At 33.1% G+C, this 143869-nt stretch overlaps 6 protein-coding genes across 9 annotated transcripts; 5 read left to right on the forward strand and 1 right to left on the reverse strand.

The window, feature by feature from the left end:
• Nucleotides 1-503: 503 nt before the first annotated feature.
• Nucleotides 504-24795, forward strand: EMB1974 (NHL domain-containing protein). Of its 2 annotated transcripts, XM_088102673.1 has the most exons (17): nt 504-717; nt 1725-1845; nt 2241-2329; nt 2609-2744; nt 2822-2951; nt 4135-4228; nt 4337-4477; nt 4912-5012; nt 6874-6987; nt 13754-13992; nt 17012-17070; nt 17159-17344; nt 17429-17552; nt 17982-18040; nt 23143-23288; nt 23366-23533; nt 24255-24795. In XM_088102673.1, exons 1-17 carry the CDS (start codon nt 654-656, stop codon nt 24555-24557), a joined length of 2274 nt encoding a protein of 757 aa, XP_087958799.1. In that variant the 5' UTR covers nt 504-653; the 3' UTR covers nt 24558-24795. The 2 variants fall into 2 exon arrangements, with proteins under 2 accessions (XP_087958799.1, XP_087958800.1); XM_088102674.1 differs by lacking the exons at nt 504-717; nt 1725-1845; nt 2241-2329; nt 2609-2744; nt 2822-2951 and adding exons at nt 3614-3713; nt 3791-3900.
• A 2569-nt stretch (nt 24796-27364) lies between these two features.
• On the forward strand, nt 27365-28363 carry LOC124833292 (uncharacterized). The gene has a single exon (XM_047307736.2). It carries the CDS (start codon nt 27365-27367, stop codon nt 28361-28363), a length of 999 nt encoding a protein of 332 aa, XP_047163692.2.
• A 15068-nt stretch (nt 28364-43431) lies between these two features.
• LOC148190725 (cytochrome P450 81E8-like) lies at nt 43432-46074 on the forward strand. Its single transcript, XM_088101520.1, has 3 exons — nt 43432-43995; nt 44613-44979; nt 45353-46074. Exons 1-3 carry the CDS (start codon nt 43433-43435, stop codon nt 45959-45961), a joined length of 1539 nt encoding a protein of 512 aa, XP_087957646.1. The 5' UTR covers nt 43432; the 3' UTR covers nt 45962-46074.
• Nucleotides 46075-88745: 42671 nt separating this feature from the next.
• On the forward strand, nt 88746-91965 carry LOC124842803 (suppressor of disruption of TFIIS-like). Its single transcript, XM_088101998.1, has 9 exons — nt 88746-88947; nt 89781-89852; nt 89948-90013; nt 90103-90200; nt 90289-90326; nt 90452-90539; nt 90646-90984; nt 91353-91418; nt 91551-91965. Exons 1-9 carry the CDS (start codon nt 88761-88763, stop codon nt 91701-91703), a joined length of 1107 nt encoding a protein of 368 aa, XP_087958124.1. The 5' UTR covers nt 88746-88760; the 3' UTR covers nt 91704-91965.
• A 9330-nt stretch (nt 91966-101295) lies between these two features.
• Nucleotides 101296-103915, reverse strand: LOC148190726 (protein FAR-RED ELONGATED HYPOCOTYL 1-like). Of its 2 annotated transcripts, XM_088101443.1 has the most exons (4): nt 103771-103915; nt 102079-102365; nt 101704-101964; nt 101296-101574 (listed from the first exon to the last, which is right to left on the reverse strand). In XM_088101443.1, the coding sequence occupies exons 1-4, from the start codon at nt 103806-103808 to the stop codon at nt 101498-101500; spliced, it is 663 nt and encodes a 220-aa protein (XP_087957569.1). In that variant the 5' UTR covers nt 103809-103915; the 3' UTR covers nt 101296-101497. The 2 variants fall into 2 exon arrangements, with proteins under 2 accessions (XP_087957569.1, XP_087957568.1); XM_088101442.1 differs by having other exon boundaries at nt 101704-102365.
• Nucleotides 103916-113385: 9470 nt separating this feature from the next.
• Nucleotides 113386-119007, forward strand: LOC148190727 (DHHC-type zinc finger family protein). Of its 2 annotated transcripts, XR_015783086.1 has the most exons (8): nt 113386-113862; nt 116019-116111; nt 116192-116293; nt 116601-116681; nt 116769-116867; nt 116956-117051; nt 118366-118569; nt 118643-119007. XR_015783086.1 is itself a non-coding variant. In XM_088102524.1 (7 exons), the coding sequence occupies exons 1-7, from the start codon at nt 113578-113580 to the stop codon at nt 118474-118476; spliced, it is 867 nt and encodes a 288-aa protein (XP_087958650.1). In that variant the 5' UTR covers nt 113386-113577; the 3' UTR covers nt 118477-119007. The 2 variants fall into 2 exon arrangements, 1 of the variants encoding a protein (XP_087958650.1); XM_088102524.1 differs by having other exon boundaries at nt 118366-119007.
• Nucleotides 119008-143869: the final 24862 nt, after the last annotated feature.

The raw sequence follows: 143869 nt of genomic DNA on the forward strand, positions 1-143869 counted from the left end.
ACTAAAATAAATTATAAAGATCAAATGTATTTTTATTATATAATTATAATTTTAAATGAAAACTAAAATATGTTATAACAGAAATAAAATTATTATTATTATAATTATAAAACTAAATATTATAATTTTATTGTAAATAATTTTTATTTATTTTATAACTAGTTTTACAATTAAAAAAATGGTTAAGTTTATTTTACAATTAAAAGAATAATTAAGTTAAAAAAGTATCATATTAAAAAAACGTTTAAATTTAAAGAAATCGTAAAATTAATAAAATAATTATTTTAATTTGAAAAAGAGAGATAAATTTAAAAAATAAATGTGAAAAGAAAAATCTCCTCAGATAATTATTTTAATTAAAAAATAAATTTGAAAAAAACCGTGAATATATCTATATATATATATATATATATATATATTTTTTTTTTTTTTTTTAAAAAGAATGGTCAGCATCTGTTTTTCCTATTATGTCAATTAGGAATTACGAATCCAGATTTATTCGATTAGAACCCATTGGGTCGGCTTTGAACCAAACGCGTTTAAAACCGTTCTTCAATCTATACCCTATTGCCTGTTTCAGTTCAACTATTAAACCCACACCACGCTTGTGTCGTAGCACTCTTAACTGAAACCAGGTTTCTGGGAAGAGAGAAATGGCCCTGAGGCATCGTCTTACGAAGGAACTCTCGAAATTTCTCTCTCCCGTTACTCAAGCAGGTGCGTGTGTTTTCTACACTGCCTTTTCGTCTGCACTGCACTCTCTTATTGTTGCTCTGAAAGACAAAGACAAATTATTAAAGACGAAAAACTGTTATTGTATTTGTGATATTTTGTTTATTTTACTTAGTGCTAAGTTGATCGAATGTTTGTTATGATTTTTTCTCTTTTTTATGTTGTCTTCATTGACTCGATCATGTTCAGTATCTGAAAAACAAGATAAATTAATTCCACTTTTAGTCCTTATAGTTATAGTTACGGCAATGTGCAATTTTGGTTATTATAACAGTTTTTTTAATTTTGGTACACTGTATCATGTAGTTATTGGCGGGAAATGGTAATCGACAGGCTAGAATGTCAAGTGTGGAACATCTTATAAATAATTGACACTGTTATCATTAACGGACACGTTAACATTTTTTCTTAGCAATGGGATGATATATTAACACTGGACCAAAATTGCTTAATTTTAGAAAATTAGAAAATCAAAATGCACTATTAAACTTTTTTACTGACCAAAATATCACATTTGCAACACTACACGGATCAAAAGTGAATTTAAGCTGAACATAATTTATCTTCAATCATTGGAAGTGAGTTTATCCATATTTTTGGTGGGCGAGTGTCTATGTTATTCATATGGGGAATTGAAAAGTAGAACATTACTATAAAATGCAAAGGTGAGATTCAGTTCATCAGTCCAAAATTACAGATGTCAATCTGGCTGTATACTTATTAATCATTAGTTGATGTTTCCTTTGCGTTTTGCGTGTGTGCATGCTCTCCTGCATCACCAGATGTTTTGTTTTATTAAAAGTTGTTAGAATTATGAAGTTGTGCCATGTAAATTTTGATTATTTTACCTTTTGGCATTGTTTGCTGATATGTTTATGATACCGAAGTTTGATTATTGGTACATGGTCTTTTTATAATGCTTCAGCATATTATTTTCATTAACGAATTTTAACTTGATTATTTCTATATTTATTTCACTCCGCCCTCTCTAGGTGTCTGTTGTCCTCAATCTAGCAAAGCTTTAAACTTAGTGGCTTTGTCTGTGATGCTGGTGCCTTCTGCTCGGAACCCAGCTGCTAATTGGAATCAAGTGAGAGAGTTTCATGAACACAGGTGATTGGTTTTTTACTGACAGCATAGGAAGATAACATAAATTGTAGTGTCAGTCATCATTTATGAATAAGATAGTATACTTAGTTTTTGACTATTCTCCGTATCAATTCTACTGTTTTAATTAGTATGCTGAACTGAATCAGTTTTGAGTCAGCACTATGAAATAGTTAGCCAGGCGTCATTTTGTAAGGACAGATGGTTGGAGTCTGTTGTAGTACTGTTAGATTGTAACTAACTAGCTTGGAGCTCAATCTATCTGATTGAATATGCTTCTGTATTCTAACTCAATTAATGAATAATACACTACATTTAGAATGTTTAATTTTGAAACATCATAATTTAGGATTTTGTAGCTTTCTTGGGTTTCTTGACTTCTGATCGCCAGTCTTATTCAGGATCTCAACAATGGCTGTTAAATTGCATGAACCTGCCACTGAAATTGATCTTTTATCTTACATTAAGGCTTCACTGGATGAATTTGAAGGTATTACTTTTTGTTATGGTAGTCCATGCCCTTTCATATTCTTAAAATTTTGTATGAGCCTTTCAAATTCTTCATATTTTGAGTGTTAGTTTTATTTTCTATATTCTGAAGCTTATGTTTTGCTCAATTATACATTTTAGTTTTGAATTGTATGCACCATCTTTTTATTTTTTCTATCTTACTAGTTCATTTGTCAATAGTTTTAGATTCAATGAGTTAAATAGTCCATCCTCTCCACATTTTGCCAATTACGTAATTTATCCTTTCTTTAAAATGCAGGCACCCATCATTATTGGTTAAATAGATCTGAAAAAATTGACCAACTTTTTGGAGCCGATGGGATATTTTTAGTTCTAGCTGCAAGTAATTTCAATTGTGACATTACGCTTAAAAAATTAAAGACAATTCAAAAGAGGTATACAAAAGTTATATTTTCTCTCCTCACTTTGTATTAATGTACATTTGTATTAATTAAATATATTTTGGTGGCAGGTTTCCTCATATTAACATTATTGGTTTGGGAGCAATTCACTCTTCTTCTGATCAAGTGCACCTAATGCAGTTACTGATGGAAGAAAATATAGCATTCCCCATTTTGTTGTCTCAGCAGACATTTCCTAAGGTGAGGTAAATCTCTGTACTTGAAAGGATTAATTTGAAAGAGGGAAGATTTTTATTCAATTTTTTTATTTGAAACAGTACATCAGCCTCAATATATACAAAACTCTAACCCTATAGTCATAATTATATAGAGATCTCTAGAATTTTCTAAGAGCTTCTACTAGTACACTCAATATCCTACTAATAATACCTTTGTTTAGCTTCTGGTGTGCATGAAGACTTGATGCATGCAAAGACTAGCATTTCTATCATTATGAATTTTCTTTGTTTAATTCTTGCTAAAATATCCCTGGCCAAAATTTTCAGGAAGTAGTAAATGTATCACCCAACACATCTGAGAAGTGGCACCTGACTTCATCGTTGCAGATGTGGGGGATTCTTCTTCCAACTCCATTTCCATCCTACTTATTAAAACTAGATCATTGTAGGTCTGTAGCATGTTACTGTATATTAATTATGTGTTTGTCGTCATCGTGCAGTGGTGGCAGATTCTTCTTCCAACACCATCTCCATCCTACCCACTAAAACTAGATGATTGTAGGTGTGTCGCATCTTACTACATATCAGTTATGAGTCTATGATTATCGTGTCTTTACAGATGAAGTCATAAACTATAGGCTAAGGTTGCTGATTGTTTTTATTCTAATGATTCTTGTCAAACAGGCATTCTTTTGTGATTTACAATCCTTAGGAACCAATGTCATAAGTTCCCCAAGGCTTCATTCCATAGGGTACTAGTTCACGGACTGATGGGTTAGAGTGGGTATGCAGAGAACTTGCTAACTTGAATATTTAATTTATGTGCGCAAAATACATAATTTGCTCTTATTCACTATACAGTGACAGTGAGGATGGAGGCTGAATACATGCAGAGCTGGAAAGAATGCTTGTTTCTTGAGTGGCTCCTCCTACTGTCCTACAAACTTTGGGGATTTAGAAACTCATCTGTGGTAGAAACTATAAAATGCTTGATAGAAGAGTCTTACATTTTCTAGTTATATTGACCATAGAGTTTGCAGAAATACATATTCCTTCCACTTTCTATTTTATAAATAATATATGGAATTGCTTTTATTCATGTATACCTAACGACTGACTGCCTTATCTTTTACCATTTTGTTTATGAATATATTTTTGATGCTTGCATGTACATTTAGTTAATGTAATTCATTTGATATGTATAGATAGAGAAAGGTGCGGGCTACATGTTGTTTAAAAATTTTAGGAGCCCAGTAATTTATCATGAGAAGGATGCAAGTCTTGAAATTTTAAGCCAAGGTAATGGTGAATTTTCTACGACTAACATAGCAAATGATGTGCCATTTGTTGATTTTTCATGATTCATGTCTGCATATTTACAATTTTTTATGTTGGTCTCATATGTAGCTGTTCAGGAGTTAGATGATAAAGCAGGTGGTCATTCTAAGTTGCTCGATGTTGTGAGATGTACATCTTTGGAACAACATTGGATAATTAAAGATCTATGTAGTTTTTCTCCTCTTCAGAATTTGCTCCTATATTACCCAGGTAACCAAGAGGTTGATCAATGGTTTTTCTGCATTTCTTCCATCTCATCCTAGAGTTGTCAGGCAGATTTCCTGAGAATGAGCCAGACAAATGAAGTTTATGCTCCTTTATCTTTCCTTCTCAATATTGCATCATTAATTAGAATATGCTTTTGCATGTCTTTCTAAAGTGCTGTAATATATTTGCCACCACAAGGAAGGAAATATTGACTTTATGACCTGAAATGAAGGATGTCCCAAACTACAATGAAACAATTGGATTTGTTCTTTGCTGGTCATGGAGGATTCAGATATTAGTCCAGGGAAAATTGATAGGAAGGTTTATAATTTGCTAATAACTAAAAATCTGTAGATATAATAATTTATATTTAATTCTTTGGTTCTGTTTGACTGAAATTAATTAGATACTGCAACTTCTTTTCTCCTATTTTACAGGTTGTGTTTCTGCAGATGAAAGTCATAATCGCCTCTTCTTTTCTGATTGCAATCATCATAGGATTCTTGTATCAGATGGGAATGGAGAGATTCTGGACTGTGTATGTATACTCATCAATAACTGCAGTTCAAGATTAATTCTGATTTCAGTTCCTTTAATGGCTTATTTTTCTTTGTCATTGGCTGATTTTAATGTGAATACTGAATTATGGTGTGAAATGCTTAAGTGAAAAAGTACTCAACAACTTCTATAGTTTATATTCATCTCAATAAATTACATTTATGTTCAATAAATAAAGAAATGTAACTGCATATGAGCAATCATTTATTATCACAGTAAAGTCTCATTGGTTCATCCCACTTTATTCTCAGTCTTTCAAGATGATTTTTAGCCATAGTAGTTCACATATCTCGTGCCATTGCCTTGGACTCTGCTGCAACACTAGATCTTGTTACCACATTTTGTTTTTTACTCTTTAAACTTACAAGATTCCTACCAAGTACAATATCAAGTAGTTGATCTCCTATGCACAATTGACCCAACATAGTCAACATTTGTATATACTTCGAGATTCACATTTCATTTCATTTGACCAAAATTCCCTTGCTTGGAGTCTCTTTTAGACATTTTACAATGACAAGCATATTTTTGGTGACTTCTTCCTCAGAAATAAGCTAGAGGTGACTCTTCTTGGACGTATGAATCATAAAAGTGGTGTCTTTTCCACCGCAATACTATTGGTTTGAAGCTTCCAAATGCTGTTTTGATTAGTCAGACCTTGCTTTGCTTGGCAAGAAATTCCCCTCGGATTAATGGTCCTTCTGGCTATTTGGCTAAGCTAAGTTTCTCCAGCTTCTCCCAGCAACCCTAAGTTGCGTTGCAAACAATTGGTTTCTGGTGGAGATAGTATTTCTATTTATTTGTGAGAATTGTTTTCATCTAACAAGCGGAAAGCTTAGTAAGCTTAAGCTTTTTTTGAATGATCTCTTAGCACTTATGCATCTCATATTTACGATTTGTTTCCTTTTTAATTACAATCTTTATGGTCATAGGCACATATAATCATAATCAGATTTGTTAGGATTTGATTTATGGATATATCATATTATTTATGAATAAAATTTTCTACAATTATTTGTATTTAATGCAATTAGCCTTATATAAAATGAACTCTGATTTAGATACATAGTTTTCAACATTTCTTACATCTTTTTATGTATTTCAACATTAATAGTATATTCCTAAATCGAATCATTAATTATGGAAGTAATTCATTAATTCTGATGTAAGGAAGTCACTTGTAAGAGATCATTGAGATATTCTAAAATATTTAAGATACAATGAAAATATCGGCCAGTTTGTTTAAGTTTTCACCAAAGAATAGTTTTTTTTAAGTGCTTAACGGACTTTTTGGTCCCAAAGTTTGTGGGATTTTCAATGTTATCCCTTGATTTTTTTTTTGTTTTCAATTCATTTTCCATTTTGTATAAAAGAAGCTATTTAAAACAATTTCTTATAAATAAATTATTTCTTTTAAAGATGTGTTTCTTTGTTGTATACACGCATGAATTAACTTTTTTTAATTCAAATCTTTTACCAAAATGACTAAATTATTTCATACCAGAATCACTCTTTTTTAATCTTAAACAAACTGACCCATTATAAGATGTTGAACAATTATCTATCAAGTAACTGTTCTTCACACAAACTTGAAAAATATAATCACAAATGTAGGATACTAGATAGTCACAATCATGCTTGGTGATGGGTTCATAGAAGTGTTAGACAGTGGTATGCTTATGGTAACCCTTTTGAAATGACTTTCTTTTTCTATCATGATACACTAAGGAGTTCTCCCATTTAGATCTTAAATGTCAGAATTTATGTAGATAGCCGTTGTACATTTTTGAACCACTTAGCTGAACTTTCATCAGGATAACTTTTTGTTGTCTCTTATCCAGATTGGATCTTCCCCGGGATTTGAGGATGGAGATTTTGAATCTGCTAAATTAAGGCGTCCTGCAGGTTCATACTACCATCCTACTGAGGATTGCTTATATTTTGTGGATTCAGAGGTATGCATTTGGATGTACATACACTGATTTAAATATCAAATATCAATATCTCTTTCAATGGTTATATGTAGTTCTGTCTAGGCTGCTATAGGATTTATTTAGCCATTTCTTCAGGATCTGTTTAAAACACAAGGCTAACTTTTCTGCAAATTCAACTTTTTTTGTTGATTTAGTGCTTGAAAAGTTTACACACCCACCTAACATGCTGGAAAACTTTAAAATCTTCTCCCTTCATAATTGTTTCCGTGCAGTACTCTTTAGTTTTTTTGGTGATGTGCATGTTTAACTACTGCTTCAGGAACTGACTTATTAACAAAATTGTTTTATCTCAATTTTGTGAAGGAATTTTTTTTTATTGATGTAAGAAATACAAGATAAAAATGAGATTATATACCAAGTAGTAGTGATAGACAATATTCTATATTTGAGCCTTGTGGATGGAAGAAAACATTGTTGGAAGGGAAGGTTATGCTAAAGTTGATAAGTTCGGTGTTACAATTGAGACTAGTCACCGGCAAAGCTAATAGATACTTGGTACCTATGATATGGTAAACAAATAACACCTAGGAATGTTAGATAAGCTGAAATTTTGTTATAACTGTCCACTATATCCGACGTTTTTGGAGCTGTGCTTGGTTTAGAATTTTAACATATAGATTATTTCAAGATTTTTTTGTGGTGACCAACAAAGCTAAATAGTTAGGTTACTGGTAATATAATCATACTTGAATAAATAATTATTTTGTTGATAAAAAAACACATTTACATTCTCATCACCTCTATTTGTAACATTTGAAGTATTCAGGTCAACCTTTATTTTAAGGTCATCAATTATGATTTTCATCTAGAGTCGTTTATAGATATCTTGAGCAAGTGTTCAAAATTCAGCTTCTACAATTAAACAAGATACTCTACCCTATTTTTCAGAAGTAGATTTTTTGTCAGTAATAGAACATGCATAAACTATATTAGTATTTATCTTCAAGATTGAAGTGCTTTCTTTCCTAAATAGTAAATCCCTTTCCTAAGCTTCATTTCAAGTGCTGAAAAATTTTGTCAATTGATTGCATGTGTCTTTCTCTTGGATCATGCAAATGTTGACTTATCGCTTTAACTGGATAAGCAATGTTGATCTCGTGGGTAATAGATAAATAAGCTTTTGTACAATTTTGGCTGTCTTTTCTCTTGAAAAGAGAATTATTTTTATTATCATCATTCATGTCTATTACATTCTCCTTACACCTATTTGTAACAATCTAATCTTCCACAGAAGGGAAATAAGGAAACAATATACTGAAATATAAAATAGAAGATTCTACAGATATTTTCTCTAATTAGGAAGATTCCACAAATATTTTCTCTAATTAGGAAGATTTTCCTCAAATTACAACACCCCCTCAAGTTGGTAAATAAATATAAATCATTCCCAACTTGCCTACAAGATCTTGAAATCTAGTTGGAGGGAGTTCTTTTGTAAAAATATCTGCTATCTGAAATTCCGTATGAACATGAGTTGTAATCACAAAGCCTCTGTCTAGATTATCTTTGATGAATGTCTGTTAATCTCAATGTTTTTGGTCCTGTCATGTTGTACTGGATTATGGGCAATGCTCATGGCAGACTTATTGTCACAGTATAGTTTCACAAGGTTGTCCACCTTGACTTAGGTCATCCAAAATGATTTTCTTTCGGAGTCCTTCACACATTCCTTGAGCAAAAGCTCAAAATTCAACTTCTCCACTACAACGAGATATTTTATCTTGCTTTTTGCTCCTCCACGTTTCTAGACTATCTTCAAGAAAAACACAATACCCAAAAGTAGATCTTTTGTCAGTAATAGAACCTGCATAGTTAGCATCAATCTATATTTTCATAGTCAACGTGTCTTTCTATTTGAACAATAGCCCCTTTCCTGGACTTGACTTCAAGTATTGGAGAATTTTGTCAACTACTTGCATGTCTCTCTCTCTTGAATCATGCATAAATTGACTCGCTACACTAACTGCATAAGCAATGCATGGTCTTGTGGGTGATAGATAAATCAATTTTCCTACCAATCTCTGACATTGGCCTTCTCTACAGTAGTACTTCACTTCCAATTCTGTGATTATGTTACTGTTGAGGTTCTACATCCTAACTTTCTTGTTTCTTTGAGGAGATCAAGTACATATTTCCTTTAGGATATGAAAATTTCATTCTTGGAGTAAGCAACCTCTATTTCAAGAAAATATTTGAGTTTACCTAGGTCTTTCATTTGAAATTGGGCTTCCAATTTTTCTTTTGATGCCAGATGCCAATTTTTCTGTTTCATCATCTCTTGCAATAATCATGTAGGCCACATAGACAAGCAATACAATGAGTTTACCTATAGAAGAGTGCTTTATGAATAGAGTATGATCTCCTTGGCTTTGTCCATATCCCAAGGAAACCATTGCTTTTGTAAATCTTACAAACCATGCTTTAGGGGATAGCTTAAGACCATACAATGCTTTCTTTAGGAGGCATACCTTGTTTCTTTAATTTTTCAATTCAAAACTTAGGGGAATCTCCTTATACACTTCCTCTTCTAGATTTCCATGAAGAAAGAGATTCTTCACATCCAGAGGGCTTACTCATTGATTCAACTATTGCTTTCAAGCACTCGAGTTCCTTCTTATAAGCTTTCATATCAAGATCTGGTGGTAGTGAAGTACTAGATTGATTGGTGGCTTCCTATCCTGAGGTAGTATGATTTTTCCATCTTTGAGCAGAGCCTTTGTTGTTTCCCATATGCTTGAGAACATTATTTCTTCCATGGAGCTTGAAGCATTTTTCCTTGGTATGTTTAGATCTTCTACAATATGAACAATAGTCTCCATGATTACCTTTTTTAAACGAATTTCCTTCGGCTTTTGTTTCCTTGTGGACTCCCTTTCTGGTTTTCATGGTAGAGCCTGTGTTGGAGATCCCCCCATCAAGTATGACAGCTCTCCGAGTGTCTTCCCCTCTTACCATAAAAAATACTTTTGATAGGGATGGTAAGTTTTCCCTTTCTAAGATTTGTACCTGAATTGGGTTGTACTCATGATTCAGGCCATGGTGAAATTTAAAGATTCTTCCTCTTTCCACGACTTCAGCATGTGCGACAACATCGGTTTTACACCTTTATTGTTTAGTACTGATCTAAATCAATCAAAAGTTTATTCAAGATTATGTGATATTCTGATACAGAAAGGGAGTCTTGTTTTGTATTAAATATTCTGCTTTCATTGTCATATCATGCAGCAAAATCCTTTTTTAATGAAAAAGTACACTTTCCTATCAACGACCCCAATAGCTACGACGGCACCCGCAGTGGCCGGACATCGGCGACGATGTCTACTGTTTCAGTGGAAACAAAGCTCCCAAGATTGAAAGTTCTGATACCATCTTGAAAAGAGGATGATTTTTATTGTTCTCATTCATGTATGTTATATTCTTCTTACACCTATTTGTAACCATCTAATATTCCAAAAAAGGGAAATAAGGAAACATTATACTTAAAAATAAACTAGAAGATTCTACAGATATATTCTCTAATTAAGAAGATTTTACATATATTTTCTCTAATTAGGAAGATTTTCCTCTAATTACAACATTTTCTACACGTTGACTTGCTTCACTTCTGATTTTATGAATTTGTTCAATAAGAACTTTTGAACAATGTTGTTAAAAGTCAGAGTAAAGTTGCAAACTCACATGATCTTGTTAGTGTGGAGAATGTTGCAAGCTGATGCAAATGTGGATTGGGTAATGTAGATTGCTTTGAGATTGTGATGATGCCTGTTGAATCATGGGACCATGCACTGCAACAATTATTTCCATTTTGTGGAGCTAGAGTTTGACAACCCATTGTTGGATAAATGACGACGTGACCTGACCCACAAAATTGTGACCCTTTCACTATGAGTTTCAATTCATGGAGGAATCTCTATGTATACTTCTTCTAAAGCTCTGTGAAGAAAGACATTTTGTCCAACTCCCAACCTGAATGAGTCACTAGATCAAGAACAACTCAACCCTTACAATCTTTGCTATTGGAACAAATGCCTCCTCAATTCCATATGTTTAAGTGTCCCTTTGCAACGAATCTAACTTTATATTTGTCTATTATCCTATCTACTTCATATTTCACTTTAAATATCCATCTGCATCTTATACCCTTTTGTCTTGGTTTGTCAACAATTTGCTCAGTTAAGTTTCTGTACAAATATAGCTCTATTGACTAGTTGTGGGACATGTAAAACATCCTTTAATACAAAGATGATTCTAAAGTTATATTTCTAGATTCACATATGGCCTTTGCAATTTTATCTATTTATTGATGTATGAATTGAAAAGCATGGGAAATGGAGTCATGTGACCGATTGCTCACGAATCAAGAATCCAAATTGCTGAGATACAGGACCAATTTTATTGAATGGACTCTTCCCTTTCATGGACAAGGTACACGATCTAGAGGACATATTGTTAGAAGATAAAGTTCCTCACTATAGGATTTCATATGAAGTTTTGATTGAGGAGGATCAATGTGGGTTGATTTATTTCTTGTTCTGAGGTTGATTTATTTCATATGCCTGCCCATCTTTGTGAGTTTGTTTCCTTTGTTGCCTCTTATGAACACGGGACATCATCTCTTCCATGGAGTTTGAAACATGCTTTTTTAATATTCTTAAATCTTTTACAGAATGAGCAATAATCTGCACAATTACTTTTCGGAGAGGATCTCCTAGTGTTTGATCCCTTGAAGACCCCTTGTCCTTGCTATTGTGATAGACCTTGTGCTGGAGATTTCTCCATTAAGCATGACAGTCCTTTGAGTTATTATCCCTGTTGTTGGAAGTCCCACATCGACTAGAGATAAAGCCCATTCATAGTTTATAAGTGGGTGCAAACCTCACCCTTCAAGCCGGTTTTGTGGGGTTGAGTTAAGCTTAAAGTCCACTTCTAACATGGTATCAGAGCCATGGTTAGAGCCTATCCTAGCGATATCTGTTGTTTGCTGGACATATTGTTCCACTCGCTATCGGGCCACGCTTGAGATGTATATACCTCGGCGTGAGGGGGGTGTGTTGGAAGTCCCACATCGACTAGAGATAAAGCCAATTTATAGTTTATAAGTGGGTGCAAACCTCACATACAAGCCGGTTTTGTGGGGTTAAGTTAGGCTTAAAATCCACTTTTAACACCTGTAAAATAAAAAATACATTCGACAGATGATGCGATCCCAAGTGGGTCATATTCATGGTTCAAGCATGTAAGAATTAAAGATTTTTCCTCTTTCCATGACTTCTGTATGATCTGCTGCATTTGTTTTACAAACCTTCAAATGTTTTGTACTAATGTAGTTTGAACCCATTCTAAATTTCATTATATACTAAACAAAGAGAACCCTATTTAGTATTAACCACCTTGCTTGCAATGTCATAGTAGGCAACCAAATTCTTTTTCAAAGAAAGTGTTATTTAAGTCATCCCCATGTCTCTTTAGTAGAGGAATAGAACATATAGTGTCGACTTATCTTAGGAACCATGGAATGCAACATCTAGGTCATGATGAATGAATTTTCATTATCCCAAATCACAAAATTTTAGGCATTTGACCATGGTCATATACCAACAATGTGGTTTACTCTTCATCGCCACTTCAAAATCCTCTATATGTACTTGCTACACTGTAAATGGTTTCAATTATCAAACCAATAGGGATCTATCACATTTGGAGTATCATTAGGACCCCAAGGGACGAATTTCACCTCAGGCATTTGGTCTTTTGAGCCAAACATCGTGAGTTTGATGCTTGCCAGAACTAGTAGCATGGGCTACATGCATCAATACATGTCGTGGCATGTGGCAACTACATTAGCGACGCAATTGCCAGCGTTGTGTTGCTAGTGTGGGACGGAACTTTATGATCTTCCAGTTATCTAAAAGGGTAGCAGTGATGGCTGTTTCTATGGCTGTGGAAACTGAGCTCTCAATTGGGAGCTCTACTATCAACTTGAGCTAAGGAAATTAAGATGTATCTTGATAACAATCACACAAATTACTTTCTCATTATTTCTATTTCTCATTATTTCTAAATAAGGAGAGAAAAATTTGCTGAAATGAATGGGGAGATTTTAAATATATTTTTCTCCTAATTACTGTGAAGATATTGAGGATATTTTTACCCTTATAATCCTTTATTTACAACAACTGGAGAGGAATGACCAAAACTTTCTTAGTGAGTAAAAGTAGCGGAGTTTGAATTTTTTTCAGCAGGACTGTTTTCTATAGGATTGTGCAGGTGTTACCCGCGTATCTACTTTTTGAAGCTGTTTTTATTTTTGTTCCTTTATTAATGTTCGTGGAATTCGTTATTTGATTAAGTAATAAGATAGCTAGATAAGATCTGAACCTAATAAGCTCTTGTGCTATCCTGTATAAAGACTATATATAATTATATTAAGACACATGTGTTTGAAGTGGAAAAGCAATGTCATGATTTGCTGTAAATTATATTAAGACACGTCCTGGGGTCATCACTGAGACATTGATGCAGCACAACTCCTGACGTTCAGATTAACCTCATTTTCAAATTATCATGTTTACCGAACAGGCTCTTGTAAGCTTCATTTATCCATGTGGGCTTGTTTCTTTGTGTTTTTTTTACTAGTGGCTTATTTGAACTCCTATTTATGAACTCGATTCTTATCATTTACTTATTCTGGTTCTTTTCTTATTATTTATATTATTCTGGTTCTAAGAACCATGCTATCAGGAAAGCTGACATGGGAGCACGAACAGTAGACACTCTGTATCCTACAAGCACCTCCAACAAGGGAGGTATTCACATATGGAATTGGATCATGACTAAGCTTGGTTTAGAAAGCAGTGGCAAGACCAATGTTGTGGAAACATCTGAAGTATTTGATTCTAAATCGTTGTATTTTCCATGGCATTTGCTGAAATCGGTTGATGACACTCTCTTCATTATTGACCGAAGGTGGATAAGTGCTTTTATTAATGTTTTTGTTTAAATGCTACAAACACCCAGTCCTCTCTACCTTTGCATGACTTGAAAAGTTTCAAAGATCTGATGTGGTCATTGGAAACAGTTCCTGCCTATAAAATTGATTTTTGAATATGGATAGAATTACGAACTAAAAATTAAGTTGTAGTTGCTCCCAGTGAAGGACATTCTTGGATGTTCCACTTGAGATTGAAACTGTAAAGTATTTCTAGAGGGCTTAAAGATCCCTCTCACTGCCATTCTATATATAATGAAAATACCATAATACATGGAATAGTAAGGGACTGTACTAGACCCCTAGGTTCAGAACTAAGTACAACTAATAAATGATATAGCATACTGCACCCTACCTAGACTTAATGATTATACATAGATATAATTATTCTAACGCTCACCCTCAAGCTGGAGCATACAAATTCTATGAACCAAGCTTGGAATAGATAAACTCAATTTGAGATCTTTTTAGGAACTTGGTCAATACATATGTAAATTGGTCATTTGATCCAACAAAATCAACTTGTCTTGAATGAGACAATAGGCGTGATAACTTTGGCTTTGAACAAGATGCACATATGCTTCAGACCATCGAGAGAGAATGTCTATAAACCAAATTGGATTCACAAACCAGCGTAGCAAAAGGGACTCCTTAACAGCTTATGAAGAGTGGTGGACAACTGCAAAACTTCAACTAGCACCATGAAACTTCAAGTAGGATGACTTTGACAAAGGAGATTTCCATCAAAAGTGGATGACGACCAATAATGGTAGACAACAACAAACTGCAGGGATTGGATTGCCATCAAGTAAGGATGGGGCTTGTAGTAGCTAAAAGCGACAAAACTGCAAGGACTGCCATCACTAACTGATGGGCCCTGCAGCTGGAAACAAGCCATCATTGACTGATGGGCCTGTAGTGGCTGGAACATACTCCCCTCACGGCGAATGACGAAAATGATGGGCACCGATGACAAACTGTGAAGGTGAAAGGTCATAATGGTCTCCTTTATTCATCAAAGCACCCAAAAACAGATCTAATAAGGGACTGGTGAAATTGTTGACTAAGATTCTGAATCTTGCTAGAAACACATTCTCCTTCACGCCATGACCAACCTTCAACCCATGACTTGGTGTTGATAGTGGTAGGTGGCGGACAGTGCTGGGCGGTGGGAAACAACTAAAAAAGGCATTGGAATTATCTGATATTATTAGGAGAGCGGGACTGCTCATTGAGGTATTTCAGAAAAGATGAAATTTTTAAGGCCATCGGAGGTGACGGCCATCGGCCACCAGTGACAATAAAGACAAAGTAGGAATAGACTCCCTCTGATACCAACTTGAGATTGAAACTGTAAAGTATTTCTAGAGGACTTAGAGATCCCTCTCACTATCATTTTATATATAATGAAAATACCATAATACATGGAATAGTAAGGGACTGTACTAGACCCCTAGGTGCAGAGCTAGGTACAACTAATAAATGATATAGCATACTACACCCTGCCAAGATTTAATGATTATACATAGATATAATTATTCTAACAGTTCCAAAGTTGGAAGCTGAAACTGAATATAATGTATTCCTCTTTCTGTATGATGTGTCAGATCTATATTCTTTCTCATTTATACTCTCAATAACTCAGCTCCTCCACTCATATATTCACTTTGTACTTGCATCTACGCTCTAGTAGTATTTGGCCTCTTTATCTACAAATCTGTAAGGCCTTCTCCTTGGCTACGTCATTAATATTGTTTTGGATCGATCATTCTGTCATGCACAGAAACTTTAAAGCCTAGACCAGATCACTTGATGTTTTCAGTAAAATCTAACTGTCATTTAAGAATGGATTGACCACACCTCTGTTTTTTTTTGCTATGTCTGCATTGGAGTTTAGAGAAAAAAAATCTTCATCTAACAGATAACCCAAATTTATTGAGGTCTTTGATTTCTCTCTCTTGCATCATCTGTCCCTTATGGTTATAACTATTGCATTAAACAGGAATTTAAAAATGACTGAAAGTTACAAGTATTTTAAAATGACTGGTGCACCCTTTTATCAACAGTTTGACATTTGTGTGCCTATAGGCAAATTTTAAGAAGTCTAAAATAGAGAGATTATGTAATGTATTAGACAGTTTGTAGACCGCTTTTAGATAGTTGGGCAGAAATAAAACATAGAAGTTAGTATGAATTGGTTAGGGGTAGTTAGGAGGAGTTTAAACAGCAGTTAGGGGAAGTTTTAATTAGTAGTTAGGTAGTTTTTGTCTTTTAAGGAGGGGGAGTGTTTTAATTAGTAGTTAGGTAGTTTTTGTCTTTTAACAGGGCAACAATTTGCTCAATGATGGAACCATAGGGCTTTGGTTGCCAACACTTGGTCACTAAAATCAGAATTGTTAGTTGAGATGCAAAGTGTTACTGACTTGATATCATGATAACTCGATTTCGTAGATCGTTTTGGTGTTACATTTGTCAAGCACAACATAGAATTAATGAAAGATAAACTTTATTTCTTTCATTTTTATAGATGACACGGTTGCTTCGGTTAGTGTTTCTGACTTGAAATTCAGTCAAATTTAAGATAGGAATTGGAACTTAGACTGCTATTTATTTCTTCATTCTCTGTTTTGAAGTGGTGAAAAACAATTGAGAGAATATTTACATGTAAAATGTTCATGCCTTTCCGTCCAAGGAGTTGCGTTTTTCTTATTTCTCCAAAGAAGAGTCAGGCTCTAGTGTAGACTTTGAAAGTTTGTGGGGTGGCAGAATACCTTATGTTTAGGAGGGTAAGTAGTAATGTGTTTTGCTATAATTCATCAGTATCCCTTGTGCCTCATTGTTCATTAAATTTCAAATCTTGTATTGTGTTGAACATCATGATTTTTTTTTTCAATTTTCCTTTTCTTATGACTAAATTTTCTTGTTAAGAATGATAGTAAGGGCTATAGTTCAAGTAATATTCCTTCCTTACCTTGATACTATCATTGATACTTTTAGGTTTCGAACTTTGTGGGTCTTGGATATCAGTTCAGGAAAGATGAATGAAGTTTTGGAAGGTTTGATTCTATAATCCTTATATGGTCACTTGTTTAAACAATCTTGTATCTAGCTAGAACTGATGGATTCTTTGTTATATTTATTTAGGTTATCCAAGAATTCTTGAGATCTGTGGGCATTCAATCATGAAACGTTTATCTGTCATAGATCGGGTTCCCTTTGACTGGTTTCAACATGAAACTAAGAGCGGCTCTTTACTTGGGGCCCTACCACATTCTGATCTTTTATCTTCACTTGCAACCTTGCAAAATCACATTTTTGTTTGTGATCCAGGTAGTTTTCTCCATTTTAGTTAAGGCTATCTTTCTCTGTGGATGCATTTGTTGAGATTATTCACTCCTAATTTTGTCTCACTAGTTGGACAGAGGATTTTGAAGGTTTGTGGAGAATCTGGAGTCTGTTCAAACTTCCGATTATCTAATCTAGGGATACTTGGATTACCTTATTGGGTGAATTTCCCCCTGGAAACATTTTATGCTGCGTAAGTTATTTTCTCAAAGAACTTGTATAGATTTCTTTTATTCAGAAACTCATTTTTTCTGTTTCTGTCCATGTTAGAATGTAAGATTGTTTCCAGTGAATCTGTTAAGATCCTTCATTAGGTAGGCATATGGTCAAAGTACCTTTTAATCATTTTGGAAATTCTCTCTTCCCTTGAGTAAGCTTTGGCATTGAGATACGTCTAGTATATACTTAACTCAGATGTCACACTCGTCCAGTCTTGCGAACTTTGTGCTGCAAATATCTAGTTCTAGATGTGTTAAGATGCCACATCGGCTAGGTATATGGCTGTAATATTCCTTGTAATGACTAAGGACATTCTTTTTTTCCCATTTGGAGATATGCATGATCCTATTCTGTCCTCAATTCTAATAGAAAAGTTGACTTCTTGGTTATCCTGGTTTGACAGTGGAAATGGACTTTTGGGTACACCAATTGATCATGTGGAATATCTTGATTTGCTACCAGGTTATTTTACATTTTAAAGCAATGTATTTATGAATTTAAAATTTCAAATTTTTAGAAATATCTGATATTATCTTGGTTTAGATTATCTTAGGTGATTTGTTTCGTTGTTTAATTTGGGTCTTCGAGTTTAATTAGGATCCTTGTTAAAATTGTGCATTTGAGATGATACATGAATTGTGTGATTACTTCTCACACTCAATCTGTTGAAATATGGGTGTAAATATTGTATATTTACAGTACAATAAATATAGATTGATTGAATAATATATGTAGATTTGTTTTTAAGAAATCCCTAAAATTAAGGTGTTGATATAAAAGAGAGAGGCATAGACTGAATCCCTAACATGTGTGATGACGTAGGGAAACCCTCCTAATGGTCATGAACACGTGGAGATGAATGAAGGACGTAGCGGAATAATGAATTGAGGCAAAGGTTCGGTCAAATGATGGTTGTGGTATATGGAAACGGTTTGCCTAAGAAGGCTACACCTTAACTAGGGGAAGGGGCTAGAGGAGGCTCTGGGAGACTCTGTAGTAAGTGACTTTCGAAAAGAGGAAGGCTAGAGTAATCTCAACAGCGTAACTCTACTAACATTCAAAAGTATCAATACAAGGGGGAGACTGCTGAATTTATAGATCCATTCAGCCTCTCAATTGGCCCTAAACTACCCTCCTGATCATCAGGTATTATGATGCAAGGATCACAAGCCACATGTAGCTGCACGAATTCCATATTTAACATGTGAGAAAAATGAGCAAAACGTGTTGCTGAAATGCTCTGACACAGGTGCTGCGCGAGAGAGAAAGTTGCTGGGCGAGAGGCAGCTCGCTAGGTGAGAAGTAGCTCACTGGGCATGTGGTTCTCTCTAGAATGATGGTGCTAAGCGCCCTCTGGTGTCGGCTGAGCGTGAGCTCGCTGGGCACGCCTACAAGCTTGCAGAGCGAGCTTTGACTGCTCCATCTCCCTTCTCTATAGCCTTCTCTCACTTGGTTGAACCTTCCTTTGCCCATACTCCTAGTAAGGGATCCATTGTTTGGACCTAAGTCACCCTCTTGAGAAGGATTTGTCCTCAAATATGGAGGGTCGACTTTATTTTGGACAAACATGATTTTATTGTTGAAGAAGCTCCTAACATTCTTAGGAGTAGGCCATCTTTGAATGACTTTATTTTTCTTGTGATCCACATGAACTCCTCCTGGATCAAATGTCATCCTACAATAAGCTTTAAACATAGTCTTAATTAGTTTTGGTCTATACCCATAACAACTAACTTCTTTTGTTCTGACATTTTCTTTCTATAGTATACTTTCCAAACCCTCTACCTATACTCCCTTGTCTATCAAATTCTTACTCTTTCAATGCTTTAAGCATTTGAGGCATCATTTGATTTGCACATATTCAAATTATGGCACTATCTGGTTCGATCCACAACCCATTCAATAATTCATGATATTTTGATATTGAGAGAACCTTGTCTGGTATTAAGCACCTTGCTTTCAATGTAATAAAAGGCAGCAAAATCATTTTTCAAAGAGGAGTTATTTTTAGGTCATTCCATATTTCTTTGGCAGAACAAAACAAAATTTTGACTTATCTGAGGGACTATGGAATGCCACATTCAAGTTATGATCAATGAATTTTCATTATCCCAAATCTCAAATCAGGGCCACATTCAAGTTATGATCAATGAATTTTCATTATCCCAAATCTCAAATCAGGGTCATTTGACCCTGGTCCTCAGTCCTCCAACATCAATGTGGTCTAATCTTGATCATCCTCTTAGAATCTTCCAAATGTATTAGCTCCATTATAAATAATTTTGGCCATCAAAAGGTAGGGATCTGCCACGTTCAGAAGATCATTAGGACCCATAGAAGTAAACTTTTTCGCAGCCATTGAGGAAAAAAACACAGACTTTCACCATTATCTTCAAGGAGGACAGCAGCAGCCAGTGGTTGGGAGTGGTGGCAGTGGAAACAAGCACCCAAGATTGGGAGCTCTGATACCAACTTGAATAATGAGAGAGAGAGCAAATAAATACTTTATATTTACAGCCATGCTAATTATGTTCTCAACTCCTCCATTTGTAACAATCACACTCTCTTGAAAAAGGAAATATAGACCAGCTGAAATGAGTGTGTTGATTCTATGGATATTTTTCGTAATTACTATGGAGATATTAGGATATTTTTATCCCAACGGTACATAGTACCTGTTAGGTTCCTGGGTTTGGAACCTAACTAGACAACTCACTCACACAATCAAAACAATTGGAAAAGAATGAATTATCTGTATTCTCATCAACGAAAGTAGCATACAATCAGTATCTGGGAGCATAACCTCCCTCCATCTAACGGGAGCCTAACCCCCCTCACAAGGTCCAAGACCTGTCTAAACAAAAGAATATGATTAGCTGCCTTCTAACAAAGAATAGAACTCTATTTATATAAGATCTCCCATCCCGCCTTTCCTAACCGCTCTCTCATTTTCCTGCCTTCTATCCTCTTACCTTAGATCCTATCATTACACCTCGCTGCAAAACAACCTTGTCCTCAAGGTTGGAACCGAAAAACTTGATCTCTTGGCTCCTCTTTATCATCTTGTTATTCTATGAAGGGAACCCACTGATGCCCTCCAATTCTATTCAGGAGGCTTGGGTGGTGGTCGAGATGAGATACAGACTTTATGGGACCCTTTTCGTGTCTGCATTATTTCCTTGAAAGCGAGGAGCTTCTTATCCTTCCCTGTAAAATAACTTCTTCTACCGTTCAGCTCTCTTCTTCCTATCTTTATACCGTTCGACTTTCTTCTCGCTATCTTTATACCGTTCGGTTTGCTTTCCCACGCTTTTCCACTGTTCGGTTTTCTTCTCCCTATCTTTATACCGCTCGGCTTGCTTTCCCATGCTTTTCTATCGTTCGGTTTTCTTCTTCCTGCCTTTATATCGCTCGGTTTGCTTTCCCATGCTTTTCTACCGTTCGGTTCCTCCCCCCTGACTTCAACCGTTCGGCTATCGTTCCCTTCAACCATTCGGCTCCAATAACCTCTTCTACCGTTCGGCTCTCTTTTCCCCCTATCTTTGCACCGTTCGGTTCCTCCCCCTACCTTCAACCGTTCGGCTCGAGTTAACAACCCTGAACAGAGTTGATGCAAGATCTTCCAGGTTCTCTGAAAGTTGGGTTTGTATTGAATTTTCCCCTTTTTTTGATGGTTGCTTTGCTTTCTTGATGTCCTGAAGATGTTCCTCGGTTACTGCCGATCGACCTGGGCTATAGCACTTGGCCTCAGACCGCTCGACAACTCTCGATCGGCCTGGGTTATAGCTATTGGTCTCGGATCGTGTCACCTCACCTCTCGTTCGTCCCCCAGATGACTCGTCTTCTATCCCGCTCCCTTTCCTTACCTTTTCGCCTCCCTGTACATACTCTTCCACCGTCCCCATCCGTTTCGATGCCGCCAAACGCTCAACAATGGTTCCAAACCTTATCACCAGGGCTTCCTTCAAGCCATCCCAGGAAAGATTCTTGGCTTTCTCCTTCCATGCTCTGAACTAGTAGCCAGCGCTCCCCTCCATATTGATATCGGCTAGGCGCACCTTTTCCTCCTCCAATACCCGTCGTAACTCGAACAATTTCTCTGCGCGATTGATCCAGTTCAGCGGATCGATCCCCTCGAAGATAGGTAGCGCCACCCGTTTCCGCCAGTTGTTTTGCCCCTCAGTATGTTCGCCTTCCCTTCCTCCTTCGTCTTTCTGCCTCACCCTCCGATTCCTGTTGACGGACGCTTGGCCCCCATTTGCGTGTCCATCCTGGTTCCTGTTTTGTCCACCCAGCCTTTGCTTGATTTCTTGTAAGTCTTGACGCATCGCGACCGTTTCTTGCCGTATTTCTTCCATATTTCTTTTGTATTCTGCCATGCTCCTTTCGCTGGTCCTCCTCTCCCAGGTATTGTCTCTTCCTTCCATCACGCTTATCCTCCCTTCGATTCTATTCTCCCAAGCGGTAGCTTGCCCATCGTCTTGCTCCGCCTTTAATTGGATTCGGCAGTTGTCGTTCCCGTTTCTCCTCGCTAGCTCTTCTTCCCTCCGAAACAGATCTGGCAGTTCTCTCGCCCTCCTCTTCCTCTAGCCGACAATTCTCTCGCCCTCCTCTTCCTCTAGCCGACAGTTTCTTCCCTCACGCTTTTCCTCCGCTCTATCGATCTGGCAGCAACGCTCCCTTGATAATCCGACAGTTTGGACCGATTTGTTAGGTTCCTGGGTTTGGAACCTAACCAGACAACTCACTCATACAATCACAACAAGAAAAACAATTGGAAAAGAATGAATTATCTGTATTCTCATCAATGAAAGTAGCGTACAATCCGTATCTGGGAGCATAACCTCCCTCCATCTAACGGGAGCCTAACCCTCCTCACAAGGTCCAAGACCTGTCTAAACAAAAGAATATGACTAGCTGCCTTCTAACAAAGAATAGAACTGTTTTTATATAAGATCTCCCATCCCGCCTTTCCTAACCGCTCTCATTTTCCCGCCTTCTATCCTCTTACCTTAGATCCTATCAGTACCTCTCTGGAGTTGTTAATATATTAAGAAGTGGATTTTAATCTAACTCTACCTTAATATATTAAGAAGTAGACTTTAATCTAACTCAACCTTACAAAACCGGCTTGTAAGGTGAGGTTTGCACTTACTTATATATTGTAAATTGACCTTATCTTTAGTTAATGTGGAGCTTCCAACACACTCTCCTCACGCCAAGACATATACATCTTGAACGTGGGAATAGACATGAATAAGTAGTTTGATAGCGGTCTGGTAGCGAGTGAAACAATATATCTAACAAATAACAAACTTCTCTAGGATAAGTTCTAACCATGACTTTGATATTATGTTAAAAAGTGAACTTTAAACTTAACTCAACCTTACAAAACTGGTATGTAAGGTGAGGTTTACACCCACCTATATAAGGTAAATTGACCTTATCTTTAATTGATATGAGACTTCCAACAATAAGGGATTAGTAACTAGATGAGCTGTTCTTATATCTTTTATATTCTTTCGTTTTGTGTTTGTCTACAACTTTTCTGGAATGTGTCACAGGCAGGATTGACATAAATTTAAATGTTGATATTCCTGTGGATTTTGAGCTTGTTGAACCTTTACAAGAATCTTGTATATGGTGTCAAGCAAGAGGTGCAGCTACTGAAATTTCTGGAATGGACGAGGTTCCAGGATCCTTATACAAGGTTCTTTTGCAAATTGGAACTTTCTAAGTGAAGCAGTTTGATTATATTCTTAGTTACTTAATGTCTTCTTGGTGCAGGCTGGTGTTGCACAACAGTGGTATGATGAATTAGATTATCTTGCCGCTCCAAAACCTGAATCTGAAATAAATGTTCAAGATGATAATCTAGACACAAATTCAGTAGTGGAAGATGATGAGAAAGTCCGGATTAGCTGTGTGGTCTGTACTAGCCCTGGAACAAGCGAGGTATGCTGATCTCATCTTGTCTTGTTTGGTAGCTGTCATTTGATTATCATTGTATAGGCCCCATTGATTATTATTTTATAGGCAACATAGCAAGATGGGAACGGGAATAGCACATTTTCTTAACTTTCCATTGACATTGTCAAGACTACATCAATTGTTGCAAGAGCTTGATTAATTCTCTTGTTTGAACTTGTATCAATTTTCGGGTTCATGTATGGATCTTTTCTGTAGTTATCCCATAGTGCACATACTTAGGAACCAGAATAATTATAAAGCCGAATGATCTTTTCAGTCTTGAAATTAAATAAGTTTTTAAGATGGTCCTTGAAAGTAAACAGTTTTTTTTTTTTTTTTTTTTTTTTTTTCTAAATTCAGTCTGGGAATGTTAATAAGTAAATAAGAAGTTCCTAAAAGTAATTTCCATCTTGCACATTGGTCCTTCATTTCAAATAGGGGTCTCTACATATTATGATTAAAAAACAATTTAGTCCTTACATATATGGATTAAATTGTATTTTATGATAACATTTAGATACTTTCCTCAAATAAAGGATGAATGTAAGAGATGAAAATTTCTTTCACGAACTTTATTTCATTTCTAGCATAAAGAAACTTCCATACATTCTCAAACACCAAATGGACTATTCTACCTAATTATAAATATGCTTGTAAACTATAAATGGTTATTTATTTATTTATATATTACTTTTCTTTCATACAGGTTATAATTTACGCTGTACTGCATTGCAAACTTAGAAGAATCCCAAACTCAAATGAGGGAAACCGGGAGGAGCATGCAGCAAGGATACTTGATATTCTGACCTCCAAGAGATGTGGGAAAATAGAGAGAGATTCGTGGACTGCTTTTTTATTGCAATCCAAAGGTGATGTGAGAGATCTTATTTTCATGCTACCACTACACGTTAGAATAAGATTAAATTCCCTTGATCATCCAAAGGCTGATAACGGAAGGGATATAATCTCAACAGACTCTTCAATTAAGGTGAACGTATTTCTCAGTTGACACTACATTCAGATGCACTGTTGTACTTAGATAGGTTTTTTACTCTTAAAATTTGATTTCATGTGCCTGACAGTTTTTGCCAGATTATATATTCTTGCCAGAATGTAGTCAGTTTTTTAAAACCTATGGATGTGTTATAGAGGTGAAAGAGTTTCTCCTTCGAACTGTATGGTGTGTGTAATAAGGATTTCCTGTGTTCAAATCCGATAGGATTCTAATCTAAAGATATTAAAGTCAAGGCAGTTGCCTCCATATAGATAAACTTCTCATTTTGTCCTTTTAGGATTATGTAATTAAAATAATAAAATACTTTTTTGCATAGTACAATATGAAAGTACCTTTTTTTTTAATGGATTTGGTTTATACAATTTGAAAATTAATGCTGGAAGAAACTGACTTACAACTTTGATTTGCTATACACAACACAATTGCTTGTTTTCTAAATCAACATTTATTGCCTAATTTGTTTATGTTAACACGAAATCGATGTTCCTAAATTAGACTTTTGAAGGCATTAGTATGAGTATTAATGATTTCATCCTAATTGAATTGTGATCGAACCAGACGTGATTGAGTTTAAATATTTTGACATAATATTTTCACTAATAAAATATTATAAAGTTATGAGAAATTGGGATAAAATTTTTGTAAATCAAATAAAAGACTAATTCACGTTTTATACGATGAAAATTATAATAGCTGATAAATATTTGATAATTATGTAAAATACATAAATATTAATTTTTATGTTAAAAATACTTTAGATTAAAATAAAAGTCAATAAAAATGTTGTGATGTTTACAAATCTTCTAACATTCAAATTTAGTAATACAAAATTACTAAAATGAACATTACATGGATAATGATATAACACGAACTATAGGTTAAATATGAACAAAAATTTTTTCACTTGAAGAAAACAAGTTCATCCTAAACTGTAAGCTTCACTCCCAAACTCCCGTTGCGACAACTGAAAGATTTCATCTCTAAGCTCACACCATTTAGGTGATCATTGCAAAAGAGAAAGCAACATACAAAGACATACCACAAAAAAACAAAGGTAAGCTAGTGTAATTTAATATTCATGTGAAAATACAATTCAAACGAGCAACTAGGATACTCATACAACATGTGTAAAACATGTAAACATATATTGACCGAACACTTTAACTTGATTGTCTGGACTAGTATGAATATGTAGCTTGAGGCCGTTCGTGCACCCGTGCGTATAGTAACTGGAAACCCATCAGCTGCCACACGAGGTTAGCCCGTTATTACTCATTGTAGGACCCCTCTAGGCTAGGGCCTCCTGCTATTCTCATGACATGACTTACCCATCTCTACTTTAGAATTGATAATAATTAGAATGTCAGGATTGTCGCAATCGGGATCGCGATGGGACGGCAAACCGAAAACAAACGGGTTTAAGAAAATATTTTGGGAGTCGCCACCATAATTTATTATGGAAAAACTATTGAAAACCATAAAATAAGATATGATCTACGAAAACTAGATTTTAGGTTCGGAAATTGGTTACGCGTAAGGGAGGTGTTAGCACCCTACCGTGCCTGCCCAAAGGCAGTACCTTTAGTTAAATGTATAAAGTTGATGTGGTTTTTCCAAATATTTAATTTTTCCCAAAAATAAAAAAAATAAAGAAATTATTAAGAAAAAAATATTTTTTGTTTTATGAATCCGACAAGGATTGACCTTGCTCCTACATATACCCATTTATAATGGACAATCAGGGGTCACGTAGTTCTTTGTCTAGAAAAATGTTTGTGAGTTTGTTTAACACTAATTGTTGATTGTTTGAGATTTTTGAAAAATGAACCCGACAAGGGTTGACCTTGCTCCTACTTATATCCATTTATGATGGAGAATCAGGGATCAGGTAGTTTTGTTAAAAAAATATATAGTTTAACAAAAATTGACATTTTTTGGTTTTAAAGATTTCGTTTTTTTTATTTCAAGAATCGTGGGAAAAAGGAAAGAAATATGATTTAAAAAAAAGCGTTATTTGTGTGTAGTGAAAAATAAAATCTTTAGAAAAAAAAAACTGTTACTATGGGTTCGCAGGCTACCGTTCGGTCTCTACCGTTCGGCCTCGGCCAGCTCCTCATCCGTTCGGTCTCTACCGTTCGGTCTCGGCCAGCTTCACAGCCGTTCGGTCTCGGCCAGCTTCACAGCCGTTCGGTCTCGACCAGTTGCTCAGCCATTCAGTTTCGACAATTATTAAGCAGATGTAACGTATAATGAATGTTATAACGACTGTCGTTAAACAATTAAGGTTTACATTAATGACCATTAAGAGGTAAATTAATGTGTCAGATTCCTCTAAACTCTATAAAATAAGGGTTTAGGTTTGAGGTAAGGAGAGATAAAACTCACACCATAGTATGCCCTACTTACGTCCTATTCGGACTTTAATATTTAACTATAACAAACACTTCATAAAATCGCTCCTAACTTGAGCGTCGGAGTGCCTTTTGCAGGTACCTCCCCTCTTTTACAATCGAGCGGTCAAGATTGAAGTTCACCGAGCGGCCAATATTGAAGGTGACCGATCGGTCCAAACTGGAAGCCGTCCAGCGAAGCACACCAGTCGAAGGTTAGTGTCTCGGTCTCACAATCCCTACTGAAACATTTTGGCGCCCACCGTGGGGCCGAGGACAAGCTGAAGACACCCAATGGTGACCACAAGAAATATGGGGGAGCAGAGCACCAGAGATTTAATAAGAGAGCTGCAAGCCTAAATTGAGGCACAGGCGCAGACTATACAGGCGCAGGCACATGCGCAGCAAGAGATGCGGCAGAGGCATGAGGAGGAGATGAGGGCGTTAAGGGCCGAACGGGAACCTCCCGAGCGGTCCGCCTCGAATCGGGAGAATGCTAATGAGGCGAGCCATAATCACGCCAACTCGAACGGTAGGGTAGGAAGGGAACCAACATCCCTGCAGACCGCTCGGCCAACCAGTTTGTTGCCCTTCACGGCGAACATCATGCAAACCCCAATGCCAGAGAAGACTCCCCCCGTGTTGGATAAGTATGATGGTTCGGATGATCCGGATAATCACTTAAGAACGTTCGGTAATGCCATGGCGTTTTATACAGACAGCGACCCGATCATGTGTAGAGCCTTCTCGTTGTCACTTAAGGAAGAGGCGTTGGAATGGTATAACACTCTTCCTCCCAACACAGTGGATTGCTTCGCTACTGTGGAAAACCTCTTTAGGAGGCAATACGCATCCAATCGGAAACAGGAGGTAACACCGGTGGATTTAATAAACACTAAGCAGGAGAAAGGAGAAACCTTGAAGGCTTTTATGAAGAGGTATACTGAAACCGCCCGACGGGTTAGAGAGGTAGATCAATCTTTTATTATCAATAATCTGCCTTCGTGTATGAGACCAGGATATTTTGCGGAAAAATTGTATGCACAACCGCCAAGAACTATGGAGGAGCTCCAAGAGCGAGCAGCTGAGTTCATTCGTATGGAGGAAATGCGTTTGTCGCATAGGAAACGACAGCAAGAGGGTGATATGGGCGGAAGTGGAAAGGACGGCAAACGACCGTTCGGCAATAACGATAAGAATAGAGAGGTTCCCAGGCCATTCAAGTTTCACCATTATACAACCCTCAATGCACCTAGGGCAAAGGTTCTCGAAGAAGCCCTTAGCGCGGAACTTATTACACCCCTGAGGAAACCGTCTCCAAGAAACGCAGATGAAAGGAAGAGTTGCCGGTACCATCAAAACCATGGACATACTACAGAAGACTGCATCACGTTAAAAAATGAAATATAAAATCTTATACGGGCGGGACATCTACGTAGGTTTATAAAAGAAGCAAGATACGACCTTCCTAAGGAAGGATATTCGCGAAGAAGTCCCGAGCGGGCAGGTAGGAAAGACGAGCGTGGGCGGGGCTATAGTCACAGTCCCAGTCGTCATCGGGAACGTTCTCTTCGTGGAGTTATCAACTGAAGAGAAACATCCACAATTCTACTACTGTCATGTTTAAATTCAGTTTCATTTGATTCATGCTTTTGTTATTAACTTACGCTCTTATTATGGAATAAATAAAGTCCAGTTTAGGCCAACCAATCGCTCTCAAAAATTGCTAAACAAAATTATTCAATGAAAAAGTCTCAGAGCTAGAAGATGAAGACCGAGCGGTAAATCCCGCTCGGCGAAGAGGTAAATTCCTCTATAAAGATTTGAAGACCGAACGGTAAATCCCGCTCGGTGAAGAGGTAAATTCCTCTATAAAGATTTGAAGACCGAACGGTAAATCCCGCTCGGCGAAGAGGTAAATTCCTCTATAAAGATTTAAAGACCGAACGGTAAATCCCGCTCGGTGAAGAGGTAAATTCCTCTATAAAGATTTGAAGACCGAACGGTAAATACCGCTCGGCCAAAAGGTCAATTCCTCTATAAAGATTTGAAGACCGAACGGGAAATACCGCTCGGCCAAGAGGAAACACCCTCTCCTCAAACTAGAAGCCAACGACCGGGAAGAAAATCCCTCTCAACCGAACGGTTCTCACTCATCAATCAGGAAGCTCTGATAACAAGGACTGTCGAACGTGCGGCCGAGGTCAATTCATGAAATTGTTCGACGCGAACAGGATATATCAACTTGAAGCACAAAGAGCAAACTCCTTAATACAACGAGAACAACCTCCGTCAGACTCATAAGTCCTATAGTTAACCCTTCCGCTAAAGCCGAATGATTAACTCGGACTTGGGGGGCTTATGTTACTATGGGTTCGCAGGCTACCGTTCGGTCTCTACCGTTCGGCCTCGGCCAGCTCCTCATCCGTTCGGTCTCGACCAGTTGCTCAGCCATTCGGTTTCGACAATTATTAAGCAGATGTAACGTATAATGAATGTTATAACGACTGTCGTTAAACAATTAAGATTTGCATTAATGACCATTAAGAGGTAAATTAATGTGTCAGATTCCTCTAAACTCTATAAAATAAGGGTTTAGGTTTGAGGTAAGGAGAGATAAAACTCACACCATAGTATGCCCTACTTACGTCCTATTGGGACTTTAATATTTAACTGTCACAAACAGTTCATAAAATCGCTCCTAACTTGAGCGTCAGAGTGCCTTTTGCAGGTACCTCCCCTCTTTTACAACCGAGCGGTCAAGATTGAAGTTCACCGAGCGGCCAATATTGAAGGTGACCGATCAGTCCAAACTGGAAGCCGTCCAGCGAAGCACACCAGTCGAAGGTTAGTGTCTCGGTCTCACAATCCCTACCGAAACAAAAACCTTTCAAAGTACAATAAAAAGAGAAAAAGAGAAAAAGAAGGGTGCAGAGGTAACATACCTTTTTAGCTTTTAGTACTCCCCTAATTCTTCTTTGGTAGTTTCTGTTGATAGAGTTCCTCTAGCGTGAAAACTTATTTTCCTCTATACTCTCTCTCACTCTTTCTATCTCTATTATTTCAGAGTATCTATCTATTTTTCTTTTTTTTCTCCTCTTTTCCATGACAGGGGCATATTTATATACACACATTGTAATATTATGATAATATTGCCCTTAATTGTGAATTAATTGGCAACGAACAAAATAGGGAAAGAAAATGTCTTGGCTCCAAGAAAAAAAAATCAAATAATATTCAAGACATTAATTATAATTATTGTCAGAAAGTTTGTCCATTTTTAAAATCATATTTTCCTCTTTAAAAGCAACTAACGCAGCAAATTATATTAATATACTATTTTAATTATTGTTTATAATTATTAGCATAATATTGATTCAAATTATTACTATATTAAACTAACATTTCAAAAATATTGTGTCTGGTATTATAATTATTATTCTTTTTAACCACCATTAATTATTATTCTCTTATTTTTTTATTTTTATTTATTTACTTACCTGGACGAAATTGGGTTTGGACAAGGATGAACGTCGTGGATTTCACTGTCCATATTCATACTTTACCACCACCTTGATAACCAATCAGACATTCCTCCTTGGAATTCTCTTTCATACAAGTTGGAACATCATACCTTATTTGAATATTAATACAATTTCTCATACATAATACATTTAAGCTGTTGGAACAATCGGTACCGTTATAGAGTCGCGCAGCGGAATAAAATATTCGGAAAGCGTGTTACGGTCACAAATCAAGTTTAATGGTCCATTTTAGAAAAATAATTTTCTTACAGAAAATTTATCAAACAGTTGATATGCGTAAAAGATAAAGAGTGTAGGGAATAGAAAATCACACAAGCAATTTTTATCCTGGTTCGATTCAAAAGAATCTACGTCCAGTCGTTAATCACTATAAATAGTGATTAACCTTTTTCACTAAAAAGTTATTTAACAGATTACAAGAAATAGTGAATAAAGCAGATAAATAAACCTTCCTTCGATGAACGAACCGGAAGAAGAACACTCTGCCAACTCGAAGAGAACCGCTCCGACTATCGACAAACGAAACACGAGCTTCTCCTATTCACGAGACCAGGCAGAGCACCTTGCTAACTCGAAGAGAGCTTGCTCCGACTATCGACACACGACACGCGAGCCTCTCCTGTTCACGAGACCAAGCAAGGGAACTTGAACTATAGCTTCTAAGAACTTCCTCTGACAAACAGTATTCTGCAAGAGCTTCTGTTCAACAACGTTACCTTCTGATTTCTCCAAATCAAAATATATAGCCAAGTACACTGAATGCCAAAGGACAGCTCCCAACTGCCATGAATAATCGATTATTGTAAGTGATAATCGATTATTCAAGTCCGTTACAGGTTTTCAAAAATGTGATAATCGATTATATGAAGTGATAATCGATTATTCAAGTATGACTTGTGATAATCGATTATTGCTTAATCATAATCGATTATTGCAGGTTAAAAATGCAAGTTTTACAAGGTTTACAAGAATTTCCTACTACATTTAATTTCTACAACTTGCTTTTAACTAATTCTAATATCTTCTTCAACTAAAACTTCTTGTAGCATCATCAAAACAAATTTCTTCAAGATTTACCAATACTCCTTATTGGTAACATAAGCAACTGAAATAAACACTCAGAGTAAAATGTAGAAATAATCTTTTAAAGACCAAATATCTTATAGTAGTTTAAGGCCGAACGATAAAACAACCGTCACCCATGAACACGACCGAACGGAAAAGATCAACATAACATATGAACAAGACCGAACGGGAAAACACTCACAACACGCGAACATGACCGAACGGAAAAGATCAACATAACATATGAACAAGACCCAACGGGAAGACACTCACAACACGCGAACATGACCGAACGGAAAAGATCAACATAACCTATGAACAAGACCGAACGGGAAAACACTCATAACACGCGAACATGACTGAACGGAAAGATCAACATAACCTATGAACAAGACCGAACGGGAAAACACTCCCAACACGCGAACATGACCGAACAAAAAAAGATCAACATAACCTATGAACAAGACCGAACGGGAAAACACTCACAACACGCAAACATGACCGAACGGAAAAGATCAACATAACCTATGAACAAGACCGAATGCTATGACTAAACTGAATACTAGTATAAGACCGAACGCTATGACTAAATCGAATACTAGTGTATGACCGAACACTAATGTAAGACTGAACGCTAGTAAGACCGAATGCTAGTGTATGACCGAACGCTAGAGCAAGACTGAACGATCATTAACTGTAATGTTCCGCAAAGGTTGAACACAGCTAAGACCGAACACAAGAGTAAGGCCGAACAATCATCGACTTCCTCTTCTCAGACTGCATAATTCTGCAGTATAACTACAGAATTATGAACTACATCTTTACCCATTCCGAAAGTTTCTCCCAACTTCTAATCCTCCAGACTTGTATCATATACCCATTTACATTCTTTTAAGGATATCAAAACCTTTCTATACATTTTCTAAAGTGTCTGCTACCAGATTCACGATCCAAAACTACATCATCATCAACTTAAAGACTCAAATTCGATTCTACTGCTTTTTAGCACAATATGAGTGACTTAGGGTCTTTAACAAGTCCTAAATATCTTACCTAAAATCTCTCCACTTACCAATTTAACGTCTGACCCCAAATTCTCATTTTCACTATCTCACTTCCTCAAAATTCACTGTAAGACAATACTAGTAACTCATCATAAAACCAATCCAACATGATCACAGATTTTAACAGTTCATACAAGCAATACCGATCACCAAAATCACTCAATTACATACACATCAATCTTCAAAACAACAGTTACATACACAGTAAATTCATCAATTAAATTAACTAGCTTCCCTTACCTTTAACAGAACCGAACAACTTCTACACCTCTAGAAAAATCGTTTGAACCTCAAGAAAATCCTAAGAGCACCTATGAACCACCGCTTGGTGAAAGAATACCAACCGTAGAACAAAACTTACCAGTTCTAAACTCTAAACCAACCGGTGAAACAAGAAGACCTTGACACCAGGATCACTTAGGTAGCTCCAAAGGGGAGGAAAGGTAGAGAATAATGTTTTTAGAGAGATAGATCGTACTGACATAATGATCTGAGTGTTTTAAATTTCTATTATACTGTTAGCTTATTTTAACACTAAGTGCTCAGTCTCATTATTTTAATACATCTATTTACTCTTAACAATCTATTTTATGAGTTCTTACATTCCCCCAACATAAAAAATTTTCGTCCTCGAAAATTCGCTTACCAAATAGAAGGAACAACCTATTGTCATCACATTCTCTAGTACAACCACCTATTTTGACAAAGATACTACTCCCCACAACTTGACTACCATGAAAACCTTGCCTCTGTGTTAAAATGCCCTAGTGATTAATAATGTAGATTTGGTCTAGCCATCAATCTCAAATCAAATCTGAACCTTAAAACCTCAGTTAATACGAATCTTTCTTTCACATAATCAATTCTATTGTGTCTGCCACACTACTAATCCCGCTTCTATCCTCCGCTAATCTTCACTGGTGCTTGTTTCCTCGATTCTTGAAGGTCACAATTATCATGGATGGGCTCGCTCGATGTCTATGGAACTACAAATGAAGAATAAATTTGGTTTGTTGATGGTTCCATTCCTTGTCCAACTAATACAGATCCCATGGTTCCAGCATGGAAGCGTTGCAATAACCTAGTTTTATCTTGGATCAATCATTCTATTTCTCATGAGATTGCTACAAGTATTATCTGGATTGACTCTGCCACTGTGGCATGGAAGGATCTCAAAGATCGTTTCTCCCAAGGTGATTCTGTTCGAATTTCACAATTGCATCAAGATCTTTATTCAATGCATCAATCTGACCTAAGTGTTACTACATATTACACTAAAATGAAGATTCTCTAGGATGAACTTTGCAATTTTCGCCCTATTCCTGAATGCCAATCTTCTGCTTCTTGTTGTGTTGTTTCTAAGACAATGAAGGAGTATCGTGAAAATGGTTGTGTTCTTTGTTTTCTTAGAGGCTTGAATGATAATTACTCTATTGTTCGCTCTCAGATCCTTCTCATGGATCCCTTGCCTTCTTTACCAAAAAATTTTTCGATGATAATTCAACATGAGCGACAATTACAATCAGGAATTCTTTCTCAACCTCTAGTCATGGCGTCACAAGTTTTTCAATCTAAACCTTCTTTTTCTACCTTCAATGGCAGAGGTAAACCCTCTCTTGCCAATGATTATGGCCGGGGAAGATCTGCATATCAAGGTTCTCAGGCTCGTTATCAAGGTTCTCAGGCTCGTTCCTCAGGGGAAGGTTTGATGCACCTCGAAAATGCACTCACTGTGGCAGGACAAACCACACCATTGATACTTGCTTTCTAATATATGGATTACCACCTGATCTCAAATCCAAAATAGTCCACAATGTTACAACAGATTATTTTACAGTAGTTCCTTCTTATAATAAATCTCCAGCACAGTCACATTCCTCAACTCTGGGACTTTCTCAAGAGCAAATTCATGGTATATTGGCACTTCTTCCTCAATCTAATCCCATAGTTCCACATTCTACCAATCTAGTGAGCTCTCATAATGCTTCCACTTCTTCTCAAGCTCAAGGTAATATCTATTCCCAATGGATTCTAGACATAGGTGCTACTGATCATATATCCAATTCTTTGTCTCATTTTATTTCTTATCATAGAATCTCACCAATTACAGTATCACTACCCAACAAGAACTCTTCATTTGCTCATTTTTCTGGCACAGTTTCACTTAGCCCACACCTTACTTTACATAATGTCTTGTTTGTTCCTAATTTTTCTGTCAATCTTATTTCGGTCACAAAGTTAACTAAATCTCTATCTTGTAAACTTAAAATTTCTAAATTTTCCTGTGAAATACAGGACAAGTCAACCCTGCAGATGATTGGGAAAGCTGAAGAAAGAGATGGCTTGTATGTCATGATAGTTCCTGCACCCACACCCCTTGGTTCACCAGCTGCTATTACTTCTGAGAATTCTATTGCTTGTTCTACAATAAGACATAACTCATAGATATTTGGCACTATAGACTAGGACATCCTTCTTTTTCTTGTTATACCAAATTACGCAATATGTATGCCACTTTACCCAATACAAAATACACTCATTGTGATGCTTGTCATTATTCTAAGCAAAGAAAATTGCCTTTTCAATTAAGTATTAATGTTTCAAAAGCTCCTTTTGATTTAATTCATGTTGATATTTGGGGGCCCTATAGTACTTCTTCTGTTGATGGTTCCAAATATTTCTTAACTATAGTGGATGATATGTCTAGATACACATGGATTAAATTAATGGCAAGTAAATCAGATACAAGATCACAACTTATTGGCTTTGTTTCTTATATTAAAACACAATTTGGCATTGATGTAAAAGCTGTTAGATCAGATAATGGTAATGAGTTTGCAATGACAAATTTTTATAGACAAAAAGGGATACAACACCAATTATCTTGTGTTGAAACACCTCAACAAAATGGAGTCGTTGAGAGAAAACATCAACACATTCTCAATGTTGCTAGATCTTTAATGTTTCAATCCCATTTGCCCATAATTTTCTGGTCTTTTGCTGTTCGTTATGCTGTGCAACTCATTAATATTTTACCTTCCAAAGTTTTGGCATATTTTTCTCCATCTCAGTTGTTACACAATGTTAAACTTGACATTACTTACTTATGAGTTTTTGGCTCACTTTTCTATGCTTCAACTCTTCAAACTCATAGAACAAAATTTCAACCTCGTGCAAGAAAATGTGTTTTACTGGGTTTTAATACAAGAGTGAAAGGCTACCTTTTGTTAGATTTCAACTCTAGGGAAATTTTTCTATCAAGGAATGTAGTATTTTATGAAAATATATTTCCTTTTCTTACTAGTGACAAGCACTCACCAATTGATACACAAAATTTCTTGGATTTTGTCACTAAAATTATTTCACCTCCATCACCTCTTTTCGCAGAAGTTACTGATCAACCCTCTTTACCACTTACATCTCCTCCTTCTATTGTTTCCGACCCTGTTATTTTCTCTTCCTAGCCATGTTTCTGTTGAACCTGTCACTGCTACTCCATAAAGAAAATCAACCAGGCCAAAACATACACCATCTTATCTGCAGGATTATCATTGCAACATGTTATCTACTTCTTCTACCACTCAGTCATCCACAGGTACCTTATATCCTATCTCTTCATATCTATCATATGATGCATTATCATCTCTTCATAAATCATATGTCCTTAATCTTTCCCAAGTTAGTGAACCTAAAACCTATAACCAAGCCATCAAACATAATTGTTGGAGAAATGCCATGGATCAAGAAATTGCAGCTTTAGAAAATACCAAACCTTGGGTTTTGACTAATCTACCTAATGGAAAGCAACCTATCGAATGTAAATGGGTATACAAAATAAAGAGGCATGCTGATGGGAGTATTGAACGATACAAGGCAAGGTTAGTAGCCAAAGGCTACACACAACAATAAGGTTTAGATTACTTTTAGACTTTTTCACCTGTTGTCAAACTCACAACAGTAAGATTGGTTCTAGCTTTAGCAGCTTCCAAACATTGGTATTTACATCAACTAGATGTAACTAATGCCCTTTTACATGGGGATCTAGATGAAGAAGTATACATGTCTCTTCCTCTTGGTTATAAAACTGAAAAACCAGGACAAGTTTGCAAGTTTTTGAAGTCTTTATATGGACTCAAACAAGCCTCTAGACAATGGAATTACAACTTGACAACTACTTTACTCTCTTTGGGCTACATACAATCAAAATCAGATTATTCACTTTTTGTCAAAAGTGATTCTGCTCATATTACCATCTTACTTGTTTATGTAGATGATATAGTTTTGGCAGGTGATGACATCCAGGAAATCCAAACTGTGAAGGCTCTATTAAATGCAAAGTTCAAGATTAAAGACTTAGGCCAACTCAAGTATTTTCTGGGCTTAGAAATTGCAAGATCTCAACAGGGAATTAATTTGTCATAAAGGAAGTATGCTCTAGAGTTACTAGAAGATGCAGGATTGTTGGGATGTCAACCTGTTTCTACTCCCATATAGCCAGGCACAAAATTTTCCAAGACAGAAGGGAAACCCTATTCAGATGTGCAGACCTATAGAAGACTTCTTGGCAGGTTACTATATCTAACCAACACAAGACCATATTTATGTTTCGCTGTTAGTACTCTCAGTCAATTTCTTTCCAATCCTTTGGAAGATCACTATGCAGCAGCAATAAGAATCCTGAGATATATCAAGAACAATCCAGGACAAGGATTATTCTTTCCCTCCAACACAGAACATGCTCTCAAGGCTTTTAGTGATTTTGATTGGGTTGCTTGCCCTGACACTAGAAGGTCTGTGACTGGTTTTAATGTGTTCTATGGTGCATCATTAATCAGCTGGAAATCCAAGAAGCAAGGTACTATATCTAGATCATCAACCGAAGTAGAATATAGAGCTTTAGCTTCCACAACAAGTGAAATTCAATGGCTTCTGTATTTGCCCCATGATTTGAAACAACCTCTACCACAACCAGTTCCTCTGTTTTGTGACAATCAATCTGCTATACAAATTGCACAGAATCCAGCCATGCATGAAAGGACAAAGCATATTGAAATTGATTGTCATCTCATAAGAGATAAAGTTCAAGCTGGTGTAATTAAGCTCCTGTCCATTCCTACTTCAACACAACTTGCAAACATTCATACTAAAGTTTTGCATCCAGCACAATTTCAATCTTTGTTGTCCAAGCTGAGCACTAAGGATATATATGCTGCAGCTTGAGGGGGATATTGGATTTAATTTATTTTTCGTTCATATATGTGCATTTATGTTCAAACAATTATATATATGTAAATTGTACTCTCTCCTGATTATGGAATAAGGAATACAATTCCTATCCTTTCTTTTCTCATAACAGTTCTGTTTCAAATTTAAAAGAGTTCATTCATTCCTTCATTTGCATTGTATTTTAGTTCACTTTAGTGAAATTGATTCATATAACTACATGTCATTCAATCATTCAATTATGAATTCTTATTCACTTAGTTTACATCATGTTCATTCATTGCATGCTTTAATCCAAAATAAAAAATCTGTATTTCCATTTTTTTGCAATTCCTCTTTCTTTAGTATAAATCACATTCACATGTTTGTATACTTTGCATCATTTTATATTACGTATCATGCACATCATTTAGAATTAGTTTAGGTAGAATAATTCATTTGCATTATTAGTTAGTTTCTTTCCTTTTTAAAATTTCATTTCCTTAATTCCATACCTTGCTTTAGTTAATAATAGTTAGTAAAAATAGGATTTAACTCTACATTCCAAAACATAAAATGAACTGAGTCCACATATTGATCTTGAGGTTTTCTCTTTACTACATTAGTTTGGAAACTAAGGTTTTGTTAACTTTGATGTGACTAAAAGTGATTCAACACTCATCATCGCCATGTTCTAATATGATATGGCAGCCCAAATGATGATATCATCCCTCCACAGTCGTCTCCACCTTCTTCGGGCAATGATGGTCTCTTTCTCCTTTTATTAAATTATATTGATTATCAGGTTATCTTGATTATCAAATAAGGGGGAGAAGAAATAGACGCATCAGCATCCCTAGGAACATGTACTCAAAGGGTGTACATTAAATGATAAGTTAGAATAGGATAACATAGAATTAGGGAGAGTTCTAGGTTTTTAGACGTCCTCATGCATAACATTGTACACATTCATTCTAGTATGAATGTGTTTAAATATCTAACTTTACATGTGTTACTTATATATGCTCTGATTTTTTATTATATATGCGGCTTTGATTAATTATTACATTCGCTCTGATTATTTGAAAATTAACCCACACGAATGAAACAAAATATGATAATCAAGATAATCTAGTAAAGTGTTCAAACATTGTCTGAAACACTAAAAGCTTTCAAAAAGATTTTGAAATAAAAATGCACTTCTATGCCAACTGAAAACCATATCGTTTAGATGTGTATTTATTAAACATCAAAATGGGGAGATTGATAAGACTAAACTTCCTCCTATGTTTTGAAGTTTAACAAATAACAATAAATGAAAAGAGCATATGACATTGTGTTATCTTTGGAAAAATAATACAATTTCAAGATAAGCATTTTGAGATTAAAACTATAAGAAATCTAAATGTTTTAAAGAAAAACTTTTGTAAACAGACACGCTATCAGACGATTTCCTAATGCGTCAATGTATAATATAAGAGTGTTGATAAACGTACCTGTGTTAATACTTTGCTAAACAATGCTAGATATTCTCTCACTATAAGGTACAAAACAATGTTTTTGGTAAAAACACTAAAAGATATAAACGTAGTTCCAAAAACATATGTTGAAAGATATCTTGCTAAATACACTGTTGAACCAAACGAATAATCACTAAACAAGGCGTTGTTAGGAAAAGCCTAGGAAAGGCTAAGGGATACCTTGTGCTAAATGATACTTTCATCCAACAATGAACCTTTCATATCTTTACTAGAATTCTTGATTAAATCTGGCTTGAGTAGTAGAAAATTCAGAAAGTTTATAGTTGTTCTAAACATGCATTAAAGAACATTAAATGCACAACGTTTCAAAACAAAAAAAGTGATAAGAAAAAGAAAATATATGCCTGCATGCATATCTACTCTACTTTGTGTAGATTACCTATGTCAAGCATCCACCTGCTATATCATATACAAGTCCAAAGTGGACGTTATAGACAAAAAAGACATTCATGAAATGTTCTCCCTCTCAAAATTCATGCCAACAAGTTTGTACTACCTACTTTTCATAAAGTACTAAAAACACATGTCTGCTATGACAAATTGACTTTAACCTACGACTGCTACCTACAACAAGCTAAGAAGATCCGAAGATCAAAGCAAGTATTATCCAATGGACATTTTCTTGAAGCCTATATATAGAAGATCTCTGAAGAGAAGAGCAAGAGAATAAGCACACGCATACAAAAGAAATAATTTGAGAAGAAAAGAAAGCTAAAACAAAAAAGAAAATACTTTCAAGCTTCATAGAATCATAAGCTTATTATTGTAAGAAGAGAGAAACTCAAAGAGTTTGTTAAATTGAATTGTATTGTAAACATATTCTCTCTACGAGAGTAATGTTTTAAGGACTTGTAAGCAATTTGTTTCATTGCATAATCTGAAGAGAAAACAAACACTTAATGCTTAACTCGGTGGGGTTAAGCGGTAACCAGACGGGTTTCTCTAGTGGAAACTAGAAGGGGATGAAACTCAACTAGACAACGTATATCAAGAAGATATTAGGACTGTCTAGATATACCAGGAGTGGTGAAGAATACTGCACAACCAGGAATGAGTGAAACTCGGTTCTAGTTAGAGTAACGAGGGTTACTAGGATTGATTAGGTGATACCAAGAGTGGTGCGAATATTTAATTGTAATCTTATTGAAAATTATAGTGGAACCCTATAAGAGGTCTTAGAGGAGAACTAAACGTAACTCGATGAAGTGAACCCGTATAAAATAATTGTGTTTATTACTTTAGTTTTGATAAACGTTTTTCTTACAACTCTGTAATCGCTTATTATTTTAATCATTTACAAAAGCTCTTGTCACAAAACATTATTTTTATCAAAAAGCTATCTTTCTAAAAACACTACAATAAATTTAATAAGACGATTGAAAAATATTTATATCTAAACTATGGCTTAGTGATTATATTATAAAATTGAAATGGTTTTAAGTTTACAAATCCGTAACTCTCTTTTTTCTTGTACTTAATAATAAAATTTAAACACAAATATTTTCAATCAACAAACCAAATTTACACAAAAAGCATTTTCTTTTATACCAACAAAGTTTGCAGAAAAATAACAGAGCAAAAGGTTAATGGATTATCAAACTTTCGAGAAACAAAATCCTTAGTCAGTTTATAAGTACATATCTTACCTGTATTTTCTCTAAGTCAATTTCATTTAAACATATTTATTTGTAACATAATAAAATAAAATCACATTGCAGGAGAACCTTTCTTACATACAGCTTAAAATAATGTACTTTTCACATGTGTATTGATATAATATTTTCTCGGATCAAGATTATTCTCAGAATAAAAATTCTTCCACCAGCAACTTTACTTGTACATTAATCCAAATAATTAGAAACTAGGAAGCAGATCACTCATTCACACTACCACGTGTCTCCACATGGAAATATTAAAGTATCCACATCTCGTTCTACATTCATTTGTCAAGGTCAAATAACGCACCATGTGGGGAATTCTTTTCTTTATGTCGTTTTAAATACAAAATTAAATTGAAACCATTTCATTTGTCATAATTTCTTTTAAAATGTTATTATTAATTATTAATAACAATTATTTATATACTTTATTACGTTTTTCTTTTCTCTATATAACATTAAATATTCCTATATTATTGTTGCATTTTCAATATGCCACGAGGTGGATTAAATAATTCGGCTCTAGTTTTTAATTTGTACTGAAAATATATTTATACCATTGTATAAAATATTTTCCTTTTTAATGTTCACATTTTGTTTCATATTCTATCTTTATTTTTTTATATTAATTTTACCAATTTTATCTTTTAAATAATCTTTCTTTTTTAATTTAATAATTTTTTATTTGATACTTTTAAATTTAACTATTTTTTGAATTAAAAAAATTATTTATAATAAAAAAGAATTATCTATCGAATCAATAAAAATTATTATTTACAATAAAATTATAAAATTTAATTATATCTTTTTATCATAAAGCAAAGTAAACACATTTATGTGTTTCCACTAATTTTTAAATTATCTTAATTAAAAACTTAATAATAATTTTAAAAAGATATTAGAAAACCCATATTCAAATGATTACGAAAACACTATTTTTTTTGCTGCATTATTATGATAGTATAAAACCAAATCTCAGTAGAATTTCAACTCATATATATCTGCACAACGTGAAGTCAATATACGGAACCGGTAGCTGTAGCTGTGATCCTCATGCATTCATTTTTTTAATATATGCATGCTCGACGTCTACCTAATTTTCTTTTCTATATATTTATTGTATCAAAAAATCAAATAATGTTTACTCTTTTTATTTATAATTTTTCTTTGAGTTCCATCTCACACAATCTACTTTCACGTCTACCTTTATCTTATAATAAATTCACTAAAATCATGGTTAAGTCAAATGCAATCCAACCCCAAATTTCATATGGGGATAAAAATGTAAAATAATACTTTAAAATAATGTATATAGTCATTTTAACTTATGAAGTTAATTTTTTTTAACATGTTGTTCGTGTTTCATTATTACATTTGAATTTTTTATTCTATTTAACATTTATAACTTCAATATCACCTAAAAAAATGTTTAACATGTTAAACAAATTTAATATAATTGAACTAAAATAACTAAGTTTATTTATTTTAAAAGTTTGTAGATTAAATGAATTTCAATTTCGCCATCTTAGACTTTTTAGCATGAGTTAATTTATCATAGTTTTTTAATTTTATAATATAATTTCTTTATTATTAAAGAAGGTATTATATTGTTTAATTTCATTTATTTTTTATAATATTATTTTATTCTATTAGGTTTTATATTTTATCTTTTATGACCATTGCTTATCTTTTTTATAAGCAAATTTCATTATTATTTTAAAAATGTATGTAATATTCTAAATTTAAAACGGCATAGCCTTTATATTAATCATATACCCTAAATACACACAATCAAACTTTGCTCAGCCTTTTAGGATGCATTATTTTTTTATATTGTAGACCAAAAAATTGATCCTCTTAATCGAAGATTTAAGAAATATAACATGTATAAAGATATAGTTTTATTTTATACAGTAATCAAGTACTTAAATAATGATGATCTTGGGAGTAAAATTTTGTTTGAAAAATTAAACTTCATTATAGAGGTGATGAAAATAGAATCAAGTTTTGAGATATTGAATTGTCATTTAGTTGTTGGCCTAATGAATGTATACCATGTACACCAACATTAATTATTCTTTTTATAGTTGCATGTACTGAAACAATTTTTTAAAATAATACTTGTATTTATTATGTCACAGGCTAGATTAAATAGTTAGGTAATAATGAAATCTAATTCCAGATCCCGCTCAATTACTACAAGCCAACTGGCGGTATGGCTCGGTGCGTACCGTATGATTATATTATAAAATCAATTAAAATTCATATTTACAAAAAGACCCCAAATTCAATTTCGAGATTGTTTTCTGCCAGCTACTTTGAACAACAACCAATTGCCCCGCCATTTTTTCTTGACCTTTTTTTGTCCAGCTTACCATTTTCAGGCCTTTATAAATTGACATGCATGGGAATCAAAGCCACACCAATCAATAGCACAAGCAAATCTTCAAGCATGGCTCTGTTGTATTTCGCTTTGCTCATTCTGCTCTTTCTCTTTTCTCTTAAGCTCTTGTTCCAAACAAGAACATTTAGAAACCTTCCTCCAGGGCCAATTTCTTACCCTATAATCGGAAATCTCTTCCAACTCAAACAGCCTTTCCATCGCACATTCACTCAAATGTCGCAAAAATACGGTCCAGTCTTCTCTCTCTGGTTCGGTTCCCGACTCGTTGTCGTCGTTTGTTCACAATCCGCGGTGCAAGAATGCTTCACCAAAAACGACATCGTGTTGGCGAACCGACCTCACTTTCTGTTTGGAAAATACATAAGCTACAACAACAGCACCATCCTTCACTCCTCCTACGGCGACCACTGGCGCCACCTCCGCCGCATCTTGTCGTTGGAGGTTGTCTCAACGAACCGTTTAAACTCCTTCTACGAGGTCCGAAGGGACGAGATCATGAGGCTGGTGCAAAAGCTCGCTAACCTCTCATCGAACCACTTCACCAAAGTGGATCTAAAAGCCATGTGAGTTTTTATGAAGTCAAACAACTTTTTTACGTAATATGGCTAAAGCGTTCTTATATACAATTCAACATAAAATAGCCTATTCTAAGAACTTGAGATTAAATATTTTTTATTTTGAAATAAATAAACTAAAATTATACATTAAAAAAATATAATGACTACAAATGCGTTTCAACATTTTTGTATATAATTTTCTTTCTATAGTGTCTTCAGAAAGTGTAAACTGCTATTCTTATAACACTAACTAATAAATAAAAATGATTTTTTATTATTAGTATAATTTTAAGTAAATATTGGTCATGATTGAAGTTTCCTGAAGTTACATAAATATTCTCTGGTGTTTTTAATACTTGGTAATGTCACTTGTAAATAATACACAATATAATGATTTCAAATACTTAAATGAGTTATTGTAATGTGAAAAATGTGTTCTTATAATGTTTCTAAGCCATTGGCGGTTGCTCCATGCAATGACAATCAAAAGAAAGTAAGAGGTATATATATAGAATAAATAAATAAATAAGAGATGGCTATACAGTTGACAGAACTTAATAAAACATGACAAAACTAAATAAAATATGTTTTATAATTTCTAATGCTAATATCATGTAATTTAGGTTTATGGAGACCTCATTTAATACTATGATGAGAATTGTGTCTGGGAAAAGACTCTTTGGTGATGACTGTGATGTGAACGATGTCGAAAAAGCAAAAGAATTCAAACAAATCATCAAAGAGTTGGTGATATTAGCAGGAGTCAATAACCGTGGAGACTTTTTGCCTTTAGTGAGATGGTTTGATTTTGATAATTTGGAGAGGAAACTAAAAGGGATTGGTAAGAGAACCGATGCATTCTTACAAGAACTCATCGAAGAACATCGTAATGGAAATAACAATGGAAATACTATGATAGATCATCTCCTTGCTTTACAACGATCACAACCTGAACAATACACAGACCAAATCATCAAAGGACTTTCTCTGGTAATTAACTATTTCTTTAAATATGACTTTTCTCATTTTTGTGTGTAGATCTATATTATTTTTGAAAGTGATAAAAATTATCATGATAGACATAATTACCCAAATAATTAATAAAAATATGTGAATGTGAAATATATATGTCAATCATCATCACTTAATCTAAAGTGTAATTTTAAATGATAACTTTAAAACCTTTGTGAGTATTAAAACAACAAGTATATTTACTTTAGTAACAAATTTCTCATCCATTTTGTTTAGATTCAAAACAAAAAGAATAAATTTTTTTGTTATCTAGTAATTAATTTTAAAGAAACTAAGAAAGATCTTTTTCCCTTTTGTTTGTGCATTAATACTTCTTTTATTGATTTTACAGAGCTTGCTACTTGCCGGAACAGATACATCAGCTTTAACTTTAGAATGGACAATGGCTAATTTATTAAACCATCCAGAAGTTATAAAGAAGGCAAAAAAGGAAATAGACACTCATGTAGGATTTGATCGTCTTGTAGAGGAATCTGACATGTCAAAACTCCCTTACATTCAATGCATTGTTTATGAGACACTTCGATTGCATCCTGCTGCTCCAATTTGGTCACCACATTTGTCTTCAGAAGATTGTATCGTAGGAAACTATAATCTCCCAAAAGACACAATTGTGTTGGTGAATGCCTGGGCTGCTCATATGGATCCAAAAATGTGGAGTGACCCAACACACTTTAAGCCTGAAAGGTTTGAGAACGAAAATGAAGTAAATAGGTTACTTTCATTTGGGTTAGGACGAAGGGCTTGCCCTGGATCAAACTTGGCTCAACGCACAGTTGGCTTATCCATAGCCTTACTACTTCAATGTTTTGAGTGGAAACGAATTGGTAAGGAAGAAATTGATATGTCTGAAGCAAATGGAATTACTATTTCAAGAAAAAATCCATTGGAAGCTATGTGTCAACTCCATCAATCACTAGCAGTTAAGGATATGTACTGATTTATGATGTTATTTAAACAATAAATATATTCCTAATTTAAGGAAAATAAATATGTATGGAATAAAATGATTTTGTAAGAGGTTGAAGTGAACGTGTGTCTCCATTGTATTCGATATCTTTTAAGTTCTACTTTTACAATAAGTCTCTTAGTCATGTCAATTTAATTATCTTTTTACAATTCAAAGAACATATTGTCTTTGATGTTATCATTCATTAGCATATCCTACAAACTTCAATTAACATAAATCAATAACATAAAAATCACCATAATTAACAATGTGTAGACAATTTGTTTCAACTGTTCTCTCCAAAAAAATATAATTTAAAATCATTTTTATATCCAAATGTGAAAATTTGATTTTCAACTTTCAGTATTATATTATTAACAAATGTAATCTCCCAGGTTATATAGAACTGTGTAATCTAGTAGTCCACATTTTAATCTAATAAAACAGTTAGAAGAAGACTTGTAGATAAAGTCTTAAGGTTACAGTCATCCCAAAATGGTTGTAAATTTAAAACTTTAACACAATAGAGTATTTCAAAATAAACAGAACGCCTATGGATCCCAACTAGGCTAAGCAGCGGTGTCAACTCCCTCCAAGGCCTGCTCTAGAAGCACCTCATCTACCTCTGCTCACATCCAAATGGATGATCATTGCAACAAAAAACACAACACAAACAAAAGACAAACACAAGCAGAAGGGTGAGCTAGATATACAAAAATCATATTGTAACAATCACACACAACATGCAAGTTTAATTCACATATACTGGGTCACTTAACACAACTTGTTATACTTTAAACTTGACTCGTCCGGACTTAGAATGATTACCGAGCTATGACGGGTCATGCACTCTTAGTGGCCTCTACTGCTTTGCAAAGCCATTGCCAATGGGTTTCACCCTACCACACTCACGAGGTTAGTCCGTTATCACTCACCTTGGGTCATACTAGAAGCACCTAAGACTAAGACCTTCTGCTACTACTCACGACATGGTTCAATCCTCTCTACTTGAGAATAATTGACCATTGTAGTTTCAGGATAACCCCCAAGATTGAGCTTCCATGCAAATCATTCTAAAACACACCAAAGGCACCACCATGGATCTTCTCCTTGAAGATCATGGAATTACGTCCAATAACATAGGGCACCACCATGTAACCTCCCTTTGAGATCCATGGAATTACGTCCATCAACCATGCTTTTAAAACCAAATACTTTGAATCACCAATCATACCTTTGAATCACATACACTTTCACTTTAACAATATACAACATGTTTGAATCTCATCATACAATACAATATGTTCCAACTCATACTTCACAAACCATACAACATTCAACTTTATGTGAAACAATACAAAAGAGAAGATAGATAATAAAACCCTGAACGTTTCGCACAGCAAAACTGAGAGCGTTTCACACAGCGCACACTATTCGCATTGCGAATTAACTCATAGAGGTGCCATACCTCATGCCTCTCGCATAGCACACCTTAGTCGCTATGCGAGAGCTCAGACAGAGATCAACCCCCTAATAAAACTCGCTATGCGCCCCCTTCGCTCTGCGAATTAACCAAAATGCAACCCCAGACTCCTCCAGTTGCATAGCGAATAGATTCGTTATGCGAATCACCAGGCAGAGAGCAACACTCTCTAGTCATTCGCACAACGCACCATTTCTCACAGCGAATGACTAAACCGTGAGCACCCTTCTACAGGGTCTCGCTATGCGAAACCATCCGCATAGCAAGACTGCATAATTTGCAGAACGTAAGTTCTGCAAAATTATGCATTCTCACACCCTCTTACCATTTCTAGTCCAATTCCCTAACTTCTAACACCCCTAATTTGAGTTTTAATTCTGATGGTACTTATCTAACTGATTTTAAACATCCCTACCATCAATCTAAAAGGATTAAGACTCAGTTCTTGCTCTAAAACACTAAATTCAACAACTTGGAGGCCCAATTTTTAGTTATACCACTTTTAACATGTTTTTGGCCAATTTAAAGTTCCTAATAAGTCACAATTAACTTATCTGAGCTACCCAAACATCCCAATTGCACTCAAGATCACTCATGCCCAAAATCACTACCTCACTTCCTCTAATTTGCCCTAAAATACTACAATTTCACTTAACTTGCCATTTATTTAACTATAACAGATTTGTCACTCCAAACACTTTCAACATGCTCAAATTACAACATCAAGATTCATCCAAAACAATTATAAACATCACAACACAGCTTCATAGAATTCAGTTTCAGCACAAACCACACCATATACATATCAGACCAAAAATACTATTCTGGATCAACACTCAGAGTCAGATTTCAACATACATTCATATCATGCCACAAAAATAAAGAAGTATTCTAGCTTCCCTTACCTTAGAGTTTAGCAGCCCAGCTCACAAGAACGACTCAACAGTGTCGGACTCAGCAAGAACCTAGACAGCACCCTACAACCACCACATTAGTGATGAAAACGACTCTTAGAACTCAAGATTTAGCAGAGAGTGGGAAAGGGGGAACACAAGATACATGCAACCAGTAGAACTACATGTTCTAGGTTCTAAAATAGCGGAGGAGGAGGAAAGGAAACTACTTACCGGTTGGAATGAAGAACGGAGAAAGTGATCGGTTTGAAACGGAGCCCTCTACGCCGCGGGTACTGGGGCACCACTTGATCGGAAAACAAACGGCTCAGTGAAGAGATTTGGTAGAGAGAAGGTAGAGAACTTGGAAGAACTGAATTCTAGAAAGAGAGTAGGGCTTGGCTAATGAACCAGAATGTTCTAAAATGTGTTTTTAAGAAAGAAATTTTGGTTTCATTAACTTAATACCCTATCAACTTTCTAATTCAGATTTTTCAGGTTCTCACAACAAATATTATCGGCATTAAAAAACAAATAGCACAATTAAAAAAACAAAAGTATATGAATCTCCCTGTTCATTAAGTGTTTACTATATATACTTTTGAAAGATTAGACACTCTCATATTCCTTTAGATTTTAAGTGGAGCTTTTGATCAATCCATAAAAATATTAAATTTAAAGTGAAAAATGTAACAAATTCAAACTCATGAGGTCAGTAAATCAATAAATGGGTTAAGCAAAAAGAATAATGATATTAAGGATAAAAATCATCTAAACACTGTATTTAGAATTACCACTGGAAGGTTGAAAAAAAAATTGAAATTAGTCCTTTAAGAGTTTGTACCTCCCAAAACCATATTTCACGTCAAAAAAAAAATTAGGAATTGAAAGTATTAATGAATGATTCAAATGAAAGATAAAGGATTGAAGAAAATACTTAAAAATATATAACAATTTTGATTCACGTGATCTATTTCAATTCTTGCCGAACTGATTTTGTACTGAACTTGAATGTAATTCTACACATTAAAGCACATATTTTGATTCCAAAATTAATAACAATTTAAAAACTTAAAAAATGATAAAGAAAATAGATACATTAATTATCCAAATATTATTATTTAATTAATTATTATCTTAAATTTCCAAATTAATCAATGTAAATTCTTAATTATATAATCAAAGTAAATTTTCAATTAAAAACAAGAACTTTATACATTAAAAATAAAAACTTTAGCCAAAGTACATTCTTGATTAATTCGTGTTAAACACACTTAGACATTTTCCTAAAATTGAGTATATTATTCATTAATAATTGAATGACTTTAAATAGTCGTGATACTTATAATATTAAGGAAAAAAAATATCAACTATCTTAAAAATAAAATTTGCTTAATCTATCATAAAATAATTTTGTACCTAGATAAGCAATAAATCATAACTATCTATTCCTATTTTATCTCTATCAAAATCAAACTAAATATTACTAGACCCAAAACTAATAAAATAAGATTTAAACAAAATTATTAATAAAACCCTAAAATTTAAGTTTATCCCAACAAACTCCCCCATAAACTTAAATTCTTTCTTCCTTCATTCGGTTTTCCATGTGCATCATCCCACACCGGATTTGCTTCTTTCAATCAGATTTGAGTTCTTCATTTTCATTATGGCCCTCTTGTCTTTTACCTTGGTTGACCTCTTTAATGCTTTGACTGACTTTGTTATGCCCAACTTCTCAATAACCTTGACCAACTCGTTTCTAACCTTAGGCGATTTCTCAACAATCTTGGCCGACATCTTCATTGGGTTTTTCTATACATCTTCATCTTCCTCTTTGTATGGTTCAAGAACACTAGATGCTTTCTCTTCCTTTTCAAGAGTCACATTCTTTAGCTCCTCAAGCTCAACCCTTTGTTTATTCATAATTTCATTAGCTTCATCCAGAAGCCTCCCCATCCGCTGAATCTCTTCATCTTTTTGTTTGAGTTCTTTCTCCAGGTTTTCCTTCTCCACAATTGTTGCATCCTCTACCAAGATCACTTCATCCATTGTTGGGGTCGGGCTCTCCATGTCCACTGCATCCGAGCTCTTTGTCATCAACAAGATTTCACACTTTTCTTCATCTTCTTCTTCTATAAGAAGGTTTATCTCACTTTTCTTCTCAACTCGACAAAATTTAGCAATGTGATCGGATTTACCACAATTGTAGCACCTTTTTTATCTACATTCGTTTGCATAGTGTCCATACTTGCCACACTTAAAACACTCCACTCTTGACTGATCTCCTCGGCCTTTCCCTTGTCCTCGGTCACACCAATTATGTTGACTGGTTTGCTCTTCACTATTATTCTCAAAATTAAATCGGCTACATCCACCTCGTCCTCGGCTTCCTCGCCCTTTGTCGCTAAGTCCTCGACTCTAAGTAATCCGAGTTTTATTTGAGTCAAATTGTACCTGTAGTGCTTGATCATCAAGTTCAATCTGATCATCCCAACTCCTTCTCCTTTGGCTATGGGCTTCTAATGACCCAGCAAGTTCATCCACTGTGAGAACCGACAAATCCTTTGATTTTTCGATGGCACACACGATACTTTCGAAATCTTTTGTAAGGGATCTCAAAATTTTTCCCACAACCCGACTAGATGACATTTTTTCTCCGTTCATGCCGAGTTGGTTGACCACCTTCTCCACCCGAGTTATGTACTCAGTTATATGTTCTTTGGGCTCCATCTTCAACTGTTCAAAGTCTCCTCTAAGAGCTTGTATTCGGACCTGTCTAACACGATTGTCACCTTTATACGCAACCTCCAATATCTTCCAAACTTCCTTTGCTAATTTAGCATTCGCTATTTTTTCAAATCCCGACTCATCTACTGCATTGTAGAGAAAATAAAATGTTGACTCATCTCTTGCACGTGTTTTCTTCAATGTTGCCATCTGTGCCATCGTCTGATGTTCGCCCTCATTAGGTTCAACGTACCCGTCTTCCACCATATCGAAAACGTCTTGGGATCTCAATAACGCCTTCATCTTTAGGCACCAATTATCATAATTGGTTTTTCTCGTCAATTGTGGCACACTCATATCATTGACAACATTTTTCGTCTCTCTCACAAAAAAAATCAAGCCCTCACTTTCTCTCTCACGATGTTTGACTCTCTCCTCTCTCTATTTTTCTCTCTCAGTACTCAAAGCATAAAGCTCTGATACCACTGTTAAGAAAATCTCATGTTACACACACTCAGATATCAATCAGATTTGAATTGGAGTTATTCAAGCTTTTGCTACTCATATCTTGTTTTAAACATCTTCTCTCCAAGATTTTCAACTTCAGTTCATTCAACTGGTTCTTCTTTCTTTTACATGGGTTGTTAGACGATCATGCTTATCCTTTAAATACAGTACCTAATTTTCATAAAAACTAAATTACCTTTTTCAATTATCTGACTCATGCTTAAAATATAGCTCTTCAGCTCCGGAACATAGTAAACATCCCAAATCTCTCCAACTCGTTCATTCTTCTGAATATGTCGGATTGTTCCACGCCCTTTCACGGTCACCTTGGAGTCATCTTCGAAAGACATAAATTTGGCCTCCACCTTGGTGAGTTTATAAAAAAAGTTCTCGTTTCCACACATATGATTACTTGCCCTAGTATCTAAATACCACACTGAGTTGGTAGAAATCTCATTAAAAATCATTACTTTTACTTGATTAAGAAGAAAAAGACATAGATAAAACTAAATCTCAATAAGAATCAAAGGAACAAACAAATTTATTCATTTAACCTCATAATCCAATTAAGAAATTACAGCAGAATCAACTCTAGAAGCTTAGCACTCCATGGGATGTGAAAATAAAATAAAAATAAAAGAAGAGAGGGAGGAGAGGTGGGTCTATCAAAGGAGGAGGTTCATCGGGGAGATACAACACCAATGTGATTTAAGCCCAACCATATAAGAGATTGACATCACTCTATACCCAAAATCATAAGGCAATGGGTTAATGGGTCTTTCATCTTTATACAATGCTCTACTTTCTCATTTTTATCCAATGTGGGACTTAGACTCACACTTAGATCCCAACAATCTCCCCATCAAAGGTGAGTCCCTTCCACATAGGTACACTCTCCCTCCAGCGGAAGCATTCCCAATCAACCACAACCACAACCACGAGTAGCCCTTTCCAAGGGTCGTTCATCTTAACGGGACTTACTTACCTGAATACCCTTTGTTAGGAAGACTTTCGGTAAAAGGACTATTATACTTGTCTAAGTCGGTCACCAAGACTAACCATCAACTTTGATACCACAGTTGGGTCTATCAAGGAGGAGGTTCACCTAGGAGACAAAAACACCAATAACATCTAAGTCCAACCATATAAGGGATTGATATCACTCTCTACCCAAAACCTTAAGGCAATGAGTTAATGGGTCTTTTATCTTTATACAATGTGGGACTTAGACTCATACTTGGACCCTATCAAGGAGAACATGAGAGAAGAGAGAGAGGACGAAATTAGAACCCTTAAAGGAATTAGATAATGCTTTGTTTTGGGCTTTTCTATTATTATAATCTCATTTCTGATAATATAATCTCCTCCAATTATCTTCTAAATAATCGAATATCTTTAAGATATATTTCATTGTTGTGGAAATCTAAAACTATTTAAGAAGATCTTTTCTAGATTCAAAAAGATTTGAGAAATATTATCTTTTGATATTTACTTATATAGTTAAATAAGATAATTATTTAACAATATGAAATAAAATATCTTAAGATATATTTTTCCCAAATTATCTTTTATCAGAAACATTTATCAATTATAAAAGCTCTTTTTGTAGAAAAAAATAGAGAAAACTGCAAGATAGAATTTTTGTTGCATGTTCCCTCTTCATAGCTTAGAAAAAAAATTTCACTATTTTTTCATGTATTTCTTGGTTTCTTCATGCAATGCTTGGATTGTCTTCTTATGGTCTTGATTATTTGTTATTCCTTGATTTCTGTTTAGGTTTCATGAAAATTTAACCAAATTATTTTCACACTTTCATGAGCTCAACTTAGTCGCAATTGCACTAATACACCTCAAAATATTCATAGAACATTTATGTAACTAAAAAGTTATTTTTAACACGTTTTTGTATCTCATGCTAAATAAATCTAATTGTAACAAACCTTAATTAAAATATTCTTTTAAAGTACAAAAAACAATTAAGAATCTAATATTAAAGGCTAAATGAGAGCACAAATATGTCTCCATCATCGAACATGAATGTCTCCATTGTAACCAGGGTGAAAGGTAGCATACCAGTTGTGTGGACCATTTGTATCGAAGGAGCTCCCTTACTTGCTTATGTGCTTCCTTCTTGGATTGTCTTGGTCGATCCCTCTACTTGCTTGTTCAGGTTTGGCGAGCCAGGACCGCTCAACACAGAGTAATGGGTCGTTTGTTCTTAGCATGCAGCCACATGCTCGACCCTCAATGCCGCTAACTCCGCTTCGTGTCGCCTTTGCATATGTTGCATCTGACGTGTCATTTCCTTGATCAACTCCATGGGATCTCGTTTTTTGTCTAACTCTCCTAGCGTAGTAGTGCTCACATTCCTGGTGGTCAACATAGGGTTGTCTTCTACTTCCTCAGACTCCATGGTGGACGCCAAAATATTTCGATTACATGGTCGAGGTTATCTATTTGCTAAGTCCTATGTGTCCTGATGTTCACCTTTGTCACCGTTCGTCCTTCAAACCATTCGACTAAACGAAGAGGTTACTTACAAAAGGTATTTGATGCCAAAGTTAATAAAGATTCAAGTATTTTAGTAGTTAATGCGTAATAAATGTAATCACTTACCTCTTTACCTCAAACATGTATTTATAGATTCAAAATGGCTTTGGATTAATAACAGTCTAATTGTAACCCAAGTAGTACTAATGTTTTTTGTTATAAGTTAATTACTATCAAGTATAATCATTGTTAATCTATAAACTATGGCCCTTTGATCTTCGGATAATCACCGTAGTCATTCTTAATTACATGGAGCATGGACCATCTAATTCAAGGTTGACTGAATAATCATGAATATTTTTCGAAGACCAAAAACCCTCATAAGTTTTTGGAATTAAAAGAATATCATAACCATATTTTATCCGTGTGTGGTGTGGAATGCGACTTAATAAAGAAATTAATATTTAGGTAAGATGGATAAGGTTGGTTCACTTTATAAAATAACTATTATATTTTTTTAAAATTGAAAAATAATATGTTTTATATATCAAATCATTATATTTTTAATTTTAATTTTAATTTAACTACATTTAAATTTTAAAAATATATTTTATTTTTACTTGTTCTCTAAATTTACTTATTTTTAACTTTTAAAGTAAAATGGTTTGTGGGTTCGATTCGTGCTAGCCCGGAAAAACTGTATTCGGTTTAGGAAATTAAGATTGACTTAATACAAATTTTTCAAGTGGATCGTTAGCTCAAATTAAACAAAATCAGCTTAATCTTTAATAGCTCTAATTATCAAAACCAACTAAAAAAATATTGAAATGGTTCGTTAATATTAAGTTTTAGTGAGATCAAACTAAGTCAGTCTAACCCTTTAGCAACTCTGGTTACAGGAACCAACTAAAAAATTATTGGAATTGCTCATTAAGCATTAGGTAACTGTTACTAATATTTTCCATATAATTTTTAATTTTCTCGAAATAAAGCACTTTTTATATAAATTTATCGAAAAAATCGTCAAATTTCGGTGGCTCATAATTTTATAACTTTAAAAAAATATAACCCAATAATAATGTATGTTAAGAAGAGTAGCACCACTAGTACAATAAAGACTAAAGACACCGTTGTATATGTTTATAGGCATCGGTTCTACAACCGAGACATACGTGGACGAGGTAAAAAGGTTAAGCTTTATGCCTCGGTTATAGACCGAGATAAAACGAAACAGAAATATGACTCGGTTTTTAGATAACCGAGGCAATAGCGTGTGTGTTTTTTTTTCAGACTTTACTCGGTTCATTCATGCCAAACAAACTCAAGATTTCCCAATTTCAACTCAAGAATCTAAAACAAACAAGAAAACCATAACAGAAATCAAACAAGACACAGTATTACAACAATCAATGTCAAAAATCTGTCTACAGAAGTAGCAAACATCATGAACTCATACATATAAACAACCAATGTCCAAATTACAACCCCAAAAACCAAAGTGATAATTGCAACAACTAATGAGAAGAAACTCAGATGCAGAAACTCAAATGCAGAAACTCAGAAGCAGAGATGAAGATGGACTTAAGCTGAAGCGTTTTAGATCAAATTTTTTCCTCTTCGCACATGGGTTTCTCTGTTCTTCCCCAACAGAAGCATCTCCGACCACCACCATCTACCCCACGAAGGTTGCCAGCATCCACCATCATTGACTTCCTCTGCTCCCCCTCCGTCGTCCCCACCCTCCTCGCCACCGTCACTGACTTCCTCTGCTCCCCCTCTGTCGTCCCCACGAAGCTTGCCAGCATATCTTCTGTCGTCCCCACCCTCCTCGCCACCGTCACTGACTTCCTCTGCTTCCCCTCCTTCCACGAATCCTCCGTCCTCGGGTGGTTCTCCGCTTGTCACAGATCTGCCATCCGCCCCTCCATGCGCGCAGATCTACTCTACGCCCCTCCATGTGCCCAGATCTGCCCTCCGCCCCTCCATGCGCCCAGATCTGCCCTTTGTTACCTCCCTCCGTCACCTCCCTCTGTCACCGCTGCGTCCTCGTCGTCGTTGCGTTCTCGTCGCCGCATCCTCGCCGCCGCTACGTCCTCGTCGCTGTTGCGTCTTCGTCTCTGTGTCCTCGTTGTTGCGTCCTCGTTGTCGCCGCGTCCACCGTCGGTGCTGCCTCACCGCGTCCACCGTCGTCGCACATCACACATCGAAGGAGGAGAATATCGTGAGGCGGAGAAGAGGCGGATAAGAGGATAGGTGCTTTGGGGAAATGATTAGGCTATCTAGGTTTTCCCCGATTTAAAGCCCAATATGCCTCGGGTCTATGCCAACCGAGGCCGATTTAAAGCCCAATATGCCTCAGGTCCATGCCAACCGAGGCTGTATCTTTTCTACGTGAGGGTTATGCCTCGGTTCACTCTAATAACCGAACCAGTATTATTTTTAGACACTGGTTGCTTAACAACCGAGGCATATAATGCTTTTAAAACTACGAGACTGCTACCGCGTTTTGATATGCTTCGGTTCAGTAAAAACCGAGTCATAATGTACGAGTTAAAAACGTCATTTTTTACTAGTGCACCCTTATTACACTTTTAGTAGCCTAAAACGGCAAGACAAAGTTTAGAATGACATGCAAGAGGTGTTTAAGATAACATTGGTCAAAAACAGTGGTTTAAATAGCCGGTTGCATATAGGTGGTAGACCATAGAAATCCTTCTATAATATTACATTTCTTTATATTAAAATAGAAAATTAATTTTTACCATTAATATTTGAATTTCGATTTTTACAAACACTGCGTAAATACATTTGCAAGATTATCTATGTCACTTTCACAATCCTAACATTTCCACACTCAACGAGTTCTAGTCTATCATCTAAATGTTTGTCCATCCCAAAATCTTTCTTAGAGATTAATTTTTTTCTTTGACTTGTTCTTCTTCCATGACACATTGTCGTTGTCAACCTTTTATACCTCCCATAGCTTCTCTCAAGATTTTAGAATTTGAATATTTTATCTTTTCAAACTTGTGTAAGATTGGTCATCCACCCTAAGTTTAAGTTAGTGTTGAGTCTCATAGGTGTAACATTACAATTTTGATAGTGTTCAGTTACTATAAGATTCATCACATTTTTAACTCGATGAAAACATATAAAATGTTATTATAGTTATCCAGATATAACATATAATAGTAAAATACACACACGATCCTATACTATAAAGAGATATACTATAATGAACAAAAAGTATAATATAGTATATACAAAACAAAAAAAGAAACAATGAAACGTCCGACTCTAAGCCTCAACCCCATCAGCTAGCACTTTCTCACTAGAAATATCTTCTTCTCTCACACCATTAAGGAGATCATTGTCAAAGAGAAAATAACACACACACACACACAGACAAAGATAGAACGGTAAGCTAAAGTACCAAAGAACATTCATACAATTTAAATCATTAATATCTCAATAATTGTTCAAATCAAACAATACAAAAATAAACATATCAACTCTAGACTTCGACCATCCGGATACTTGTATTGATGTTGGACTCATGAGGGATCTACCCTATGTGTGGTGAAAAAACTCGCCCACATCAAACTACCACACACCAAGGTTAATTAGTCAAACATCTATGGCCAAACCTCCCGCCCGACGAATTATAGGGAAAAGAGGTCTAAACCTGCAGGGGAAAACTTGTGCTTAGTGCCGCAGAATACCGCTCAGCTCCTAGAAACCAATGACTCATTGACTTGAGCAGTTCTTAATGCCCAAAAGCATCGGTCAACGCCCAAGAATTAGAGGCTCATTGTTTTTTGGCGCTCAGCACTATTTCAGAGATGTTCAATGCTATACCAAAAACCAACAACTTCATTTTTGTGAACTAGAGAACTAGGAACCTGTTCAGATAACCAAATTGGTATTTTTGACTCAATGAAGAGTTCTAAAATAGGTTTTGATGTCAGATTGAACACAAATTCCCTCAATTGATTCAGAATCCCCTATTCTATAATTCAAAACCAAACCAATAGGTTTTGAAGAGTTCTAAAATAGGTTTTGATGTTAGATTTCACATATTTCAAATCAAATTTTGATGAATTAAATGACTAACCAAGTCCTAATTGACACAAAAATAAACTCAAAACATCAGGTTCCCTCCTAAATCAATTCCGCTGGAATTTCACCTGTTAAAACCCAAAATTTTAGGCCAAGCACTAGTTGCTTCTCGAACCTATTATCAAACTAAAGTTCAATAACTAATTGATCAACCAAACCAGCAACCTATCATCCATAGATCATCAATAATTAAGCATAATTCAACAAGAAATCATAACAAGTTTCTTCCAATATCAAACAACACACATTTATATCAAATTCAAGCAATTATACCATAGCACAACAAAATCTCGAATGACCTTAATCTCTAAATCAAACTCAAGCATACCAACTTAGATTATCAAGACACTAAAATAATAGAAGTATTTAGTTCCCCTTACCTAATAAGAGCTTAAACAGCTCACAAAGAACCTAAAACTGCTTCCTCAACTCATAATTCTATGTGCAACAAACCACGAAATCATGATTAGAGTATGTGGTTAGAACCACTAATCAACATATAACCTAATGAAAAACTTAGATGACACATGCATTATAAAACTGCTCACATGCATTAAAAAAACGGGAAAATTGGATAAAATAACATAAACTAACTTTCTCTTTTATAAGAATTATTCGGCTAAACTAGAAGATCTTGCCAAAGTGATCACTTTGGCACCCTTTGATCTTCAAAGAGATGATCCAAGAGGTAAAAAATCTAAAAAGAAGAGAAAGCTATAGAGAAATATGTTTTCAGACAAATGATATGACTTAAAATAATAAAACTCGTCTTATAAAATTTTTATTTATATTTTAAACTTTTAACATTAAAATATTCAAGTCTCGTTACTTATACCATGTTACTAATTATAAAAGGCAATTTTTATATAATCTTACAATAGTATGCATAAACATACTTAAAGGGTATACTAAAAAATGCTTAATAACTTCAAACTTCAATTTATGAAACTTATCAAGTACATAGTAATCACAATTCAACTACTTAAATCTATCATCTCTTAAAAAACATATTAAACAACAAAATATTTCTCTTGATCTCGATCAGCGTCAGAAGGGGAGACACCTCTTAAGGATATTCTGACAATCAATTTAGTAAAGGTTCAAGTTGAGAGATTAAAGTATCACTAGTTTGTCAAGAAAGCTAACCTTTTGGCCTTACCTCTTTCCCTATTTATAGGAACAACTCGTGGGTTTTATATTGTTGAGGGATTAAGAAACGTTCAATCTCGACTTAACTTTGTTTTACCTTGTTTAATCATCATTAACACTTATTTTGATTAACGTTCTTCTAAGGCTGGGCCGAGGATCATTCGACAGTATATCAACCACCTGGTATCAAGCGAGGGATTAGACAAGGTTATCAAGCTCTTTATCAGCTCCATATCATCCAACAACAATTCTCTCATTCACCACTGCTTTAAATGTCTTTCTTAGTTTTTGTCTTTAAAAACATTGTCAATTGTTAGTTAATCAAGTGAACATATTTAAAATAGTTGATACATAATCAAAGAGATTTAAATTTGACAAGTTATAATTTCAACAATAACTCCAACTTAAAACAATAAAATAATAAATTAAGATTTTTCTATTATTTATCTTTATCCAATTCTCAACCGCACTTAAATTTCCCACCTTAATATTACTATTATTATAGTTACACAATCCAATCTTTTATATGATGTCCCAGAAAGTAATATATCAGTAATTACATATCTTATTATTCGTACCAAATACGTCTTTATGTCAAGAGTTTCTACAGGAAAAAGTTTCTTAAAGTGACCACAATGGATAAGAATGTAGAGGACAATGAGTCATAAAGCACGCTATTCCTATTTGATTATTAACACATATTTCCGTAGGAACTGCTCTTTTAATCTCTGAAAAGCATCTATGTTTGTCATCTTTCTACAAATTACAAAATTAAAAGAATTTGATTTTTATATAAAAGTATATTTTATATTTTATTTTACATTATTTACAATATTTCATATAAATTATTGTATATGTAACATTTATTTTTTAATAATGGAGACTTTATGTCTTTTTTTTTCTCGTGTCTATTATTCGGATGAGTGATCACAAATTGCCCATTAATTTTTTGTTTTTATTATTTTGCATAATTATTCGAAAAACTTTTTTTTTATATCAATACTTATAAAAATAAAATATAAATTTTTTTTAATTAAAATTAACTCAAACACAAATTAAAAAAATGCAGAGAAATTATATAAAATAACTTTTCCAAGTAATATATAAGTCAAATAGGTCAATCTTAATTAATAAACAAGTCAATTTTAATTTTCTATTGTAGAAATGGTTAAATAAACTCTTCCAAAAAGTCTAAAGTTCATTTTCATGGCGTTTAATTTCCATCTTTGGCTGTTTTCATTCTTTTCCTGGCTTTATTAAATTTATTTTTTTTTTATTTTTTAATGCTTAGAGTGTTGCATGTCTAAGTGGTATCACTGTGGTTCTGCATTATATAGCTGAGGATACTTTCTGCACGTCATTTTCTCGAACAACTCAAATAAATTGTCATTGCATAAGAATTTCCTTTAAAATTTGCACCACAAACTCAAGATTTCAGATCTTGATATCACTGGGTGGTTTGTGTGTAATTGGAATATATAGAATATAGGATTATCCAATGCAACTTAGTTTTTGTACCGGTCATTCTTACGTGTTTGATCAAACGGTCATTAATTGACCAATTAAAAGATCAGCACCTAAATTGCATAATCTTCGTATAGATCGATAATTATCACTATTATCTTAAAGTAAAGAAAGAATCGATATTCGATATGTAAAGAGAAAAATAGAAGTGGTGAAAATGATCCGAAAGGCCCACTATTTTTATAGACATGAGGACCACTAGGCAGATTGACCTGAATTGTTAGATCTCAAGGATCCAACGGTTCACAGTACGCGACGGTTAATTTCCAAGAGTGTGAGAAATTAATAAACGACATCATCTAAGTAACAATTATAACTCTTCTTTCAAACAGAAAAATGATGCCAACCGATCTAACACATACGATTCTCGGTCGTCGTTGAGCAAACCACGCCTCCCGACTAGTCTAGAAATTTTGAATATGAATAAATCCTTCGTCTTTCAAAGATAAACTTGGGTTCGAAACATGGTTATTAAACTCTCGAGTTAATTCGTAAACTACTACGAGTTTACGTTTTCAGACATAGTTTCCAAGTTAACTCACGAGTAAACTCTTTTCTATGTAAACTCGGTGTTTCGGTGTACATTTTCCTGCGTGTCTTTACTGTTCTTGGCTGTCTGGGTTGCTTGCTGATCTTCAATTGTTGTTCTTCATACTCGCCAAAGGAGAGGAGGTACCTGCAAAGATACTCCGACGCTCAAGTCAGATATCAATTATGGAGCTGAAGCTCTCAGGAGAATGATTATGATACTGCTCTGAAATATTATTCAGGATCTCTAGAGCATAAAGAGAACGTACCTAGACTTTGGTCCTGTCACTGTATTTATAAGCAAAATAAAAATAACCACCTTACCTAAAAATGTGGCTAGTGGCTTTTGACAAATATCTTAACTGTCTAAAATATCTAAGATATTTATGTTATTACATAAATATCCTTACTACATAACATGCCCCCCAAGTCCGAGTTAACCGTTCCGTTTTATGAACGTGGTAACTATAGGACTTATGAGTTTGAGGGAGGCTGTCTTTGCTGTAATTAGAGAGCGTGTGCAAGTGAGGAATTTGATGGACCAAAAGGAGGCGAAGATGAACGGCAAAAAGCTGGAGCAAATGAGGCCGAACGTGAGGATACGTATGACCGAGCGATAGAGGTCGAATGGTATGCGAGGCCGATCATGAGGACTGTTACATAGGTCGAGCGGTCGAGTGGCATGTGAGACTGAGTGGTTGAAAGCAAAGGGAAGTCGAACAGCCGACTGTCTTGAACGCTCGTACGCATGGGTTGTCGAGCGCTGAAAACCAAAAGGTTGAACAAATTTGGGGCCGAACGGCCAATTTCTTGAGCGCTCGTAAACATGGACTGCCGAGCGCTCGTTGATGTGAATTGACGAGCGGCTCTTGAACGCTCGTTAAAATGGAATGTCCAGCGAAGTTTGGACGCTCGTTGTTTGTCGAGCGTTGAGGCCGAACGCTGACTGAGTGGACGCTCGTTAACAATTGAATGTCGAGCGTTGAGGCCGAACGCTGATTGAGTGGACGCTCGTTAACAATTGAATGTGGAGCGTTGAGGCCGAACGACTGAACGAGTGGACGCTCGTTGACAATTGAATGTCGAGCGTTGAAAGACAGAATCTTTGAAAAGTTGATGTTCTTGGGTGAACATAAGCTAGGCTATGGGGATGGTCCCCTAGGTTTGATGGTCTGGGTGTTATAGGGCGAACATCTACCAGCGGGAGTGTGTCCCTTTGTTTGATGCTCCTGGGTGTTCTAGGGCGAACATCTACCAGTGGGAGTGTATCTCGAATGTACTGGGTGTTCTTGGGCGAACAGTGACCCATGGGAGTGTATCCCGTAGAACGCTCGTGGACATGGTTTGTCGAGCGGTTGATGTTTTGGGTGTTCTTGGGCGAACAACTACCAGCGGGAGTGTGTCCCTTTGTTCAATGCACCTGGGTGTTCTAGGGCGAACATCTACCAGCGGGAGTGTGTCCCTTTGTTCAATGCACCTGGGTGTTCTAGGGCGAACATCTACCAGCGGGAGTGTGTCCCTTTATGTACCTGGGTGTTCTTGGGCGAACATCTACCAGGTTGAGAAGTGCTTCAGGATTTATGCACCTGGGTGTTCTTGGGCGAACATCTACCAGGTTGAGAAGTGATTCAGGATGGACGGCTCTCAGGTGTCCGCTTTTATGTACAAGAGACGATTATCTGCATTGTAAGAAATAATATTGAGTATATAAGTGAGACCATTTGGTCAAATTGCAAACCTGGTGACCGAACGTTCATTAGGCCGAATGCTGCACGCTTGAGGCCGTACGTCAAAAAGATGAAGTGACCGAATGCTTCCTGCGGAAATAGCCGAACGTTAATGAAGTGATTGGCCGAACGGTTGCTGCCAAGATGCCGAACGTTAATGAGGCCGAATGCGGGAGCGCTCGTATTGAAGAATGGTCGAGCGGTAGAGACCGAACGTGAGGACGAGCGGTTGAACGTTCGTCCACACTGAGTGTCGAGTGTTAGCGCTCAAATCCGAAGGGAGGACGAACGTTACTTATTCGAGTGGGCGAACGCTGAGGAACCGAGCTGACGAACGTTGGTGACGAGTTGGCGAACATTGAGGACGGAGTCGATGAATGTTGAGGATGGTTTGAACGTTCGTCCCATTGCGTGTCGAGCGGTTTTCTGAGCGCTCGTTGATATGGACGTGACGAGCGCTCCCTGAAATGGACTGACGAGCGATGTACTGTTTGAACGCTCGTCCACATATAGTGTGTAGCGTTCCCATCCTAAGAGCGAGGACGAACGGTGGAGTGATCGAGTGACCGAACGCCAAGAGGCCGATCATGAGTGTACGCGCTCGTGTGCGAGTATCAGGTTTAGTCGAATGGGCGAACGCTTGTGGACCCGAGTGGACGCACGGTTCAGACAGAGTTACCGAACGTAAGGGATACGGGTGGCCGAACGTCGGGGGACAGAGTGGACGAGCGTTGGAGATCGAGGGGAGGAACGACGTTGACAGTTTGAACGTTCGTCCCTTGAGCGTGAGGATTGCTTGCACGCTCGACGCATACTTTGTTGAACGCTCGTACATACAGAATTTCGCGTGGTTGAAATTAAAGTTAGGCCGAACGGCCGATTGTTTGAACTGCCACACACAGATTGTCTTGGACGCTCGTAAACCAAAATAGTCGAGCGTTTGAATTCGAAGGCCGTTCGACTGCTGTTTGAACGCTCGTCCACATTGAGTGTCGAGCGTTCGAGTCCAAAGGGCGAGGACGAACGGCCTTTCGTAACCAGAAGGCGAGGACGAACAATCTTTTGTTTGAACGCTCGTCCACCTTAAGTGTTGAGCGTTCGAATCCGAAGGGCGAGGACGAGCGGTCCGAGGACGAACGGCGGATTGCTTGAACGCTCTTTCACAAGCTTTGTCGAGCGTTATTCGAACGCTCGGCTAAATGGATTGCGTTATTCATTCGAGTGAACGAACGCTTGGGAACCGAGTGGACGAACGTTACTGAGGCGGGTGGCTGGCACTGCATTGTTTGACGAGCGTTATTCATTCGAGTGGACGAAAGCTATTGATTGCTTGAACGCTCGTCCACGGGCATTGCCGAGCGTTCAAGTCCGGAGGGCGAGGACGAACGGTGCGAGGCGAACGGCTGATTGCTTGAACGCTCGTCCACAGGCGTTGTCGAGCGTTCAAGTCCGGAGGACGAGGACGAACGATCCGAGGACGAACGGCTGATTGCTTGAACGCTCGTCCGGAGGCGCTGTCGAGCGTTCATATCCGAAGGTCGAGGACGCACGGTCCTTTATTTGAACGCTCGTCCACATTAAGTGTCGAGCGTTCGAATCCGAAGGGCGAGGACGAGCGCAGGGCTGCTTGGACGCTCGTACACACTGATTGGCTTGGACGCTCGTACACCAAGTTTGTCGAGCGTTTGAATACGAAGGACGAACGTCAATGACGTACGCGAGGTTGAGCTTTTTGAACGTTCAACATATAAGTTGTCGCTTTGGCCAAGTGGCACGCTCGTACAGATTTTGAACGCTCGTACAGATGTTGAATGGACGACTGACGTTTAAAGTTGGGGAATAGAAATTGGGTTGGATGACGTGGAGGCAGAACCGAACTACGCGTGGATGGCGCGAGTGTTGCGGAAGACGTGGAGAATGGGTCCGCGATCTGGGAATTTAGGGTTTTGGTTTGCGGATTGTGCGATCTGGGAATTTAGGGTTTTGGTTTGCGGATTGTGCGATCTGGGAATTTAGGGTTTTGGTTTGCGGATTGTGCGATTTGGGAATTTAGGGTTTTCTGTTGTAATTGGGTTTTCATTGATTGGAATTGATTGGAATTGTGGTTTTGATCCTTGCAGTGGCGACGATGAAGGCAGCAGCCCTTTCCGACGAGTGATATTCGGATCGTCGATTCTCGGTCGTCAAGACTACGAGCAGAGATTGATGCCTTTTCAAATGGAGAGGGATTCCTTTCGGATGGATATGAGCGTTTCAACCGCCTTATTGTCGGGAGATAATCCCCGAGAACTGTTTCCGCTTCCGCCGCCTTTTTCAGAAAAGATAGCTTTCAAATTGCAGAAATCGCGGCGTGAGCCATGTTGAGTTTCCAAGCTACAGCTTTTCACCTCTGATCTAAAAGGAATGTCTTCTAATCCTTTTAAGCATGATAAACTATAATAAAATGGAATAAAACAAATGTTAAGCGAGCTTTTCGTGCTGCCTGATCATATTATCATGGAATCGTGGGAGGGTGAGATTATATATTATATTATTATAATATAAAAGAAATGCGTCAGTATATAATACTTATCTTGTTGATGAACTTCCACATAGAGATCACCACTCATATGATGTATTTTTCACTTTACTGAAAATTCCTAGTGTTCATCCGAAGCAGTGATGTAAAGATTGAACGCTGGTCTTGGTTCCTTGCAGCTTCAGTGGGATGCCATTCGGCCCCACGGTGGGCGCCAAAATGTTTCGGTGTACATTTTCCTGCGTGTCTTTACTGTTCTTGGCTGTCTGGGTTGCTTGCTGATCTTCAATTGTTGTTCTTCATACTCGCCAAAGGAGAGGAGGTACCTGCAAAGATACTCCGACGCTCAAGTCAGATATCAATTATGGAGCTGAAGCTCTCAGGAGAATGATTATGATACTGCTCTGAAATATTATTCAGGATCTCTAGAGCATAAAGAGAACGTACCTGGACTTTGGTCCTGTCACTGTATTTATAAGCAAAATAAAAATAACCACCTTACCTAAAAATGTGGCTAGTGGCTTTTGACAAATATCTTAACTGTCTAAAATATCTAAGATATTTATGTTATTACATAAATATCCTTACTACATAACACTCGGTAAAATCGACTGTGAAATCGGTAGAATCGTATAGAATTGCGAGTTTGGAGCGATTCTACTGCGAGCTTGAAAAAGGAAAAAATTAAAAAAGAAAAACGAGGTAGTTTGGAGTTTAGGGTTTCATGACCTTATTGTCAGTATCTCTCACGCTCCTCTATCTCTCTCCATGGTCATACCATTGTCTCACCTCTTTAGTGAAATGCATCAAAATTAATGACAATAATCCAAGTATTTATGTTTTACAATATTTATTTTTATGAACAATATATCTATAAATTTTATTTATTTAAAGTTATATAATTTTGTAGACTTATTTGAATTAAGATATTATTTATATAATATTTTTTCATCTGAAGTAAACTCTTACGAGTTTACTCGACTCTCACGAGTTTACTCGACTCTCACGAGTTTACTCGACTCTCACGAGTTTACTCGACTCTCACGAATTTACGTAAACTCTTGAGTTTGATAACCTTTGCTTGAAAGACGTGTGTAATGTATGGACATAAGATCATTTCTACGTGTTTGACTGAACGACCATCAGTTGACCAACTGAGTCAGTACCTTGTCAGATTAACACCAGTATTAATTAGTTTAGAACAAAACAAGATTACTAGCAATTGAGCCCTCATTAGGCTATTATTAATCCAAAGTTCACTCTGAAAATTATAAATATAGATTTAAAATAAAGAGTATGTGATTTTGTATTTTTTATGCATTAATTGTTGTAATAATCAAACGCTTACTTTGACATCGGAGTACTCTAACCTCTCAATTATTCCGAAGGGAGAAAAAAACACAATAATACAAACAAAAATTTAAACTCATAACTTATAACACTTACAACCTCTACCGAGCAAACCCGAAACAATTTTCAATCTCATAAAATCAAAGTAACTTTTATCTCATCCTATTTTATCTTTCCTTTAAAGAAAACAAAACATCCTCTTTTTTATATCTTTAGTTGTTTTTTTATACATGTCAGCCTTATCTATTTCAATTATAGAAAAAGTTATTCAAAACAACTAAAACTTAAGAACAATTGAAGTTAATGTATCTACAATTTGTAATGTGAATTCGATTATGAACCTCTAAAACTTTAATATTACGTACGATTGGATTTGTAGTTGAGAATGATATATAATTCGAAAACTTTGGTTGCATTTTTGATTGGTAGTTGAGTTCTTTGTAGGGCTTCATCCTCTGATATCTTGGAATCGAAGTATGGACTCTATATTAGAGGCTACTTAGGAAATGCAAAATATAAATAAAAAATAAATTAAAAGATCAACTCAATTAGATTTATAATAAAATAATAAAGGCTTCATTGAATATTCTATCCTATATTTATAGAAATGATTCCATTTTCTTTTCTATTATCTTTTACTTAATATGGTCTCTATATTTATAAAGAATCCAATATGATTTTTTCCGTTATAAAAGCATTAACGTTGCATCGATTACTTTATGCATTTATTGTCTGATCACAAAGACAAATTGAATAAATGATATTAAAATTGATTTAACGGAAGAATCACATTAAATCTTTATGTTAAGAAAAAAATAAATAAAAAATATATTGAATCATCGCAACAAATATAAATCAACCAAAAATACTATTAAGTCTGTCAATAATAAATGAAAAAAAAATACAATATTATGTGTTAGAGTTTTATATTCGAAAATTCACCACCTATATTAATCCTACTAGTAGCTAGGTTTTTACCATAACCAGCTGGTGCCACTATTGAAGTCTTTTAGTGGGAAGAGATTCGAAAAATTCACCACTAATAAGTGAAAAGTAAACTCATACAAAATATTTAATTCTCAGTTTAAAACCTTAAAGTATAATGTTTATGGGCATTCAAGTTTCTCACTATTTTTTTTGTACTTAGATTTTTTTATCGTTATGAATGTTATTTTATGTTTGATTATTGATTATGTTTTATTGATTTTTATAATTTGAATGAGTATGCATGGTTGAACGTGCGAAGAAGGACAACCCTTAGGATCACATGCATGGCTCATTTCTTTGATGGTGATGTAGATTAATGTAGAGCTCTTATATATAAAAACTAGTGGATATAAGAAAATGCAAGTTTTCATTCTCTTTTCCCCACTTACTCAGATTTCAGTGTTGAATCAAATTAATGGTTTGTAATGTAGTGCAGAAACATCCGTTATAGATATGCATGGAACTGGGTATTGTTTCTCCACCTCAAATAACAAATTTCCTAAATGTTAAGTAAAATTTTACAAGCTTTGTCTGCACAAAAATCATATCACAAGAAACTCAAAAAAATTCAAACTTTAGCCTGGGTTTCTGAAACATAAAATAGACTATATATATAAAATGTGATTTTTTATGAAATTTTGAGAAACAAAACTATATAGTGGGTGTTAATATGAAAACAATAATGTTGTCGTTCTTAGTTTTTACATGCTTGAGTCCATATTAAATTGATTATCCTAAAATCGTAATAAAAAATAATAATGTTATAGATTTTTTAAATAAATATTTCATAAATACATTGTTTCTAATAGAAATACTTATATGGTATGTGTCCGTATTAGTACAAGTTTTAAAATTTTTCAATTTAAATCTATTTTCAAAATAATAGACTTAATAATTGTGTGGTGACATTTTGATAAATAAAAGTTGATATTTTAAATTTGTTAATATCATAACAGACTTAAATTTTAGTTACAAATAATAAAATAGATTTTGTATATGTTAAGTTTTTTAATGGTGATTCTCTTTCTTCTTCTACTCAAAACCTAACACTTCTTCATTTTCTTCTACCTTTATAAATTTCTTCCTCTCTTCATTCTTACTCATGTTAAATGCTAAGGAACTCATGCCCATGTGGCTAGTCGTGTGTCTCTCATACTTGCTCGTGCCCTTCACCTTTGTTTTTTGGTGGAGAGATCTCCTCGCCTATGCGTCCAAGTCCAATGAAAAGTGTTGTCCACCTTCTCTTCGTGTGAGATCTCTCTGACCTCTCGCACTATTGTTGCCGCTATCACAATGTAATTTGTGCTATTAATATGAAATTTCTATTTTACTTTATTAAATAATACTAATTTAAGATTAATTAAAAAATATGATGATATTATTGAAATTATCAACAACTCATTTTATATTTTTTTTAATGACCAATGTAGGATAAATTTTTCCTATTACTAGAATAATTAAACTATATAAAATTTATCTATATAATATTTTTAAGAGACTTTAATTTTTCTTTAATCGTATATGCTTCACAAAACCTGTGAATTAGTTCACAACCATAAAGATATATTAAAAATTTTAAGATCAATTTACATGACAACAGCTCACTAAATCCATTAAACAATAACACATAAGAAAAAAAAAGAATTGAAGTTTAGATTGAATTCACTAAATCCATTAAACAATAAGTAAATCTCATTTAAAATGTGAATTATATAGGTTAGGTATAGGAAAATCACTCCAAGAATTTACCAAATCAATTCAAACTTCTACTTATGGAATTATGAATTGCATGGTTGTCACACAAATTTTTTTTTATTCAAATATTCAACTTTATCTATTATATATATTAAATTTTATTCAAAATTACATAGACCATATTTACATATTATAAATAAACATTAGTAGTTTGGTGGTTAGTTATTATTTATTATTATATTACTATTTATTATACTCTTGAGATAAGTATTATTTCAATAACAACATACGCATTCATGTTGGTCTTATAAATATAATTAGTATTCTCCAAGGAATATTTACTCTCTTGTAAACATTGATACACATGATATTTACTTGAGTGTCGAAGAATCTTTTGTAGGTGGATCTCACCCCTCTCAACAACAAAGAGACCTTTTTCAGACAAAAAGAAGAATCAAACCACCATTAGGATCTTACCATTTGTCCGCAAGTCTACGCCCAAGATCCTGGTAAGATCATTTAATGCCCACAATGGGGCCCGGGTAAAACGTTTCCCCAACCTTATGATCCCATGGTCACCATGCACAACTAATATGGAATAGCATGCTTATATATAAGAGAAACTAAGACTAAACAAGCAAAATTGGACAAGAATTAAAAGAATAAATGGAAAAGAAAAAAAGGAAAGGAAACTTATGGAGTTAGATGTTACCACACCACTTGAAAGGATCCAAGATGAGTGAAGTAGATCGTCACTTGCGTTTGCCACAAGATAAGATCCAAAACTGAACTAAGAGATATATGTTATCTCTAAGAAGAAATGCAATCAAATGCAAATCACTCTTTTATCATATATCAAAAGGTGTGTTACAAAGGAGAGCTAGGTGTGCTTATGTAGCTTTAGAAGGAGAGGAATGGTCAAGGATCTAAGAGATGGGGGACTTTGATGTATGGATCTACGAAACCACACATCCAAGTCAGCCACAAGTCCCACATCATTCATTCCTTCAACTTCCTAAAGGTATATAAACTACTTATCTCTTTAAAAGAACAAAAGTAATGGCAAACAAGGAGTTTTCGTGTGGTAGAAGCTATCTAAATGAGGAATACTTATTTATTCTTCTTTCTTTTAAGTCCAAGTTGTGTTCTGTCTCATATTGTTTGCACTTTGAAGAAGAGAAGAATATATAAGGTCCTTTACAACCAAACTTAAAGGAAAGAGACACAAACTAGAATAGGCAAAATAGAAGTCTAAGAAAACCTATGTTATTTCTTTTATTTCATGTTTTGTCCCATCTATGATCAAATCACCCCCCCCCCCCAAGGTTGGAGAGGATTCGACCTCGAATCTAAAAGACCTACAAAAAGAAAGAGATCAATGACTTATCATGGGAGCATGTCATTGTCGAATGGCTTTCTTTCTCTTGGAATCAAAATGAACTTGTGAGTATTTTTAAAACGGGTATCCGTGCGAATAGCGGACAAGTAACGAGTGTATTTTTTTGTTGTAGATCAAATAGCAAGTAGGTATTATCTATACGCAACCTGACTCGTTATCATCCTTAATCACGTAATGCGACATAGACCTAACATGTGACAAAAAAGAAAAACTTAAACAAAAATATGAGAAAATTTTAATAAAAAGTATTAAGAACTTATACATACAAAAAAATAATGTTAATACCATTTATATAAATCTAACGAAAATGATTAAATTAAATCTATTTAACAAAAAAGGAGGCTTAGTTAAAAAAATAAAAAAAAAACTACCAAATTGAATAAAAGAATAAAGAATTTTTTTTAACCTTGATATTTTTGGCTTGAATGACTAATATTATAGAATAAAAAAGTGTATTGAAAATTACACACTAAAGATAAAATTAATTTTTAATATATAAGTTGAACAAACCTCAAAGATCAATTTATAGAATAAATATCACTTTATTAAACTGATTTAGTAAATTAAATTAAGTTTAAATTTCATTTTCTAATAATATAGAAACCCTAATTGACAGCAGGGGTTTGGTCTCTTGTGTTCTGTGATCAATTTTTTTTAATAACACTCAATTTCAGGATATTCATAGAAAAAGTAGAAAGTAATTTCATATGGTAGGAATTGAATAAACCTTTTATTAAGAAAATTACAGAGATGGAAAAAGAAAAGAAAAAAGCCGAAAAGGTACACTTTCCAGTATTGCTTGGAGCTTTTGGGGGCTAGTTCCTTATCAACAAGTTGAACATGACATGGCACTGATTTGAATAAGTGTGAATTTTAATTAAAATTAGATTCCATATATTTTTAGGACGAAGTTAAAGAATGTTATAATCCACTCAGGTATTAATTAATACGTTCTTAGAAAAATTCCAATTTTCAATAATACTTTTCACAATGTAATATTTTATTTATAATAAATTTATTTATTTTGAAATATTTACTATATAATCTATATGATCTTATAAGATTATTATTTCTTTTTCTCTGATAAGTATTTTCTTTACCTGTTTGAAATTTGTTTTAGACTTGTTAGAGAAAAAAAATTAACATTTTATGCTTTTAATTAAGGACTAAAAAGAATTAAATGAAAAATATGATCATGCTTCGATTAAAAGATGATGAGTTAAATGAACAACATATAAGATACAAGTGTTTAGTTTTACAGACGATGATGCAACATTTTATCGTCTTGAATTATGTTTGATAAGGCTTACAATAAAAGCAGCAAATAGAAATAAGCTAGCCTTATACAAAAAATATATATATTATTTTCATGTGACAAAGAGATAAGTACGCCAAAGGACAATACATTAGAACATCTCCTAAACAATTAGCTAAAAGTTGTTTTATTTCACAAATTCCTAGCAAAACATTGTTAACTCTAAAAAAAACGGTCAACTCCATACGACATTGCAATATAAAATTATTCAAATATTCAAAGAGATGTAAACTTTCCAATAAGGAGATTAGCACAAAAATGAAGAAAAAGCAGTAATTAACATTAGTTTTTGCATTAAAAACATCCATCACTACCAAGCTTTTTAGACGAGGAAAGGCATTCAATAGGCTTGAAGATGCTCGGTGACAAAAAGCAAACTTTTAAAATGGCTACTTTCTGAGCCATTTAAGAAGAAGAAAAGCGAGAGACAACGCCCATATGCCCGAAGGGAAACGTTTCTTCAACAACCCAAATTTGACAACAATTTGACAACGACACGTGTCGTTCTGTCATTTGTTGTTTTAAATGATTTATTAAAAAATGTTAATTTTGTTTTTGAGGGTGTTTTTGGAAAGAAAAATGCTGAAACTTGTTGGCGTCTTTCACAAAGTGAAATTCATCCCTACAAAACTCTCTCATCAGTCTTTCGTTCTCCATTCGAAACTCGCTCCACCAACGAAGTGTTTTTTGTCCACCGCTGTGAAATTCGTTCTTGGGTCCACCGTTCTATCGGGACGAAGTCGTGTGTGTCGGTCCGCCATTGAAGTGCTGGGAGGAAGTTTCGCTTGGGTCCACCGTTGGCGTCATTTGTCGAAAGGTTTCGTTTCTTTGCCGTCGTTGTTGGTCCTTCATCGGTTGGGTGCGGTGGTCACTTTGTCAGCAGCGATTTTCGTTTTTTATCCAAAGGTATTGTTTATTCGCACATTGTATCATGCTTCGTTACTGTGGTTTTTTGGTTTGTCAATGGTTTCTTCCTTTCTTTGGATGTGGTTACCTATTTTCCCCTTCCAACTTGCAAACTCTTTCTATGAATATTTCACTTTCCATGTCTTTAAAGTTGCTTTTAGGTTCAAGATCTTCACATGCATAGGCTAGCTCATAGACTTTCTCTTCAAATAATGTGTCATTAATGGCAAAAATCTAGAGTCTAGTTGTTCCCTTGAGTAGTTCATGACTTAACTTCTCTTCCCTCACTTTAATTTGTAAATATTACATTATCATTGCCTTCATATTGTTTCTAAATTCCAAAATGTTCATTTCAGGAGGACTTGGCTGCGTTTAGGAAGAAGTATATATTTGACTCGATCCTAAAGGAGGACAACGTCCGAAGATTTCAAACGCTGCAACATTTTGGATTACTATAGCATTAGAAATGTGTTCTTGGTTTAGATTCTTATTTTATAGCAAATGAATAGACATTGTACAGAATTATACTATTAAATTTTTTTACAGAATTGTACATAATTATAGCAAATGAATACAGCTAAACTATTCTTGATTAATTATTCTTCATATTCATTTTCTTTGTCAGTGTTTTTTGTTGAGTGAGTTTATTCATTAACTTGTTGAGTCAAAATTGATGTGTCCCTGTACTGATTAGGAGTTGGACTGAAACAATAAGTTTACTAAATTGGTTGTTATTGATTGCCTGGAAGTTTTGTTTTTGGAAGACAATTGTTCCCAGTTATGTGCATCTGTAATCGATTACGAGTAGCATGTAATCGCTTACCAGTGAAAAATCACGAATTTATACCGAAAGTGTAGCGTCACTCTCCTGCTATGGAAGAAGAGCTCCCCATTGAGGGGTTGGAGAAGGGGTGTTACAACAATGGTCATGCACCTCACCTCAATTTGAGAAAACCACCTAAATGGACATTTTTTTTGAAGAAATCAATGACCTAACCTCATTATTGGTGTAGGGAGCACACCCAATAACATTGAACTCACTCACCCATCTCAAAAATTGAAAAATTCAACAAAAATAGAGAATGGGGAGTAGTATTCATCTAGCTGGGGAGTACAGTTGAAGTTTCTGTACAAATTACCCTTTTTCCCCTGGTAATCGATTACAGGGGTCTTGTAATCGATTACCAGAGGAAAAAGGGTAATTTGTACAGAAACTTCAACTGTACTCCCCAACTAGATGAAGACTATTCCCCAACTCTATTTTTCTGACCTTTGCTACTTGTTTTGTTCTTAACTTTCTCCACCGAACTCCAAATGACTTGATTCTTGTTTTATTAGAATCTAGACTCAAAGAGCTTTCAAATAGGTGTCAAGTGCATCAAAACAATTTACCCCACTCAATTTGGACAAAATAGTTCATATAGGTGTTTAAACCATGGTAGGTGAAGTCCATATAAGTGTTTGCCTTGTGCTAGTAGAATCACATCACACCTTAATTATACTAATATTTTACCTTGAATTATGGACATTTTATAAAGAAATAAAATAAATTAGAATAATATAAGAAACATGAGACAATAACGTGAATGTAAACTCATTTAGGAAGCTTAGAAAAATGTTGTTTTTGGGAAATTAACTGCATCTAATAAAGTGGTCCATAAATTATGAGTTAGTAATCATTTTAAAGATCTTTGAGTCTAAACTCCAACAAAACAAGAATCAACTCATTTGGAATTCGATGGAGAAAGTTATGAGCAAAACAACCAGCAAAGGTCAGAGGTGGTAGAAATATATAAAACATTAACTTCAAGGAATTAACTGCACCTACTCAGATGTCCAAAAGTTATAAATTAGTAGTCATTGGAAATATTTTTGAGTCTACTTTCTAATAAAAAAAATAATCACATCATTTGGAGGTCTGTGGAAAAAGTTATGATTAAAATAGTCAGCAAAGGTCAAAGTTGACATCATGTTATCTTATACGTATATTTTTCCCTCTTGTTGACAGATCTATTATTTATTGAAAATGCCTTTTAAAATTTGTGCATTGTAACAACATTAGATGACATATTTCTTAATTAATAAAATGAAAAGTTTTCCTATGAGACTCCGAGAAGGGGTGTTACAACAATGGTCATGCACATCACCTCAGTTGGAGAAAACCACCTAAATGGACACTTTTTTTGAAGAAATCAATGACCTAACCTCATTATTGGTGCAGGGAGCACACCCAATAACATTGAACTCACTCACCCATCTCAAAAATTGAAAAATTTAACAAAAATAGAGCAATAACCACCATGGGGAGTAGTGTTCATCTAGCTGGGGAGTACAATTGAAGTTTCTGTATAAATGACCATTTTTCCTTTGGTAATCGATTACAAGACCCCTGTAATCGATGACCAGAGGAAAAAGGGTCATTTGTACAGAAACTTCAACTGTACTCCCCAGTTGAGAGAACTTGACTCCCCAGGGTTATTTTTATGTCCTTATGGGTGATTTTTTTCCAATTTTTGCATGAATGTCTCATGTTGCTGATCATTGATGGTGTCAAGTGCATCAAAACACAATTTACCCCACTCAATTATGGACAAAATAGTTCATAAAGGTGTTTAAACCAGGTAGGTGAAGTCCATATAAGTGTTTGGCTTGTGCTAGTAGAATCATATCACACCTTAATTATACTACTATTTTACCTTGAATTATGGACATTTTATAAATAAATAAAATAAATTAGAATAATATAAGAATTATGAAACAATAACTTGAAAGTAAACTCGTTTGGGAAGCTTAGAAAAACGTTGTTTTTGGGACAGCGTAATCGATTACCACGACATTTGTTGGCTAAAATGCGGTAGGACTTCACCTACCTGCTGAAAACACTCAAATTGGGTTTTTCATCCACAATGAAGTGGACAACAAGAAACATGACCAAGAAGTGTCATCCATTAAGAAAATTTTAAAAAGGCACCCTTAAGGACACAACAATGGTGAGGGACTTCACCTACATTCGTCCAAACACTCATATGGGCTCTTTCCTTTTAAGTGCAATGTACTATAATTTCTCTATGCAATAAACAACACAATTGATGATTAAAATCACTCATGAATTACTTCAACAATTATTTGCACAAATTATCATAATCATCAATTCAAATCAATTTCTCCATATTTATTATAATTGTCAATATTACTTACAATCAATTTACATCTACAAAATGTTCAAAAATCTTCTTCTATTCTTAATAAACATTGAATATAAACATCATTACTGTTTCAGACCAGTTCCTTTGTACAAAGTTCTTAGCACACGACTCTTGAAACGTCTGCGTCCAACTTCCTTCATTCGCGTGGACATATTGTTTTGGTTCATGGGAATGCCTCCCTCGCCTTCAAAGATAATGTTGATGCTGGCTGCTTCATAAGGGATACTTCGACCAAATTTGGTTTTGAATAAATGACGCACATTCAACTGCATGAAAAATAAAACAATAACCAACGGCCGAACTCAAAATGGAAATGGGTACATCCAAAACAAATGAAAATGGAGTAAGGGGAAAGGAAAAAAGGGGAAATGGAAAATGGGAAACGGAAAATGGAAAGGGGAAAGAAAATACCTTTTTACCGGAGCTTTCGATTGCTTCACCGGAGTCTCACCAGATTGCCTCGCCGGAGAAAATGAAGCTTGCTTCGTGAGAGAGAAAGAGAGAACGGAGAGAAAACACACACAAAATGAAAACCAAAATGCACAGTAGAGGGAGAATGAAAACGAAAATGAGAAGGGTAGTTTTGGAAGCCAAATTCATTAACTCTTACCTGCCAACTTTAACAAAAAAAATAATATTTTCAATGACCTAATAATCTTTTGACACATATACGTTGTAAAATTGTTGTTAAAATTATGTTGTCAACGTATCGCGGTCCATGGCCAAAATGCCTTAAAATTTTGAGTGAATCAAAGTTTCAAAAGAGAACACTACTAGTTCATTTCAGCAAACATATATTAGGTTGTAGCCAACAGTTTGGTGCATCCATAGGTCTGAAGGACTTCCAACTATTCTTCTGTCCACCAACTTTAGTAGCTCCCAACCTTTTTATTGAGCTCTATATATACGATGTTTTCCATACAAATTTTTGTAGCTAGATGGTTAATGTTACTAATGACTCAACTGACAACTATTTTGAGAAATATGCATTTACCTTTTGCAAGTGAAAATGACCTTAGAATCTTCATTCTCCATATGCAAAACAACTAAGGTGAGGTTATATGGTGAAGTTTTTCTGAGCTTAAATATGTTAATAAATGGATTTAAGTCTAACTCAATTCTATAAAATCATGACAAAGTTTGCACACATATACTATAAATTGACCTTATCTCTAGTCAATGTGAGACTTTCTACAAACTCAAACGATGTTGTCATTTTCTTGAAAATTGATGCATTTACACATATTCAACCCTTAGTACTTAAAATATTGATAATTCTTTTAGAGTGTAGTATGCATATGTCTTTTAACAAACTTCTTCGTAGATGTACTTGACTTCTGATAACATGATGAACTCTAAGAGTTCCCCTCATACAAGATAGCAAACTGGAAAGCCTTTTTAAATGTTTTTTTTCCTTAGAGTCATTGATCCATTCTCATGTTTCTAAGTAATTTATTATTCACATCATCTCATTTTCGTTGTTGTCTAGTGTAAGACATTTGTATGAACAGTGGACAATGTGATTGTTTGTTGTATCATGAATCAGTTTTGTCCACTTTTTATCATACTTGCCAATTTTGACAATAGATTGGACTTGGAATTATCTTCTTGGAAGTTATGTACGACTTATGTCTTCTAGAAATCTGATAACATCTTGGGTCCTTGGTATCAAAGTAGGAATGTGTCTTACACAAAATTCTCCATATAAAACGTTCCATTAATTTAGAATCACTTCGACATAGGAATTTAGATGCTCCCATGTCGTCGTACTTTTTTTAATTGTTTGAGGTTTTGAAATCAAATTAAAAAGATTGCTCAACAGGTATATTTTCGAGACCAAGCACAAACACTTGCACGACTCTCTTTCTTCGTTAAAGGACATACACATGAAATGTCTACCATTGTGCTCTCATCACCTCTTCAACCAGGCATAGTTTACTTGCAAAATTTACTAGACATTGAAGTTTATTGACTAATTAATCACGTGTCTCATCAAACAAGCTTTCTAAAAATTTGTGTAGAAGATAGTCTTCGTGAATAATGACTAGACAATTTAAAAAAATATAATTATATTATTCAAACTATAATAACAAGGATGAGTCACTAGTGTAAAATACAAATTAACAATAAGTTAAAATTCATTGTTGTAAAAAAAAATCAGTCACAAATTTATAAATGAAATGAAATTTTGGATGATAAATCTATGAGAACTATCTTATAAAAAAAAACTGACAATTAGGAGGTAAACCATTACTAAAAGTCAAATAAAAAGAAAACAATGATTATTTGACAGAAAACTAAAATTAAAAAGTTAAAAATAAAAAGAAAACAATGACGGCTAAACAGGAAACCATCATTGAAAATACTTTTACTTTAAAAGAGGTGGAGTCTTTTCTCCTTCTTCGTATTGTGTTTCACTTCTTTTCTCTCAACTTTCTCTTTGATTGTGCTTCTATCATCAACGCCCTTGCTTTGCTTGCTATTGTCACTTGTTTCAATCATTTTGCCACCAATACTAATTATGCCAATTGTCTCGCATTACATGTCTTTCCTTCTTGTGCATACAAGTTTCTTGCATAATCGTTGTTGTCACTACATTGCCACTAATGTAGAAAAGTATTTTTATATTGGTTAAAAAAGACTTTTTATATCGATTCCAAAATCGATATAAAAGAAGGAAGTATAAAATATTTTCACTTTTCTATACCAATTCCATAATCAGTATAGAAAATCCATATTTTACATAGGTTGTAGACCTAGTATAGAAAGTACACATGCGGAAGGAAAATTCTGAATCCATTCTAAAACTCAAAGTTCAAAGAGACTTTGTCCTTCATCCTCAACCTTGCAACTTTCCATGTGGCTACATACAAAAAAAACATTGAGCAATGAGAAACGGAAAAAACTTTATAAAAGCCCCAGAAAAACAATGTTAGTTACATATTGGAATAGTGAGTAGTTGTTCCTTCTTTGTTTCATGGAGTTATGCATGGTTGAGTCGGCGAGTCAACCTGACGAAGAAGTTTTCCTCGTCAATACTCTCTGGTTCGACCCCAAGCGAGTGAAACTTGTAGATCAAGGCAGAGGTGCGCCGCAACACCGAGTTAAAGTTTATGCTAGTAAGCTACCTCTACTCGTCTTGATAAATTTGATAATTACCTATTATTCACACTTATTAGAGCCTCTTATTTGTCTTTATATCATGTGTTTTATGTTGAATTTCATGAAAAAAATGTAAGGTTTGTATATATTATCCAAAGATAGACATAATTTTGTGTGTGTATTATTTTGCAGGAGAATGGAAGATTTAAGAATAATAGAGAGTTGTTACAACCATTAACCAGTTTAGAAAATCTTACATCATTTACAAAATTGTCATTGTGTCATTTTTTATACTTAATGGATTAGAACTCATATAATATATTTCTATAAAAAGTATTTTTTTCACTAGTGTTCGTTGTCGCTGTTTTTACTACTCATTTTCTTTGTACTCGTTATTCATGTTGTTTTTCTCGTGTCATCACAACTTGTGTGTTCTCCATAGGTTTTCTTCCAATTGTTTGTTTTCTCTCTCCTCATGTGTTGTTCTCACTACTATTTTTCATTTCTCTACAAGTTCCTCCCTTCCCACACATTGCAAGTTCCTATCTCATCATGTTCTTGCAAAAAGAGACTTATTCTTTTACATAATAGTTATTAAAAGTATGATTTTCGACAATAAATGTAACTGTCATTTATTTCTACAACTTATAACAACCTATGTATTAATGACGGTTTCAAAACTGTATTTTTTTTAATTGTCGTCAAAAGTTTTGTTTAGAGTGGTGAGTACTACCTTTTTAATCATTTAGTTTCAATCATTTAGTAGGAAACCTCTAATTCTTGAAATATATGATTAATGGATTATTCATGCAATCACTCTTTGTTTATCTTTATACCATAGTTATTATGACTAATGAGACTCAATTTACAAATATTGAAATGAAATGACTAAGGTGGTCTATATTGTCTCAACCTATAAACATTACACGCAACACTAAAATAATATATTATATTAAAAGGTTAAATTGATTAAATTTTTGTCTCATTTATTTCCAATTAGAATAGTCTCAAAGTTCAAATAATTTGCCGAATCAAAGTTTTAGATCGAGTGAGAAAAAAATAAACTTGTTCCTTCATAATCCCTACTTATGAAGAAAGGGTGAGACTTTAACTCCTCTAATGGAGAATTATCATGCGTGTTATTCAAGTTATTTGACCAAAACTAGAAGCTATGTATCAACCCACTCACTACTTCTAAATTTATTTATTTATAAAATTTTCACTTTTGGGATGGCTTGGCAAGTTGAAAGTGGTGTCCACCACAAATGAAATTAATTAATTCTAAACAATATATATATATATATATATATATATATATATATATATATATTAGAATTTATTATGCTGTCATAAAAAATAGATAAATAAACAAATGCTTTATTCAGTTTTTTGTTTTGTGCCCTCTATTATTGTTGGTCTTTTCAGTAGTGATATCTGTAATTATATTTAAGTATTATAACTAGAATAATTAGACATCAATTTCGTTAATTTAAAAATAATGAAATAGTTATTGAGATTGAATTAATATATTTATTAAATGCTAATATAAAACAAATGTCATTTAACCCTAATTAAATTATGCTTTCTCCATCACATGTACCTGTCTCAGTCAACTAACTCCACCTACTTAAGCCAAATTCACTTTTACCTTTTTTTTTAATTCTTTTTCACTAAACAAATCATCAAGTGGAGGCTGAAGAGCTCCAATAATTGGCACCAATGTTGAATTGAAACAAAATACAGAATCCAATGGTCTCAACAAAGTGCTCTATGTCTACCTTTTTCAGTACTTGTGTGTGCATTATTTTAGTTTTCTTTTCCTTAGGCTATTATTTTCATAAAAGTGTATTTCTTTTTTATGAATTTAGATTTTTTTACTAAATTTTTTTATACTATTTTTCTGCTAAACTTTTAAAATATATTGATATATTAAAAATAATATTTTCAACGTTTAATAAAAGAACACAACTAGAATACTTTTATATCTTTAAAATACCGTAAATTTGAGTTTAAACCTTTAAAACTTCTTAACAATTAAGAAATAAACTTTTAAGTTTAACTCAACCCCACAAAACCGACTTGTACCCACTTATATGTTATAAATTGGTCTTATCTCTAGTCGATGTGAGATTTCCAACACACCCTCTCACGTTTAAGTATATACATCTCGAGCATGAAACTAGACATTAATGGATAATCCAATAGCGAGTGAAACAATATGTTCAACAAACAACGAATATCGCTAAGATAAACTCTAACTTGTCTTTGATACTATGTTAAGAAATGGACTTAAACCTAACTTTAATATAATGAAATTAAACTTACATATACATACATTGAAAAAAAAAATGGATTCTGGAAAGAGGTTTGAAGATCTGATTTAATTTGTAAATGTTGAAAATATTAAAATGGTGTGTGAGAATGAGAGGCACCCAGGTGGTAGGAATAATTGAGGGAGGGAAAGAGTGAAATGGAGCTTTCAAAGACAGAGAAGAAACAGTAGAAGTAGCCCACTTCCCACCGCAAGTGCTAATGTTTTGACAAATACGTAACCATCAACTCTATATATTTTAAGGATTCATGTCACTAAACAAAACTCTACCCACCTCTTTTCATCTACTTAACTTGTACTTTTCCATCCCATGTAAATCAATTAAATAACATATACCATTTTCGATCGTCATTTTCACTTCATTATTGATACCACACTCACTTTATTATATAATAATAATTCATTCAAAACTATGTTCTTCTGATGATATCTGTACTTCACGAGCCCTCAATCATGGAGGGCTTAGTCTAAAATTCTTAAGATAATTATGCAATGATGGATACTGACATGTATCTTGCTCAAATTGCTTGATGGATTTTTATCGGATAATTACTACAATTGTTTATGACTTTGGCTTTTTGATGCATACGTGTATGCACTGCATTCTGTGTCGTTGCTCAAATAATGGTTCTTCAGACACACGCATACATATGTCACATAATTAGTAAACCTTATTAGTCTTTGGAGTTTGGCAGTTTCATGAGCAATCACTCACATAAACACATGGAAATTCATAATTTGACCATCTCTTTACCTTCTCATCCACTCCAAAAGATAATACAATTCATGAAAATGAAAGATACAAGACATTTAACCATTTGGGTATTTTAATAAAAAAATTTATTTTTTTTATGCAGAGTTTCATGTAAATTCTAGAAAGATACACCTCAATAAAATCTAAATTTGTGGATCTCTATACTCCCATTCTTAAATAAATTTGTGGATCATAAAGTTGGAATCTTTTCCCTGTATAATACTTTCTTTGTCTTTCTCTGAATTAATAATGTGAACAATTACAAATTATGATGTAGAACAACCATATTTCTCTATAGATCAATAATAAAATGAAATAAAAAACTGAAAACACTTCCTTTTTTATTTTCCCAAAACCTTGCGATGGGTGATAAAAAGGGATAAGAACAAGACCAGATAATGTGGTTGAGATTTTTCTTAGAACAAGATCTTGTACACAAAAATTAAAGAAGTTCAAACTAAGAAGAGTAAATTTGAAGACAGAACTTTTTATATTTAAAATATTCAAAATGTTGGAGAATTTTTTTATTGGAAAAGATTGATCACTTATCCATATAAAAAATAGCTAAGTATGAATTTGGTTTTATTACGAGTTTTTACTATAATAGAACATATTTCTCTCATTTGTTTATTTTTTTATATAATCATTTTAATCCTAATTACAGTTTAATTTTATCAATACGGGATATATTTGTCTATGTTTGAGTCAGACACAGGTAAATTATCGGTTTGGATATTATTGTTAATTATACTAGACTGAAAAAATGTTAATCATTTATAAAACATGAGTTAATTATCTATATAAAAGAGCTAAAATTACTTTTCAAAATAAAAGCTTCCACTTATATTTAGAAAAAAATATTACATCATTTTTTGCAGTATTGTAAGAGAAATGAAAAATATTCTCATAATGAAACTCTAGTGTGAGTTTCCTCCTCACTAACCAAACACATGCCTAAGATCTTTGGAAGAAAACGAAATGAATATTTTAACTTGGTCTAAGATAAATAAATTATTGAGTGCTGTTCAAGAACATTGGCCATGATGTAAAAGATCACATTAAAATAGTAAGAATTAAAACAAGTGATAAAGCCTCATATTGACTTGGTGTGTTTCCAAGAAAGATCAAAAGAGAGATTACAAAACAAAAATGATATTATATAAGGCGTGGTGAGCAATGATGATTAGCATGGCTCAGAATATTTTACCATTTAGCAGTCACAAAAGCTGTGATGGTTATTTTATTCTGTAAAACCAAATGAAATTAAATAGTATTTGTTGGAAATATGTGAGTCTAACCTTTTATATATTACTCTACTTTTTCGTTTCTAAGGTAAGATTTTAACTCATATTTAGATTCTTAACAATTTTCTTTTCAAAGGTGAGTTCTTTTCACATAGTTATATTTTTTTTTCACCGAAAACATTTTCAATCAATTACAATCACGAATAGAAATTTTAGGTAAAGAGTGATGTCAATTTCTTATATAATTGAGCTCAAATTTCATCGGTGTTTGTGTTTCTTTATTGTTGTTTGTGTTTTTCTAGTTAACCTTTTATTTGATAGACCAACGTAGATTTTGGTTTGGATATAGAAAAAGAGACGGTGATGATTAATCTGATTGCCGAAACCGTAACTTTTGTGGTAACAGAAAGGAGGTTGAAAGTGGAGGTGTTATTAGCTGTAAGGTGTTCGTTAAAAGTCCACTTACGTGCACCAAGAATCCAGAAGTGTGTAGTGAGAGATGATGGTTTGTGGAAGGAGAACAACTTTGACGAAAAGACCCTAAAATATCTTCGGTGAAGGAAAAGGCTTTGGAGGAAAAAGCCATGGACACACTGATCCTTTAACAAAGTTCAGTGCCCCAAATCTGTGAGGGTAGTAGTGTTCATGATACACTGAGCTGTACGCGACTTGGTTTTGTCACTTCTTGGTTTGCAACACACAATTTTAGCCAAATAGGAGTTCTACACGCAAAAGGGTAAGTAATTAATTAATATATGATTAGATGAAAACATTATTCTAGTTTAGGATTCTTCTTTCTTCCACCTTGTCATCTGCACAGGTGGCTTCCACTTCTCACATATGAGTAACTTCTATTTCGAGGGACACTAAGTAATTACATTCAATGGGTGGAAATTTTATTAGGAGGATTCACTTGAAATATTTTATATATTTTTTTAATTTTTATTTTAACGTCACATTCAATTTATATTTGTGTTTTTTTAGGAATACTAATGCAATTATGAACCAATCGATAATATTATTTAATCTATTGTTTGTTTTGAAACATAAATTTTTTTTAAGATTTTATTTTTAAAAATTGAAGTAGAAAAATGTATTTAAGTTGTTTTTAGTTCCTACAAATATAGATCCAACAAACAATAAATTTTTCGATTGTGTGTAACACAATAAGTTAAAGGAAAATGATACTTGAACAACCATTTTTGACAACATTTAGACACGCTCACACGTGTCAAAATCTGAGTGGTCCAGTTGGAAAAATTAAATGAAAATGGACCACTCAGATTTTGACACGTGTGCGCGTGTCTAAATGTTGTCAAAAATGGTTGTTCAAGTGTCATTTTCCTAAGTTAAACAAACAACAAATTTAGTTAACATGGATTATAACCCATGGTTATGATACCATGTTAAAAAGTAAACTTTAACTCCACAAAACCGACTGGTAAGGTAAGATTTGCATCTATTTATATACTGTAAACATGTTTTATCAGTAGTTGATGTGGATACCCAACACACTCTCTCACATCAACATATATATATATATATATATATATATATATATATATATATATATATATATATATCGAACATGAGACTAAACATTAATGGGTGGTCTGTTATAATTTTATAGTGGATAATTCGTTAAGCTCAACAAACAACAAATCTTTTTATAGCGGATGACACAATAGGTCAAACAAACAACACATTTCGTTAAAATAGACTCTAACTCATGTTCTTATAATGTTAAGAAATAAACTTTAAACCTAACTTAGCCTACAAAATAGATTTATAAAATAAGATTTACATTCACTTGTATATTGTAAACTTGTCTAATCATTCGATGTTAGATCTCCAACAATATTAAGATAACATCATTATTTTATGTAAGTTTAGAACAATAACAAATATATATAAATGAAGAAAAAAAGTTAATTTTGATAACAAAACAAAATAATATAAAAATAAATGTTTCCATATTAAAATAATTTTCACATTTTTCTATGAACCATAATTCATGAGATCATGGCCGCAATTGATATTGAAAAATTGAAGCTTTGGATGTTGAAGGTGTATGTGGTGATTGTGCTAAGCGAAGGAATTTTGTGGACAGAAGTTGATGAGAAGTGCAACATTTTTTGCGTTCTCTTTTCCTTTCTTTATATATGGTGGACTTGAAAAGCACTTGTAGCCCACAAAAACAAAAGTTAAAAAGCATTATAAAAAAGGAACTTGAAGCATAGCTCACGTTGATTTTAGTGTGGGCACAAACAAGTTTATCATAAAATAGTACCAACATTTTCTTTTTCCTCCTCGAAATTTATGCGGCTAAGTTATCTGATATAACTTTTGAGAATATTGTAAAATTTTCTTAGAAAAGTCATACATGGACAATTTATAAATAATTATATTCACCACTTGCACCAAAAACTAAAAGAAATGAAATAAGTGATAAGTTAAAATTAATTTTATACACAAGTTAAAACAATTTTTTTTTATTAACAAGACACTTTTAAACGATCCTATGTAATATACAAGTAAAAGTCATTATAATTACGTTTTTTTTAGTTTGAATTTTAAAGAAAAAGAAATATATGATGCATGAACAAGGTGGAATGATATTTGTGGGACAACTCATTGCCATGGGTAGGTGTCTTGAATGTTTTCCAACAAATCCACGTGTCCCTTCGTTCAAATTATTTAATTATATTAAAGATCTTGTGTACAAGAGAGGTAAAAAGTAAATAAGCAAGATTGGGAAACTTATTCGTTTTAAATAATGCTAAATTGAAAAAAAAATAGTTGGGTTGAGTAAAATAAACTAAATATAAGTACACAAATTTTATTACATTAAAATTTTGTATTAAAAGTAAATATTGGTCATGTATAAAGTTGGTGATGATTCATTAATCTCAAAATTTCTTCACATTCACATATAAAATTCATGATGCATGAACAATCCATCAAAGTGGGTGGCTCAAAATTTTAGGGACAATAGTACCATAGCTTAATAAGGGTAGGTTAGTCTTTGTTCCCTAATTTTATCTTTAAATTTATCGTTTTTGACGTTTTTCTTTTAAAAAATGAGTGAGGGATTACTTAATAATGTTGTAGTAAGCGTTTGTTAAAAATGAATTTTAATAACTTTATATCAACATTAAACATTAAATTATAATTAGTTTAAACACACTATTGTGATAATTTTAAAATTATTGATTAAAATTCGTCACTAGAAACGAGCTAAGTGACTGACTTTTAAGCAAAAGATATTATTTAATTTTTAAGCAAAAGATATTATTTAATTTTTAAGCAAAAGATATTTATTAATTTTTGCGTTAATGAGGTTTTGAATGAAAAAATTATTAGGACTTTGCATGTTTAGGGTAGAGTACTTGGTCATTGTGGGAAGCAAAAAAGAAGCTAACAAAAAGTGATGACTTAGGCAAGATTTTAAACATCATTGTCTCACCATAATTAGGAGAGCATTATTAAAACTTTCAGAATCTTCACACCTGTATCGCAATCACAGATTATTTATAATGACATAATCGAAATTTGCTTTTTTATGTAAAAATTCACAATTAAATTTAAAATTTTGGAATTAAATTAATGTGATCTTGATCACTTGATGCAATAAGAAGAACAAGGGTTACTATTTTCAACTCTCTATTCAAGAAAGCTATCAATAAGTTTATTTATTTCTCCATATAAATTACTCATTTGGTAAAGTTTTAAAATTAGAACTTGTAAATTTTAATTTCTATGTTGATATGTGAACAAGAAAAGTTTAGACATGATGAAACCATAACATGACAAATCAATGATCTACACTACAATTAAATCAGTTACCAATTAGAAGTTATTAATAAAGACGAGATTAATCTCCTTAATATAATTAGACAGGAGAATATTATTTATCATGGATTGATCTATTATAAAGGACTATAATATTTTGACATTTCATAATTTTTTATACTCATTTTATATTTTTATTTTTATTTTTTTAAAATATAAAATTCGTCCTTTTAATTATTATATGGTTAATTATGTTTTTTATTTTTAAATTATTATAAAATGTTCTTTTTGAAGTCAGGTAAAAATCATTTCAATATATTATACGTGGGATTCATAATGATCTAACCTCCAAATATTATTTATATTTATTGAAAAGACTATTTTATATAATTTTCATAAAGTATGGAACTAAATATTTATAATTTAGTTTAAAAATGAAATATAATTTTTTATAATAGTTGGGTGATAAAAAATATTTAACTTGTTATTATATTGTTTTAAAAATTGATTGTTGAGTGATGTAGAATATCAAAATATTATTTGTCGTTATAAAAAGTAAAAGGGTAAATTAAATGAAAATGTAAAACTAATTTATGAATATTTAAAAGAATATACCTGCTTGCTTTATGGAGAAGCAGTATTAAAAATATAAAGTTGTTAATTTGTATATAAATCATGTTTAAAATGTGCATATGATTAGCTAGCTAAATGATTTTGTACCATAAAAATGGGAAACAAGAGTGTTGTTTCTTATCTAAGGTGACAACTAGCATGAGCCTCCACCTCTATTTTGTGCTGATGCAGCTGGCACATTCCCCTTTTGTGCTTTATTAATCGGTAATGCAGAACAAAGGTAAAGGAAAAATCAGATTTTGGTTCTTAAATTCAGTCAAAAACAAAAACACCACATAAAAAGAAGGAAAAAACCTTAACCAATTATATTAGTTGTCACTTTCTTGGTGAACTGAAAATTTTAATATTCATTGTACATGTTCCATTGGTCATCTAATTTGAATATTAAACGTAATTGTTGAGAAATAATGCAGTTTTTTATTAGCAGACCCTGCCACAGAAGCAACCCTTCTCTATATATACCAACTCTTCCCTCTCTTCTTTCTCCCCCTTCTCCCTCTTGCTTCCTACAACAACTTTGCATTGTCTTCAAACTTTGCTTCTTCATACCCTCTTCTTCTTTTGCCTTTTCCATCATTCATTGTTCCCTCTTTGGTAAGCTTTAAGCTTTCATCTTTTCTTTCATGCAAAGCATTTTAATTTGGTTCTTTTTCTCCACCATTGCCCTCAATCACTCCCTTTTCATTTTCATTCACCCATGTCTTCATGTTCCTTCTAACATGATTAATCAACACCAGCCCATTAGTACCATCATCATGATTTTCAGGTTTTGCCCTGAAAGTTACCAGCATGGAACTAGATTTTTGAATAAAGAACAACAGCTGCCATAAATTTGTTATTTTCAAATGTAAACCTGTTTATGTGGTGATTCTACAAAATATGCATTGCTGTAAAGAGATGTCTTTTCAGTTGGATCATGGAAGTTTGTTTAATGAGCAGATTTTATGCTTTCAAAAGTTTATTCACTTTTCCAAGTGCTTTGCTCTGTCACATGAACTCTGTTCCAAGGCTTTATTGATGGGTGTGTTCCCTTTCACACAAGTCCATTTCTTGTGGCTTTTAAGTTTTATAATTTAAAGCAAGCCTTACCATGTTTCTTTAAGTTCTGTGGCACCAAAGGGGCACTGTTTCAATGTTTTTTTTTTCTTTTTTTTAATTCAATCCATTCCACTGGTTGTGGATTGTCCACTCAGAAACTTCACAAAGCCTTATCCCAAATGGTTTGTATTGGCCCTTATTGGTCTCCCCTTATGGACACTTTAATCACTTTAGATGCTAATCTGAGTAATAAAAGCATCTATTTGTGGCTCCATAAAGCCATGAGGATCTGTGGCTTGAGAATCAAAATGAATTGTCATGTAAATTTTGATTGGTTCAAATAAAGTTTCCATGGAATTTACACGCTTTTTTTCTGTTATATGTTTAAGGCTTTGAAATGGAGTTTGAAGACCGCTTCAGACACCAGGCTCAGAGACCAAAATATGATTGTCTTCTTTTTGGTGAGCCTTGTGTTGCTATCAGAACAACTTTAACATACCAAATTGAATTTCCTTATTCATGTGTGCTGTGTTTTAACCATGAGATTGTTCTGCAGATTTAGATGATACTTTGTATCCCCTCAAATCTGGTCTTGCAGAAGCATGTCTCAAAAATATTAAAGGTAAGCCACTGTGCCATATGCTTATGTCACAGCATTCTCAGAAATGACTCTGCAATTTGTACTCACATGAGTGCTATCATTGATCACAGACTACATGGTTGAAAAGCTTGGCATACACCCAAGCAAAATTGATGACTTATCCAACCTCCTTTACAAGAATTATGGAACAACTATGGCTGGTCTAAGGGTATGTTTCCTTATCATTATTGGTTTCCATTATTAAACTCTTGAAACACTAACAGCCCATAATTGTTTTTGTTTCATTTTCTATTCAGGCAATTGGATATGACTTTGACTATGATGAATATCATAGGTAACTTACCCTTTTTCTCTTACCCCCCATCACTTTCAAACTGATAAAAAAGTGTTTTTTTCTTTCAGAACTTTTGTGTTTATTTTGAAATGGTTTGACATTGGTTTCTTAATCACTGCTTGCAGTTTTGTTCATGGGAGATTACCTTATGAGAACCTAAAACCAGACCCAGTTCTGAGGAACCTCTTGCTGAGCCTGCCCTATAGGAAACTTGTAAGTTGTTCTATGACCTATATGAAGCAGTAAAATATGTGACATGAGATGGTGCATGTATAATATCTAATGTGACCTTTATTGTTTCTCTTGTTTTTGTGAATAGATCTTCACAAATGCAGACAAAGTCCATGCTGCTAAGGCACTTAACAGGCTTGGATTAGAAGGCTGCTTTGAAGGAATCATATGCTTTGAGACCCTTAATCCCATTCACAAGAGCACTGTTTCTGATGATGAAGATGACATTGAGTTTGTGGGTTCAAGGACAACCAATCCAACCACTAGCAGTAATGCTCCAGCCAATTCTCAAATCTTTGACATCATAGAACATTTTGCCAAGCCCAATCCCACTTCAGTTTTGCCAAAGACACCAATTATCTGCAAACCATCAGAAAATGCCATTGAATTGGCCCTCAACATAGCCAACCTCAAACCTCAAAGAACAGTAAGAAATTAACCCTTTAACTTTCATGATCTAAAGCTAAAATACAGTTTTAAAAGGTTTTAACTTAATCAATAAAATGGTCTTGGTCTAGTCCAGATTTTCTATTGAGTTTTTTTGGTGCTGTCAACAGCCGTACATTAATAAAAAAACTGATGTTGGTTATTCCACTTAGAACAAATAATAAATTGTGAAAAATGTCACATCATATTAACCTTTGTCACCTCAGTCAATTAAGGACAGTTTATTCTTTGAGATTTAATAAACTAAACAAAGTAAGAAGAGAGACTTAAAGTATAGTTTTTCACTTATCCAATGTGTTCTTTGTAACTTGGTTTAACTGTTGTTTCTTTCTTGTGTTCTTATATCAGTTGTTCTTTGAGGACAGTACCCGTAACATACAAGCTGGAAAACGTGTGGGGCTTCACACTGTGCTGGTAAATCATTTGAAATTTTGTCATGTAGCAGAAACTGAGTTGCTTCCAGAAGCTATTATTGGTTGCATTTCAGTGTAGATAAACTCTGCATAATTTGATTCTATAGATACTCATTGATTGCTGCATACACAGGTTGGTACATCACAAAGATGCAAAGGAGCAGATTATGCTTTGGAAAGCATTCACAACCTTAAGGAAGCTGTGCCAGAACTATGGGAAACTGATATAAAATCAGAAGTTGCATACCCTGGAAAACTAGCTGTGGAAACATCTGTCACAGCTTGAGATTGATTATTATTATAAATAACAATAATAATAATAATAATAATATTAATATTAATATGTCCATCAAATTATGTCCCTTCTTCTTCAATATTGTTCATTTTATGAATTGAAATTCCACCACCAAACAAAAAGAAAAAAAGAACAAAAGAGAGAAAAGCAATGGGAATTCCCCAACTTGAGATGTAGTAGTTGTAGTTGATGTAGATGCTTTGTAAGATTGCAATAAATTAGTCATTAAAATAAGTGTTTCTTTTTGGCCTTACTTATAACTAATTGTCTTCCTCATTCACCAAAATTTCCTCAAGATTTAGATCAGATCTTACATTATGATTATTGTTAGAGAGGGTGTGGCGAAATAAACGATAAATCTGGAATAAAATAAGATATCAAACATTGTGAAAAAGAAATTTTCATCCAAAGAAATTATTAAATTTTAAGTTTAATAGGCTTTTTTTTGTCATTATCATGATTTATTTAATATCGTTTTATTATTTTAAATATCCTCAATTTTATTTTAGAAAAACGCAACTCGACAAATTTCTTCCATTAAAGTAATAACAACGGCAGTACAATAATTATTATGAATAGCAAATAGTATGTTATTAACTGAATAAATATATATTATTTGTTAAAATTAACTTTTCAATGGAGTCTATATGTGCTAGGAATATCAAGTATCATTTAGTAACAAATTTGACAAAAGGAGTTGTTGATTTTCAAATACTTTAGTTAGTTTAGTTAGATGGTGATTAATTTTTAGTATGATTTGTTTGGATTATTTGGAGTTTAAAAAAAATATATCGATATTTACATTTTTGTAAAGATATATGATTCAAAGTTTCATAATAAATTAACTAATTTAGTTTTCATTCATACATATGATTTTATCATTATATATTTATTTAGATTATTTATAATAAATATATTTTGTGAAATATAATTTTTATCATAGATTTAATGTCAGAACCATTAAATTTAGTAGTAAGTGGAAGCCAGGTGTTGGTGTGAGGGTTTAGAAAATTCAGAAAGTGAAAAACAGGTGTATGCAACTGGTTGGACTGATCGATTTTTGACGGTAGTATATAAGCAAAATTTTCAAACGTTGAGCCACTTTTTGCATGCACCTCTTCTCTTCAGATTTATGAGTTTCTCCTCCTTCTCTCTACAATCCTCATTCTTCTCTCTAAAAATCCTCACTCTCTTCTTCTGCTGATCATCATCTAGGCCGTGTTTGAATTCTTCTTTGGTGACAAGAGTTTCTTTTCCATCAATCTAGTTGTTGTCGAAGTGGGTAAGTAATTTCTCTCGTTCGTTAAAGTTTTCAGTAATTTCTGATACATGTAAGCATTGTTCAGCTTGTATGTGTTCTTCATCTATTTCTCTCTAAACCTGTTTCTGTTTTGATCCTCTGGTTGGTCCCTTTTCACCGATCGGAATTGTAGTGGGTTGCTTTAGAAGTGATTGCTGGTTATTCAAAGTGGTGGAGGCTTAGGAAATTCCTAGTTTATTCAAGGTAAGGGAAGCTAGTTATTTAATTACATTTTTTTATGTTTGAAGTTGATGTGTGAACGTTTGCAGGTATGAATGATGGTATGTTTGATTGAATTGTATTCAAATTCTGTGTTTGGCCGAGACTTGTGAACTGAATTGGAGTTCCTATTGTAGAACATTCGGTCAGTCTAGGTGAGAGAAGAGATTGTGTGAAAATGTGAGTGGTGAGCGGTGTGTAATAGGTTCAGTAGAATATGTTTAAAATAACTTAGAAATCACGTTTGGAGGGTTAAAGATTAAGAAAAATATCTTATTTTGGTTTAAGAATTGTTATTCAAAGATTTGTTCAGTTGACCATTCGACTGTGTTATGTACTCAGTCATTAACTGGATTCAGTCTATTAGCAGTATTATCTATTTATGACCGTTCGGTCTAATCGTAAGTGTTATAATATTAAACTAGTGTTCGGTCTCGATAGAATATCCAAAAATCTCTAAGTACTCGGTCTAGTATAATATTCGGTATAAGTTTTTAAGAGTTTTCAGTGTAAATTATGAGTGTGTAGTTTAAACTCTTTGGATTGGGCTAATTGTCTAGTAGTTGGTTTCTATGGTGGTCGGTCAATAATAGCGTTCGGTCAGTGTTTTCTACTTTGTTTGTTATGAACCGTTCGGTTCTCTCGATTGGGTAGGGTGAAGGTGTTCGGTCTCCAATGTTCACAGGTTTTATCTTTATTATGTGAAAATTTAATTGATGAATGATTGTGTATGTTAAGAATTGAAGATTTATACTTTCAAATATTGTGGAAGAGAATTCCAAGGATGAATGTCTCATGGATGATTGTGGAATTGTAAAGTATGAATATGGATATGCTAAGCTGGTGTTCATCCTGATATTCTGTGAGTTACTCATTCTCAAGTAGAGAGGAGTAACTCATGAGTGAGAATGGCAGGAGGTCCTACCGCCTCAGGGTGCCGAGGTAGGTAGTATGGGATTAACCTTGGGTAGTAACTTGATTGGTGTCAGCTGTTACACTACCACAAGTGCAAGGACGACTGTAGCTACATATTCATACAATCTGGATGGTCAAGTCATAGTGTTCGGTTTATATATATTGATATGAATTATGATGTTTTGGTTGTATGTGATGAATTGTATTCATTGTTGTATGATGTACCGTTCGGTTTCATATTGATTGAACTTGCATGAAATGTGTATATGTGATTATAATTAAATTACAATAGCTTACCCTATTTTCTTGTTTTGTCTTGTCTTGTCCGTTCGGTTTTCTTTTTCCTTGCAATGATCATCCTATGGATGTGAGCAGAAGGTGACGAGTGTACGGTGGAGCAAGTGTTGGAAGGCGAAGATCTTGTGGCTTAAGTTATGACCGTTCGGTCATCTGTTGTGTATAGTTTTGAATTGGACCGTTCGATCAATATATTTAGTATTCCTTTTGCAAACCGATCGGTTTATACAGTGTGTTGTATCATCGTTCGGTTTATTCCTATGTTTTGTATCAAACTTATGTTACTTTGTAAAGTTTTTAAGTTTTATGGTTATTTTGGATAATTGTAATGTTAAATATTTTACTAACTCTGGTTGAACTGATCTATCTTATTATTACATGTGATTAATCTATGATATATTATTATGTTATATTTTGGGATGTTACATTTAATATGATTTTTAATTTTTATATTTTTTGATTTCTTTTAATAAATTTTTATATGATAATAAATAATTACTAAGTAATGATTATTAAGATGTAAAAATTCATTTTGATATTTATTATTATTCTATTTGGAAATAAGATGGAATTGGAAAAAAAAATATTAAGTTCACTATGTAAATGTCATAAAAAAAAATTAAACCAAAGTCATAAAAAAATCAACTAATACTTCCAAAGAAAACAAATAAATGAAATCTAAAATGTGGAAGTTAAACCAATTTCGAAAGAAATCTAAATAAATAAACGAGAAAAAAAATTAAACCAAATAAAATCTTGTTTATTTCCAATCCCAAAATTAGGTATCCACACATCATTTCCACAATTTGCAGTCATACTCACAATTTAGTGACCGAAGAACATTCAAAGAAAATGTGTTCTTATCAGAATTAGCACAGAGAACATAGAACAAAGAGTGATTCTTTTTCTTGAAGATCAATATCAATGGACAATCTATCGTGTAAAAGTTTCCACAAAACTAAAGTTTTAATTGGAGAAATAACTTTATTCCAAATCAAATCATCCCAAGGAAAAAAAAAATAGTATATGAGAATGACATAAAAACTCATGAATCTAAATATTATTATATAAATTATTTATTCTTTAAAATTGGGAGATAAGGAAAGGTGGTAAAGCTGGATTATTTATACTATATAAACATGTTTGATAATAATGTTTGGTTGTTGAACCCAATTGAAGTGTGAATGATGTATATTTTACATTTCACGTGAACTTGATACAATTGGTGTTTTAAATGGATGATGACCATTAAAGCAAAGCTGTGAAATGGTCAAATTCCATATTATTGTCATGCTGTATATTTTATATAAAACTAACTTCCAAGTGGGTTTGACTCATACAAAGACATAACATGTTTAAAGTGCGAAATTAATAAACCAAACCTACGTGCCAAAGTTCTTACCAAATTAATATTTTAATCTTGAACCATAACTTCTTGTCTCCATCAAGGAATACAATAATTAATTCCACCCCAAACAGAAAGAAAAGAGAAAAGGTTGAAGCTATTCATAATAGATCAAACTATTTTTATTAACAAAATAGATAAATAATTAATTTAGTAAAATGAATATTTCCATATTTTATTTGTAATATAATAAAAATTTCAATTTTATTTGTTCTATGTGAAGTAAGTGAAGACGTAATCTCTAATAATTTTCATGTATTTATTAAAACAATGTTAACATTAATATAAAATTAAATTTTAAAAATTACTAAAAATTTTAAATTTATAAAGTAAAAAACCAATGTAGGAGGGTTTTTCTTAAAGTTAAGTATATATTAATCCTATTTTTTTCTTTAATGAATATATTTTTAATAAATATATTTGATAATTATTAAAAAAATTATCTTAATTATAAACGTTAAATAACAAAATTAAAATTTGTGTATTAATTATAGTACCAGAGGTAGGTGAGTACCAAGAGTGGTGCTAATAATCATTTGTAATCGTGTGAAGATTATAGTAGAACTCTATATGAAGGAGAGTATATGTAGCTTAGTTTGAGCGAACCAGTATAAAATTTGTTGTGTTATTCTCTCTTCTCTTTACTAAACGATCTTCTTAGAAAATCTGCAATTAAGTTTTGGTTTAATACATCATTTGGTTCCTAGTTTTGGGGTTTTTGTTCAAAGTCGTCATACGTTTTAAAAAAAGTTCAGTTAGGTCTCATATTTCGTTAAAAAATGTTCAAAATGCTCCTTTTGACTTACGGCATTAAAAACATAATGGTGCAGTTGCCTCCGTGGCCAAAACTGAATGACGTGTAAAGTTTTTGCAATACGTGGCACATATGATATATTTGAATGTGTAAATTAAAAAAAATATATAATGACATCAGCTAGGTTTAACGATATGAGTTAAATTAAATTATCCTTATCTAAGAATCCTATCGCGATTTTTGGGTTTAACAATCTGGTGAAACTGGTCTTGTAATCATTGTGGCATGGTGATTCCTTGAAGGTCAAATTTGAGGAGCGTACGTACGTGAGGTAAGTGTTGCTAACCCTAGCCTACTTACTTGATGTTTTTGTTGTTGGATTTGGGGATTAGGGTTTGAGGTGAAAATAGAGGATGGAAAGTAATGGTGGAGAGGAAGTGGATGGTGGAGTGGAGGTGGACAGAGATGGTGGAATGGAGGTGGAAACTAATGGTGGAGAGGAGGTGGATGTGGAGTGGAGGTGGACAAAGATGGTGGATTGGAGGTGGAAACTAATGGTGGAAACTAAGCCATATATATCTTTCATGTGGTTTTCGTTGATATTCATTTGGAACCAAAGTACACAGTTTTAAATTGAAAAGGGAACCACATTGCACATTTTTTGACCAAAGGGGAAACTAAATTTAACATTACATATAAACACCTGAACGTAAACATTGAGCTTCACCTTCACATTACATGAACACCTACACCTAAACGTAAACATTGAGCTTCACCTTCACATTGTTTCTGCGTTTCTAGCTTGTGCAATTTGCAGGTTGGTGCCCATGGATGCTGCTTGCAAACTAGGGTTTCTGCGATTTAGGTAGTGATTATGTATGTTTATGGGTTGCTGCAGGTGTGAATTGGGTTTCTAGGTGTCGCGATTGTGATTTTCTTGTTCATATTTGGGTTGGAATTTCTGGTTTGCAGGTTAGGGATTTCAATTCGTTTCTTGCTTAATGGTGGTGAGGCGCAACGCATGGTAGAAATTTTGCCCTGATTACTGGCGACGCGATTTAGGGTTTCATGGTTGCTAGGGTTTGATTTCTGGGTTTTATGTTACTTTTCTTTGCTTCGAATTGTAGGTCTGTGTTGATGGTGGTGACGGCGGCACGATAGCCTGAGGGTTTGGTGGTGGCGTGTTTCATTTTGCGGCAACGGCGACAGCTAGGGTTTCATGGTGGTGGCACAAGGGTTTCTGGTCTTAGGGAAATTAGGGTTTCACAGTGTCCTCCTATCCTTTTACATTAACATGGCCACATCAGTGGGTCACATTTTCCATGTCATAAAAATTTGGACAAATCACAGTTGCCACATCATTGCACCGTTATGTTTTTGACGCCGTAAGCTAAAAGGACCAACTTGAACTGTTTTTAACGAAATATGGGACAATAATAAACTTTTTTAAAAGGTAGGACGACTTTGAACACAACGCCCCAAACTAGGGACTAAATGATGTATTAAACCTTAAGTTTTATATTTGAAAATATAAGAACTTCCATGCTAAACGAACCTTTATTTTTAAAGGAAGTTCTTAAAACACTACAATATAAATTATTCTGAATATCATGACGATCTTATCAACGCATATATTTTAAGTCGAGCGTCTAAGCTTTTGAAAGAATATTTTATATGCTCGATAACATGCTACATCAGAAGTGTTACAAAAAACATTTTTCATAAACACTATTCAACCCCCTTCTAGTGTTTTTTAGGTACTTCAAGACTTTCATTTCCATAAGAAGTTAGCTTGCTTCGGCTCATAGAGTATATTGAGAGATTTAAATAAGAGACACTTAATTTTAGATGTTGTTTATGATTTTCTAATCTATTCAATCAGTTTGGTCTAGAAAACATTACTTCAGCTCTAGGCTTCAGACATTATAAGATGCTTTTTTCGTAGAGGTTACTTGTTTGAAACAACTTTTCCTACACAACGATATTTTGTTTAATGTTGACTATTAAACTTCAAAACTTAGGTTGCTTAGATAGTCTCTACTCTCTATTATAACATCTTCAAAATGACCTCTTTATCTACTGGATGTCAACAATGCAATTCTTAATGACAATTTGTAAGATGAAATTTATAGGGAGCAACCTCCTATATTTTTTCCTCAAGAGAGTCTTTTAGGTTGATATTTCGTCTTTTATGTCATTTTTGCAAATCATTAACAATTTAGTGTCACTCGAGTGTAAAAGCATAAATTTTCACTAAATGTTAATTGACTATATTAATAGAAAACTTGATACATACGATTTTTATGCATCATCTTGAAGGGAAATATTAGATACATTATCTCTATCTTATCTTTATTTTTTATCTTTAATTACTTTGTTATTATTTCTTATTTGTATTTTGGATTTAGTCAATATTTCTTTTATTTATAAATAGAGGACCCTATGTATATATTCAACACTAGAAAGATTAATCTCACATATAGTTTTTCACTATATTCAACCTATATTATTACCAATAACATGTTACAATTGTAATTGATATATATTAACATTTATGAGACATTTTAGCTAACAAAATATTACTAATTTAAAAAAACATGAGTTGAATGAAAATATTAATATTTTAATGTGTAAATATAATTCTTTTACTTTATCATAGTTGTAACTTATTAATTTGGAAAAAATGGTAAATTTATGTGTGGTGTTAAATTTAGTTTTAGTTCCATTCAACTTGTTTTGGTCTTTTGTCCACTAATTTTGAAAAAGCACTACTTTGTTTCTTCTCATTAGTTTAGACAAAGGTTTTATACATGGAAAAAAGTACTTTAGATAACGCTTAGAAGACTAAACATAACATATTTCAAATATTGAAAGGAGAAAAAATATTGAAAAGAATTCGAGGCAAATTTACAAAATTTTAATATGATAACAATAAAATTTAATATTTTTCTAATGATACTTCTTATTGCGAGGTTATCTTATAAAATCTTTCAATTGTTAAATCTAAAACTCATAAAACCATAAAAATAACAAATTTTCAATTTCACAAAATTAATTAACTCCCATGTTATGACTACGGAAAATATTTTATGTGCAACAAAGTAAATCATTATGAAATATATGTTTACATTTTAAAATGTTCACACATTTGACCTTTTATTTCTTCACTTTATACATAATAAAATGTCAGAATAGTTATTAATATAAATTTTACTTCATTATTATTAATTAGCATCCTATTAGAAAAGTTAAACCATAACAAGTGACTGGTCAAACTCTTTAAACAAAATAATATAATAATAGGAAACTATTTTCTGGAGAATGCATTCCGTGGAAGTTATATAAATTGAGAACTTTTAAATTACATAAAAGCTATATAAAAGCGTGTACGTAGTTATATTCAAGACTAAATTTCCTTGACTGTTATGTTTCCTCTCTTTTCGAAAGTAACTTATCATATATGATAATAATATTATTAGAAATAATTTCTTCTTTTGAGAAATATAATTAAAAACATTCTTGTTTTCATATAATAATGATAACTTTATTTCTACGTCAGTATTATTTTATTAAAATAATATTTTGAAATTTTTGAAATTTATATTTTATTAAACTTATACTTAAATTATACAGATTAACTTTTTTTAATTTATAATATATATAAAAGCAACCATTTTCTATCTTTTCTCCGCGTAATGCGTTTCTTCAGGGCAATCCCTGCACTTACGCGATCCCTATTTGAAGTTATTTATAGGCTTAATTACCTACTTAGTCCCCATGTTAGGAGGTAATTTTCTGTTTAGTACCCGGTTTTAAAAATGTAGGCATTTGGTACCTATGTTTTGAAATTTGTATCAATTCAATCCTATCCAGTTAACGGCGTTATAGTTGATGCGAGAAATTAAGGACGTTAATGAAGATGCATTCAAACATTTTATAGCTATTCCACCCAGGCTATCATTAACGTCCTTAATTTCTCGCATCAATTATAACGCCGTTAACTAGATAGGATTGAATTGATACAAATTTCAAAACATAGGTACCAAATGCCTACATTTTTAAAACTGGGTATTAAACAGAAAATTACCTCCTAACATGGGGACTAAGCAGGTAATTAAGCCTTATTTATACTTAGTAAACTTTTTTATAAATAAAATTGTTTTGGGATCTTGGATCTTTTTAGTATTACTAAAGGATCTATGGAGAGAAATATACAAAGTTTATATATATACTTTGTCGTTCAAAATAGAATTCTTGACAAAGTATATATATACTTTGTCATTCAAAATGGAATCTTACACGCATACATTTCATCAATAATATATATATATATATATATATATATATATATATATATATATATTAAGTTATAATTATTTTATTCATAGAATAAATAAAATATAAAAATTAAGGGATTTGTTTATATATTATTTTGCTAAATAGTTCTAAAAATTCTCTAAATTATCACATAGTATTCATTTTATATTATGAAAATGTGTTATGACATTTAACAAAAAAAACTGTACAACATTTTTTTAAAATTATAAAAACAAATTAATTTTCCAAATATACATGCTCTGGTCATTAGTTAAACAATTATTGCTTCTAAGACAAAGTAACATGTTATCTAAAACCCATGGTGATTAAGAAAAGCACCCAAAAAATAATTAAGCCTAAAAAAAACTGAAACAAGGAAACAAAATAAGCTCCTTTTACATACAATCCATGGTTGAGGATCAGAAATAAGCTAAAGGAAAAAAGCAGCCTCACACTACCTTCTTATGATGTTACAATGCCAGCAGAATTAGAAGTTCAGTAAATCTTCATAAAGCAATACATAGATAGCCATTTAAAATATATATGTACACACTTATCTCCTTTGTAAGTAATATATGCTAAAGCATAAGCATGGAAAAGTACTGCTCAAATTCTTGATCAATTGTTGGTGCCCTTGTTGTGCCTGATTGAGCCTCTGCAACCAAAAAATAACTTATAAACAGAACATTTGATGTTCAGAACACATATTCTAGCAACTAATTTCAATGAACATAAAATGATCCTATCCTCACAAACATTCACTGTCAATAATGCAGATGTATACCTTGGTTTAGATCCCATCTTCCAGATGAAAGGACATACTTGTGATGGTTTTCTCTTTTAGTAAAAAGATCTTCAAATTCCATATCAGTGGACTCCTCAGTACTGTCTTTAGCATATTCTTGGAGCAAGTTATCTCTGCAGCTTTCTATTTCTAAAATCTTTTCCTCAAGATTCTTCAGAGCCTGTAAATCAGCAGAATGATAAGATGGATCACATTCTTTGTCATGAAATGTGTCTGCTTCACCTGTGCATCCCTTATCAACTGCAGAATCATATAAAGTGTGGTGATTATCCTTGGCACTGTAATCATCCCAACCAAGCAAAGTGGAAGGTCTTCCATGTTGGTATGTCATTGAAGATTCGGCAACATGTTTACCTTCTTCATTTACAGACATGGCAGTAATGGAATCTTCTGATAAACAGTTGCTGTCTTTGACAGAGTCAGCTTCTGAGTTTTCTGCATCTGTTCTACCCTTGAGTACATAAATATGCATGCTCTCTAGTGCAGGATTTTCATCATCAAACGTTGAAGCATGTTCAGAAGAGGATTTTTCAATCCAGCATTTATGCTTTGGTCTAAGCAAATCCAATTGATTACTTTGGAATTTTCTTTTCTTGTTCCATTCAATAATGTTGACCTTGTGCACTCCATCAACACAATATCTGAAAAGAACAACCGAATCATTAAGAGAGGTTGGAATCTGAAGCAATGACAATTAGTTAAAAGAAAATGCTTAGTTAGAGCTTAAACATAATGAATCATTAGTATTCCATTATGTTTGGTCTTGTGTGTTTGAAGTTCCATATCAACTAGGACCACTTTATATTATATAAATAGATGCACACTTCATCTTATAAGTCTGTTTTCTCAAAACACCTTATAAGTCTGTTTTCTCAAAACACCTTATAAGTCTGTTTTCTCACCTTATAAGTCTGTTTTGTAAGGTTAAGTTAGGTTTAAAATTCAAATTATAGAAAAATTTTCTCATATACAATACTTATCTTGTTAAAATCATCGTTAAGAGTGTGTGCGTGACACATTAGGTAAGAGTCCATTAGCCTTATGACGAAGCATAGTTTATTTGAAAAGAAATGTTCTAATTAGATTTCAAAAATTACAATTTTTCAACAGATTTGAGAAGGAATGTCTTGTGTACCATAATGATCAATGACATGGAGTTTAAACAAAGATCTTATAGTGGTATATGATAAATCAGATAATATTCATGTATAACCTTATATGTCACACTCAATTTGTGTATGAAGTGTACAATATAGTATAGGTCAAAGTTTGCATGTAACAGCTTTATTTACATGGTTCCAACTGTAAAAATTTAACAATTCTTGAACTAAAATAGACAACAATAACTTCCATTTATGTCCATAAATAAATGTAAAAGGAAAACTCAATTCACAGTGGAGGAAGCCATTTTGTGCATCCAATTTCATGTGTTTCCATAAAAAAAAATAGAAAAAAAAACACCTCAAGCACAAGTTAAGAACTTCCCAAAATAGTTCCATTCCACACAGTATGCAACAAAATCTAAACACTTCAACATATAATCATCCAAATCACTATCCAAACACGCAGACAACAGAGTTCCATTGCTTTTAGTTTTTACACTTCATTGAACTGAGTGATTTCAAAGCCTTATTATTCTTTAGGTATTCAACAAGTTAAAACCCTTTTATCAATTTACAAGCCACAGACATCTGATCTTGATCAGAGGAGTTTTCCCATAAAAATTCCTCTTTTAAACAAGTTCATAATTTAAAAAAACAAAAAAAAAATTGAGAAAACTTCATGATAGCTGTACAAATGAGATTGTTGATATGATAATTTTAATTTATCTCAATTTCTTCTTCCATTTTTTTTCTTTTATAGCTTTCCTCAGAAAATGTTCCCCAAATCCTTAAAACCAAAACGCAACAGTACACAGGTGATCACAGGAACAGTAACATCAAATCTGACATGAAAAGCGGAGAAGGGTTCTAACAATTCAGAGATAAAAAAAGGACCACAAAAAAGAAGAAGAACAAAACTTTGGAAAAACCCAGATTGCCAAACCTGTAACCTTGAGGTGGGTTGTGAATATCTGCCTCCATCTCTATCTAGAATATCAAAGAGGTCTTCACAGCTCAGAAAGAGGGACTGAGAGAGAGACAAGCCATGCTCTTTGACAAATTCCCATGATATAATATCCACTGTTGTCTTTTTCTTATCCATTTTTCTAGATAAATTAACTAATTTGAGTGTCATCTCCATATAAATTAACTTTTTTTCACTGATAAAACTCAAACTAAATTAAATAAATAAATCATAAATAAAAATAATTCAACTTATCATTTATTTATACATAAAAATTAATAATATAAATTTCTTTTTTATAATAACATTTTTCTACCCAATTCCTTTACCCTTTTATTTTTATAAATACAACTAATTTTATTCTTTATATTATCCGCAATAACTACAACAACTGACGGTAGATATTTTTCTTAACTTTAGTACGCACTTAATTATGTGTTGTACATATTTTAAATTTTATTTTTAATTATATTTTAAAGTTTTAAAATATTGTAAAATACTCATTATTGTTAGTTTTACTTTTTAATAAAAGTATAAAAACAGGAATGGTCTTGTTTCAGTAAACATAAGAACAATAGTTTATAAAATATTCTTATAACAAAAAAAGTTAAATAGTTTATTTAATATGCATATGTGAAAATTGGAACACTTAAATTATCAACTTTACTATCAATATATTAAATAATTTATTACAAGTTTATATCAATACAAAAGTATAATCTAATTTGCAGAGCGGCGGTAGCGAAATGGTTAGCATGGATAACAAACCAAGAGGGAAAAGATGATTTTATCTTGGTTTGGATCTTACGAATCCTACGTCTAGTCTCTTATCTCAAGAGATGAGACACACTTCCTTTAAACACACCAAGGGACAAACACCTCCTTTGAATACTTCACGAAGGATGAACACCTCCTTTGAGTCTTCATAAAGGATGAAACACTTCCTTCGAATACTTCACGAAGGATGACTTCCTCTTCCAAACACCTCCTCAGACGCACCAAGGATGAATCGGCTATTCCTTTGTTACCGTAGCAGCACTTCACCAGCTCCGAAGACGAGAGTTTCTCAAGTCGAACAAGAACACACAATTCTCAATGATTTCTGAGTTTTAGAGCATAAGGGAAGAGTTGTTGTTGAAGAAAAATGAGAGCCTATTTATAGACTCAAGCAAATACTCTTCCGTTCTTTGTTTCAGCCATTTAACATTTTTAATCGATTAATATTCTTGTTAATCGATTAAAATAAGTACAACGTCTAGTTTTAACGGCTAGAAAACTTTAACGGTCACCTTTAATCGATTAATTCAAGTTTTAATCAATTAAAAGGTATTTTAATCTATTAAAATAGAGACAAATTGAGTTTTCAGCTTTTACTCTGTTTAATCGATTAATACTAGTTTTAATCGATTAAACAGTGCGATTTTGACTCTGGACATCAATTATATAATATGAAAGTATATGGAATCAAAACCACTTAAAATCTAAGTCCTAGACACAAAATTACAATTATTACAAAAGCTTTCTATAACAATACAAGTCTTCAAAGGATCTTCTTGAATCTTGATTTCTCTTGACTTGATTTGGACATCATCAAAACTTCATCTTCATCATTTTGCTAACATTCTTCCCCTTTTTGATGATGATAAAAAACTTCTTTGATTTAAAGCTTTTAGTAATAATCTGGATAAAAACACAACTTATGGAAGAAAAGAAAAGTAGTAGGTTTAGAAATAAACACAAATAAGCTTTAAACATTCTCTCTCTCTCTCTCTCCCCCCCCCCCCCCCCCCCCCCCCCTTTGATCACAAATAAGATAATACCCCCTACCCTACCCCATCTAATAAAATATTTCAAATTTAAAGATTCATTCAAACATACATAATAGGAGATTTAAAACATATAATTTTAGGATAAAGAACTTAAAAATCATTGTTTAAACATACATTGAATCATACAAGATAGGAATTTTAAAGGATACAAAAATATGACTAGTTTTTCAAATATGCGAAAATGGGACGCATTTAATCGATTAAAGCTAGGTTTAATCGATTAGCTTTGATCGATTATTTTGAAGAATAATTGATTAAAAGCACTATTTTTCGTAAAACGCTTAAAAATGCACAAAATTGATCAAAATGCAATCCTAAGAGATTTATAAAATTCCTAGATCTCTTCTAATGTTTACCCCTTTATATATGTCTCCAATTTCGTTGTGTAATGATAATCCTCTAGGTTGGTGTCACATTTTGTTTAGATCTTCATTTTGAGAATTGTCATCATTCCTTGGTTCATTTGTTGTCTTCTACAAGTCTTCATTTTCACCTGCATCTGATTCATCTGACTCAAGAGGTTTTGCCTCAAGGTCTACAATTTCATTAAAGATATCATGCACATATTCTTCTATTTCAAATGTTTTCCAATTGAAAACTCTATATGTTTTGCTTCTTAGAGAATATCCAAAAGAGAATAGCTTCATCAACCTTGGAATAAAATTTTCTTAAATTTGTTTTCCATTATTTAAATTATTTAAAAAAAATTCTTAAATGTTAAACATTAGGTACCCAATACTTTGTATGGGTCCTTTGGGTTAGATTGAAAAAAAAATTGAAATCATTGTACAACCCAAACATATCTACCACTTGGAACACCATAATGCTTAATTTTACATTTATTTGAAGTATGACCTTTTTTCATACAATAAAAGCATGATACAACATTTGTGTTCCTATAAGTTGTTCCTTTTTCTGCCCAAGTTTAGGGTTTATGGTTTAGGGTTTAGAGTTTTGGGTTTTGGGGTTTTGGGTTTTGGGTTTATGGGTTCTATTATTATGTTTATTTTTAATTTTAGGAACATACTTATTTTTATCAACCTTTTTACTTTCTACATTATTTTTGCTACATTCACCTAAGGTTGTTTGTTCTAGTAGTTTCTTAAAATTTTCACAAGATGCACATTCATCACTACTAGTAAATTTACCCTTTTCATAAAATGAAATTTTATTTTTTAAATCTTTATTTTCTTCAAAAATAGTTTCAAAATTTAATTTTAAATTTTTATTTTCTTCAAAAATATTTTCAAAATTTAATTTTAATTCTTTGAAATCCTTTTTCAATTTCTTATGAGCTTTATCTAATTTTCCAGATTCTACAATTAAAGCAGCATAAGTTTCATGCAATTCATCTTCACTATATTGACTATAATTATCAAAATCGCTAGATGTACTTACTTGGCTTCCAGTGGTATCGTCCGCCATTAAACATATGTTTACTTCTTCATAAGAATTGCTCAAGTTAGAAATTGTTTTGTTGTCATCGTCCCATGAGATATAGGCTTTCTTTTTCTTGAAAAACTTCTTTTCTTTTCTTTCTTCACCTTTCTTTTGATTTGGGCAGTCAGCTTTTAAGTGTCCCCTTTCTTCGCAACCATAGCATCTATAGTTTGAGGAAGATCCTTGATTTTCTCTCTTTTTGTATTTGAATCTTCCTTTGTCTTTTGATTTCATGAACCTGTTGAGCCTTTTTATCATGAGTCTCAAATTTTCTTCATCTTCTGAATCTTCATCTTCTATTTTGTTCTTGCTCCTTTCTACCTCAGATTTTAAGGCTAGAGTCTTTTTTTCTTACTTTTTGCTTCTTCTTCATCTAATCTTCCAAGGTCAAGTTTATGCTCTCTCAATTTCCCAAATAATGACGCCATAGTCATTGTGTTGAGATTGTGACTCAGAAATTGCAGCCACTTTTGGTTGCCACGACCTGTGTAAAGATTTCAATATTTTTATGTTAAGCTCATCATTTTAGAAAGACTTACTTAGTCCAATGAGATGGTTTACGATGTTGGTGAAGCGTTTCTGAGTATCTGATATTATTTCTCCTTGCTTCATCCTGAACATTTTGTATTCCTTGATCAAGGTATTCTTTCTCGCTCTCTTTACGTCATTTGTACCTTCGTGGGTTACTCTTAGCACTTCCTACATTTCTTGAGCAGTCTTACAAACAGAGATTCTGTAAAACTCATCAACAGTTAAAGTAGATGAAATGATATTACAAGCTTTTACATTATTTTGGAATCTTTTCTTATCATCAGCAGTCCACTGAACACGAGACTTTGGTTCCTGCATATTGTTAGTAGGAACAAAAGGGCCAAATACAATAGCTTCCTAGATATCTGTAAGACCCATAGAAAAAAAATAATAATTTATATATGTTGTGGTTTTGAATAATTATTTATGGTGTAAAAAATGTATAATGAAAGTTGTTAGACCCAAATTAATTGATATAAGACGTTTTATTTCATTTTGTTCCATAATTAATAAAAAATTTATTGTTATATGATACTAATATGATATTAAAGTATTGAGTATATGATTTTAATATTTTATTTTAGTCTATTGTATAACTAGGGTATATATATCTATATTTTATTAAGTTAGAATATACATCTAGTATATGAGTTGTCTATAGTAGAAATACTCATTATTTTGGCTAATGAAAATGTAACATCTTACTTTTCTCACTTCCATAATGAGGTCTTATCTTACTCTGCGTTAGGATTTGAATTTTCTATATAAACTTGACTTGAGACCTGGTTCATTAACGTTCTAATTTTCATATACTAACAAATTTGCTGAGTTTTGATTATAAGTGCTCTCAAGAATCGTTCTTGGAGAAATCAAGCTTCATTGGTGATCACACAACAAGATTCAAGACTATTTGGACTCCACTGTTTCTGATTCATCTGCACTTTAGGAGTATGACTTGATCATGTTCTTTTGCAATCAGTGATTTTGGATACGTGTACGAGGATAGCCAGGGTTGAGAGTTGGGATTGCTCTTATATATTGTAAGAGATTGAGTGATTTATCTCTTGTGTTTGCTATCTCTGATTTGAGTGATGTGAGGAATACAATTGAGAGTCTAATTGTATTCTTGTAAACTCAAATCGTCATTAGTGGATTTTCATTCAACTAAGGTTGTTGAAGGAAGACTGGATGTAGGCTTGTGATTAGCCGAACCAATATAAATTGTTGTGTCTTGATCTTTCTTTCATTGTTCTTTACTTAGTTGATTCATTTACCTTTGATTATTGATTTCAAAATTCAAGAACTCATAAATATTTTATCTCATTTTCAACCAAAGCTAATTCATTATGACAACCAGTTTGTCATACAAATTGCATCCAATCAAATCTTTTACAAAAAGAACCAAATACATTGAAATTTGTTGTCACATCAAGATTTAGTCGAACTTTTCCCCATTGTTCAAATTTGCTACAAGTTGATATTTTTACCAAAGCTTTCTCTTTTATCTTTTCATGTTTTTTTTAAAAGCTCATTATTTTTTTCATACCTTGTGCTCGAAATTAGGAATGTTCAATATCTAGTGCCAACTTGAAATAAACTCTCATAAATCTTAAAACAATTGATTCTGAATACATAACTCAAAATTCAATAAGCGAGTTCTTCAAATTTAGTTTTTCTGATTTTTCCTCTACCTTCAAGTGCTTCTTCCTTGAACTTAGGCGTCATTTTCAGTTTTTCTATTTTCTATTTCTGAATCTTTATATTTTTGTTTTTTTAATTAAATTAATGTAATTTTTTCTTCATTAATACATCTTTTTTCTCCTTATGCTTTCTCATGTTTGTTGCTCCTTCTTCTTACCACACATACATGTTTTTTTGCTATTTTTTTTTCTTTGTACTTTGTTCACAGCTATCATCATGCTGCAGTAGATTGGGAATTAATGGGGACATCAATTCTAGACAAAGTGTAGCCAATTGGTGTTAACGAATTTCCATGTACTTGATAGGAGAAGAATGAAAACCTAACAAGTTGTGTGAGGGGAGAAAATAAAAAAAAAAAAAAAGATATGGTGAGTGAGGAAATGAGCAATTTTTGTGCCTAAAACAAATTACAAGAATGCTAATATTATATTAGAAATTACATAAAACAGGTTAGTAGACCAACTTTTCTTTAACATTTTTCACTTCATTCCACAAAACACACCTTTTGATATAACTTAAACTAAGTTTATCTTCACCTTTAAGCATACATATAATATACTTGAAAAATAATGTTAAAAAATAACAAATAGCATAGATCTCATAAAGACTTATAAAACGAAATTAATATATATTTTAACAATCATTTACACTGTTTCTTTGGTACGATAGCTAGCTTCAAATAATTGAAAGCATAAATTTAAAACAAAACTAATATCACTCTATATTGATACGAGATATTAGCTTGTTCTTTTGGTAAGTGAGACAATTTTGATTAGATATTTTTAACAAATATCTCATATATTCAAGACAGATATATGGAACACCTGTATTTTCTTTTGGTTGGGTAAAACAATGTTCATAATCATTAATACAATCTTGTTTCAAGATTGATTAGTTAGGCTAAATATGAAAAAAAAAATAGTTAGTTAAGCTAAAAAACAAAAGATATAATTATTCTGAGGTAAATTATGTGATAATAAATAATAACTTTTTGAAAAAATTAATATGTTTAACAAATATACCAAGTTTTGGAGTCTAAACTATTCTCTGGTAATTTTTTTTATTTTCATCGTATGTTGAACTTTCAAAAAAAAAAACTGATGATTTTGGTATATTAAAAAAGTTTTTAATATATTTTAAAATATCAGTGTCATTTAATGTATTTTAAATTTACGACTGAAAGATAACTCAAAAAAATTCAACCGATAAATCAGATTCTAAATTACTGTCATTAGCATAAAAAATGTGATGATCATTAATAATTTTAGATTTTTAAAAACGTTTAACATTTTCCTTGTAAATATATTCTCTCTATGTTTTTTTCTCATTCGAAAAAATATAATTATTTTGAATAAATCTTGATACATATATTATTTAAATCCCACCGGTATATTATAGGTTAGTGTTCGTCATCATTTTGCAAAACTTACAGCAGAGTAGTTATAAATATATTTAGTTCAAAATATATAAAATAGTCAAGTTTACTTTTATTTTATGGCTAAGTAAAATAAATCCAAACCAATTTATTAGAACACTAATATACCATGTTTATAAATAAAAAAATATTGTAAATGTTTAAATAATTATATCAAACAAATTAAGATTTAAGTGGAAAACACGATAGATATAAAATGGGAGAATAGAAAAAATATAAAAGGAAAGAGTTATGTTTTAAAAATTTTGAAAGAATGGATTTTGGTTAATTACAAAGTTCTTACTTTTAATTGAGAATCTACTTTGGTTAAGAATGAGAAGATTAACAAATTACTTTTTAATTTTTGTATATAGTTTAAATTGAAAATATGTAATATTATAAATTGAAGAAACTAATGTTTTATTTCATAATGTTGTGTAAAAGTTCACAATGTAAAAAACAAAATCATTATAGAACAATATTTTAAATTAAGAATGTCAAAATAGGTGAAAAAGGAGTGGGTTGAATTTTATATTTAAGTTTGTTGAATTTTTTCCAAATTGGCATATGATAACAATGATTAAATGAAGTTTTGACTCAATAAATACACTATCACACAATTTTTCGTTTTGAATAACATCTAATAAAAGATTTTCATATGCAACTTCAAGTTGATAAATATATTTATTAAAAAATTTCAAAACTCATTTGAACAAAACTTTTTCTTCTTTGTTAGTTGCAAATTAATAAACATAAATCTAAAGAAACAAGGGTAAAGAGACATTTACACTAAACATTTTTACATTGATTTATCTGATTATTTATTGTTTAATACTTATAATACTGTAATTTTTCTATGTCATTATCTAATTTAAGCACTAAAATCTAACTAGTGATTTATTTATCAACTAAAAGCTAACGAAGTTAATTTTTTTCCTGATAATCACAAACCAATAAATTGAATATTATTTATTAATTACTAACTTTTCATACGGTTTTGCTAGATATATCCCTCTTCAAACTAATTTATCACATTTATTGTAGTATTTTAAGTATTTATTAATTAGTTAACTTATTATATAGTTTGCTAGATACATCCTTCTTCAAACTAATTTGTCACATTTATTATAATATTTTAAGTATTATTATTCTAAGTCTCTTTAATCCATCCCTCAATTGAATACATTCATTGCTTTTAATAATGTAGTTAATGAATTTTAATTATTTGTAATTAATTAAAAGTAGGACAATTTGATTCCCAACAAAATACTTCCAAAAAGGATAAATTAATTATTTTTTGCACAATCTTCTTACCTCTATTATTTATTTATTAAGACTATTAACGGAAGTGGTAAAACCACTATAAACATTTCCTGCAAATAATAAATTTATACGTACCTAAAATATTAAGAGATATATTTGTAACAAAATGTATCTAATAAATTATTTCTATATTGATAACATTGTACATATGGTTATTTTTTTTAAGTTTTTATTCAATGTCCTAAACTTTATAAATATAGATCTGTCATAGAAAGTATTAACTAGTGTTGAAAAGTTTTATGAAAATAAATTTTCTTCTGTCGTAGTTAACAATTTAACTATTCTAATAACCTCATCCTTTTCACATCCAAAACACTTTGTTCAAATTTTGGTAAGAACAAAACCACAACAAAAGAAAATTTTCTAAACAAAAAAACTTGTAATTGCTTTTAAATTTAACACTAAAAAATCTTGTAAAAACAAAATCAATAGTTTAGTGGATACTTTCTAAATGAAATTAGTTAACTCCATTCAATTTTACTAATTTCTTAGTAGGGAAGACAATTTTTTTTTATCCGTGATTGTTTGCTGATAAAATATATAATGAATACTACATGAATAGTCTATATATAGAGATAATGAATATATGTATTTAATTATTCCTTTATGATGAGACATGTATTTATATTATGGTATTTGATTCGGAGATATATCTACCAACAATTATTAATAAATTTTATTTAAATATTTTTCTTTAAATTCAAATGATAAAAATATAATAACTAGTGAAAAGTATATGAATCATAAAATAATAATTTAATGTTTGTTTTATTTTTATATAAACTTATGAGATTAAAATTATTATATAAAATGTTATTTTTTAAAATCTATATTTTGACCTAATTCATTTAAATTTGTTATGTGGAAATAATAAATTTATTTACACTAATATTTTATTGAATAATTTAACTAAAAATTAATTTTTTTATCTAAATTTATATTTCAGAAATTTGTTTTTAAATAATTTTATTTAAACTTTTGAAAAATATCAATAGATATACGAAGAAAATTGTATATATTGTTTATAAACTTAATGGGACTTTTTTCTTTGACGAAACAACGGGAACACATCATAGCTTACCGGTTCTCTTGCCATATGATTTTTAAATATCCACCTTGTAAAAAGTTATAAACCATAATGCTGTAGCGAAATGTCACACATCAGCTGAAATTAAAATATTTAATTAAAATATCATTGCACAAAAGAAATATAGTTAAATTTTTATTAAAATTATATAAATTATTTATTTTGTGTTTTTAAAATCAGACACCTTAAACCACATATTTTAATTAGAAACAGAAATTGGACAGATATAGAATAGAGAAACAGAGAGAAGTTATTATATTTGTTTGAATGTATAAATTGACGTTGTTGTAATAGCTGTTGCCAAATCGGTAAAGGAGGTAAAATTGAAGGCAAAGCTAGCGTCTGGAATTCTCTCGCAACCCAACCAACTAACCTCCGAATTCAAAGCGCTCTCTCTCTCTCTCGTTCCCGGAGACGCCGTCGTTTTGGCTTAGCCGGCGGCGCCTCCGCCTCTCCCCTCGATGGCCGCCGACAAAGGGAAGCCCTTCAACTTCTCGCTCCCTGTGAGCGTCGTCGTTTTGGCCATCGCATACATTTACGTCTCCACCGTCTTCGTCTTCATCGACCGCTGGCTCGGCCTCTTCTCCTCCCCGGGGATCATGAACGCCACGGTCTTCACCGCGCTCTCCGCCGTCTGCGGCATCACCTACCGCGCCGCCATCACTACGGATCCGGGTCGCGTCCCCGCCACCTACATCCCCGACGTCGAAGACGCCGAGAGCCCCATCCATGAAATCAAACGCAAGGTCTTCTTCGCTTCTTTGTCATTTAATTTAAAAAATAAAAATAATGGCTTTTGCGTTTGGGGGATTCGTTTGTCGTTCATTGTTGCTTGTTTTGTTTTGTGTTCGACATGTTTGTTTTGATGCTGCATTGTTAGGTGCTTGAATTTAATGGATTCTCTTGTGGTTGAAACTTAGCTTGGTTGCATAGGGGTTTGTTGTTCGTGTTGTTTTGTGATCTGGTGGTTGTGGAAGGAGTGGCATTTTGTAGCTTCGTTTGAGGCCTAGCAAATCGCTTTAGGCGTGTGTGTGTTTGTGTGTGGTGCTGTTACAAGATAGGGTATTTGGAGCTTTGTTTTCAGTAAGAGAGTTTGAATACGTACAACGAAGGTCCCCTGAAGTACCTGTGAAAAAAATTTGAAAATGGTATAGTTTGTAGTCCTCTTAGAAGAGGAGGAGAGAGAGGTAACAAACGACATTCGCAAAAAGTGATCAATAGAGATCGCATGATGAATAACATTCCTGAAAATTTGAGTTTTAGTCGAGTTGAATAGTGTCGTGTGATTCATGTAGCCAACTTGACCTTGGGATGAACCTTGTTGTTTTTGGCTGGAGAGTTTAGTGGTTTTGTTGATGGTTTGTTGATGTCTAGAATGAATGGTTTTCCTAATCAGCTGTGACTATTGATTTGGAAACAAAATTGATTTCAAGATGATTAGATTGGGTAGGATCTAAAATTTGTAGTCTTTTTCTTATAATCTGATATATATTGTTTAGCAGACTAAGTTTTTTACACTCCACTCTTTGGATTTGGTTACCAAGAGGTTAAATGCTTAAGCTATGGTGCTCTTGCATTGTCTAGAATACTGTATGTAAACTGGCATTATAATTTGAAAATATGCTTGAATACTGTATATACATTGGGCAGGAACTAAAATATTTAGTCTTTTTCTTATGAACTTATGCATTTTGTTTGGCAGGCCAAATTTCTTCCTCCCCATTTTGTATTTAATTTCCAAGAGGCTAAATGCAGCTATGGTGCTTTTTTATTGTCTTGAATACAGTCTATAGACTGGCATTATAATTTTAAAATATGCTTGCTTTGGTGGAATATAGCACATCAAAACCTACTCATTTTAAAGTATACTATATTATACATTGTTGTCTTCCTTTGAATTATACTGTCTCTTACTATTAACCAACATCTCATTACCATATTCTTCAAACTTGAGTTAACTCCTAGAACTTACAGGTATACAATCTCAGGTCTTAAGATAGGGAATTAAATGATTTGTCTTAAACTCAGGTAAAGTTGCTGGTTTGAAGGCAAGTTTATGGGTCTGGATAATTTGAACTAAGTATCTTTCTTTATTTGTTTTCTTTTATTTGTTGCTTCGAAAGCCAAAATTTTGAGATAAAGAAAAGGGCCTTTGCTGGTTTTCACATTTGTCTGTGAAGCTTATTTTGTTCATTTGAATCATTCACATTTCACTTATGTTAATGCCTATGTCAGTTTGAATCTTCTGGTTCTATTTGCATCTAGCCTGAGTAGTTTGGGACCCTATCTCCTCGGTTGTTGAATTTGTGTTATACAATTATCCTAGTCAAGGATGTGAAATGTGCACCTACATCTCAAGATGTAGACACACCACGTTGAGGTTGTGGATTGCATCAGTCACAATTGATCCACAGAAATATGCAAGCAACAGCTGCAATGCAACCACAAAATCATGTTTATGTGCATGCTGTTGATATTTTCCAATACCTACTTTCTCTTTACTTCTGAAGTTAGAAAAGCGATCTCTGGAGTCATGAGAACTTGATGGTTTTTCTACTTTGTATGATGATTTAAGATTGCTTTTATCCTTTGTTGAGTTGTCTTGGTCCCGTCTCTCTTCCTTTTTTTATGATTAATGTACTTATATAGTGTATAAAACTTGTGGAGTTTGAAGTTAGGTTCTTCTGGGTTCTTAAGTGAATTTGTGTACCCAAATTTCTACATATCATACTATGTTAAGATGGCTTATTTTATTTAACAACTTTATTGAATTAATCCCATGGCTTAAAAGGATATATATTCTGATCTGCAGAATATTCCCATAAATATTGGTTTGTATATTAATATTTGAGCGTCATGAAAAATAACTCTTCAAGTAATCTGCTTTTGTATCTGCAAGCAGGGCGGAGATTTGCGATATTGCCAAAAGTGTTCTCACTATAAGCCTCCTCGTGCACATCATTGCCGTGTTTGTAAAAGATGTGTTCTACGAATGGTATGAACGATCTAAATTATTAATCAATGTTTAACTTGGATTTCATGATAATGGCTAATCTGTTGTCACTTGGTTGTAAGGATCATCACTGCTTTTGGATAAATAACTGTGTGGGTCATGCAAACTATAAAGTCTTCTTCAATTTTGTCTTGTACTCTGTAGTTTCCTGCATCTACTCCCTGGTATGTTTGAATCTTTTTCATTATCATTATGAGTTGGTTATTATTGTGATTTCCCTGTCGTGCTTATTTGGAATGTCATTTGTATTTTCTTTTTTCAAAAGCTCTCTGTAAAAAGCTTCCAAAGAAGCAATTATTTCTCTAAAAATGGTAATCCAAACTTGTTCAAAGTTTCACTTGCATGAATGAAGTAGGTAGCCTGATTTAATTTTTCTTTCTTTCTGTATTTGTCAAAGCAAGGAGCTAGATTTGATGGTTTTGCTTGTGCTGACAATATTTTTTTATTTCTTTGTTGGTTATTACTGTATAGGTCTTACTAGTGGGTAGTCTAGCTTATGATGGCATACAAGATGAAGAAAAAATTGGAAAAAGCTCTTTCCGTACTGTATATGTGAGCTCTGTTAAAAATGACTACATATTTTACATAAGCAAACTCAACAATTTGTTTTTTCTTGATTTTTTTTCTCTATTTTTGCAGGTTGTTTCTGGGCTCTTGCTGGTCCCTTTATCCATAACATTATGTATGCTTTTTGGGTGGCATATCTATCTTGTCCTACATAACAAGACCACAATAGAGGTTATACTTGATAAAAGTTTAGTTAAAAACTGCTAGTTCATTTACCAGATTAATGTCAACTTTCTGAAATAAGAATTTGTGTTAACAGTATCATGAAGGAGTGAGGGCTTTATGGCTTGCAGAGAAAGGTGGGAGTATCTACAAACATCCATACGACCTTGGCCCATATGAGAATTTGACTTCTGTAAGAATTGAGGACTAATGCATTGTCCTTTTTGTTTAGTGGTTTTTCTCGGTTTTCACAAAGAAACATGTAATATGATATTTTGTGTTTACACTCATTGACAATCGTATGCATTTCTTTAGGTTTACTAAGAAATGTATGTTTTAAATATTGCCTAATATAGTGTTAACTGTTAAGGAAGCTAAGATATCTTATTTATATATAGATGATCTTAAGATTCTAGCATTGATATCCAGAATTCATTTTGGTTTGAACTGGTTTTTCCCTAACAATTGTTACCACACATTGTTTTTGAAATAAGCTATGTTTCTCTTGCCTTTAGTGTGTGGATTCAATTTAGTTATCAGGGATTGCAGTTTATCAAGCTATGCTAATAACATAAGATTATTTATTGGTTTGTGACCGAATTCAACACTCAACTAAATGGTTCATAAGTTGTTTTGTAAGGATAGACCCTGGCTGTGCTTCAGCAACAATGCTGAAACATGACTCCATTATCATACGCTGAAGTTTAAATCTTTTAATAGAAGAATAGTGGCAGTAATGATAAAAAATCTTGACCTTATGGTCATTAAAGCTGTAATATATTCACCCTAAATCTAGGCTGTTTGGTGATGACTTTTGAAGGGTTTTATCAGCCATTGCATTGCGGTTTGCAGTATTTCTGCAAGTGATATTATAATTGCAATTACGGCCACTTTTACCAACTATTTTCAACAATCTCAATACTGGTTTAACGATACGCTGAAAGGTGAAAATGATAGATGATACAGTGTGTTTATTTGTGAGTAAAATTTGTTTGATTGTCTCCATGGATGAGTTCTGGTTCTTTGATTGTTGACATGTGCAATGCCCTCACCACCACCTCTCTTCCTCTTTATTTTTTTTTTGAAACTGATAGAACTGTGAATAGGGTCCAAGTGATTGAGGAAGGCCCATGGGTTGAAGAGTGTCTGTGAGGAGGAAAAACAGAGAGAAGGGTATGGATGAGGTGGCAAATGATGTAAAAGAGTTACTGAACGTGAGTGTAGCACATACAAGAAATGATTTGAGAGAGGGTTCATCCTTGGGATCCTGAAATTCCTGCTATGGACAGAGAGAGTGCTATTCTCTCTTTAGGAGTTTAGTTCTATAGCACTAGGAGTCATTTCCCTTTGTATTTTATGTTATCTGAAAATAATACGGATCAGTCCCTATTGTTATTGCATTGTTTTTCTGTCGGGTGTTTTTCTTTTTCTATCATAAACGAAACTGGAAGCTCCATGTACGAACTACGGATTTGAGTTTCTTAGTTTCTGTTTAATTGCTCTGCAGGTTTTGGGACCGAATATCCTTAGGTGGCTGTGGCCTTCTGCAAACCATATAGGCTCTGGACTTAGGTTCAACACCATCTATGATCTCCCAAAAGGTTCAACATCCAAATGAGATTTTGGCATTGCTTTGCAGTGGCCATATGCAATGCTATTCGTGTTAACCCTTGTTATGAATAGTTGGAATGATGACAATACTGAATGACTGGTAATGTTCTATCTCTAGTCCAATACAAAGTTGCTTTTCTTGATGACAATGACCCACAATTGCTGAAGTGTAGGTGGTCAAGAGCTGCTTGCTGCATATAATTGATGAAATTGACTACACAATGTGAATGCCCTTGTGGATATTTTTCTTTTTCTTTTTCCTTCATTGCTTTGCCCATTTTCTAGGCACAGAATAGACTTTTTTTCTTGCTTTCCCCTTCTTCCGGTCTTGTTACGGTTGGGATGATGTGGGGTTACAGCTGTAGAGTTCTGCGGATAAACCTATTGTACAAATAGAATTTCTGAAACAGGCAAGGAAGTGCCTAAAGGGATTCCTTAACCCGTTTGAAGTTGTACTTCTGTATTCTAGAACTGTATTTCTGTACCTTGGGTTAAATATTTGTATTATCCATTTTTTAATACACATTTATTTTTTGCATTTTGATAGTTATACCTATTTTTTTCGTTATTTATGTCAACTAGTTCATGCCACGTGGGGGGGATATGAACAGGGTTCTACTCCTTGCTTTCTTTGCGGGTGTTGCAACAGCAGGTGTATCTATGAATGCAACCTAAGCACCAGTTAGTTGTATTGTTGAATTGTCATTGTTGTTCGGCATTGTTGGGTTTAGTCTTCAAAAACATTAATTTTGGTAGTTGCAGTAAAAGAAACTGTAATTGCTCGTCAGATTCATTGTAATAACATTAATTTCGGTAGTTGCTGAGAGGATGAAGAAACATTTCCATTTCCTATTTAGTACTGTGGCAAATAACCATTCTTTCGTACTACATTGAACATGGCACTAGCAAATCTGTGACATCCTGAGATGTATTGTTGGACAGTGTCTGTCGTAAGCATAGAGGTCATAGGTAAGTAAGCAATCGCTTCCATCCATTACAAAGTATGATGCAAGTTCAAGCATTCATGATGCAAATTAGAAAAAAGGTGCACCAAGAGTTTCAATAAAGAGATTTGGTGCTCAAAGTCCACACTCGCAAAAAACACTGCGGAAGGAAGGAGTAGAGATCGGAAATTAAAAGGTGTTTTTGTCATTTCCCAATAATTCAGAAATTGTTTACAAATTGCTGCATCCACCATCAGCGAAGACACCTAATTTTATCCGCATATCTCGATTGAAGCCTGCAAAGGAGAGCATAAGCAACCTTGCACTTCCATGAATATTAAAATTTCTGTTGTACAAGCCAGAATCAAAAAGTGACTTCAGAAATGTATAATCGAAGGTAATTCTTTTTTTGCTGAAAAGAAACTTCTGGGTTATGCAACCAAGAAGCTGTATTTTAACTTTCCAACTTTCAAAAATTATTTTTGACTTTTTTATTTTAGTTACAATTCGAAAGTAAAATATAATTTTGGCATAATCCAATAATTTTTTTCTTTCTAAGAAAAGAAACTTTTGAATTAAGCTATAATAAAATTATCTTTAATTTTTAAATTGTGCAATTTAATTTCTTATTTTTTTCAAAAAAAATGATTTCTAAATTGTGAAATTCAGAAGTAAAAAATCATTTACATCCGATGTCATTTTTTATTTATGGATTACACAATGCAAACAAGATAAAAGAGAAAATTTTATATTTATAGGAATTGAGGACGATAATACAAAGGTGTTGGAAGAAGAGGGGTGCTTTTAGTTTTGGAGTTGATGCCGTTTGTACAGAAGGGTGAAGCACATACGTGAAAAGAAATTTTAGCATGAGCATTTCTATTGTGGCATTAGGCCACGTGGTAAAAAAAGAAAAGAGAAACGAGTAAAGGAAAAGAGCGCACCAGAAACAACAAGGGAATTTTTGACATGAGTTGTTTATTACTAAAAATATTTTAGATTTCATAAATGAGTTTGTAAAAAATTATTTTTTCTAGACATTTTCAGTGGGATTCCTTAAGTTGTTTTTTTTCTCTGTGTTTTTACCAAAAAAATTGTGGTTTATAGTATCATTTAGAAATTTGTACATAACTTTGGCTAAAATTGTTTATTTTTTTTAGGTATTAATTGAAGATACATGAAAATTTTAGAAAAGAGTTGAATAAAATATTATAAAATTTTAAAAAACATTAGATGTCTGATGAAGAAGCTCTTTATACAAAATTTCTTGATGATTGAAATGATAGAGCGGAAGCATGAGTAAGAGATGTTGAAGTGACTTGAAGTTGTGAAATTGGTGATGCATTCTTGAAGGAGGTTGGACCAACCTTAAAGGAAAAAGAAGAAATCTAGAATAGAGACTACTCCAATGAGAACGAAGAAGAGAGGCTTGCAAATTTGACAAAGTTTCTCTATATTCATTCAAGTTCTAACTCTTTACAAAGGGTGCGTCTATTTTTATACAATTCCTTAATGTCATCAAAGACTAAAATTTGTGAACCTAGGGTAACTAACATTGTATGCCTCCTAGATAATGCATTGATTATAACATTAGTACTTATCTTCTTGTGCTTGATCATATAAGCAAATTGTTTCAAGTATTCTACTCATGTGGCATGCCTTTTGCTCACATTTCCTTACCCTCTCAAATACTTAAGAGACTTATGATCGGTGTGTATGATAAATTATCGAGTCACCAAGTAATGCTCCCATGTTTTAAAAGCACGAATAAGGAAATATAGTTCCCTATTAAGATAGTTTAAGGTAGGTCCTCTAAGTTTCTCAGTAAAATAAGCTATAGGATGACCTCCTTGAATTAACACAGCTCCTATACCTACCCTAGATGCATCACATTCTAGTTCAAAGTTTTGGAAAAGTCAGGGAATACTAGAATAGGTGCATAAGTTAACTTAGTTTTCAAGGGGGTTGATCCTATAAGCTGGCCTATTGGGAAGGCTTGCTGCAAGAACTAAGTCAATTTGGTGCTCTATTTCCCTCAAAGGTGGCAAACCTCTTTGTACCTCTTTGGGAAACAAATCATCAACCTCTTTCAAAAGTTTTGGCAACCCCTTAGATAGAGATTCAAGTTCATAATTTATAAAAACGAGGGCCTCTCTGTAGTAGACAAGAAAAGTGAGGTTGTCCAAGCAAAAGGGTTTTAGAATTTTTCAAAGCTTGTGGTTGGACAACTTCTTTGGAAGAGGTACTAGGTTCCAAACCCAATTTCTTCTCTTTCCTTATTTTTCTTTTTCCCTTTTTTTCTCCTTCTAACTTCTTTTTAAGGTTTATTTGGTCCTCTCACAATTGTTGAAGTGTGAGAGGATACAAAAGTATCTTCTTTCCCTTGTGATGGATAATTATTTTATTAGTGAGACCATCATGAAGAGTCTTCTTATCATATTGTCAAGGCCTTCGGAGTAAAATGTTTCCAACTTCCATTGGTACTACATCACAAATAATTTTATCTTCATAATTCCCAATGGAGATTGGTACACTTACTTGTTCTTTTACCCTTACTACCTCATCCTCTTTAATTCATTGAAGCTTTAAGGCTTAGGATAAGGGGTAGTAGTAAAGCCCAACTTTTCAGTCATTCTTGAACTACAACAATTACAATAAGAACCACTATCTACAGTCATAGAACATGTCTTTTTTAAAACTTTACATTTTGTGTAGAGTATGTTTTCTCTTTGTGATTGTTCTACTTCAACATGTTGGCTCTCAAGAAGCCTTCTCACCATAAGTAAATCACCTTCACAAGGCAAAGTTTCCTTCTTAGAAATGGAAGTACTAGAATCACTAGTATATGAAGAACTCTCACTTTGACTTGAAATACCTGGAAAACACTAGAATGGGGTTGGATAATGTTGTAGAAATTCTTTTTCGTCAAAAGATAGTTTAACAACCTTGTTAAAGATTAAACAATTTATATAGGTTGCTAAATACTTGAGTTAAAAGGTTATGTTCAAACTACAAGTTTTGAGATAAATATTTTTCAATTGTCTAACTAAATCTCCTATAGTGTTTTGAGAAAGATAGCTCTTAATAAGAATAACATCTATGACAAGAGCTTTTCATAAATGGTTGAGATAATAAACTACTGCATAGTTTGTAAGAAAAACAATAGCAAGACTAAAGTAGAAAACACACAATTCTCCCTAAGACCTCTTAGAGGGTTCCACTATAATCTTCAACAAGATTACAATTGAGTATTCGCACCACTCCTGGTATCACCCAGTTAATCCTAGTAACCCTTGTTACTTTGACTAGAACCGAGTTTCACCAACTCCTGGTTGTGCAATATTCTTCATCACTCTTGGTATCCCTAAACAATCCCGATATCTTCCTGATATGTTGTCTAGTTAAGTTTCACTCGCTTCTTGTTTCCATTAGGCAAACTCGTCTAACTACCGTTTAACCCCACCGAGTTAAGCATTAAGTGTTTGGTGACTTGCTCTAGGAATTCCTGGATAGTCCATCACGAGCAATGTAGGGAGCTAAGCTACACGAACTTAGGTTCAGTTTCACATGTGCAGGGGCAAAGGAGGTGTCATGGTGTTTGAAGGTTGATTTATGGTGAGTGTGTGGTGGATATAGAAGGCCCTCTAACGAAGGAAGGAAGTTGGAGATGAAGGAGAAAAGAGTAATCTCGGGTGACTTAAAAGCAAAAAGGTGTTGGAGTGATTTCAATAGTATAACAATTCACTGCATTCAAAACTGAAGATACAAAGGAGTGGGGTGCTGAATTTATAAGCAGGGTATGTTGAGTGCTGGTTGGATGAAATCCTAAGGAGGCTTCTAATCTCCACGGGCATGGGCTGACTGGTCTAGGACCATTAGCTGCCAATTGAATTTGAGGAATAACACCTTGGAGTCTTTGGATGGGTATTCTGACTCTTCTTGAAGCTTTCTTGCTATATTTCTAGTAATTGGGCCTTGATTGGAGTTTTGGTTTGGGCCCAAATCACCATTTCCTCCCTCTTGAGAAGGATTTGTCCTCAAATCTAAAAATTCATCCTCACTATCATAATCACATGTAAAAAGGCGAAGTTCAGCAACATTAAAAATGGAATGAACTCCATAATCCTCTAGAAAGTTCAATTAATATGCATTGTCATTGACCTTCCTAAGAACCTTGAAAGGACCATCTCCTTTATGATTTAGTCTAGACTTCCTTTGAGTTGGAAATCTATCTTTTTGAAGATGAACCCAAACTAAATCTCCTTCCTTGAAGATTATTTCTTTCCTTCCCTTATTTTTATATTTAGTGTATATCTGATTTTGGTGTTGAATTTGAATCTTAGTCCTCTCATGTAGATCTTTTATGAATTTAGATTTTGATAACCATTCTTTATAAATAAAATCAAAAGAAGTAGGAAGAGGTATCAAATCCAAAGGAGTGAGTGGATTAAAACTATAGACAACCTCAAAAGGAGATGTCTTAGTAGTTCTATGAATTACTCTATTATATGCAAACTTTACAGGGAAGGTACTCATCCCAAGATTTATGGTTACCTTTCAAGATTACTCTCAATAAAGTAGATAGATATCTATTCACCATTTCAGTTTGACCATCTGTTTGTGGATGACAAGTAATGGAAAAAGAAAGCTTAGTCCCTAATATAGACCATAAGGTCCTCCAAAAGTGACTAAGGAATTTAGTATCCCTATTCGAAACAATTATGCGAGGTAAACCATGAAGTTTAACCACATCTCTAAAGAATAATTTAGCAATATTGCTTGCATCATCTACTTTGTGGCATGGTATAAAATGAGCCATTTTACTAAAATGATCTACTACCACAAAAATAGAATCGAAACCCCTAGAAGTTTCTGGAAGTCCTAAGGAAAAGTCTATGCTAATTTCCTCCCAAGGGGTTAAAGTAATAGGTAAGGAAATATAAAGGCCATGAGGCATTGCTTTAGATTTGGATTCTAAACAAGTAATGAATCTAAAACAATGTCTTCTAAGGATAAAAGAAGAAGACTAAAAATGTGATCCGTTTACAAGACTAGAAACTTGAACTCCCATCTTCCCCTTCCATCTTCTTGACCATTAGAGGTTTAATGTCTTCTAAGGTTTAAAGAAAAGCAAGAATAAACTTGAAAGTCCTTCTTCTACTTCCATTCTCCTAGCCTTAGCTTAAGTTGATGCTCCTTAGATGGATATCCATTTAGTTCCCTAAATAGGTTTCCATCATGAAACCTTTATGAATTACTTGATATCTCTTTAGAAATGCTTAAACGGTTAAATCTTATTTAAACGATAGAAATCTTGAAAAGCACATAGTTGTTCTGAACACGCATTAAAGAGCATTAAATGCACAACGTTTCAAAACAACAAAAGTCATAAGAAAAAGGACATATCTTATTGTATGCATATCTACTTCATCTACTACATCATGTACAAGTCAAAAGTGAATGTTAGAAACAAACAAGACATTCATGGAATGTTTTCACCATCAAAAGTCGGACTGAAAAGTTCATACAACCTACTATGGTTAAAGTACTAGAAAAACATGTCTGCTTTGATAAGTTGACTTCAACCTATAGGTGCTACCTATGTGATAAGTGCATATTTATGCCCTCATTTAGCCTTTAATATTGGATTCTTAATTGGTTTTTGTGCTCTAATAGAATATTTTAATTAGGATTTATTATAATTGAGTTTATTTAGTATGAGATACAAAAAGCATGTTAAAAATAGTTCTTTAGTTACATAAATGTTATGGATATTTTGAGACGTGTTAGTGCAACTACAGCTAAGTTGAACTCATTGAGGTGTGGTAATAAACTGGGTAAAGTGTTATGAAACCTTAAAGATAAATCCAATAATAGAAAATAATCAAGACCACAACAAATCAATCCAAGTATAACATGAAAAAGTGAAGAAATTTGGCTAAGACAAGAAGAGAGAACATGCAACAAAACTTGGATCTTGTGGTTTTCTCTACTTTTTCTACTAAAAGAGATTTGATAATTGATAAATATTTATGATTAAAGATAATTTGGGGAAAATATATCTTAAGATATTTTATTTGATATTTGTTAAATAATTATCTTATTTAACTATATCAATAAATATTAAAAGATAATATTTGTCAAATCTTTTTAATCTAGCAAATATCTTGTCAAATATTTTTTGATCTCCACAACAAGCAAACATATCTTGAAGACATTGGATAATTTAGAAGATAATTTGAGAAGATTAAATTATCATAAAGAAGATTACAACAACAGAAAAGTCTCAAATAATGCATAATCCAATTTCTAAGAGACTTAGGAAAACACATTAGGGAAACTTAGGAACTCTTTTGGGGATCAAATTTGTTCTCTGTCTCTTGTCCCATAATCTCCACCTCTTTTCTTTGATTTTCATGTTATTTCTACACTACATGGAGTGTTAAGCCTTTGTGGTTGATTCTGATGTAATTTCTTAACTTGATTATGAGGTGAGGTGAATAAATTTGTTTGTGCTTTTGATTCTTGTTGTGATTTATTTTTATCTGTCTTTTGCTTCTTAATCAAGTAAAAGTAATGATTTTTACATTACAACAATTTAGCATGGTGTTAAATCTACATAACATGTCAATCATTTGAGTCTAAGCGTTTTTAATTTTAATTGAGAATTTACTTTGATTAAAGTTAGAAACTTTCATGTGATTAAATGAGTTTTTGCTAATAATTGAGAATATACTTTGATTAAAGGTGAAAACTTTAACAAGAATTAATCAAGAATGTACTTTGGTTAATGAGATTTTTACTTGATATAAGAGGTAAAAGAATAAACATGATTAGGCATAATAATATTTAATTGAGAATGTACTTTGGTTAAATTTACTATGATTAATCTACAAAGTTCTTGCTTTTAATTGAGAATGTACTTTGGTTAATAATGAGAACACCAACAAATTAATTGAGAATTTACATGGATTAATTTGAAAATCTAACACAATTAATTGGACAATAATCTTTAGATAACCAATGATGAATTTTATTTTGAAAAAAGAGTGAAATCAACCTATTTTTTTTATCCATTGTTTTTATCTTTTTACATCTATTTATAAAATTCTTTCTTTCTATCTTTTGTTACTTCCTTCTTTAATTTTTTTCTTTATCTTTATCTTGTTTATTATTTTACTAGCCCTTTTGCATAATTTTTATAAGAACTAATTTGTTAAAAATAAATTATGTGCTCGTTGAGAGATGACTTAGGATTGAATTTACCATTTCTATTTTGTTGGCTACTGTGTTAGTAATATTGAAGTTGTTATAGTTTGGTAGTATTAATTTGATCGCATCAAAGACAATGTAAACATAAAAAACAAGCACTATGAAAAGGCTATGAAGATCCAAAGATAAAAAATAAGCACTATCTAATAGATATTTTCTCAAGAAGCTTATAAATAGAAGATCCTTTAAGAGAAGATCAAGAGAATAAGCACACGAACAATGTAAACAGTATTTGAAGTAAAACTCATATTAGTGAAAGAATATATTCTCAAGCTTCATAGAACAATAAGCTTTTGTAACAATAGAGAAAATTATGCAAAGTCTATTAGATTGAATTATATTGTAGACACATCCTCTTTGTGAGAGTTATCGTGTAAGACTTGTAAACAATTTGATTGATTGCACATTTTGAAGAGATTTCAAACACTTTTTGATTAACTTAGTTGAGTTAAACAATTACTAGGTAGTGTAGAAGGTTGATACCATGATTGTCTAGTGGAAACCAGGAGTGGATGAAACTCAATTCTAGGCAGTGTATTACGTTGATACTAGAATTGTCTAGTGGAAACCAAGAGCAGGTGCAACTCAATTCTAGGTAGTGTATAGGGTTGATACCGGATTGTCTAGTGGGAACCAAGAGCTGGTGAAACTCAACTAGGCAGCGTATCAAGAAGATACCAAGATTGTCTAGGGATAGTAAGAGTTATGAAAAATACTACACAACCAGGAGCGAGTGATACTCGGGTTTATTCAGTGTAACATGTGTTACAAGGATTGACTAGTGTAACCAGGAGTGGTGCTAATACTCAATTGTAACCTCATTAAAAATCTAGTGGAACTCTCTAAAAGGTCTTAGAGGAAAAGTAGATATAATTAGTTGAGTGAACCAGTATAAAAATAATTGTGTGTTTATTGCTTTATTTTTGCAAAACATATTATTTACAAACACTACATATGCTTGGAAAGTTAATTATTGATAAACACTCTTGTCATCACACATCATTATCTTTAAAGAGAGTTCTTCTTTAAAAACACTGCAATAGCTTTGCTAAAACACTTGAAAAATATTTTATCATTGAATGCATGGTTTATACAGTACTTTACAAGTCAAGTGTCTAACAACCTATGTAAACCATTTAATCTTTAATAAAATTGGTAAACGTCCTTTTGACAAAAAGTTTTCTAAAATACTATTCAACTCCTCCTTTATAGTGTTTATGTTTTTCATTTATCTCACAAGTCTATCTTAATATGGTTAGTCATCATTGCATGACAAGGATACATGCCAATGCATATAGGAAAAGCTAAAAAAAACATAATAGAAAAGTAAAAAAGTATTAAGGATAAAATGGTAATTAAGTTGACAATGAGTTAACTTTCCACTCAAATCTCCCCCCTTACAAAAAATCACTCTCTTCCACACTCCCGAATCTGTCATTGCGAATACTCCCAAATCAAGTTATACAAATAAGACTTACTTGAATTTTCATCATGTGCTACGTTAAATATGTAAAAACAACATAGACTTAATTCTAACAAAACAACCAAACTTTTGCCTCTTTTTCTCCGTAAATCCACTTTAATTCACTCTCCCAGATCCACTTCCAAAAATAAACATAAACAGAAGCCAAAGGATCAAGTACCATCTAGGTACATTTATTTCATTACACTTTCTTCATCAACAAAAATATACCATTAGGGTTATATATATATATATATATATATATATATATATATATATATATATATATATATAATTTTATTATTTCATAAATAAAATATACTATTTTATTTATTTCATATCTATAATTAAAGTATTTAAATAATAAAAACATTGTATATATGCAAGGAAAAACACTAATAGATTTTTTTAAGGAAACTTTCTAACAAATCTCTTTAGGAAATTTTTCAATAAAAGATTAACGTAACATATTTTAAAACATTAACAACATAAAAATGTACAATATTTTTAATTATTAATATATTTAAAAGAATACTTGCTGCTTTTTAATCCACCCCCAAGCAAGTGGCTGAAGGAACAGACGCTACGATGGAATCTGGGCCATTCAGTCTTTTGACTGCAACTCACTATCTTTGACTGATGAGATCTTTGTCTTTGTCAGAACCTTGTCCATCATCATACAGATTTAGCATTTTTGTCAAGAATAAGAACAAAACCGTGTTAGATATATATATATATATATACACTACAATAAAATATCTAAATAATAATTCATTTTAATAACAAAAAACAAATAATCACTATACTAATTAATTTTATAAACTAAAAAATTATTGTTAACTAAAATAATATTTAAATTGGTCAAATTTGTTATTGTAGTAAATTAATTTTTAAATTAATTACTAATATTAATTAAAAAGATTTTGGTTAGTAAACAACTTGGTTTCTAATTAATTAATGACTTAAATGCTTACTTCGTCCCTATGTTAAGAGGTGAATTTCTATTTAATACCCAGTTTTAAAAATGTAGACATTTGGTTCCTATGTTTTCAAATTTGTATCAATTTAGTCATATCCATTAAGTTGCTAGAAACAAAGTTAACTTCACGCTTACGTGGCTGCACTTTTTTTCTCTCTCACCTGCCACCTTTTTTTTTCTCTCTTTTCTATTTCTCTCACCGTTAACTACCTGCCACCTTTTTTCTCTCTCTTCCACCATTAACTCCTGTTCTTCCTGCCACCATTAAGTACCATAAATTGCACTTTCTCTTCTTAGTTTAAAGTACCATACTTCCATTTCCCTCCTCTCCTTTTTTGAATCTGATCAACGTCAACCTCTTGCTCGCACTTCAGACTCCCTCTGGCCAGCAACATGAGCTCATACGCAGCCTCCTGCATTTGTGGCTCAATCTCATCACCTTCTTCCAAACCAGAATCTCATTTGCTGCAAAAAGAGCTTATGCAGCCCCTCTTGGCAATAATGGACCAACCCCTGAGAACTCGAGAGAGAGATCAACGGAATCATCAGAAAGGGTTAAGGAAGAAGTAGAATTGGAGGAGGCACCAAGGATCGGAGCGTTGCTTTGAATTCCCTTCGTCGCCTTCTCAGTGGGAGACCTCATGTGCCCAAACAAGGACTTCCTGGAAGAAAATGTCTCATGTGCCCACCAAGAGCTTTACCCGAATTGAAACCTTTGTTGTAGATATTGCATGTGAAAGAACGAATCTCATTACGTGAAAGAACGAATCAAACCAAACTCACAACCATTTTACAAATCTCTTTGGTCACCTTCATCATTCTTCTACAGTAACCGTTCGGCCAAAACCCAAATACCATTCGGTCTTTCATTTGTTTCCCTTCTATTACGTTGTTTTGTTGATCGCCATTACCACTTCGTTCGGTTCTTCATATATTTGGTCATACTACCGTTCGGTCTCATCCGCCTTCCTTGACCGTTCAGTCTCATCCTCCCTCGGACTCATTCATACATCTGCCTTCCGTGGCCGTTCGGTCTCATTCATACATCCGCCTCTCGTGACCATTCGGTCTCGTTTGGTCTCATTCATACATACGTAGCCACAAGCTCCCAATGCCATTGTTCTGGATCGCTCTCCAAGATTACACCCACCAATACGACATTCATTCGTCTTGCAACCTCCCTTCCTCTTTCATTTCTCTCTCCTGCAACAACATCACCACCAGATTCCAAAGCTTTGTCCAACTTGGTTTCCCATCACAAACAATACCATTGATTGCAAGACTATTGCTTCTATCTATGTTGCTTCTTCTCCAACCTGCAAGACCCTAGAACTGTTGATTGTCTGTTCAACTTTGGTTTTCCTTCTTCAGTTTCAACTGGTAAGCGTCGAAACATTCTTCTTGTTGGTCTTTGGTGTTTTTTTGGGCTTACTTTAGATTGAAGCAAAAGAAGAAGGATATATGTAAAACTGAGATGGTTTTGGGTTCTGGGTTGGATTCTATGAACCAGACTACTAGTTTGAATAATGAGTGAATCTGTGTTCGTAAAGATGAGCTTTGGAGGAAGAGATAGAAAAAAATATTTAATAAAGATATAGAAAAGATAGAAAAAGTTGGGAAATTGCAGGAAAAGCAGAGGAAAGAGAAGAAAAAGTGCATATTCATTCGCCACATCAGCGGGAAGTTAACTCTGTTTATGTCAATTTAGCGAAAGGGATCTAATTGATACAATTTATACTACTTTGGGATAAAATAGAGGCACTTTTAAAACCGGGTACTAAACATAAATTCACCTCTTAACATGTGGACGAAATAATCATTTAAGCCTTAATTAATTAAAGACCAATTTAATGATCATTTCTTTAGTGACCAAAAACTCTTGTTAACTAATAATAGTAATTAATATTGAGACTAATTCATAATCAAATACAATTCTTCATTCATGATTCCTTCCTTGGACACCAACATATGTGTTGGGTAAAACTTATGTTTGCAACATAAAAAAAAAAAATTGACTCGTGCCATGCTCCTTCTTAAGTGTCTTTGGTCCCTAGTCAAGACTATGTCATGAAACTATTTTAGTTTAGTTTATATATTAATATCTAAATTTGTGGTTAAAATAACATATTATTTTTTAATACTAAAATTAATCATTATATACATATTTTCTTTTATATATATATATATATATATATATATATATGTTTTTCGAAAAGTTATTTTATTTTGAAAGTTTTATATTTTGTTTTTTTAAAGTTGAAAGACTTTTGATAATTTGGATGAATTTAACAACAACGGTAGGCGAGTGAAATTTACCTCATTGTCAGATTTGTTGACGAACACTCATCGTTGTCTATTATGAGATAGAGATTGACTTTCTCATCTTCTTAATCAGACTCTGAGAAGTCCATGTCCTCCCAGGTACTCGTCATTGTTTTTTTCTTGTTCTGCTTGAAAAATTTACGTTTTCTCTTTTTCTTTACAAGATTAGGACACTCATCTATTTCTTGTTCTTTTCTTTCTTTACGGTTCCATCATGTTGAAGCTCATGAACTTTAAGATTCCAATAAACACCTCTAAGTTCATCCCATCAACATATTTGAGGTCCTTAGGGCGGTGATTTGTGGTCTCCATTGCCTAGGGAGACTGCAAATAATTTTGTCAATATTATCAAAATTTTCATATGTCTTACCTAACGATCTTAATTCGTTTAAGATCGTTCGAAGTCGGCTGAACATGGCTTGGAGCTCTTGTTGTCCAGCATGGAGAATAACGCATACTCTCGAGTTAGTAAACTTAACTTGTTTCTTTTGACTTTGTTTGATCCTTCATAAGTGACAATCAAGGTGTCCCACATTTCTCTTACCATTCTCAACCACATACCACATGTCGATGTGATAGGATTCAAATAATGTTATCACTCTTTGTGTTAGAAATAAAAAAGGTTGTTTCCCAACACCAAAAGAGGGTGAATTGGTGTTTTATAAAAACTTAAAATTTTCAAATCCTTTTGAGAAATTAGAATGATATTTAAACTTTCTTGTGTTGTAAGTAAATGTGCGTGCAAAGAAAGTAAAGAGATAAGGAAAGAAAATCAAACTCAAGATTTCTATCCTAGTTCAACCTCAATGCCTACCTCCTGTCACTCTCCCAATCAACCTTAGATTGGAAAGTATTTCACTATAATGATTAGAGTATTACAACAAAGGTTTTTTAGAGATCTCTCAAATGCAAAATCCTTCCAAACTCTCAATCAAATATAGAAACAAAATACACCTGCACACATAGAACCACTTGTCCTTGTTGTCGAAACCCTTTGAGAATCCCCTCTCAAAGTCCAAGAGCTCCTCACTCTTCTTCCTGAAGCGCACGTCCAGGTAAACAACAAATCAAAGATTGCAAAAACTTCTTCTGATCAAACCAAATACACATGCAATAGTGCTAATGTGATCAGTCAATGTAGTCCACGGAAATGCCCCTCAAGAATGCCTCAAGATTCTTCAAGTTCTTCACGTTCTTGATTCTTGAAGCGTATGTGCAACCTGTAAATCTTTCTAAGGTCAAAACTGTAGGATATAAAATTGTTAGAATGATCAAAAGTTACAGAATTACAAACAATTCGTCAATGTATAGTTATTATCATATCAAACGCAAAGAAATCGATTACGTTAGTAATGTAATCAGTTACATAAAGCAGATGTAACAGCATTACAACTAACTCAACTCTTAATTGAATACTCAATTAATGTAATCAATTCATAATTAATGTTGGTCAAACATATTTAAAAATATGACCGTTAAAGCAGTTATGACAAGCATGAAATATGTTTTCAAAAGATAACAGACTTAATTGATTACATAAAATGTGTAATCGATTAAGCTTAACACTTAGACACATTTTGAAAACTTTTCTCCTTCAAAATTTATCACATCACTTTTGAAAATGATATGTTCAAACACACGAGTTTTAATCGATTCAACAACTAATGTAATCGATTCAAACTTGTTGTTTTGCCACAGTTTAAAACATAAGTTGTGTGATGACCTTAATTAATTACTACAACATTGTAATCGATTATGTCATGCATATATGCTTTTGTGCTTGTGGTTTTCATTACACGAAATATACAGTGTGCATACACAGATATAATCACATCATAATCATAATAGTATGCATAACTAACACAATATATCTGACATATGCATTTATCACAGTATGTGCATATAACATAGTATGCATGTACATATTCCACATATGTTTAACACAATACATAAACATGTTTATGTTGTGACATGCCAACATTCATGTGTTGTTGCTATTAATGTGTTATCATCATCAAAAACAACATAATAGGGATTGAGTTCAGCTATCACATTGCTCCCCCTATCAACACTTTGTTTTCAATAGTCAAACTTTTCCCCCTTGAACAGAGGAGGTCGGTTGACAACATATCCTTCATTTTCCATGGCCACTAGGATCTTTTACTCAAGTTCTGTTAGGAACTCACCCTTAAGGTAATCTTTGATGCCAACTGAAATCATAGGAAAACACTAGTGTTTTTTTAAAATTCTTTTGTAAAATGGTGTCTAATAGTTTATAAAGGATATATAATTTGTAAGATGTTTAGACACTTATTTTTATAAGATGGGTTAATGGAAAATGTTTTAAAGAGAAAAGTAGTAAAACACATATTTTATACTAGTCCACTCGACTTGAACTACGTCTAGTTCTCCCTTAAGAACTCTTAAGGGTTTCCACTAATCTTTAACAAGATTACACGAGTTTTACCTCTCTAGGTCTCTCCTTCAGACTAGGATCTCCTACGACTCTCACTACATAACTCATTCTACTCTACATGAGTATGAATGATTATTAGAGTATTAAGATATCTTCTTACTTGAATCCTTACATCAATACATGGAATAAAGTTATGCCACCATAGAATATCCCTACAAGATTCCTAGAATTACACCAAACTCATACTTTCATCCATAAACATGATTCCACATCAAATTCCCAATACCAAACAATCATCCATATTTGTGTTCATCCATACTAAGTCCATGTTCGTGTTCAATTACAACCATCATATATTTTCTTACATGCTTATATCCATTAACAAGCTCATCATCATCATAGTTTAATACATCATTATACACATTTGTATGCATCAATGAATCAATCAACAATTCTATAAACAACCATAAAAATTCTTTTATTCCAACCCAAAACAAAACCACATAATACGAAATGCTTTTCACAAAAATAGAAACCTAAAATAAGATAAACATAAGAGACTAATTTTTCTAACTACAGACCTCAAACCAAAGGTTTCATTGGTCAAAGTAACAATTCATGTGTCTAGAACCTGTTATCAAAATTTCAGCTCAATTCAATAGTTAATAATGCAGGAATCTCATTTTTTCCAAGATTACATAAACCAAAAAAATAGGATGGTGCCCAACATGGGAAAATTGGTGTCTGGCGCTACAACCACATGAACCCACTGATTTGAGTGCGCCTAGTAGTCCAAAAGTGGTGCGCAAAACCCCTAAGTCAATGACCATTGTCTTAATGATGCTTGACGATGCTACAATGGCGTCCAATGGTGTATTAGTACCCAAAACTCCCTCTTTGAGTTTTGATTGAGAAATTTGACTCCTCTTTCGTTAATCCCCACTTAGTAAGCTTTCAAACACTTAAATTTTCATCTTTTTAACTCAAGCCACAATTTAACTTAAAACAAATATAATTAGCTTCCCTAACAGCTTTAACTGTCTAAAACACCTTCCACTTGACAAGATGCTCTATCTAGACATAGGGACATAAAAAGAACGATTAGGACCTATAATAAGGATCACCGATCGACAAAGAATTATATTGATGATTCAAAAAGCACATGCAAGCAAGAAAAACCAACATGCAAGACGCAAACATATTGGTCATACAAAAAGGGAAAAATAGTGACTTACTTGATTGAAGAAACTAAATGATCCAAATTGAAGAGCTCAGCACGAGAATTACTCCTACGGTTTGATAACAGTTGAAAAACTGTTATTTTCATGCTTAAAATTGATACTAAAAGCAACCTTTATACTCAGAAACTAGCTTGAAATCATGCTTTTATTGATATTTTCAGAAATAAGAGAGCTGGACAGGTTTATGCTTGATTTCAGTGTTTTTGTGCAGGTTTTAAGGTGAATTTGGTGAAAGAAGTGAAGAAGGAGAGAAATGAAATCAGAAAAGACATCAAAAAGTGCAAAAGGAGAAGTCGAAGTCACCGCTCAGCGACAGTTTACCGCTGAGCAGCACTCAGGAGCTTACGGGAGATCCGCTGAGGGGCAAAATGGCCGCTGAGGGGAAGAAACGAGACACGCACTTACCGCTGAGCGGTACTTTACCGCTGAGCGGCACTTTTATGGGCTTGGACCTAATTTTCTGTAATTTACGAATAATATATAAGCTTTAGGGTTTCCTAGGGTTAGGTATCCTTGGCAGAAACGAAGCAAACACTCTCTCTTCCACCCCTTTGAAGGAGGATCTTGGATGCTCAGGCTTCCTCTTCACCTTTCTAGGGTTTTATCTTTCATTCTTTCATTGTTATTCATCTAGGTTCACCATGAATATGGTGAACTAAACCTTGTATGTTTGTTGGGGAATCAATGTAATCTTTTGAAGCTCTCATATATGGAATTTGTTTTTACATCTTATATTTAAGATTTATGCTTTCTTTCATCATTAGTTAGGGTTTTTCCTCTTTGCTTAATGCTTGCGTTGTTTAACTCATTCGATGCATGATTATTGATTTTGTCGATACGGGAACGTACGGGGAAGTCTAGATCCGGGGAATCTCTCCCAATATTATATTGGTTGTCGTTAAGCTCCTGCACTTGATGAACTAATTATTAGGAATGCTAGGAATCGTATGAACTCGTAATTAGGGAGAAACCTTCTTGAAAGGTACTTTAGAGAGTGGCATTAACAATGATGATTTGAATGTTGAATTCCTAAAATATATGAGAGTGGATAAGATGAAATTGAACCCCAACAACATATTCATACATATATTTCATTGAAAGTGTTTATCTTTTGCTTTTGCCATTGATCAAAACCTCATGCATACATGTTTATTTTCGTCTTGTGCATAATATAATCCAAATATTTCGTCTTTAAGTCTTAGCTAATCAACAAACCACACAACTAAACTAGGCCGTGAGTCCTTTGGGAAGAACGATACTTGGTCTTACCAAGTTTATTACTTGAACGATTCGGTCATACTTGCCGATTGTAAAACAAGTTTGTGACATCATAGTTTTGGTGTTCATAAATTTGTCTTATATATCGTTTATAAATTAAAATCAATTTATGAATAAGTTAGTTGATAGAAATTATCTTATATATTTTTAGTTTTTTTTCTAAATTGTGGAAAAACTATTTTAACATACAGATAAAACTTCATTATTATTATTTTTTTTTGTAGTTTTTTTCTTCTAAAAGTATTATGCCCAAATTTATTCAAACATTTATCTCAACTAATCTTTTAAGTGTGGAGAGGTTTAATCTTAGATAATCGTATAGAGAAGTGAACTTAGAAGATTCCAACCTACGGTAAAAAAAAAATTGTTCTAAATCTTGTTGTTATTGGGCAATAAATTAAAAAAAATAATCTTTCTTACATATTATTTGCTATTTTTATTCATACAATTGTTATTATAATATACAGGAAAGTAACACAGTTTGAATTCTACACGGGTGCTTAAGGGTGATGCAGTAAGGAGATAAAAATATTAAGATGATTAACATGGTGATAGATATATTGGAATTTGCTTTTGTTGAGAACATGAAATTGGGACAAAAATGGTCCTCTTATTCCGGCAAGAAAACCATACTTTATGCTGAACACATTACAGGGTTATCCTTAACAAGTTTAAGATTCTACAACTTTTGAATTCATACAAGAATCATGGTCCCTCAAGTGCAATAGACTACTTAACACAAACTCCACCGGTAACACTTATGCACACCAATCTTACACATGTGATGGTATCAATTCTTTGTGGTGTTTTTTACAAGGTACCTCGTCTTATTAGGAAATTGAAGCATTATTTTTGCTTCACCTCTTCAATTTTACTTAAAACACAAAAACTAGTTATAACTACAACGATTATGTCAAAGGTATAAGATTATATTCACTAATAAATTCATAATACCATATTCAACTTAAAACTTTAAAATAATAAATTTGTAGATATTTTTCTTTATACTTTATTTATTTCACTCTCTATATAAGACTTTAATACACATTTAACTCTAACAATAACGATGAACTTCAATATATTGAACCACAATTAAATCAATAGGACATTGTTAAATTTGATAATTTGACAAAACAAATGCTTAATAAAAAAAATTTTAAACAAGATTTTTAATCCAAATTTCTAAAGTAGTAATTATACTAGCACAAAAACAATGTTTAGTGATGCAATTGGAAGATTGTTATAAAGATATTGTTTTCAAAATCACTTTTTTAACGTTTATTACTAGGCTAAATATTTATATCTCTTAGTTAGGATGTAGTCATTTTTACTTAACGTAAAAACCTAAACGTTATGATTCAATTGTGACTAGGTTTACTTAACGTAAAATTTTGCTTTTAATATTAAATATAAAACAACAATAATTAAATAAAATAATTATTATCATATGCTCTTTATATTCACAAAATGGTATCAATTTTTAACCACAACTTGAACCATATCAGCTCTAAATTATGGTTGAAAGAAGTTTTTAATCGCTTTTAAAATCTCTTGTTCTTTTAGAATTAACAATATTCATATAAAACAAAATATATTCAATTGTTAATTCTAACTAGACTTATGACAGTTTTTGCTTAGGTTATGTGTGAAAACGCCAAATGTATCCAACTTGCATGTCTTTGAATTGAAACTAAATAGTTCATATGTTACATAAAAAAGAACAGTTGTTGCAAAAAGTTTGAGCCTCAACTTATGAGAAAATAGATTACTTAATTTCACTTACACAGAAGTGTGAAATGTGTTGAAAAGGATCCCACAAACTTATTTTCTGCCCAATATACAAAGGAGAAAGATATGGAAAGTGTGCATATGAATATGGACAAAAAATCTTCATTATAAAAATTTAGAAACAAAAAGGAAAGGACGTCTATATTAATTTCTTTATAAGTAAAAATAGTTTAGGTAAAAAATAACGGGAAAAAGTTTTTTAACATTGTTTTTATGTATTTTTTTCTTGACTTAATTAAGTTTAAAATAGTTAGTAAATTTATAAACTTTCAATTGAGTTTTTATTAAAGTTTTTTTTTTCATTAAATTTTGAAAAATTTTAAACTATTCAATCCAATTCTTATTATTAGTTTTTTCTGCTATAATTAGATGATGGTGATGTAAGTGTTAATTGCATAATGTGACTGTTATTTTACCTTCTCACGTTGTTTAGTTTTCGGTACATATAATTTAAGGCATGATTGCTTATTATGTTTAATACTTATGAACGCATATTGAAATTCAATGAATGCATGAATTCATTAATTGCAAAAGAAGCAACCATGTTGTTGAGATAATGACATATCTATAGCTCTCAAGCATAATTAATATTCCTTTTTTTTACTTCAGAATCGTTGTTTTTTCATCTGCGTTTTGAAGGATTTGGAACAAAAGATTTGTCTTGCAACTTGAGATTCTTATTGCCAAATGATTAGCTTATGAGAAAATCTAAAGAATCGAACCAACATTTTATTTTCTCCTTCCGTATAAGAATACATCACAAACAAGTATAAATTGGTGTCATCGTGCAAAAGACTCTCATCATAGCAACATATTATAAGATGATTTGCACATGTTTACAATATTTCTTTGAAGAATTGAGCTTGGTTTTCGGATGTGTTAATCTGCATCCTGAGGTGTAGATAAGTATTTTTGCTGTATCTACTCCTTGGGAAGCAGATTACCTCTTCCTTACAACCAATTTGAAATGATATATGAAAATTGATATTTTTCATTTTATCAATGGTTCAGGTAAGACTTAATTAAGTTAAGATTAAGTTGTCTACACCTTTAAGTTTAAAGTAATATTTTGTTGTATTTAGTTCTTATGATAAACATACAATATTTTTATAAGAGTATGTTATTGTACCATACAAACGCAAGACATACCACACACACATTTTATAATTTATTAGAAGTGTTTTAGGATTTCTTTTCTAAACTGTTGGTCCTTATTTTTATTACAATCATGCCTAGGATATATGTAACACTAACATATATTCTTTTAAGTAATGAAAAATACTCTCATTACTTTCTTGTTGTGCATTTCTTTTATTAGGGTCAAACATTTCGATCCTTTCATTGCCTTCATCATACCTCCTAAACCCTCTTCCAAAGATGTTGATGATCCACTTAAGGTCATTCATGACCTCCTCACTTCCATGCAAGCTCACATGGAATCACAAAATATTTGTCATCAACTTCCAACTCTTGACATGACATCTTGAATGCCTCCATGAATTCTTTACTCACCAAGTGTCCTCTCTACTTTGATTACTACATCACCTATTTTTGCTTGTATTCATTTTCCTCACATCGACCTACATCCTCTACTGCTTCCCTTAACCATTGACTCCCTTATCATATGCCTTACTCCTTCATGATAAACCAACATTTACTTCCACCGCTTCTATCTCATCATGTTACCTTTAATATTATCCAATTTAACTCTTCCTACAACACATCATCATCACAAAAACATCTTTCGTCATTACCTTTATTGACTCAATTAAATTCCTTCCATTTGCCCCATGATTATTGTCTTTTCTAGGATGAATGATATTTTAACCAACATCAAGTGCCCACATATCAACACTTATATATGACTTTTATTAACATGAAAGATAACGTACTAAGTGAAAAACATAAGAAAACACTTATACATGTCTTTTATTAACATGAAAGATAACGTACTAAGTGAAAAACTCAAGAAAACACTAAAGGAGGGTAAATAGTGTTTTTAAAACTTTTCACAAATGGCGTTTGATAGGTTATCAAAAGATTAATAAATAAAAGATATGTTCAGATGATATTTCAAAAGGGCTTTGTGAAATCTTTTGAAGAAGGAACCCAATAAAACACATCTTTTATACTAGTTCACTCAATTTGAGCTACGTCCAGTTCTCCCTTAAAAATATTATTTTTAATTCAATTTTAATTTTTTTTTTACTTTTTAGATTCTGCAAGTTAGAAGGTTTTATAACTTATTTGTAACATCTTAAATTTTTAGATTCCACAAGTTCTAAGGTTTTAAATTAAATGAATAAGATACTCTTTTTAATTCAATTTAAAAAATTTTTAAATTTTTAGCTTCCGCAAGCTAGAAGGTTTTATAACTTATTTGTAGCATCCTAAATTAGGGTGTTACACCATGGTCAAACACTTTCAAGAAGGGTAGAAGTCATTTGTGAAAGATGAACCTAAATTTTTTTCTCTTGGGGGGCCATCATGGAACTTATAGTACAATAGGAATAATTTAGGTCTTGTATTATGAGCCAAGTAATCTAGGATTTCTTTTTGGGCCTTGTATTTTAGATAAATTAGTGTAGGATTTTTGGTCAACTTAGGCTAACAAACCCAATTGAACGTCCATTAGCTTGTGTTGACCATGTAGTCAAAGTTTTAACCTAGCTTGGTGAATAAGTGTGTGGGAAGTCTCACCCATACGAGTGTGGTCATGTGTCATGCTCTCATTGAAGAGGATTTCCCACAAGTAATGGTCACATGTTACTCTAAGAATGGAGAGGATTCTCCATAGGTAGTGACCACATGTCCTCCTCCAATTGGAGAGAATTTTCACCTTGGTCTCCAAGTTAGGTTAAACTTGTGTTTTTAGGATTTTGTTTCTACAAATTGGAGACACTCTAACCCTATAAATAGAGGTATCTCCACCCTTTTATTCTCACTTTGAGATTAGTAATGAAATGTTGACAAATTGTTGAGCCATTAGTCTCTAAAGTCAAGGTTAAAGCATCAATGTGATCTCCTCTAGCCACCTTCCTCTAGAGTTGACCTAACCTCTTTAAGAGCACCATCAAACACCACCCCCATCACCATCTAAACACCAAGGCCATGAGCTTTTGCACCTTCATCATCAATATAGCATTTCTTCACATGCTTTGGTCAAACCTAACTTAAGAAGGTTGTTATTACTACTACTTGGGTCAACTATAAGTGTTGACTTTTGTTTACCTAAGTTGACCAAAAATCTTACACTACTTGACAAATGATACAAGGCCTTAAAAAAAATTCTACACTACTTGACCCATAATATAAGACACAAATTATTTTTGTATTTCTAGAAATGTTCCACAATGGCCTGAGAGAATAAGAACTTAATTTGTATAAATGACTCTAACTCTTCTTGAATATGCTTGGTCATGCTTATTGTGATTCATCTCTTAGTTAGGAGTTTGTCATCATTTTTAGACACCTTTTAAAGACAAAATCATGTTGGAGCTCCTAGCTTCAAGTGAATAATATACATTCAATATAATAATTGATCCGGTTATATCATTCCAACATGTTTGAGGTTGAAACATGAGTGAAAAAAAAAAGTAATTCTAAAGATGAATCCCTGCTCCCCTTAAACCTTGGCTTCGAGACATGTTTTAGTACATTCCATAGTTGTGATACTATCTCAATAAACTGAAGGTCCTTCCATTAATGTTGTATGTAAGAATGGAAAACAAGATTCCAAAAGATAATTAAGACTTCAATTAAAACATTTATTCCTATATATCTAATAATTTTATATCACTTAGAATGAATTCAAATGTGAACGAATTACTTTCAAATGTGAACAAATGCCATGTGTTTTGTACCAGGCTTAGGGTTCCTAATAATTTTATATTTAATTCATTGTCTTTTGTTGTTAAAAGAACACGGATGGTCATTTACCCTTTAGGAGTTTATATTGTTCAAAAGTAATATAATGAGAGATGAATGGTTTCAAATTGCATCATATATGTGATCGCATGCATTATGGATTTTACATGACACTTATTTTCCATTAGAAGTTAAGGTGGAATTCTACAATTAAAATATTTATTCTTTTGAAATAGAAAAGGGTAAAATAGAATCATATCAAATATTTATTCATTACAACTGCATTACAAATGCATTGCAGTAATTTGTGCTCAAGAATTTCACACAGCAATTGTGGAAAGCATCAAAATGATGATATTATATATGATGTAATTCATACAGCAATTTAGAACAATGAAGAAGTGGTGCGACATATGATGATGTGAAAATAGAGGTCCACTGTGCTTTATTCCTATCAAAATCACATTTTACAGTACATATTCAATCTCACCTTCTTCCTTTTCCTAAAATGATGTTTCCATAAAAAAATTATATATATTCACTTAGATCTTACTCAAATTTGATGAAATATTTGAAGATTAGGTAACATGGCTATGAAGATGGGAACCAAATTTGTGAAGTGTGATTGAAGCTAAGAATCTATATCATTATGAGCTCTGAATGCTACTATCATATGCTCACTTTCTATTAGATTATGAACTGAAAACAAGAAGGAATTCCCATTAGGCACTTCCAAAGTACAAAGTACAATATTAGCAGCAGGACATTATTCTTTGTGGCCTTCCAAAAAAGTTATTCATTGTCCCTAGTTCAATTTCACCCAGACAATATTTTATATATTTTATATGTATATATATTAAATTTATTTGAACTTTATTCCTTTTATCCTTAATTGAAAGAATGAAAAGTTGTTTCAAAAACCATTTATACACCCAATAGTTTTAAGTCTCTTTGGTATCAATATAAAATTTTGATGTTCAAAAAACACATAAAATTGTATTCCATTTTTATTATTTTGCTGTTACAAATGAAATTGGAGGCTTAGAAATTTTAAAACACAAAGCATAAATTAAAAAACAAGATTAGAGATCAAATCAAACTTTCAAAAAATTAGAACAGATCAATTCATATATTCAAACAAACAAACAATTTGAAAATCATAATTTTCTAAAGATTATATCAAATTTAAAAATTTAACCTATTCAATTAATCAATTAAATCAATTTATATATAAATTAAACCTCAATATCATCCAATCTAATTTATATTTAATTATCAATTTATAATTCAAATTTAAATTACAAAACAAAAAATTAATATAATATTATGCAGAACATAACTGAAACTTGACGGGTTTAAGCAAAAGAATGACTGGACATAAACTCAATCAATTTATAATTCAAATTAAAAATACATTTTTGTCATACAAATTAAAAATAAGAAAAAAAATTAGATTTAGTTTTTTTTTCTAAAAATATTTGGAGAAAGGTGTTCAAACATCTCTATTGTCTTTACTATGATGGCATAATCATGAGTCACACACAGTTAATGAAAAAGTGCATTTTATTCCTATCATATGGATTTTATTTCATGCATATTGCACTTTCGGTTTCTTATCAAATATACATACATATAGTATATTTCTCTACAACACTAATTTTATTAAATATTAATATAATAATCATATAATTGTAGTTCATGAATGAAGATAGTTTTATATGACATTTAATTAATTTTAGTTTTAGGAAAAATCAATACTATGATGTCATGGGACTAGGACATCTAATGTAAGATATGAATGTATAGAATGAGTCAGCAAAAAGCTTTGTAG

Source organism: Vigna umbellata, chromosome 11 (genome assembly GCF_029865625.1).
Source record: "Vigna umbellata cultivar VRB3 chromosome 11, Vumbellata_1.0, whole genome shotgun sequence".
Taxonomy (NCBI): Eukaryota; Viridiplantae; Streptophyta; class Magnoliopsida; order Fabales; family Fabaceae; genus Vigna; species Vigna umbellata.

Bases quoted from the DNA above. Each gene is read 5' to 3' on its own strand.
- EMB1974 (XM_088102673.1), top strand. From the start codon at position 654: ATGGCCCTGAGGCATCGTCTTACGAAGGAACTCTCGAAATTTCTCTCT. The intron at 6,988-13,753 runs GTATGCATTTGG...TCTGGTTCTAAG, and splicing joins TATATTTTGTGGATTCAGAG to AACCATGCTATCAGGAAAGC. The intron at 17,553-17,981 runs GTAAGTTATTTT...CTGGTTTGACAG, and splicing joins CTGGAAACATTTTATGCTGC to TGGAAATGGACTTTTGGGTA.
- LOC124833292 (XM_047307736.2), top strand. From the start codon at position 27,365: ATGCGGCAGAGGCATGAGGAGGAGATGAGGGCGTTAAGGGCCGAACGG.
- LOC148190725 (XM_088101520.1), top strand. From the start codon at position 43,433: ATGGGAATCAAAGCCACACCAATCAATAGCACAAGCAAATCTTCAAGC. The intron at 43,996-44,612 runs GTGAGTTTTTAT...CATGTAATTTAG, and splicing joins AAAGTGGATCTAAAAGCCAT to GTTTATGGAGACCTCATTTA. The intron at 44,980-45,352 runs GTAATTAACTAT...TTGATTTTACAG, and splicing joins TCATCAAAGGACTTTCTCTG to AGCTTGCTACTTGCCGGAAC.
- LOC124842803 (XM_088101998.1), top strand. From the start codon at position 88,761: ATGCAGTTTTTTATTAGCAGACCCTGCCACAGAAGCAACCCTTCTCTA. The intron at 88,948-89,780 runs GTAAGCTTTAAG...TATATGTTTAAG, and splicing joins CATTCATTGTTCCCTCTTTG to GCTTTGAAATGGAGTTTGAA. The intron at 90,985-91,352 runs GTAAGAAATTAA...TTCTTATATCAG, and splicing joins ACCTCAAACCTCAAAGAACA to TTGTTCTTTGAGGACAGTAC.
- LOC148190726 (XM_088101442.1), bottom strand. From the start codon at position 103,808: ATGGAGGCAGATATTCACAACCCACCTCAAGGTTACAG. The intron at 102,366-103,770 runs GTTTGGCAATCT...TGTTCTTTTCAG, and splicing joins AACCCACCTCAAGGTTACAG to ATATTGTGTTGATGGAGTGC. The intron at 101,575-101,703 runs GTATACATCTGC...TTTTGGTTGCAG, and splicing joins AAGATGGGATCTAAACCAAG to AGGCTCAATCAGGCACAACA.
- LOC148190727 (XM_088102524.1), top strand. From the start codon at position 113,578: ATGGCCGCCGACAAAGGGAAGCCCTTCAACTTCTCGCTCCCTGTGAGC. The intron at 113,863-116,018 runs GTCTTCTTCGCT...ATCTGCAAGCAG, and splicing joins TCCATGAAATCAAACGCAAG to GGCGGAGATTTGCGATATTG. The intron at 117,052-118,365 runs GTAAGAATTGAG...ATTGCTCTGCAG, and splicing joins CATATGAGAATTTGACTTCT to GTTTTGGGACCGAATATCCT.